The sequence below is a fragment of the Natator depressus genome, chromosome 6 (assembly GCF_965152275.1).
Source record: "Natator depressus isolate rNatDep1 chromosome 6, rNatDep2.hap1, whole genome shotgun sequence".
NCBI classification, from domain to species: Eukaryota; Metazoa; Chordata; order Testudines; family Cheloniidae; genus Natator; species Natator depressus.
This window is the reverse complement of record NC_134239.1, coordinates 65,376,388-65,503,869: the sequence shown is the minus strand read 5'-3', so window position 1 is coordinate 65,503,869 and position 127,482 is coordinate 65,376,388. Positions and strand designations below refer to the sequence as shown.

General features: G+C 43.1%; 1 protein-coding gene and 1 long non-coding RNA gene across 3 annotated transcripts; one reads left to right on the top strand and one right to left on the bottom strand.

The window, feature by feature from the left end:
* Positions 1-9,197: 9,197 nt before the first annotated feature.
* Positions 9,198-29,599, bottom strand: LOC141989177 (uncharacterized). The gene is made up of 5 exons (XR_012639927.1): positions 29,228-29,599; positions 19,152-19,366; positions 12,431-12,624; positions 11,376-11,412; positions 9,198-9,547 (listed from the first exon to the last, which is right to left on the bottom strand). It is a non-coding gene; the product is annotated as an uncharacterized LOC141989177 (long non-coding RNA).
* Positions 29,600-30,151: 552 nt separating this feature from the next.
* MAP3K9 (mitogen-activated protein kinase kinase kinase 9) lies at positions 30,152-108,007 on the top strand. Of its 2 annotated transcripts, XM_074955578.1 has the most exons (13): positions 30,152-30,715; positions 37,367-37,780; positions 62,148-62,328; positions 62,809-62,907; positions 66,770-66,916; positions 74,746-74,894; positions 84,928-85,103; positions 92,846-93,086; positions 94,363-94,485; positions 95,512-95,665; positions 103,185-103,297; positions 104,449-105,246; positions 106,958-108,007. In XM_074955578.1, exons 1-13 carry the CDS (start codon positions 30,364-30,366, stop codon positions 107,437-107,439), a joined length of 3,429 nt encoding a protein of 1,142 aa, XP_074811679.1. In that variant the 5' UTR covers positions 30,152-30,363; the 3' UTR covers positions 107,440-108,007. The 2 variants fall into 2 exon arrangements, with proteins under 2 accessions (XP_074811679.1, XP_074811680.1); XM_074955579.1 differs by lacking the exons at positions 62,809-62,907; positions 66,770-66,916.
* Positions 108,008-127,482: the final 19,475 nt, after the last annotated feature.

Sequence of the window (127,482 nt, the reverse complement as noted above, 5' to 3'; positions counted from 1 at the left end):
TTTTTGCGGGTGCCACTTGCCTGGCCCTTTTGTTGATGGCAGACATGACCAAGGACCCTGCAGGAGGGTGCGTGTATAGGTATTCAAACCCCTCTGCAGGGACATAGTACTTCTTTTCCGCCTTCTTGGATGTGAGCGGAATGGAAGATGGGGTCTGCCACACCGACTTGGCAATCTCTAGGACCCCTGCATGAACGGGCAATGAAACCTGGGATGGGGCAGAGGAGGGAATGACATTGAAGAGGTCATTGGGCTCCTCAGCTAGCTCCTTGACCTCCAAGTTCAGGTTGGTCACCACCCTTCTAAGTAGAGCTTGGTGCTCCCTGAACTCATCGGGGGGGCGGGGCAGCTACCAGTTTGCGAGGGCCTCGCCACCACCTCATCCAGGGGCGATGAGGATGACTGCACTGTCGGAGTTTGGGGGGTGTCCTCTTGCTTAGTTGGGGACCACTCCATGGTCGCCGGGACCTCCCTTGCGGTCACTGCTTCAGATTGGACCCCTTGCTCTGACACCAGTGCCAGCTGTGCTGGGGGTAGCTTGTCTGATGCTGTCTGGGAGGAGAGGTCGGAGTATGGTGCCGGCCTCATAGGTACTTCCCACGGGTTCCAGCACTGCCACTGGGCGGGCCATTGCTCTTGATCTCATGCCGGTGCCGCAGGTGGGCTCCTGGCTGGGAGACGATTTGCCCCGTACGGGGAAGGACTAAACTGTACCTCTGACCCGGACCACTGTCCTTCTGGTGACCAGCGTGGGGCCATGGAAACCTGAGTCTGTCAACTGACTCTTGTCGGCGATCGGTACAGGGAGGTGAGGGCCGGTGCCTGCCCAAAGAACAGTACCAGGGCCCTGGCAACTGGTACCGCGACCAGGAACGGTCTCATATTGGAGGGGACCGACACCTAGGAGACCTGCAAGGTGATGGTGACCGGTGCCTTGGCGATCTCTGGTGGGAGGACTGTTGGTACCAAGAATACAGGCATTGGCATCGTGATTCCAAAGTTCTGTGTCTTGTAAGCAGAGACCGTGGTGTTGGAGATCTGGGCCTCCTGGCCGGAGACTGGGGTTGCAGTACCGGGGTCCTTGGCCGTGGCGAAGGGGAAGGATAGCTGCGGTCCAGGAATGTTCCACTGCCTTTAGGATGGTCCCATCACCAGCTTGGTCGTCTGAGCTGGTGGTTTGGTGGGATCTGCCTTGCAGCCAGGCGTCTGCAGTGCCGGTTGGCCTAACTGTTCTTTGGCTGCCAGACCCATCTCAGGTGCAGATGGCCCTGCGATGGGCTGGGACCCCCTACCACTCCCCACAGTTGGAGGTGGGTCCCTGGCTGGGTTAGGGGGTCCGACCACAGTGGTATCCCTGAGAGCCTCCATTGCAGACATGAGGCCTAGCTCAGGTTTTTTGCCCGAAGTTCCCTTGTGAGGTGCCTGTGGACCAGATGACTTAGACCGCTTCTTTGGTACTGGCAAGGGGGAACAGTGCCAGGTGGATCCCAGCTCCGGTAGTGCACTGCCTGCTGATGCCAAAGTACCAGGCGTGGAGTCCGAGGGCTCTGATGCTGGGTGCTGAGCAGCCCCCATGAGGAGGGCCCTTAATTGAATGTCCCACTCTTTTTGAGTTCGGGGACAAACATTTTTGCAGATCCGGCACTTGTCTTTTCAATGGGAAATCCCCAGGCACTTCAGATAACTCTCGTGAGGGTTACTGATGGGCATCGGCCGGCTGCACTCAGAACACGTCTTAAAGCCTGGGGAGCGGACAAAGTCCCAACCTGGACTCTAACTACTAAACTACTACTAAAACACTTAACAGGTAACTAATCACTGACTAAATAATAAAGGAGAATGATCTGAACATTGAAGAACTGCTCATGCTCTTGCTAAGCAAGACCAGGTGCTCCAAACAACTGTCACGGGCAGTAAGAAGGAACAGAGAGGGTGTAGGCCCGGCAGCACCTGATATACTGCCGCCTGAGCACAGCACTCCAGAAAGCGCCACAGCCAGCCTTATGGATACCATAAGGCAAAAGGCTCTGACAACTGTGCATGTGGGCACGCACACACCTAAAATGGAATCGACATGAGCAAGCATTCGAAGAAGAACAAGCACCTTCTTGACTTGTTTTTTTCTCTTTTTTTTGCTGAAATTAATATATGGTATCAGATTCTCACTATATATAGCAGGACTTTGATGTTATGAACATAGGCCCCAATTCTGCAATCAGATCTAGTGGGCAGAGCCTTGCATCTGTATGGAGCCCCACTGAAGTTAGCGTGGCTCAGATATTTAACTGATAAGAACAGATATAACTTAGATAATTTTTTCACTTCAAGGTCCAAGAGACACAGATAAGGTTTTCATCTCGAGGCCAAAAGACCAAAAACATCAAGACACTTGATCACAGCCTTGGATAGACCAAGACACTACTTACACTTGATCTTAGCCAAACTGGATCTTAGCCAAAAGGCCGAGAAGCATAGGCAAAGGTGGCTGCCTACAAACATCCAATTGCAGGACTGGATTCAGAGGAAATAGAAAACAAGAAATAGTCTATTTCATGTCACTGAACCTAGCCAAGGATTCCAGATCTTTTGCAAAGCTTTATTATTTCTCCATCAAATAATCTGGTTCTTTACTGATGGGAGACTAAGTTTTCTGAAATTAATTTAATGGCCTTTTCTTATTTCCACTGCCTAGTACTCCTAACCAGTAGAAGAAAAATCACTATGAAGAAAGGAAAACTTAAGAGAACAAATGGAGGTATTCATTTAAAAATTGCAAAGTTCAATAAACAAAAAAGGTAAGGCTCTCCTAATTACGAAAATCTAGTTACATTTTGTATGCCATAGATTCTACTTTTAAACCACAAAAAATACAAGATGTGATAGGCAGTTAGGTTCACATTATTACGAAAATCTTACCGTTTTTGTTTTCTGACTTTGCAGTTTAAGTGTCCCTTAATGTTACATTAAAAAACAAAAAACTGTTGTAAAAGGATGGAGTCTCACCATTTGATCCAACGGTAGTGACAAAACAGGTGGAGTAGCTCATGCAGTCCATTAGAGGGGATTTGCAAAGGAAGAAAAGGCCTGAAAGATTTTTTTCAATTGGAGTTCTTTTCCTGCTTCCATGTCTCCTACTCTTGCCCCAGACATTAGAGATTCAGGTCTTGTCTACCCATTTTTTCCCCCTTGGAAGTCTCTATGGCTCATTAAAGCACTAATAAATTTAGGCCCTTAGAAAAACCAAGCAAGGGAGATTTCATTAATTAATTGAGAGGGAAAGTAATTTTTATTTAGGGTGTTCCTTGGGGGATTTTTATTAATACCTATTTAATTCAAACACTTGGAAGAACAGATCTGTGTTACAGATTGAATCACTCCTCTGGCCATTCAGTTAAAGTCTAGGACCCTGATCCTGCAGTCAAATCCATGCAAGCATGAACTTCGTGCCTATACAGAACTTCTTTGAATACACATTGGAATCATCTAGTTAAAACCAGGAATGTCAAGTTTTCTCCTTTTTTCTCTTTTAAGCCTTTATAAATCATAGGGGGAGGAAGAAAGGAGAGAATGCAGGTGGCAGATCACCTTCAAATTCCACTGAAGGTTCATTAACTACACTGGGGCACACAGACAAAGCAAGATATTCCATTTCATAATAGACAAATAAGTTAACTGGAATTTACACATTTATTCCTTTTAATTGTAAGGTCTTCTCGGAAAAGACCTCATTATTTTGTTTATTTCCTATCATCTATGTTTCTCCTTCTATAGAGCCACATAGTACTTCAAAGTACTACTCCAGCAATCTTTCAATTAAGTTAGCATAAGATGGTGATTACTCAAACTCATTATACCTATGACCTGCACAAACAGCTTGTCAACAAAACACACTCATGTTATTCTTACCTTGTCTTCCCTTTCTCCATTAGTTTGTTACAGCCAGCAGTTGCATCTCTTTAAACTCTTTGGGGCAGGTACTATCTCTTATTACACATGTGATGCAGTCTGAGCCTCTAGATAATACTGTAATATAAATAAGAAAATAAACAGGCCAAAAAGCACAGAGCACATTTAACTGCCAGAAAGCTCTAAATGAAGACATTTCAAATGACAAACACTTTTACACAGAAAAGAGTCACCAGTAGGCTAAAAAATAATCTTTCCAATCAGATGTTGGAAAGACTCCCAAGTTAAATTTTAGCTGGGTCCCCTCTATTACCTAGTAAGAATTGGTTCCATCAAGCTACTTGAGGTAAACCCTTAGCACCTGGCTGAACCCTCAGTCTTATTACCCAAACCTTTCCCAGTTGTTTGGGTATAGCAGCAGGCAACTTTAGCAGGGAGTTAATTCTCTCACTACCAGTGCTACAGTAGGGCCTCTGTAGCCCATTATAGGAATTTTTACAGTGAACTTCCTTCCCTCTTACACCTCAGACCATTAGTAGAGGATTTTTTCACAGGAAACTTCTCACACTGTATTTTTAACCAGTCATTTTCACATCTTAGGACCAAGTTATGCAATTGCCTCCATATGGGCAGACTCTTGCACCCACGAAAAGACCCAATAACCAATGAAACTCCAGGCAATCAACAGGCATCTGCTTGCATGCAGCAAGTGTCAGGATTGGGGTTTGGGTATCCACTGATGGCATGAGAATTTCTTAAAAAGACCACAGAGATAAAACATCACAAACAGGTTTAATATCATAATATATAAACACTGAGCTGAAAGTATTTTAACAGTATTTACATAACGTGCTTTAAACTAAGGCACACTAGTGTCTCAATACATGCACATTTCTACCAAAAATGATTAATGATCCTATTAGGAAAAATTCTTCATTAAAACTACCATTCAACATCATAGTTTCATGCGTGCAAAGCAATAGGATGAGCTATTTTAGTGAATCTATAAAACCTCAGCCCACATTTTCAAGAGTTTTATCTCAAATATCTCTGTCTTATGCATGGTTAGGTTTTGAGTTTTTTGTAAGTGTTTCAGTTCCATTCAGCCTCCAGCCCCTGTCATTTCAGTTAGCTCTCTTCACCACAGCCCTGTAAACTGATCCAGGTGAGCATATGCTGGATTCCAGTGAGGGTTTGTGCAAGCACAAGCACCTGCCCAGGCAGATCAGCCTGCAGGATTGGCACCTGATTTTAGGTCTTGCTCAGAGTTCTGAAAGAATTCTGAGAGAACAGTAACCTTACATTTCCATGGTGCCTTTCTTCTTATTGAAAACACTTTATTAATTGTGTATATAGGGCCCATCCAGGGGCATGTGCAGGAAAGTAAATTTGACTGCTTTTGGAGGAGCATGTTAAACACATGATGTTATGAGAAAATACAGTACACCCCTTCTATAATGAACCCCTGGGGATCCAAGCCATTTGGCCATTATAGCCAGGGGTTCATTATACCAAAAAGAGGGGGGGAAGGACAGCTCCTCCAGCCCTGGGGCCATGGAAGGGGCAGAGAGATCCCCTGGCCCTGGGGCTGCAGCGGAGGTGCAGAACTCCTCTGGCTCGGAGGCCACAGCAGGGAGAGTGAGCTTTTCTGGCCCCAGAGCTGCAGCGCGAAGAGCTTTCGATAGCATAGGGCCAAGAACCGATCCCTGTGGATTCCATTAGAAACATACCTGTTCAATGATTATTCCCCATTTACAATTACATTTTGAGAACTATCAGTTAGCCAGCTTTTAATTAATTTAATGTGTACCATGTATTGTTCTAGTTTTTTAATCAAAATATCATGCAGCACTAAGTCAAATGCCTTACAAAAGTCTAAATATGTTATATAAACACTATGCAGTTTTCAGCCAAACTTGTAATCTCATAAAGAAGATATCAAGATAGTTTGACAGGATCTCTTTTCCATAAGCCAATGTCAATAGGCATTAATTATATTAACCTCATTTAAATTTTTATTGAGTCCCATATCAGATGCTCCATTATCTTGCCCAGGATTGATGTCAGACAGGCAGGCCAAAAATTACCTGGGTTATCCTGTTTACTTTTTTAAATGTTGCCACGACATTAGCTTTTTTTCAGTCTTCTGGAACATCCCTAGTGTTTCACGACTTATTGAAAATCAACGTTAATGGTCCAATGAGCTTCCCAGACAGCTCTTTTAAAATTCTTGGATGCCAGTTATCTGGACCTGCTGATTTAAAATGGCTAGCTTTAGTAGCTGCTGTTTAACATCTTCCTGAGATATTAGTGGAACAGAAAGAATGTTATCATCTGATAGGACTACAACCTTTCTGTGGCCAAGAGCACATTCATGCCTTTAGAAGAGTGTGACGGGCAGCGACACTTCTCGGCGGCATTTCAGTGGCAATGCTTCTCCGCTGGAAGCGCTCCTCAGCGCTCCTCTCCTCTTCGTTCCTTGGCGCCAGCCCTGATGGCGGGTGCACATAAATACCCTGGCGGGCATCATGGCACCCACGGGCACCACATTGGAGACCACTGGACTACACCATCTGTTTTTTCCCCAAATACACAACAGAAATATTTATTAGGAGGAGGCGTAAAGAAGGATTTCTGCATTTGAAACTATTGAGGGAATATAGGGAGTCAGAATGTAATTTGTTCCCTTGAGATGGAAAGTGTTTATGGCACCAAGGTTAATAAATCTGCACTTGAGAAAAGACTACAAGATTTTTCATGAACTCAGTTTCATGTTTTTTCTGAGAGACAGCACCTCCAGTCACACAATGATCCAGCTGATTTAGTTTTGACTCTGAGGGAAGAGTTCCAACCGCTACACCACTCAGGGCCAGATCAAGCAATATACTATCTCTTTCAACTCATATGTGCAAGAAGTACCCACCAGCTCAGAAGATCTGACCCTACTGTACCTTTCTATATCACTTCTGTCTGTTCCTTGGAGCTAAGCGCTGACGAGTCCAAAATAGCTTTGCTTGGAAAATCTGATGAAATCAAACCCCAAGGTGTCTGGCTACTATTTTTATATTTGCTTGAATTGGCAATGCCTGGAAGTGCAGTTGACAGATTTCATAAAGTAAAAATTAACACATTATTAACCCAGGGGAAGTGCCCTGAGAACACTTTATGTTACAGTAACTTGGATTCCAGTAGCCATTTTTAAGTATTTTTAAAAATTCCATAAAAATTACAATATGAAAGCAATATTCGATTGATCATAACAGCAATCCAAACTGTTCTGCACAACCTTTCCTTTTTCTCTTTCTAATGGAGAAGTGCTTACTTAAATAAATCATAGTCCCACATCTGTACCACTGCCTGGACTAAATGAAATCAAGAATAAATACACGGCAGCTTGGGGGAGGCATGAAGTCTGCTTTATTAGGTAGAACATATGGATCTTAAAGAAAGGGTCTTTGATGTTCAATTGGAAGTGGCACAGTTAGTCTTTAGGAAAAGAATGGCAACTGCATAGCTCTTCTGTCACCCTTACTGGTTGAATATGGGGGAATTTTGTGCCATAGTGCAATGCAGAATTTTGCAGAAATTAATATTGCGTGCACAGAATTTCCTTTCCCAAACAGAAATGGGCTGCAGTGCTTCTGGCTGCCACTGGACCCAGCAGAGCCCAGCTCACACATAGAAGACACTGCCGGTGGAAGGGGATGGAGCTAGAGGGTTCCCGGCAGCTGCAGCTCCCTGCATGCCCTGAGGGAAGGAGACAGTGGCATGCAGGAAACTCCACACTAGACCAAGCATCAGGCTGTTTCTCCCTCTGGATCCTTGGGCTCTGAGGGGTAGGGAGCGGGTGTCTGGCCTGGGGGGGGGGCATAGCTGGGCTCAGTGTGGTAGAGGGGTGTGGGTATCTGGGCAAGGTGGGGCATGCAGCTGGACTCCGGGGGGAAAGGTGGGGTGGGTATCTGGGCTGGGAGACCCCATGGCTGGGCTCTGGGGGGAGAGGGTGCGGTTATCTGGGTTCTGGTGGGGAGGGGATACGGTTATCTGGGCTAGGGGGATCCTGCAGCTGGGCTCGGGGGGGGGGAAGGGGTTCGGGTGTATTGGCTGGGGGGGCCATGGCTGGGTTCTGGGGGGTCGGGTTGTTGGTGTCTGGCCCCCTGGTTGGGATCTGGGTGGGGAAAGGGGCAGAGAAACAGGAACTGGGTTGTCACATGGGTTACTTTAACTCTCTACTCCTGGGGGAATTTTTGTGTGTGTCTGTATTGTTACAGACATTCTTGCTGACAGGTATTTTGAAATAAATTACCAAAATAATTGTTGTTTTGACCAATAAAATTTGCAGAATTTTTAATTTTTTGGTGCAGAATGCCTCCAGGAGTAATATGTTTGACATTATCTTTCAAGGGGCATCTTCTTGGTAATAATTTTGGTATATCTTACCTCTAGTGATCATGCTGATGGGTGTACTACACGTAGATGAATCAAGATATACTCACAGAGAGTACTACAGTGAGACAACAAAAATAATCTTCCCGGAGTATCAGCATGTGGCTAGTTAACTTGTTCATTGAACCAAATTCTGTTTTGCCCTATACTTACACCCATGCACACATGCTACCTGCCATCACAACTCTTTTCCTTCATCTGGGATAGTGAGATGTGATGTTCTTCACTAAACTCTGGTGTACTGTGAATCAGCACACAGGCCTGAAAAACTCTGGGCATTGAACAAAAATTAAACTAATAACAGATTTGAAAACTCAAAGGCAATGCAGCTAGTAAATGACACTAATAATAAATAGTAATACCTACCTCTGATATAGTACTATTTATCCACAGATCTCAAAGAACTTCATGATCCCCATTTTACCCAACTGGGGAAACCGAGGCACAGGAAGGCGAAGTGATTTGCCCAAGGTCACCCAGCAAACCAGTGGCAGGGCTGGGACTAGAATGGAGCCCAGGTCTCTTGAGTGCCAGTCCAGTGCTCTAGCCACTAGGACATACTGCCTTCAACACTAGAACGTATCTGCATACTGCCACAATTTCTGAGGGGTCAGAACATATATGGACTCTAGGAGTGGGGTTTTCTTCATTTGAGAGAGAAATCAGTGGACCCAGGATCAGATTATTCCTTCCTACTCTATATTTATTTACAATATGACATAGTTCGTGGTATTGTTTGACCAAGAACAGATATTGAATAAAACAGTAGCAAAGCTCATAGAACGGCAGAAAACAGCTGCATTTCAACCTTCAGCGAACCAGCAGGCTCTCCCATAATGACTGTCTGGGCTGTAGGATCATCCCAATGTATGGAAAAACTCCATCAACATCTTCTGGCAGATTTCCTCCCTGATCATTTTGTTTTGAGTTAGGGTTTGCCCCTCATGGAATTGGCTGCAAACCCTGCCTTCAAACTTAGCAGATCCTCAGAGATCTGTAAGGATCCTGGGGAATCTGCAGGAGTTCAGGGCCATATATATATGGAGGCCTTGTGCCTTTGCAGCTGCTTTGCTTTCACCCTTGATGTGTCCCCCTCCCCATATTAAAAATATGAATGTATTTATTTTGTAAGTGCGTGCTTTAGTATTTGTCAGAATGCTGAGATTTAGCCAGTTCCTTGGGAAATCCTTGATGGAATCTGCAATACAAATGAACAAGCAAAACATTGTTCCACAACAATGACGTTGGATAAATGAATCTGACAGTGATGTGAGCTGCATATATTTGTGGTTATATCTGAATGTGAAATGTAAGACCTTTTTCATTGTTATTGTGGGAAGGTCTGTGCAATGACTGCAGATTGGTCTGGAAACACCTTCCTGGAGATAAACAATGGAAATGATCTAACATTTAAAATATAACTCCAAAAGCACAAAACACAAATGGCATCAAAACAAAGAAGGAGTGGTGTAGGCAGCCCCTTCGGAGAAAATTATGCTTCACTTCATTATGTTTATAGACCCCAGCCTTTCCAATGATGGTTGCATCAGAAATTCATTGACAGACTATAAATATAAAATGTATTGCAAGTCTTTGTAGAAATCCTAAATCTAGATATCACAAATCAATTTACCTGTCCTAATGTTTATAGCAGCTAAAAAGTTAGATTCTGAGTGCTTTTATTTTATTGGCCAATATTTGGGCAAGTGACATGACAAGAATAGTTTTTTGTTACAAGCAACCTTGAAACACACAAAGCTGTTTTGCAATAGAAAATGTACTTCCAAGATTTAATTTGATACTGTATGCTATACAAATTATGTGAAAAACAATCTTTATGTGGCAACAGCACAGCATGTCCTAAATATTTTGTCACTTGGACTTATTTTTGGACCTGGCACATGCTGCCACTTCATCTTTTTGTCAATGTCAACACAGCTAAATATTGGCTCTTAAATCTTCCTTAAATGGTCATGTCACATAATGCCAAACAAGACATTTTAAATAAAAGACCCAAGGTTGGGGCCCAATCTTGCAAGCCTTCCACACAAGGGTATCTTTCTGCATGGCCATATTCCTACTGGCATTAGGGGAACTACTCACATGAATAAAGTTACTCTATTGAAAGGGTTTGTAGGATCTGGGTCTTAGCTGGTAACATTTCAAACCTTTCCATAATTTAACCTTCCCTACCCTCCCTTCTGAACCCAGCAGTTAAAGTAGTATCCTGGGATTTTAGAGGTTCAAGTCCTAGCTCTCCTACAGACTAGTTATGTCTTATGCAACTCAGTCTCTCAGTTCCCAATCTGTAAAATGGGATAGTAGCATTGCCATCACTTAGCGGCATGGTGTGAAGATAAATACATACCCTCCCTTCTGCCTGACTTCCTGCTACAGATTTAAAGAAACAGCATACTTGTTCTCAGAGACTACTTTGTGATCTGCAGATCAACTAGGGGCATAATGACACTATTCTCACTGGCTCATTGCATCCTGATTTTACAAAGATGCTTTTTTAACTCACAGACCCATAAACTCTGAAATAGGTAGTCAGCACTGTCAGATTTAGCTCATGGATACAATAAGTAAATCCCCTCCCACCACAGAATGGTTTTAATAATAAAATAACAAGAAGTCACGTTTTACCCTTTTGGGGGAAGAGCAAGTCAAGGGTGAAAGAGATTAACTAATGGGAATGGGACAGAAGCCCCAGGAATCTCCATTAAATTAATTTAGCAGAGCTTCTGACTGATGCTAATTGGAGGGGAATTTTGATGGTGGCAGTATTGGTAGGTTGTGTGGTGTATAAACCCCACAGAAAAAGGAGGCAGAACTGTATTGAAGGATTATCTTTCCATGGTGATGTTTGGCTTCCCCTTCCTCACTGGCAATACAGCATGCTCAGGAGCCACACATCTATTTGCTTCTCCACTTCCACAATAACCTCCTTCCTGAGAAAGGAATACAATCATAGAGCAGGAATTATTGCTACTGGCCATGGTATTAATTCCGGTGTGGATATATACCTTGTCATCTGGAATCCGCTGCGAGTCAGTGGCAGAGCTGTGAATAGAACCCAAGAGTCCTAATCGTACACCATGTCCAAATAAGATTAATTCAGATTTCAGGCAAAAGTACAACATGAACTAAAAACCTCTCCCATCCCAACATTTTGGCTTTAGAAAATAAGAAACAAACTAACATTCCAGAAACATATGTATTGTCATTCACCAGCACTCTTTCCGCCCCATTCTTTCAGCATTATGTAATTTATTTTTCTCTGCAACTAAGGTTTTACTACAGATTCTCTCTATTGTTTCTTTCCTTCAGTAACAGTGCCTGCTTTGGCCATGTTTTCATCAGATACATGCAGGAAATTAAATAATGTAACATGGCAGAGTTTCAAAGGTCCTTTTTCTTAAGGGGAAACCTGAAAGGGTACTAATGGTTTGAGGAACTGGGAAAAAAATAAGTCTTATGTAGACTGCAGCTATTTCATGTAACTGACAAAAAACAATAAGCCTGGACCCCTAAGGAAACAACGCGTGACTCCAGCAGGTTCAAAAATAGCCGGTGAAAGAATTTCTTCATAGTTACGACACAATGGAAAAACAAACTACATATGTAAAAGGCAATATCTAAGTAATGGGAATGAATACCTGATCTGATGCAGACATAAAGTAATGTGCAGCCCACTCCATGAATGCATGGTGTTATGAGTCACAGAGGCGGAACTCAAGACCTTTCACTCATAAAATCGTGGCCCCTACAATCTGAGCTAAAGGAGAATCTATATTAGCTGCAGTAGCCTTAGTGTTTGTAGAATTTGAGGGCCAGTGGTATATAACACACCAGCAAAATTATCACACACACAGTCACGTAGATGAAGCTCTTTCTAAGTGCCCAGGATTCATGGGAGTTAAAATCACACAGTTGTGCTAATTTTAAGACATCCGTGGTCACGAGGACTTCCTGGCTTTCATTTTCTAAATCCCAAACCCCTGTTACATGAGTTAAAGAAGCATCCCCATTACAGGTAATAGCAGCCACCAGTATCTGCCATGATCACACAGGGACACACCTGAACAGGCCTGATATTCCATCCAGTAGCTTCCAGTGGTTCTGGCCAAGATTTAGGGAGACTTCATGTGGTGACTGTAGGCACTGCAGGCTATTTCAGCAAATCAGGGAAATAAGGAAGAACCAGTGTCCAGAAGACTGAATAAAGTTTCCCTTTGGATTCACTGCATCAGAGTCATGTCCCCTCTCTCCACCCTACGTGGGCATTAGAACAGATTTTAGTAAAACAAATAGAAACAGAGGACAATCTGGGCCTGGAACAAAAGAACATTGTATGTGTTTTCAGGAAGTTTCCCATACAACTCTTGATGAGTCCTGATCATGCTTAGTTTCTGAGAACTGACCCCATCATAGCCTAAGGTGGTATGGCTGAAGATTAATTGAAATGCAGCAGTAGAAAATGGATGCCTACCACAAGGCTTGGATCCCAATGTTGCACTTAAGTTTGTTATAATTAACTAAATGTAAGACCTCTAGCAGGATCTATTGAATAATGTTTCTATAAAGATACACATTTGCTTTAATTTTTAAAAAGTTTTACATACAATAGTATAATTTAGAATTTCTGTGATGTCCTCCATCTGAGAATCTCATTGTGTTTAAGGCAAGCTAATTAAATAAGTCTTAAAACACTCCTGGGAGGTGACAGATCATATTGTTATCCCCCTTTTTACAGACAAGTTAACTGAGTCCCAAAGAGGTTAAGTGTCTCTCACAAAGTCACACAAGAAAACTGTGGCAGAGCTGAAATAAAACTCAGGGCTCCTGAGTTCCAGTATTGTCCTTTTCCTCTTCCTTCAAACAAGGTAATAGAAAAAAAATCTTCCAGAAAGAGAAATTACAGCATAAGAAAATATAGCATGAGGGGAAGGTGCCACTGGTAACACACCAGCTACCTGAACATCAGGGCAAGACCTAAAGGGATTTGTTTATAAGTTATTAGAAATGTCATATTATATGTGATCATAACACTCACTGAGTGAACTTCACTGCAAGATTTACATACTGTGCAGCTGCCATTGTAACAATACAGAGCAGTAGGTTTAGATGATATTCCCCAGTTCACTGAGTCCAGAGTTCTGAATCATTTTGTCCTACCATCTGAACAAAGGAAATATGTATTCAGCTGATTTGCACAAGGAAAATAAGGAAAACTGGCCAAACTCACTGCAAGGTTGGGCAAATCCACTCATAAATGCCTGGTGTTAGGCTGGACATGAGGTAAAGAACTAGCTCTTTCCTCAGCTTCTTGTCAGTGACTTTCTTCCCCTCATCAAGCAAAAGGCTTCAGTCTTTTGCTGTGTTAATTAGGACTTGTGAGAATACCAATGCCAATTAGTTAAAACTCCTGCTGGTTAGGCGATCTGAAATTCTGCTTCACTAATAACAATGACCAAAATAAGCGCTAGAAGGTTACTGTAAATGTCATGCTGTGTATTGTATTTCCAGAGCTGACTTGACGCAAAGGCTACATGTCCAAAGACAGACACTGCAGCTCCTCAGTGTGTGTGACATTAATGAGTCCTACCTGATTACAGATCCTCCACCCAAGGGACAGCTCAAACATTTTTTTAAAACTTTCTATAACTTTTTATTACCTATTTTTGAAAACAAAGTACAATTTGTCCACTGCCTTGACAATACGATGACATACGCCCTCTGCTGGGAATACTACAGACAATAATATTCTACAAATAGGAGATGCATTTATTACCAGTTTACTTCAGTTCTCGTGTGGCTCCACTATAAAGTATGAGAGATCAGGTGCCCCTCATAATGCAGGGAAATAACAACACAAAAAGCCTTGAAGAATAGATGAAATGGTCTTAACTATAACATTTTTACACATGTATTCAACACAGCATAGTCCAGCATCAGGATTTTAACAATATCAATGTAGTCTAGGTTTTCCCAAATGTTGTTACAAAGCTATGAATTGAATGCAGTGTTTTAGCCCCATAGGTGACCTGCCTACAGTATCAGTTAGCTGCTCACTTCTGATCAAGACTTTGATCCTGCACCACTGAAATCAGTGGAAGTTTTGCCATTGTCCTCATGGGAGCAGGATCAAGTCTATAGTGAGTATATGCTGGTGTGAAGGTTTTATTGGCATAAGGTTGAGATGAGTGCATTACTTATGGGCATTGAGGCCATGAGTGAATTATACAGGTCATCCAAAATGAGTGGTGAAAAACCTTTACACCACCAGCACAAACTGTATTTGCCACACAAGTTACAAATGTTTTAAAGAGTTTCAAAAGTATGTATTGTGGTTATTTTTCAGATCCCTCCTCCTGTAAAGCTACATGCCTTAGTTACCATGACTCCAATTGTGCAGGGCTCAGAGGGAGCAATAAAAACCTCTACAGATTACCTAAAATAGCTTTTTGAAACATAAAAGTGTCAGTTTTAAACTCTATTATCAGAGAACTTCCATGTAGATGCTGGGAATCTCCTCTTCCCCAGTGAATAAAACTCAAATTTCTAGCACTAATGGACAAGGAGAATCAGACTTTAAATCTCAGACATTTATATATAGAAAATCTGTCACTGGCACATCACTGAAACTTGCACATCTGGGGCCTCTGGTCAGTGTAATCTGGCGGCAACATTCCTTATGTTGGGAAAGAAAGAGAAACATTTCTTTGATAGGTTGATTTTTTAAAATGATAGCTTTTTGAAGCTGTTCAGGGGATTGGAATGTAAGAAATCTTGGGGAGATGGATTAATGGGTATAGAACAGGTCAAAATTGCCTGATTAGTTCATGTATATGTTTGTATGACCCCATCACACACACACATATATGTAAAGGGTCAAATTCCCTTACTTACTTCCATGCTACTTTAAACCACAGGAAATAATAGGGATGCATAGATGTAAATGGAGTAAGAATTGGGCCTGTGGTTCTTCGTCCCTTACCATAAAATATCATCACACTAGCACATTGTACTGAATGTGTGATGCATGAGTTTGTCCCATCAGACAATCACATGCATCAAAACATGCAATGCAACATGGTGGTGTCAGTGACCCTGGTGTAAAAATTAAGAAAGTTATCTTCATTTTAAAAAGAATGTATTTCCTTTCATAAAACCTGCACAACAGTATATATGAGAATAAAAAACAGTGCAAGTTCTCCTGCTGTGTATTCACCAAAGAATGCAAATAAAGTAATCTGTCATTTTAAAGCCTTCATTCTTATTGTCTGTTGCCTTCATTTTGACATCCAGCCTAGGTCAAAAGTAACGACCAAAGTGAACATACTTGACAGACATTCCATCAGGACATGACATATGCCCCTCCAGGGCCTTTGATTTCCTTTCATTTGCTTGGTCTGTCCCCACTTTATTCTGTGAGGGCTAAATCCTGATAGGTGTTAAAATACCTGCTACTCCCACTGCGATGTTGCACTCCCTATGTTTATGGCAATATGCTTATGAGTGTAAATATAATGTAACTGGAATATGCTTTATGCAAAAGGTCTCCTGAAAGGTATCATTACAAAGCTTATAATCCACTGAGTGTTTTCATCCTATTTGTATGAATGTATCATTCTTGTATCTGAAGCTAAAATATGAAGTATTACTCTGAAGTCCTATTGTAACTATGCAAAGCGTGGGCCATTAATGGTGTCTTGGAATCTTGATGGCTCTGATTAACTCGACAATTGGTTGTGAATGGCTCTGTTTACTCGAAAACCTTCCTGGGTACATGCAGGCCAGCCCTGAAAGAATGGAGAATGAGGTCTTACAGTGACATGTGATCATGTCACCTGGTACTGGAATCCATCTTAAACCTGGTGCTTTTCCATTTACTATGGTGGGTGGGGACCCAGAGAGACAAAAGAATCTCCACCTTGTGCCAAAGCTATAAAAGGGAGTGGAAGAGAACAAAGGGGGTTGCCAGTCATGAGAAATCCCCTAGTTACCTCCTGAGCTGGAACTAACAAGAACTGTACCAGGGGAAAGGAGTCTAGTCTGTGAAAGAAGCTTATTGGAACATCTCAGAGGGTGAGATTTACCTGTATTCAGTTTCTTAACCTATTAGGCTTAGACTTGCGTGTTTTGTTTTATTTTGCTTGATAACTTACTTTGTTCTGTCTGTTATTACTTGAAACCACTTGAATCCTACTTTTTATACTTAATAAAAGCACTTTTGTTTATTAACAAACCCAGAGTAAGTGATTAATACCTGGGGGAGCAAACAGCTGTGCATATCTCTCTATCAGTGTTATAGAGGGCGGACAATTGATGAGTTTACCCTGTATACGCTTTATACAGAGTAAAACGGATTTATTTGGGGTCTGGCTCCCACTGGGAACTGGGTACTGGAGATAAGCAACGTGCTGAGTGGTTTTCAGTTAAAGCCTGAAACTTTGGGGGCATGGTTCAGACCTGGGTCTGTGTTGCAGCAGGCTAGTGTGTCTGGCTCAACAAGGCAGGGTCCTGGAGTCCCAAGCTGGCAAAGAAAACGGGCTCAGAGGTAATTTCAGCACATCAGGTGACAGTCCCAAGGGGGTCTCTGTGACTGAACCCGTCACAGACCTAATCCTGAAAGAGGTGCTAAACATCCTCATTTCTGGAAGTCAGATCTTCAGCAGGTGAAAACTGTTATAGCTCAGAAGATCTGCCTCTGGGAATTTTGCCATTGACTGAAATGGGAACAGGACTGGATTCAGTTAGAGTTGAGGGCACTCAGCACTTTGCAAGATTGGGCCCCATCTACGCAGACTAAGCGCAGGTGTCATACTTGTTTCAGAGCTCATAAAAGCTTTAACAATATAGCTCACTGTATACTCCAGTATATATGGGGGGATTCTGTGCCAAAAATTAAAAATTCTGTGCACAATACTTTAAAATGCTGCAAAATTTGGCATATTTTATTTGTCAAAACAACACAATATAATCACACCAGTTTCAATTATTTTTGGTCATTTATTTCAAAATAAATAAATAAAATAAAATTTCAGCAAGTATGTCTGTACCAATACAGACAACAAAAAAGATTCAGGAAATGTTTTTTGACAAATAGATTCCTTACTAGGCATACTAATACAGAATTCTGAGTAATAATTCATTTAAACTACAATACAGAACCGTATTTCCCACACCCCTCAGAAGCAGTGCAAAGGCTTGGGGGGGTCAGGGGTAACTGAGTAGCTGAGGGACAGGGAAGTAAATAGTTGGGAAGGAGCCTGGATGTGAACTTGGAGGGTTGTTGGGTATGGGTGGGTGTCATAAATATAAAGGGAAGGGTAAACCCCTTTAAAATCCCTCCTGGCCAGAGGAAAACTCCTCTCACCTGTAAAGGGTTAAGAAGCTAAAGGTAACCTCGCTGGCACCTGACCAAAATGACCAATGAGGAGACAAGATACTTTCAAAAGCTGGGAGAAGGGAGAGAAACAAAGGGTCTGTGTGTCTGTCTATATTCTGTCTTTGCCGGGGATAGACCAGGAATGGAGTCTTAGAACTTTTAGTAAGTAATCTAGCTAGGTACGTGTTAGATTATGATTTCTTTAAATGGCTGAGAAAAGAATTGTGCTGAATAGAATAACTATTTCTGTCTGTGTATCTTTTTTGTAACTTAAGGTTTTGCCTAGAGGGGCTCTCTATGTTTTGAATCTAATTACCCTGTAAGGTATCTACCATCCTGATTTTACAGGGGGGATTTCTTTATCTCTATTTACTTCTATTTTTATTAAAAGTCTTCTTGTAAGAAAACTGAATGCTTTTTCATTGTTCTCAGATCCAAGGGTTTGGGTCTGTGGTCACCCATGCAAATTGGTGAGGCTTTTTATCCAACATTTCCCAGGAAAGGGGGGGTGCAAGTGTTGGGAGGATTGTTCATTGTTCTTAAGATCCAAGGGTCTGGGTCTGTAGTCACCTAGGCAAATTGGTGAGGCTTTTTACCAAACCTTGTCCAGGAAGTGGGGTGCAAGGTTTTGGGAAGTATTTTGGGGGGAAAGACGTGTCCAAACAACTCTTCCCCAGTAACCAGTATTTGTTTGGTGGTGGTAGCGGCCAATCCAAGGACAAAGGGTGGAATATTTTGTACCTTGGGGAAGTTTTGACCTAAGCTGGTAAAGATAAGCTTAGGAGGTTTTTCATGCAGGTCCCCACATCTGTACCCTAGAGTTCAGAGTGGGGGAGGAACCTTGACAGTGGGAAAGTATGGAATAGGTTTTTTGGGGGGTGGGGAAGGATTGTTAGGGAGCTTCCCCCGTGCAGACCCTGTCTAACCCTAGCCTCTCCCATTCGGTCAGGTGCATCTGCCCCGTCCCCATGTGTTCCTGCATCCCCATGTGTCCCTGTACCCTCTGTCCACATGTCCCTCCACCCCAACTCAGACATCCACTCAGCCCATCCCATGTGGCCCTACACCCCTCCCCATGTTCCCATGTGGCTCTGTATCCCCTCCCCATCCCCATGTGTCTCAGTGCCCCCACCCAGGTACTCCCTTGTCCCTATGTGTCCCTGTACCCTCTCCCCCATCCCCATGTGTCTCTGTGCCCCCACCCACCCACTCCCCTGTCCGTGTGTAGCTCTGCACCCCCTCCCCCATCACAATGTGGCCCTGCACCTCCCTCCCCCCATTGCCCTGTGCCTCAATTACCATTCAGCCCCTGTCCCAGTTTGTCCTCCCCCACTAGCCCTTATGAGCCCCTGTCTGACCCCCCAGCAGCCCCACCCTGTTTATCTCCCCATATCCCCTATTTCCTGACCTGGCCTGACAGACGCTGCGAAGAAGGCAAGCTCTTTCTCTTCCCTCGCTGGCCAGGAGCTGCTGCTGTGTTCTATTGCCACAGCACCCTCTGCTGGGCAAAAGGCAGAACTTAGAAGTTATTTTCTTCTGGGAGCTGCTGCTGTTCTTGCGCCACAGTGCTCTCTGGTGGACAAAAGGTGGAACTACAACAACATATCGGCAGAAGTTTTTTTTCTGCACAAAAAAATAAAAATATGTGCGGCTCATTAATTATGCATGCACACAGTAACAGAGAATTCCCCCAGGAGTTCAGACTGTAGTACCAGATATACAGAACCATAGTTCACCTGCAAACCACTTAGGGAAACAAAGTAGGGAAAACCAAGCAGCAAATATGAAACTTCTGGAATGTAAAGGGCAAACTCCTCAAATTACATTTGCATGTTGCTTAATGGATTGATGCCTCTTGATGTCTATGATAGTGGGGCTGCCACTGCTAACAACTGCCACCACAACAAGGACATTACATCATTTTCTGCCCATGAACACTGAGAGTTTTGCTGTGTCCTGCCAAAGGTGAAACCAGGCAAGACAAAACAGATGCTAGTGAAGCATAAGGGGTTTGGCCTATTATTATTAACAATAAATATTAGACTGCAGGCACAAAAGGCAACCTCTCCTCCGATATATAAGTTCATAGCAGTTAGAAACAGAAAAGACAGAAATATAATTGATTCCATCTCCCTGCAGATGTAGAACAGAGTCCCCTGACAGAGGATGTATCAAATAGTAAATGGATACAGTACCATATTTGATTTCAGTCGTCAGGCAAAGATAAAGCATCCCTACATAGGAATACCAGGTTTTAAAATTTTCCAGTAAAGATTTATACATTTTTTTCAGACTGCTCTAATTAATGTTGCTATGGATTTCAACTGTGATTGCAAATAAAAGAAGACAGCAGGCAAATGCTGCCTGTTCCCTCAAGACAGCTGGAAAAAATAATTAGAACTGCACTGACTTATTTGATTTTATTTTTGCTTGAGGTTTTACTGTATAGTAAGTTAACCCATCGGGGACATTTTAGAAAAAAAAGACTATCAGACTCAATCATCAAAAAGTGTCTGGTTCCAAAGGAGAAACTACTTCTATTCTTTTCATAACTTTGTCTGTATTTCTGATAAGAGATTAGCCTGAACGTTGATTTCGATCCAAACTTTTTCAGAGTACAACACTGGCAGGTTCTGGTGTTCCATCTTATGTGTACTAAGTACAGCTCTGAACTGCCCCTAACTTCAAGGGGCTTTGCAGTCAGGGTTACAGTTTGGATCAACTTTATAAAAGTGGTTCTGAGACAAAATTTTGTGTTCAGATCCAGTGTTCTTCTGGTCTGTGCTGATCTGTGTTTCTGAGGTAGGTAGGTAACAGGGATGTGTAAACAGGTTTGAGCAAGCTGAATACTGTCCCAAACATTTTTCCAAATCACAAATCAAATTGCTTGACAAACTTTAAAACAAAATAAAATCAAGCAGTTTTTCACTTCATGCCTTCAGATGGGCCAAGATCTCATCAGCTCTCACGAGCAAATCATGGTTGGGCTTGATTAGTACTTGGATATGAGACCTCCAAGGAAAACCCAGATGGCGCTAAATGCTATGTTTTACTCTGAGATGGTGCTGAATCAAGGCCTCAGCATTCTGTTAAAGGATATGTGCTGCTTGACGAAACATAAAAGTGAGATGATACTGACCACTTATAGACATTAAAGATCCTATGGCTCTTTTCCCAAGAGTAGCTCCAGTGTCTGAGGCAAATTCCAGTGGGGGTGATTATATTCTGCTGCCCTAAGTTCCTCTTTCTGTTTTAACTATTCTGTTGTTCTTCACATCCTATGCTAAACTGCTATGTAGTGTTGATTGTGTTTCTGTATTCCTCTCCAAAGGTGGCTACACTCCAGTACCAGGTGAAACAATACCTATAAATATGGTCTGTATTGCACTTTGGAGAATAGAGTGCGTATGTAAATGGAAGTTATTACAATTACCCACAGAACACAGGACAAAGCAACACTTCTGCTAGATGCATCACAGCTAGTCTATAAAAAAATTGTGTTTAAAAGTCCTGTTTCATTTTATTTTTTTAATGGATCCTGCTACATTTATCAGACCTTTGTGTTATGTGGCCCATGTGAAACTGTATTGAGACCTGTAATAATGCTCTTAAAATCATTGCTATGTTTTATTATCAAAACAAATACAAACTAAATTTAAAAGTAAAGTCCCTCTGTGAAATCTGCTTAAGGCTCCCAGATTCTACTAGTTCCAGGATTCCTACTATCCAGAGGGTTTACAATCTTGTTGTGTTTTCCAGATCCTCTGTTTTGTGAAGAAACAGGATTTATTTTCCTTAAGAACATAAGAATGGCTGCACTGGGTCAGACCAATGGTCCGTCTAGCCCAATATCCTGTCTTCCGACAGCGGCCAATGCCAGATGCTTCAAAGGGAATAAACAGAACAGGGGCAATTATCAAGTGATCCATCTCCTGTGATCGAGTCCCAGCATCTAGCAATCAGAGGCTTACAGACATCCAGAGCATGGGATTACGTCCCTGACATCCTGGCTAATAGCCATTGATGGATCTGTCCTCCATGAACTTATCTAATTCTTTTTTGAACCCAATTATAGTTTTGGCCTTCACCATATACCCAGGCAATGAGTTCCACAGGTTGACTGAGGGTTCTGTGAAGAAGTACTTCCTTATGTTTGTTTTAAACCTGCTACCTATTAATTTCATTGGGCGACCCCTGGTTCTTGTGTTATGTGAAAGCTTCCTTATTCATTTTCTCCACACCGTTCATGACTTTATAGACCTCTATCATACCACTCCCTCTTAGTCATCTCTTTTCCAAGCTGAACTGTCCCAGTATTTGTAATATCTCCTCAGATGGAAGCTGTTCCATACCCTTAACCATTTTTGTTGTCCTTCTCTGTACCTTTTCCATTCCTAATATAACTTTTTTGAGATGGGCTGACCAGAACGGCACACAGTATTCAAGGTGTAGGAGTACCATGGATTTATATAGTGGCATTATGATATTTACTGCCTTATCTATCTCTTTCTTAATGGTTTCTAACATTGTTAGCTTTTTTAATTGCTGCTGCACACTGAGCAGATGTTTTCAGTGAACTTATCCACAATGACTCCATGATCTTTCTTTAGTGGTAACAGCTAATTTAGACACCATCAGTTTGTAGGTATAATTGGGATGTTTTCCAATATGCATTACTTTGCATTTACCAACACTGAATTTCATCTGCCATTTTGTTGTCCAGTCACTCAGTTTGTGAGATCCCTTTGTAACACTTCACAGTCTGCTTTGGACTTAATTATCTTGAGTAATTTTGTATCATCTGCAATCTTTGCCACCTCACTGTGTACCCCTTTCTCCAGATAGTTTGTGAATATGTTGAACAGCACAATCCCTGTACTGATCCCTGGGGGATTACTACTATTTACCTCTCTCCCTTCTGAAAACTGACAATTTATTCCTACTCTTTGTATCCTGTAATTTAATCAGTTACTGATCCTTCAGAGTACCTTCCCTCTTATCCCATCACTGCCTACTTTCCTTAAAAGTCTTTAGTGAGGGACTTTGCCAAAGGCTTTCTGAAAGTCCAAGTACACTACATCCACTGAATCACCCTTGTCCACATGCTTGTTGACACCCTCAAAGAATTCTAGTAGATTGGTTTGGTATGATTTCCCTTTACAAAAGCTGCGTTGACTCTTCCCCAACAAATTACGTTAATTTACGTACCTGATCATTCTGTTCTTTATCATAGTTTCACCCACATTGCCTGGTACTGAAGTTAGGCTTATTGGCCTGTACTTGCCAGGATTGCTTCTGGAGTTTTCTTTAGAACATTAGCTATCATCCAGCCATCTGGTATAGAAGCTGATTTAAGTGATAGGTTATGTACCACACTTAGTAGTTCTGCAATTTCATATTTGAGTCCCTTCAAAAAACTCTTGGGTGAATACTATCGGGTCCTGGTGACTTATTCCTGATTAATTTATCAATTTGTTCCAAAACCTCTTCTATTGACATCTCAGTCTGGCACAGTTCCTTAGATCAGTGGTTTTCAAACTTTTTTCCTGGGGATCCAGTTGAAGAAAATTGTTGATGCCCACAACCCAATGGAGCGAGGGATGAGGGGTTTGGGAGGGGCTCAGGGCTGGGGCAGAGGGTTGGGGTGCAGGCAGGAATGAGAGGTTCAGGGTATGGAAGGGGGCTCAGGGCTGGGGTGCAGGAGGGGCTCAGGGCTCTGGACTGGGGGTGTAGGCTCTGGGGTGGGGCCAGGGATGAGAGGTTTGGGGTGCAGGAGGGGCTCTGGGTTTGGGGGGGTTCAGGGCTGGGGCAGCAGTGTGGGCGGTGGGAGAGGGGTCAGAGCTCTTGGCTGGGTCCGGGGATGAGGGGTTTGGGTGCAGGAGGGACTCCAGGTTTGTGGGGCACGGGGTGCAGGCTTCCTAGCATCATGGACTACACTGTGCCTGAAGCAGCCAGTCTGGCTCCTAGGTGGAGGTGCACAAGGGGCTCTGCGCAGTTCTTGCCGGCAGGCACTGCCCTACCCCCCACCCAGCTTCCATTGGCCAGGAACCCATTGGCTAGTCTGAGTTTTACTCTGACTGAAATATTATTTCCAAGAACCTTTTATTTTATTTTATTTATCTAGTTACCAAGCAACCAATGAACTATGAAAAAAGGGGCAACATCTTTTTTTTAAACCTGCAGTTGAAAGTCTTTTACATTATCAAGCAATTCCACAAGGTTGCAGAGTTGTCTATTGATTTTCAGTCTACTGCAGTTAGATATAGTAAATGACTAAGTAAACCTGGGTCATCTTTCTTTCATCTGTATCATACCTCTGAATCTTCAAACCTTCCAATGTGTAACATTAGCAGTCAAAATATACGAAGAATGACAGAAGGGTGGAAGATCAGTACTTAGTTCATCACATAATTTACTGATTTTTTTTAATTACAAAACCTGCTTTGAAGGATTTTTTTTATTGTATGATTTAAACAAAACAATTTTTTTCTAAAAAGAAAAAACTGTAAAATACCACTTCTCTAAGGAACATCAGCAGAATGGGTGGCTGGCCCTTTAGAGCCCCAGCTAATGCCTCTACCACTTGAGCTACAAGAGTAATTACTAGTCCCTTTTAATACAAGCCACTCAAGGAGGATTTGACACACGCTTTGCCTGTGGGTCAGACAGCAGAACATTGGAGAGCAGGTAGCCTGGGTTCTATCCTTGGCTCTGGCAGTGGAATGTGTCACCTATTTACAGATGAGCTTTGTCTATCCTATTTGGCATATTTAGTATGAAAGGCAGTACGGCTACATGCCACACCTAGGTCTGTCATATTAAAAATATAGGTTCTATTTCTAACTCTGCTTGAAGTAACCTCATTAACTTATTTGTAAAATCTAAGGTCTGGGAGGTGTTGGTCAGTTTCATTACTACAGGGTGAACTGTGTAGACTCTTTTATTCCTCTTGAGTGCACCCCCACTGATGACATGCCTGACTTCCCGGACCTTGCTCTGGGTAGAACCACATAGTTCAACCACTCAGCCTGGATCTCCGGGCAGTAGCGCCCCAATTCCCAGCTGTCTTAATGACACAGTCATGACTTGGTTCTGGCATCTGTAATAGTTTCCCTTAGAAGCCTGTATCTGTATAAAGTTTGCAGTGACACAGAAAGTGTCTTCAAAACAAAGCATTTATTTATTTATTCCTGAAAGGTACAAAGCACTTAGAGCATTGGTAAAATATTTGTTTGTTTAGGTAAAAGCACTAAAAGGCTTACATGCATGGGACTTACTTACACCTTAAAAACTTTCCTTGCCAGCTTTTGTAAATTTTCCTAATTCCATCTCTGGCAGGGAAAAGGAGCCTGTCCTGCTGCAACAGGCTCCCTGTCTCTGTGTGTCTCAGTCCCTCTCTCAGCATTCAGTGACACTCTGGGTAGCCTCTGATTACTCATTCAATCAACCTCTCCTTTTTCCCCCCTAGCATCTTTGAGGTTTAGGATCCCCTTTGATCCTAGGGTCAGTATTGGGAAGAGCAAGCCATTCTAGCATGGATAGAGCCAGACAAGGGGGTATTCCTTAACTGATAGGTCTACCTATTGTTTCCGCAAGGATACTTATCTTTGCCACTGTTTTCCTGTTAGTTTTCCCCTTTACAGCCTTCTTTGACTCAGTTCTTATCTATTTGCTATTAACCTGCCAGAGAGCTAAATGTCATATGCCCCTCAGTTTATAAAAAGAATGCTACACAACTCCCTCATTTTCCAAGGTCAGTAGTAAGAGCTCTGAAGATTGTGGAAAAGCAGTGAAAATGTTTTGGTCACCTCTGGTTCTTTTTGAAATAGTTATAATGAAGCTCTAACTGGTTGTTTTTCCTAAAAGATACCCTAGAAAATTCAAGCACTTCCCAATCTACAATAAACATTTTGAACTAATTCTCTAACTCAAAACACAGTTAAAATACAAATCCTGGTGCATCTGAACTGTAGTGATACTGCCATGATGTTATAATGATAATGTAAAAGAGAAACAAGGCTCTTTGGTTGACTCACCCATTAGCAGGTGGTAGGGTACATAAAGAAGTTGGTCTGCTGACTCACCAGGCCAAAGTGACTCCACTTTGGACGGAAGGGAAGCAGGGAGCAGTCCTTTAGATAGGAGGTCATTGAAGGAAACCCAGGTTCAGAGGGAAGGCAAATCTTATTTTATATTAATGTTTTTGAGTTAGGTATCAAGTCAAACCCAAAGGAGATAAATTTGGATCCTAACTCAGGGTCTATGTACTCTCTTGAGGATGAAGTAAGTGATAAAATTAATCAGCCTTTACCACTGACGTCAATATAGCCACTGGGTGGGAGTAAAAAGGGACACAAGGAATAATATGATTTTTCCTTCTATTTAAGCAAAGCACTTTGGCTGGTGCTCCTTTATCAGCAGCAGACTCAGAAAGTTTCAAAGACAATTGGATTTGGCATGAGAGTTGTGAACTGCATTAGACACTGTCATAAATATAAAGGGAAGGGTAACAACCTTTATGTATGCAGTAATATAAAATCCCTCTTGGCCAGAGGTACAGAATCCCCTTACCTGTAAGGGGTTAATCGGTTCAATTAACCTAGCTGGCACCTGACCAGAAGGACCAATGGGGAAAGAAGATACTTTCAAATCGGGGGCAGCTTTGTTTTTGTGTTGTGTGTGTGTTATCTCAGGAGACAAAGAGAAAGACCACGCAAGTAATCCAGCTCCTCCTGAATGATACATCTAAATTACAGGAACAGTAAGTAATAGCAAGGAAATGCTTTAGAGCATCTTTTGTTTTAGCTTGTGAATTTTCCCTATGGTTAGAGCGAGGCGTATCCCTGTTTTTTGTAACTTTAAAGTTTTGCCTAGAGGGGAATCCTCTGTGTTTTGAATCGGATTACCTTGTAAAATTACCTTCCATGCTGATTTTACAGAGGTGCTTTTTATTTTTTTTTTTTAATAATCTGATTGGTTTTAGTGTCCTAAAAACCCAGGGATTTGGTCTGTGCTCACCTGTAACAATTGGTGAGGATATTATTCTCAAGCCACCCCAGGAAATGGGGTGAAGAAGCTTGGGAAGAATATTTTGGGGAACAGAAACTCCACGTGGTTCTTTTCCTTGAATCTCTGGATAACTCACTTGGTGGTGGTAGTGAATACCATCCAAGGACAAGAAGGGATTTGTGCCCTTGGGGAAGTTTTAACCTAAATTGGTAGAAATAAGCTTAAGGGGGGGGTCTTTCATGTGGGTCCCCACAACTGTTCCCCAGAGTTCAGAGTGGGGAGGGAACCCTGACAGATACTAAGATCATGGTAGCTTTAGAAATACCTCAGACAGATGGATTTGGGCATTTTGAAGAGCCAGTCAGAAACAGTTGGCTTTGGGCAAGTAGAAGGAAGCAAGTTTAGGAAAAAAAAAGCGTATTTATAGGAGCAAGATGCCCCCAGGAGAGAGATTGGGAACCAGTCAGACAGGAAACATTATGAGGCAGCTCGGTAAAGTGAGCAAGAACACAAGAAGATATGACATTAAGCTGGGGGGAAAAAAGGAATGGAACAAGAAGAAACCACCACAACCAGGAAGAAAGTAAGAGCAAAGAAAAAAATAAATAAAAATGGAGAAGTGCCCTTAAAGTCAAGTGAGCTCCTGCTTATCCTATGGTAGCACTTAAGTTGTATAAAGGGTTTAAATTAAGGCTGTTGATTAATTGCAGTTAACTCACATGATTAACTCAAAATTAATCGTGATTAATCACAGGTTTAATCACACTGTTAAACAATAGAATATATTGAAATTTAATATTTCGTATGTTTTTCTACATTTTCAAATATGATTCTACTACTAGACAGAATACAAAGTGCACACTGCTCACTTATTTTTGATTAATATTTGCATTGTGAAAATGATAACAGTATTTTTCAATTCACCCTCATACAAGTACTGTAGTACAATCTTTGTTGTGAAAGGGCAACTTATAAATGAAGATTGTTACACAACTACACTCAAAAACAAAACAATGAAACTTTAGAACCTACAAGTCCACTCAGTCCTATTTCTTGTTCAGCCAATCGCTAAGACAGACAAGTTTGTTTACATTTACAGGAGATAATGCTGCCCGCTTCTTATTTACAATGTTACATGAAAGTGAGAACAGGTGTTCGTATGGCACTTTTGTAGCTGGCAGTGCAAGGTATTGACATGCCAGATATGTAAAAATTCTTATACCTCTTCGTGCTTTGGCCTCCATTCCAGAGGACATGGTCCATGTTGATGACAGGTTCTGCTGGATAAGGATCTAAAGCAGTACGGACCAATGCATTCATTATCATCATCTGACTCAGATGCCACTAGCAGAAGGTTGATTTTCTTTTTTGATGGTTTGGGTTCTGTAGTTTCTGCATCAGAGTGTTGCTCTACTAAGACTACTGAAAACAAGCTCCACACCTCATCAGTCTCAGATTTTGGAAGGTACTTCAGATTCTTAAACCTTGGGTGGAGTGCTGTAGCTATCTTTAGAAATCTCACATTGGTACCTTCTTTGCATTTTGTCAAATCCGCAGCAAAAGTATTCTTAAAAATGAACAATGTGCTGAGTCATCATCCAAGACTGCTATAATATGAAATATATGGCAGAATGCAGGTAAACTGAGCTGGAGACGTACACTTCTCCCCCAAGGAGTCACAAATTTAATGCTTTTTTTTTTTTTAAACGAGCATCAGCAGCATGTTCTCTGGAATGGTGACCAAAGCACGAAGGGGCATACAAATGTTTAGCATATCTGGCACCTCAATACCTTGCAATGCCGGCTACAGAAGTGCCATGTGAACACCTGTTCTCACTATCAGGTGACATTGTAAATAAGAAGCAGGCAGCATTATCTCCCGTAAATGTAAACAAACTTGTCTGTCTTAACAATTGGCTAAACAAGTGCAGGCTCTAAAGTTTACATTGTTTTATTTTTGAATACTTTTTTGGTACATAATTCTACATTTCTAAGTTCAGCTAGCACTATAGTACATGTATTAGGGGAGTCAAAAAATACTATTTCTTTTGTTTTTTTACAGTGCAAATATTTGCAATAAAAAGTATAAAGCAAGCACTATCCATTTTATATTCTGTTGTAATTGAAATCAATATATTTGAAACATTGAAAACATCCAAATTTTAAAATAAATGGTATTTTATTATTGCTTAACAATACAATTGCACCATTAATAAAATTTTTGAATTACATAATTTTTTTATTCGTTTCACAGCCTCAGTTTAAATTGCTGCTTGACTTATTTTTTTTAAAGGAACCAATTTTCTCTTTGTAGAAATACTCTGCTACTCTCCACTATAACCATCACAATTCTTAGGCATTAATAACGAAGTGGGGGGGAGGGGCCGCGGGGAGCCTACCCCGACCGCTACTCGAACCCTGCTCGTCTATTATTAGAAGTCCCCTACACCGCTAACCAATTGTTTTTAAACTCGCCTGGTGGAGGCCTGCACTCCCAGAGCTCTGCCCAGCTGCTGGTATGGGAAAGTCCCAGCGGCTGTGATCCAGTCACTGCCGTGAAGCTCTCGGCGGCTGCGGCTAGATGCCCTGTAGGACCCACAGGCCCCTACTCCCGCGAGGCTGCCGCGGCGGGGGTGGTGTAGGGCAGCGGGCTCATACAGCACAGCAGCAGCTCCCGAGCCGCGAGACCGTGCTGCACCCCACGGAAGCCGCAGCGGCAGGGAGGGAGAAGACCTGTGACCGCTCTGAGGGGACGAGAGCTCGCACCCCTGCGGTGTCCTTTATGGGTTCGCTAGTGACTCACACCGCTCCCAAGAGCGGTACATAGGGGCAGCCCCGCAGTAAGCCAGCCAGACGCCACTTGCCGCGGCTACTGCTGGTACGCTACCTCTCCGACGCAGCGCGCCAGTCGACGTGATATCGACTAAATCTGCTGTTGGGCGGCAGTGTCTTACTTTAACCCCCCTCCCAACCAATGGCAAACAAACAAATGTTCTCCGCGGGGCCAATTGCCCAATCCAAATGAAGCGTTTAATTTCATGGTACACGCCCACATCCTCCGAGCCAATGAAAAGAGTAACACAGAGAATAGACTCCTCCACCGCAAAGAGGCAGAAGGGGCGGTGCTCTGGCGGTTTAACTGACGTAGGCCGTCAGGCCAATGAAAAACCACCACTGATGGGGCGTGGGGCCAACTGTCCCCTGCTGGTAAGCGCGAGACATCAGTAACGGGTGGGTGGGGATTTCCCTGAGAGGGGCGTGGCTGAGTATCTTCAATCAGGTAGGGGAGGTCCTGATGGACAACCTCATCAGCCAATAGAGATGATATCTGGGAGAGGCGGGCAGGGCCCGCGCTCCCGAGCAGAAGCTGCGGGAGAGGAGAGTCAGGTGGCTGAGGATGCACGGCAGGCAGAGGCGGGGGATGCGGCGGCGGCTCAGGAGTGCCCGGCGCTTGCCCGTGCCCGTCCCTAGACTGGGCTAAGGAAGCCCCCGCTGACCGCCGCCCGTACCTGATGCGCTGCCTGGAGGCGCCCCTGGGTCCGGCTGCATGAGCAGTGGACGCGGCGGCGCCCGGCTTCTGCGGGCGCCTCCCCCTATGGAGCAGCCGCTCCATGGAGCCCTTCACAGCGCGCAGCACCAGTCCGCAGCCGGAGGCGGGGGCCGACGGCGCCGGCAGCAGCAGCAGCCCCGGAGAGGAGCCCTCTCCGGGCGGGCCGCTCTGGACCGCAGTGTTCGAGTACGAGGCGTGCGGCGACGACGAGTTGAGCCTGCGGCCGGGGGACGTGGTGCAGGTGCTGTCCCGGGACGCGCTCGTGTCTGGGGACGAGGGCTGGTGGACGGGGCGGATCGACCAACGCGTCGGCATCTTCCCCAGCAACTACGTGAGCAGCAGCGCGCACAGCCGCCGGCAGGGGGGCGCCCAGGAGCTGCGACCCCACTACCCGCCGCCCCCGGCCATACACCGTAAGGGAGCAGCGGGCCATTGGCGGGGGGCGGGATGGGTATTATTGAGGGGCTGGAGACCCCCATCGGTGGGCCCGGGTCCGGTCGCACTGGGGCGGAAAGGGGTGGGGGCGGCCCATTGGCGGCCTAGCCTGTCACCATTTCTTGTCTCTTAATTTTAGCCAGTAAGTGACATCAAGGAGTTGCTTCCTCTGTGCTGAGGAGCCTGCAAGGGGTGGGTTGGGAGGCAGCTCCTCAGCCGCGGTAGGGCTGCTTGGTCAGGCAGTGCCAGGCTCCTGCTGCTCAAGTGTATGGTTTATAATGACCTTGTCCTTAAAGTGTCTACACTGACTCCTCACCCACCCCATGGATTTTGGTATTGGTGTGGAATTATCTAGGCCAAGTGGGGCACACTGTCAATCTGGTACAGGGTTTGAGGTCACAGACACAGCTTTTTTGTCCTATTTATCCTGTCACTTGCAGCAGGGAGCTTGCAAGCTAGAAGTTAAGGTTCTAGGATCCTTACTTAGCAATAGCTCATGAAAGGATTTGATGCAGATGAAGTACTGTATACAGTCCATCGTGTCCTGTCTGAGAGGTACAGGGATCCCTGTAAAAAAAAATTCAGTTTCTTTACTAGTACATTACATATCCTGTTCCACCAAATGTCACTGTTCTCCTTATCCTAACACACATTTCTTCCTTTTCCACTTCCTTCTCTAATTTCCAGAGGACTACACCTCCTATATTATAGGTGTAGGTCATCACATTGTTGTTTCATTAACCTGAATATCTATCACTTTTTGCTAAACTAACCTGTTTTCAAGATGGTATGGTCATGCATGATGATAAAAATTTCAGGGTTAAAGCTCCCAAGATTGTTTATGTAGTTTGGTGTTTCTCCCAATACACTTAGGGAAGGGTTGTTTGGAAAGAGACCAGTTAATTCTTAATTAGACATGTCAGTGTACTGCTGCTACTTATCCCATATATTCCAACTACAGTTGTGGAAAGCAAAACATTCTAGAATGTCTGCATCTAGAATATGTTTCTGTCTTCTCTGTTAATATCTTTTTCCATTAATGCTGGGAATTCAAACCCAAAATTAAGATTTTATTTTTTGAATAAGCTTATTTTGTTTAAAGCAGTGATAGAGTATACAAAAATGCTCATATAGGACAGTAAACTCCTTCAAGGAAGATCAGTGAAATGTCACTTAATGTCTTTCTCTCTGGCTCCCTGTATGCTCAAAAGTATGTAACTGGGTTTAAATAGTAAATCATGTTGCCTATGGGAGAATCCTGGTTTATGAGCACCAAGAAACAGACACTGTTCAGATGGTTAAAGCTGAGTGTTGGAGCAATGATTCTGCCCTCCTCTGCTTAGCAGTTGTATGGTCCAATCTTTCCATTCAGGGAACAGCCCAAATATTTAGTGGTATGCTAGATAGCTCTGAGGGAGGCATGGAAAGGAATCCCTCCATCACAGAGCCATTTCTGCTTCCCTGAGACTGCCCAAGATCCTGTGGCCCTAACTTTTTATTGGGAGTGCAGGGGAAATGTACATAGCAATGGATTCTCCAACCCTGTTCCATTCCCTGTGCATTGGTGCTCAGAGAGCTGCTGTAGAGTACACCCCTTCCAGCAGCCCCAAATCCTGCTGCTCCACGTGTACAGCAGAACTGTAGTGCCTCTGCTGTATAAGGCCTCTTTGCACTTCCTGCTGATAGGATTTGCCTCTGTGCATTAGGGGTTTTGTGTGCCCTAGTGTCTTGCTACTAAGAAGTGATGGAATTTGATCAAGCTGTAAACCCATCTGTTGTGTGTGTGGCTGCTGTTGAATTGGGTTTTTACCTCAATGCTTGCGAAAGGTGCTGGACTGAAAGTCCTGGCAACTTTGTTCATGCAGATAGGTGGAATAACTTGGGCAGTAGCAGGATATCTCTTCCACCACTCAGCCAATGTGCCTCAGTCCTAACTTGGACGGATTACCTCAAGAGGTGAAAGGATAGGTCAGGTTTCCATGCTCTGTTAATCCATGGCCTCTTTTTTGAGGCTGCCAGCAGGGGTGCTGAAGGACTGTGAATGCCAATATGTATTGTGGATTCTTGTTCGCTAGCAAGTGAAATAATCATTGATGAAATGGTAATTATGCTCACGTTCAACTTAGTTTGGGTGTGAACCAGTGATCTACAGGCTCTGCAGCTTATTATCGGTTTTTTGATTGAGGAATCCATATACCTTTAATCAACTTCAGTTTATTTGATTTCTCTGTTAATTCTTAGTAATGTTACTGTCTTGGGATTTAAGTATTGTTAAAATATTCTTTCTCTTAATTTTTACAGTTCAGGAGAACACTACTTTTTACACATTACATTTGAAATTAGAAAGTGAGTTAGTACTTCCAGCAAGGTGAAGAAAAATGAGGATTTGTAACACAAGTAGTTTTTTGTGCATGTCTACATCCTTGCACTACATTAGACCAACTCATACATCTCACTCAGTGGATTTTTGTAACTATCTTTATGAAGAATGAGAATCTAGTCAGTCATAATACTTAGTCCTGCTTTGAGTGCAGGGGACTGGACTAGATGACCTCTCGAGGTCCCTTCCAGTTCTGTGATTCTATGATTCTTTTATTTTGTTGATTTCTCCAAAGGTAAACTCCTAGTTATTCCCTTAGATTTTCTTGATTAGACTGTCCGTGGGTGAAGGAAGATTGTGAGGTTGCTATCCCAATTTATCTGAAAGCAACATACAAATGGAAAATGAAACCGAAAACAAACTTTTAAGTTCACAAGTACTTTCTTATTCTAACTACAAACGAAGTTTTGCTGTGAAACGCAAGCTTATGTGTGGAAGAACAAAGACTCAAATAATCACTGGGCATAAAACCACATTCTGTTTCCAGCATGACAGTATAACTTGCAAATCAGGATGGAATTACAAGATACAAACATGGCAGTTCTGTCTCTCCCCTTCCTTGTGGAGAATCTGTCATGCTTTGGCTTTCTTTTTAATAACTCATTTCTTCCTTCCATTCCCAGCACTGCCTTCTACATTTTCTGTGTTTCCTTTGTATGTCAGTTTTTAAGGTAAGCTTTTGTAATGGAGCAGAGCGTCTGGAAGAATTTTATTACTACATCCAGAGCCACTTCTGTTCCTTCCCCAGCTTTTGAGCCATTAACTAAACAAGATGCATTGCTAGAGGAACTGTCCATTCAGCACCCCTGGGGTCACTGGACTCTTTTCACTGGAGTGTGTAGGTTGATATCAAATCTGGGTGTAAAGATTTTGCTATATGTCTCAAGTTTCTCTAACTAATTAACATCAGGCCAGCACTGATTCATCACTTTTCTGCACTCCTTTCCTCTACCTTTTTAGCTTATTAGCTAAAGTACATATGGGAAAATCCTATGATCAACAGCCTCTCTAAAGCATTTTCAGAGGGTAAATTGTTGGATCCATAAAGCTAGTTTTGTAGTTGTGTATCTGCACATAAAGTACATTTTAACTTCCCTTTTTCTCTCTAGAAGCAGGCTATAGGGAAACTATGCAACTGCTGGAATTCAGCTGAAAGATTAAAGAAGTAGAAGAGGGGCACTGTTTCCTGTTTTGAATCTTCTTCTAGCAAGAGGTACCAGGGCTAGTCCTTGCACTGGAGGGCCTCAACACAACTGTAATAATGCCTCTTAGATGCTTTCAGTGCCAAAATAATTGGCTCATGTCAGTTATTGCTCTTGTCTTAGAAAGGCTTGATTTAAAATATCACTAATATTTTTGGTCAGAAACTGGTACTGTGACTTCTGCAGTCATGTAGATAACCAGTGTTAGAACACCAAAGTGCCATTACTGTAGGAGTGACACTGTCTTCTTGTGTAGCAGAAAAAGGCTGTATACCGTTAGCTTTCTAGCTCTGTTCAACAGGGTGATTACATGAAGAAAAATAGATCTTCAGAATGATTGACAAGTGTAACCTGGGCTCCCCTGTTTTAGGCTTTCTTTTTTCTTTCTTTTTTTTTTTTTTTTGGTCTTTTGGACTACAAAAGACTTTTCCCTCTTGTATTGAAAGAGTCATAGGAGTCAAGAAAGCTGTATGGGTTGAAAACTCCTGGTGCTGAAGGAAGGCAGTGTAATGCTAGATGAAATAGTTGAGGTGTTGAAGGTGAGAATTCTGTTGCGCTGGTGCTATTGTGTGAGGAAGCTTTATAGCTAGCCTTGGCAGAATTTGATTTTTAGTAACAATTTTGATGCATATTGATCTTTTAAAGCATTCTTTTCAGTTTAAATTTTCAGTTGTGGGAAATTTGGGTGTGGGTCAGACCATTATTTAATGAAATGTTGAGATTCAAAAAGTTAAGTTTATGATTATTAAAACACATTATCAACAGCACATGAAAATATACGAAGCAGATACCCTTAAATCAGTCTCTAAATTCTCAAGCAGCATTTTTCTTACTTTGCCTATCTGTAAAGTTTGAGTATTATTGATGGAATTACTTTCTTGTGGATTTTTGTGTGTTTGGTGAAATTGATGTTTACTGACATTCGCTGATTAAAAATCTAATCCTTCCAAGCCTAATTATAGCATCTCAGTCTTGCTTGTGTCTAATCCATGTTTTCTTGATCTTGGTCAGAAACAAGTCAACCAAAATTACAAACAAACTTAATTTTGTGCAATCACCAGTCCGATGAGCCAGTATATACAGTTCAAGGTTCTGTTGTGTTGTGTTGTGTTTGGGTGTGTTTAAATAAATCTTTAAAATGATGACCCTCTGGTTTTCCATATTAAATATTTCCTTATCAAAGACACATTGTGTTGGTCTAAAGATGACTTCTCTTATTATCAGTTCTGCAACCTCAGTGTGAAGTCTGAAAATCCAGCTATGTTGTCTGTCAGATAATGTCGTGACATCAGAACTCTGCTGACAATTCTGTTGACCTGTTGGGCAGACAGTCCTGCAGACCATACAGCCAAACAGTAGTGAAAACATGTTTTGTAGCAGTTGAATAAGCATAGACACAGAAGGAGCAAATGCAATTTTTGTTTGTTTTTGACTAAGTCTGTAGCAGTGGCTACTATGTGAATAGAGTGTAATCCTGACACATCATGTGATGGGGTCAGGAAATAAAAAAAATAGTATTTTAACAGCATTTATTTGTGCGAAACTGTGGATGTTTTAATAAAGGTGTATCACAAACTAAACACACAGCCTGAAGATAAAGTTCAATGAACTTATGTGTGGATGAAGAACATTTTGTACTCCTGAGGGCATTCTGCGCCAAAAAATTAAAAATTCTGCACACGATATCTTAAAATTCTGCAAATTTAATTTGTCAAATAAATGTGGAGGCTCCAGCATGGCATTGGGGAGCACAGGCCACTGGCTGCACAGAGGTGGGAGATCACTCTGCAAATCGCGCCCTGGGACATGGACTCAGTGGTGAGGCTGCACCCAACCCTGACACAGCGCAAGTACTGGACCTGCCCCAGAAACACCCCAGGGCCTTGCCCCTCCATGCCAGGTGCACCAGGTGTGGGCAGGCAGGCTCAGCCCAGCAGGATCCAAGTATGGAAGGGCTTAGTGTGGGCGGGATCCAGATGTGAGTTGAGAGGTTTCTGTGTGGGGCAATCTGGGTGTGGGCGGCTCAGTGGGGGATCCGAGTGCAGGGAGGATCTGGATGCACAGGGGCTTGTTGGGTGGTTCTGGGTGCAACTGTAATGGGACTCAGCGGGGTGTGGGGGGGATAGAGCTCAGCAGGGGGGTATGGGGATTTACTGGGGGGTTGCTGGGGGAGTGGGGCTTGGTGGGGATCGGGTTGCAGGTGGCTTGGTGGTCTGGGTGCAGAGGGGTTCATTGGGGGGGTCAAGGTTCAGAGTGCAGTGGGGGGTGGCTCAGTGGGTATGAGGGGGTCTGGATGCATGGGGGTTGAACGGATGGGGGAGCAGTTCCCCATACAGTGATCCCTCCCCCTGCAGCTGAGGAGTGATGTGTGCAGGAAGCGGGGCAGGGGTAGTTTGCAGAGCTTCCTGCAGCCTGGGGAAAAATCTGGGGGTGGGTCTGATCCAGCCCCGGATGCTGTGCAGGGGAAGAGGAAGTCCTGTCTTCCCCAGCCCAGCCAGGACTAGCAGCTGAGCCTGTCGCAGGGTAGGAGCCACCAGTTTGGTCTTCCCCAGTCCTGGCCCCTTCCCCACAGTGATTTAAGTCTCTGCTGGCTGCCCTGGGCACCCAAAACATACTGCTGAGGCGGGGGGGGGGGGGGTCGCGTGACTGCTTTTGTGGCTTCCCTTTGCTTCCCCATCAGAAAGTTTTTTTTGTTTTTTGTTTTTTTGGCAGGGAAGCAAAGAAATCTGCAGGGGGACATGAATTCTGCACATGTGCAGCAATGCAGAATTCCCCCAGGAGTAATTTTCACCATGGGTTTTACAAAGTATTTATAAAAATTTGCCCGCCCCCAGAAGCTCTCTCAGATCACAGTAGAGAGGCACAGAGCTATCTTTTTCATTCCTACTGTTTAAGGGGGAGTCTAGTAAGTAGTTCACTTATGGCTTCTATTAGAGGTTGACTTATTTTGTAAGGATGGCATTGGGCATCACAGACTTTTCCACGTATGAACTAGTGGTTGGGTAATTCTTAAGAACAGTTTAACATTTATTTTTCTCTCTCCATAGTACTGGAGATTGACTTCTCAGAGCTGTCTCTGGAGGAAATCATTGGCATAGGAGGCTTTGGAAAAGTCTATCGAGCTGTTTGGGAAGGAGACGAAGTTGCTGTCAAGGCAGCTCGTTATGACCCTGATGAGGATATCAGCCAGACCATTGAGAATGTCCGCCAAGAGGCCAAGCTCTTTGCTATGTTAAAGCATCCCAACATCATTGCCCTTAGGGGAGTGTGTCTGAAGGAACCTACCCTCTGCCTGATCATGGAGTTTGCCCGTGGTGGGTCGCTAAATAGGGTGCTGTCAGGTAAAAGGATCCCCCCAGACATACTAGTCAACTGGGCTGTCCAGATTGTCAGGGGAATGAATTACCTGCATGATGAAGCGATTGTTCCTATTATCCACCGTGACCTCAAGTCCAGCAACAGTAAGTACTATGCGTTATGTGGCCGGGGTTGGGACTGGATTTTGAAAGGGAGTGGTAAAGAAGGAGGAATATTGCTAATTTAAATCCTGTGTTGTGAACCACTGTATCTTCTAATGCAATCCATTGGAGGTAAGAAAACTGAGTGTTGCAAGGAAGCTAAGTTCTCAGCAACATGGTGGTAAGCATCTTATAAACAAAGAGTTAGAGCAAGTGTTAATTTCACAGTGTCAGTCGTGTACTTTGCAGAGGTAACCAAGTTGCTTGCATGCAGTAAAGGACAATATTTCCCCAATAGGAAGCATATTTGTACAGTGAGCTAATATACATACTTATTTACAAACAACCAATACTCCTGAGATCTCAAGAGAAGTTGAATTGAGTCACTTCAACATATATCAGTATGTAGGAAAGTACCACTGAACTTAAAATGCAAATTTGCATTATCCTTTGGTAGGATAATGAGCCTCGTTAAACCTGAGGTAAATGTAAGTAATACTCAATATTAGGAACATAGGAATTGCCATACTGGATCAGGCCAGTGGTCCAGATGTGGTTGAGTTTGCTGTTTCTAACAGTGGCCAGTACCAGATGCTGCAGAAAAAAAGTACAAGAAACCTTACATTTGGCAGATGTGGAATGATCTACTCTCATTATTGGGTCTCCCCCTAATCCCTTATAATTAGAGATTGGGATTAAGATCTGAAGCATAATGTTGCTTTCAAATTTGTTAGCATTAACTGTTATAACTTTAGATGTCCTCATCCCTGTAAATGTTCAATCCCTTTTTGAATCTTAAGTTTTTGACCTCAGGGAAATTCTGTGGCTATAAATTTCATAGTTGAGTTATGATTTGTATGGAAAAAGTGTTTAGTCTTTGTTACATTTTTAATCAATTGAATGTCCCTCTGGTCTTGTGTTTCAAGACAGGGAGCACAGAAGTTCTCCACCAACTTTCTCTATAACATTAATTCTTACATGCTGCTGTCATTGCTCCTTTTATTCATCTCTTTTCTAAAGTAAATAATCCCGGTTTTTAAATGTCTTCATAGGAGAGTTTTTCCCAGAATCCTAAACATTTTCATTTCCCTTCTGTGTTTGTGGATGTGTTAAAGGCATATTAGTAAATGCGCTGAAGTGAAGAGTTGACCAGAGTAGGTCCTAGCTCTGACGCTGACCTATTCGTGAATTGTTGTGCCTGTTTTCTCCATCTGTAAGAAAACATTTATTTGCCTATTTCATAAGGAGGCTGTGAGACTTCATTCATTAACACTCTCAGAACATTTTGAATTATTCAGTGAAAGGTACCATAAAACTTATTTTTAAAACTCCTTTTGTCTGTACATTTCATTTTGAATTCATTGAGTCTTAAAAATGTAGAGCATTGCAAGCTGCATGATAAGTTAGGTGCCTCAGCAAAGCACAGAGTTTTGGTCAACATCAGAGAGGGATAGAGAAGCAAAATGTTATAGCTTATCCGTACCATCTGTTCTGTGAAGAGCAACAGTAAATGTTGACAAAGTAAATTGGTGGTGCCTGCTCCACTGCAGATGAAGTCAGGCCAACTGAGATGTGAGAGAACTTTTCAAAAATCCCACCCAACCAGATTTGGGAGGAAACAGTAAGTTAAGTATTAAGGGAAGGGGGGGGGGAGAATGAGTGAGTGCCTGGATGAGGTAAAGGCAAAGAGAATATGAGAATTATTTTTCAAGTCCAGAGGCCTCTCTTGTTGAGAGGGAAAAGGCTAAGAATTTATTGCATCAATGCTGTGCAGCTGTGCCATTTAGGCCTGCCCAGCAGCACTCCATCGAGGACTGTGAGTTAAAGATGTTATCAGAAAAAAAAAAAAAAAACCAGGAACATTGGAAGGGGAAAAGTTTCTGCTCTAACCCAGCAAGATCTGCAGAAAGCAGCAGGACAGTAAACAAGCTAAATACCAAGGTTGGTAGTAGAGGAAGGGGTGTTTATAATATTCCATTATTTTGATAATCTGTCTCCCATAGTTTGCAAATATGGAAGCAATCTAGTTGGTACTACAACTATGGACTCAGCAGAGTATAGATGTTTGATTGCTCAGTTTTTTAAAGTTTATCTGTCAAACTATATAACTGCAATGAGTGACTTTGTTTTTATTGTTTTACATCCAGAAGAGTGTACATATCTATGAAATATTTAAATTCCCAGATTATTTTGGCATTGAGGACACAAATCAAGTTGTAAACTTTATTTTCCCATGGTGTATGACCTTCAGAGCCTCAGAGTTTAGAAAGAGTTCATGTTTGAATGTATACTCTGTATAAATATTAACAAACAAGAGTTTTTTGAAAAAAATATATGGAATATTTTTGAGGGACTGAATGGTTTAATTGGCACGTACTGGAGAAGCTGTGTCTTTCAGAGTAGAATCCTATTTCCATACCTTCCAAAGGTTTTGAAAATAATGGGCTTGGACTTCTTCTTTGGGAAGATGTCACAGGTTGGCTGACGCTCTTCTAAGGGGTATTGGGCCCAGCCTTGCCTGTGACAGATCAGCTACCCTCCCAGCTGATTCTGATAGGGCCATCTGATAACTAGCCTAATTATTAGACCTAACTAAGAAGGGGTCATGGGCTGCCTACAAAAGAGCTGTGAGAGCTCAGTTGGGAGAGGAAACTGCAGAAGGACAGTTGGCGCCTATGGTAGGTCCTGTAGAAGGGTAACTCCCAGATAAATTGCCTGGAGGAGGATTGAGCAGTGTTGCAGGAGGGAGGCTGGCTCCTGTGATTGGGAGCTCTGAGGATCTGATATGAGTGATTTGGTTGCTTCGTGGACAGTGTCAGAAAACAAATGTAATCCTTAAAGATGGCTGACCCTGCACTCATGACTTTTGAGAGGTCTGTGCCCTACTTTAGGGTGCATAATGATATTTTGCTGCCAAGTGACTTCCAACAAGGACAACACTTAGGACAGAAGAATCCCATGCACTGCTACAGACGAGGGACCGAATGGCTAGGCTGCAGTTCTGCAGAAAAGGACCTAGGGATTACAGTGGATGAGAAGCTGGATATGAGTCAACAGTGTGCCCTTGTTGCCAAGAAGGCGAACGGCATTTTGGGCTGTAAAGTAGGGGCATTGCCAGCAGATTGAGGGACAAGATCGTTCCTCTCTATTTGACATTGGTGAGGCCTCATCTGGAATACTGTGTCCAGTTTTGGGCCCCACGCTACAAGAATGATGTGGAAAAATTGGAAAGAGTCCAGCGGAGGGTAACAAAAATGCTTGGGGGCTGGAGCACGTGACTTACAAGGGAACTGGGATTGTTTTGTCTGCAGAAGAGAATAATGAGGGGAGATTTGATGGCTGCTTTCAACTACCTGAAGGGGGGTTCCAAAGAGGATGGATCTAGACTGTTCTCAGTGGTACTAGATGACAGAACAAGGAGTAATGGTCTCAAGTTGCAGTGGGGGAGGTTTAAGTTGGATGTTAGGAAAAAAAATTTCACTAGGAGGGTGGTGAAGCGCTAGAATGGGTTACCTAGGGAGGTGGTGGAATCTCCTTCCTTAGAGGTTTTCAAGGTCAGGCTTGATAAAGTCCTGGCTGGGATGATTTAGTTGGGGATTGGTCCTGTTTTGAGCAGGGGGTTGGACTAGATGACCTCCTGAGGTCCCTTCCAACCCTGATATTCTATGATTCTATGAATTGTATTGTAATGGACAGACTTGGAATCTGTTAGGCAAGCTTTCTAATGGTTCCTTCAATGGGGTGTATAATTCCAATTATGTGACTGTGTAAGTACAGCAGCTGTTTTGGGATTTATCCCCCGCACAATGCCTTTTCTCCTTTTTTGTTTTTTTAAAGTGGAGAAAGGTGTGTTTTTCCCTCTAGTATGTTATTAATAAGGTTTCCCTTTGTATTGCATAGTGTTTGAGAGGCTCAGAATTTATCCAGCATAAGGAATTAGACAAATTGGCCAAGACTTTCAGATACTGAGCACTCCCCATCTCTGACTTCTACCCCTTTTGTGTTTCTAGTGGGATAAAGGAAGTAACATAGCTTTTCTTGTTTACTTCTCTCATGCATCAGCCTTAGAGATGGCCTCAAAGGAATAATGCCAATTAACTGATGCTGCAAGGAGCCAGCCAGCAAGGGATACTTGGTTGGTTCAGTAAAATATGGTTATTTTTTGCAATATATTGTGGGGTTATTTTTCAGATATTACTCATCCAAGATCTTAAAAGCACTTTACAAAAGTCAGTCTCTAGTTTACAAAAAGTGAAACTGAAGTGCAGGGCGATTAAGTGACATGGTCAAGGTGATATAGTGTGGTAAGGGCAGAGCTGAGAATAAAACCCAGGAGTTCTGATTCCAATCTTGTGTTTTTTAATAGATCCTTCCTTTCTAACACATTGAATCTAAAAGGTATTGCAGTTTTTGGTGTATCGTGTAAAGTACAAAATATCCATATCGATACTTCAAAGCTGCTGCTTTCTAATGACTTCCCATCACTGCCATGCTTTTGGCTCCCCATTCTATAAAACTGTGAAACAAACCTCCTTTCCAACAGCTCCCAAATACAACTAACTTCAGCATGAATCTGAACAGCTGACCCAGCAATTCATAATATTAATTGATTTTAAAAAAAAGGTGTAGCGCATTTAACCTTTATTTCCAGGTAAGTATCTTAAGTCCAGCTCAAGGGTAATAGTGACTGAAATTTGTTACTGTTTGATAGGTCTGTATGAAATGGTGGCCTCAATTAATTTTCTAGGTATAGCATAGCCCAGTTACAACTGACCCTCTTCCTGACAGTCTCATCAGAGGGAAAAACTGAGTGGACATGAAACCACTGCCATTCTCTCCTCTCTTCCCACCCCCAACCGCCACAATCCCAGAGTTGGATCCATTCAGGGCAAGGTTAAGGTGCACTGGCAGGGCAGCATGGAAGTCTGCAGTGTGTGTGTGTGTGTGTGTGTGTGTGTGTGTGTGTAAACCGCTGACTAAACTCTCCCGGACTTTCAATCTGGCATCTTCCATCAGAATTGAACTTGCTCACCAACACTGCTTTCTTTAAAAAGGTAAGATTTCTATATAAGGTGAGGGAGGCTGTTTTATGAGGTAATCAGAGTTATTTGTTCTTGGGCATAGAGATTGGTGCCTCCCCACCAATATGAGGGTGAGAGATGGGAGCATTGTCACTTTCTAGCCGATAAACTGGTATGATAATTTTACACACATACATGTAGGTTCAGTGGGGAGTGCAGGGAGCACTAATTAGTTCTGTATTTTTTTAAGATCATAAAGGTGAGCAAGAATATATACTTCTGGAGACCTGTGACCAACTTGAGGAATATTGTAGACTGACCTTTTGAGGTTCTGTCCTTTGTCAGTTTGCCAGTCTTTGTAGATATATTTTACAGTGCTACTAGAAATCTACAGGATGTGGTGAGCTCTCTACTCCTGCATTATTCTCTGCCAAAAAGAAGTCTCTCACTTACTGCCCACTCATCAGTCGCAACATTGGTTATTGGGCCTGAGGAATTATTTCCCTGTCTGCATGCAATTATATGCTGGTGCTAACTTTTTATTTTTGCTACTGATATATTGGAAAATCCATTCATTAAGACTTTCAAGAGAGTGGGAAAGTTTTAGTTAGGGCCCCTACCTTGATTCTTTGTTTTTCTTAACTGGTCTAAATTAATGGCACTTCTTTTTTCTTAAGGAGATTATACAGATACTTTCTTGTTTTCAATTACACAATTTTGAAGGCAGTTGTTACTCTAATTCTGTGATCTAAGGGGGGGCTGTTACTTTCATTTTGAAAAGTCTTTTGATTCAGTATTTTAATAAATATTCCATTATACCAATTCTAAGTCACATGCTCAAAATGCAGAGACCATATGGGGTATTTGATACCCATGAGACCAGTCTGAATAAAACCACCAAATATTATTAAGACAAAACTGAACAAACAGAAGTTCTTATTTCTTTGGGCAGAAATAGAATTACCTACTGGAAGAGTCAAAATTCTGTTCATATTAAACAAGGTTGTATTTTTAAACCTAGTTAATAACTGATTGCTGCAGGGTCTGAGATTCTGCTGTATAATAACTGATATCATTAAGTCATAATCTAATTGCTGTGTAGTGAGACCACATGAGATATAGATATAATATTGATTGGGGTGGGGGAACTAGGTGATTCACCTTACCACCTCTTCTGTATTACAGGGCTTCCTATTGGCTCTCTTTATTGAGTGTGCTTGTGGTATGAAAGGGAGGAGACAGACTAACCTTTAAGGGGGAACTGACTGCATTGTGGCAGGAAGCCTTTTACCTTCCAGAACCCTCATTTATTTCCTGGTAATAGGTAGAATCAACTCTGTGCACTCCCATCAGGTTGCTGCCTCTCCTGTCTTGGGATTTAAGTGTTTTTTTGTGTTAATTGTAGCACACATTCAGGTGGTGATGCTAATAGTACTGTCAGCTGTAGTTTGCAATCCATCATGGATCTGTGAGCCTCTCTGTAGCCACTGTTTAGAAGCATGGAGTTAGTTCCATTTTCTGTTAAAATCAAAGTTAGATTTAGATATTAAACATCAACTTCTAGGGTACTGCACTTATACTGATACCTAGGGCCCAACGAAATTCATGGTCCATTTTGGTCAATTTCACGGTCATGGGATTTTAAAAATCATAAATTTCATGATTTCAACTATTTAAATCTGAAATTTCATGGTGTTGTAGCTGTAGGGGTCCTGACCCAAAAGGAGTTGTGGGGAGGTCGCAAGGTTATTGTAGGGAGAGTTGCGGTACTTCTACCCATACTTCTGCACAGCTGCTGGTGGCGGCACGGCCTTCAGAGCTGGGCAGCTGGAGAGCAGCAGCTGCTGGCTGGGAGCACAGTTCTGAAGGCAGAGCCACCACGAGCAACTGCACAGAAGTAAGGATGGCATGTCATGGTATTGCCACCCTTATTTCTGTGCTGCTGACTGCAGAGCTGGGTCCTCGCTCAGCAGCCGCCACTCTTAGCAGCACAGAAGTAAAAGGCAGCAGCACAGAAGTAAAAGTGGCATTGTATGCTATTGCCACCCTTAATTCTGCGCTACTGCTGGCGGGGTGCTGACTTCGGAGTGGGTGTCCGGCCAACAGCCGCCGCTCTCCGCCCGCCCAGCTCTGAAGGCAGCACAGATGTAAGGGCGGCAATACCGTGACCCTCCTAAAATAACCTTGTGACCCCCCCCGCCCCGGCAACTCCCTTTTGGGTCAGGATCCCCAATTTGAGAAACACTGGTCTCCCCCGGTGAAATCTGTGTAGTATAGAGTAAAAGCACACAAAAGACCAGATTTCACGGTCCATGACGTGTTTTTCATGGCCATGAATTTGGTAGAGCCCTACTCGTAGCTATGGGGATATACTGCCCCCCCAGTTACTGTGGTGCTGTGCTGTGGTGATGGAAGGAGGATAAGGAGAGAGATCTCACGCTGCATATAACTAAAAGAAAACTGCATAAAGTGGAAACGTGATGGCAAATGTAGCAACAAATCTATTCCACTTTACCTTTATATTTCCAGTTGGAGATGGCTCCTGCTGAAGCTTTGTCAAATATATTGTAATAAATATATATAGACACTATTATAATAGACCTATACTTTCAAAAATCTTAGTGGACCTAATTCAGAAAATGTCGTTAATGTTCTTCCTGCCTAATACTCCCATGACATTGCTGATGTTTCTTGATTTTGCTGTCTTGATTCCAGGAAGTCCCTTTATCCCCAAACTTTCAAGTTGATGTGATTTGAGAGAGAACTGAGCTGGCTTCTAGACTTAATTATTTCCCATGGAACACTTAAATGATTATAAAGTGCAGGCTAATTCAAGCCTAAAAAAGAAAGGTGCTCTAAACGAAGCAATTGGCAGGAATTGAATCTCAATCCACAAAGGAGAAACTACACTTTTTTCCAGGGTTCTCTTCCCCCCCCCCCCCCCTGCAACATTCAAGATGTTTTTACACTAAAACAAAAAAACTTACTTCACCCTAGCTGAGTGAAATATATCAATTCTAAATTTATCATGGCTCTGGAGGCCTTCCCCTTCCCGCATTAAGCATTAGCTCTTTAGTGTTATTGTACAGTACATCTTAAACTCCAGGAAGCTGTAACATTCATCACATCCTCCAGATTGATAGACTGGGACAGCTGGCGAGCTTTGCTGGACTCACACACATCTGATAATTAAAATGCTTTTGCTTCCGCGATGTGGGCAAATATGTTCCCCCTTTTAATATAGCTGATGCTGGATAGGATTGGGTGTGGGAGAATATCTGCTTGTTAGCAGAATCAGCATTCACATCGTGTTTTTTCTTTCCAAATTGTGGAATTTCGAGGGTGGCCAATGAAGTCCTTGCTACAGAATCTTTTAAAATGCTTAACTTGTGGGGCTAAATTCACACCTGGTGTAAGAAGACACAGTCCCCCTGAACTAGTGGCAAAGTATCCAGCACAGCAGGTGGTGACAGGGCCTATAATGATGTAATGAGGGGGAGTATGCATATAGTGTATAGGGAAGCCCAAACGTAGTCCATATGGAAGTCTGTTACTCACTTCAAGTACAGTAGTTGAAAGAATTTCTTTCCTAAATGCAGTATCACCAAGAACAAATTGCACAAGGAAGTGACTCAGTCATTCATGAAGCAGAATTATGTAGGCTGAGTACTTGAAAATTGGAGTAAGGATGAAGTTTATTTCAGTAAACCAGTGAAACGTGTTTTGATGAGAAGTTTATGTATACAAAACATTGAAGGTTGTTTTATTTAATAAAAATACATTTTATATGCTGTTTAAATTCCAGTTACCATCCTATGCAGCTTGACACAAATCATGAACAAAAAGTTACTTATCTAGTAAATAGTGATATATTCACTATTTTCTAATATACTAAAGGTGTTATAATTAATAAGAATCTGAAAATATTAAGCTATATAATGCTTAAATAAAGGTGTGTATACATGGTGTACCCTTTTAGGCCTGGTCTTCACTACATGGTTAAGTTGACATAAACTGCTTTGTGTCAACCTAGCTGTGGAAGTGTTTTCACTTTAATTTTGGCTCCTGCTAAAATAAATGCCTCTCCACACTGCTTTAGTAACACCACTGCCCTAAACGGCGTAGAGTCATGGTCAATATAATGAAATTGACAGTGTCTGTGTAGATGCTGCATTGCTTATGTTGACTGTTACTGGCCTCCAGGAGCTGTCCCACAGTGCCCCACACTGACAATACAATCAATACAAGCGCTCTTGTTGAAGATGCATACCACTGACACAAGGAGCCAAGTGTGCACACACAAGTGATTTAATAACTGCAGTGGCTGTATGCTGACATAATCTAGGTCGACAAAGTTTTGTAATGTAGATACGGCCTTACATTTGGAAGGTTTTTCTTGCTGTGCTGCAGATAACAGCTCTGAGGCCATCTCCTACTCTTCAGCATCTATTAGACTTCATATTGATTCCCTTTAAGAAAGAGGGTTCTTTTAAGCTATACAGCTCCATAAAAATGTCTGAGGCAGCATGGTCTAATGCAGGGGTCTCAAACTCCCAGCCTGCGGTCCATCTGTGGCCCGCAAACCTCCCCATTTTATATGCCGCAGGACTCCAGCAGTTTTGAGGCCTGATCTCTCCCTTGGCCTCACCTGCTGCCCCCGGGTGCTTCCCCCCAGGGGCCCCGGCAGCACAGCGGAGCTGAGCAGCATCTGCTTGCTCGCTCCAGTGGCTGCCGGCCCTGCCCTGGGGCGGGGCAGGGCTGTGCCTCTGCGCGCTGCCCCCTGTCCCGAGCACCCCTGCGGCCAATGGGGAAGCTGCAGGGGCAGTGCTTGGGGGCAGCAGCACACTGAAGCCCCCCGGCTTGCCCTGCCTAGGAGCCCCAGGTAAGCGCCACACCCCCGACCTCCTCCCAGAGCCTGCACCCCCACCCCTTTCCCACACTCCACCTCCTGCCCCCAAACTCCCTCCCAGAGCCTGCACCCCCTGCCCCAGCCCAGAGCCTGCACCCAGGATCCAAACTCCCTCCCACAGCCTGCACCCCAATCCCCTACCCCAGACCTCCTCCCCTGACCCAAACGCCCTCCCAGAGCCTTAGGCAGTTGGGGGGCGGGTTCTGGGTGGCATGAGTGACATTACTGGCCCACTGGGAGGATTTGAGGACTGGTACTGGCCCTAAGGTAAATTGAGTTTGAGACCCCTGGTCTAATGGCTAGGAGTGGTGATTGGATTCTGATTCTGACTCCAGCAATGACTTATTTTGGGCAAGTAACTTAACCCCCATTTCCTTATCTCTAAAATGGTAGTAATACAATAATTAGTAAGCCCAGTCATGTACAGTGCTTTGAGTTCCTACTATAGAAGGTGCTATGTAAATTCTAACGGTTTCCGGGGCCCAAAGCTTAATCACATCTCACTAGTGTTTGGTGAAGGTCAGCTTCTTCAAGCTCATGCCTGTTGTACTGATTTTCATACCCTGGCCAGCAGTTAACACACACCAAGTAGAATACACTTTTGTCAGGGGTAGGGATTAGGAACCCATCCCGTAGCCCCAGAAGCATTGGCAGCAACCCAAAAGGGAATGCTAAAACAGGAATAGGCAAGTCCACGTGTGAAACTATTATTTGCTCTCCTGTACCTTGCAGTTTCCCATCCTTTTTAGTGCATTCCCTCTGCTGACATCACAATGCACACTGTGCCGTTATTTGATGCTTGCCAACTAGTCCCAGATGAATGCATGTTTGAACTGCATTAGCAAATAGGTTTCTGGTCCTCATGTGCCAGACTCATTTAGCAGCATCATGCATAGGCTGATGAGGTGTGGTGAAGTGTAAGCTGGAGAGTGCTAGAAACTAACCGTCTCGCAGGATTTTCTGTCATCTCTCGCCTGCTTGTGAGAGAATGTACATTCCAGGCAGAGAGGATAGGGAACGCTGATCTAGCTGCTGGCATGAAGGTGCGGAGGAGTTGCTAAGCAATGTGGTGGTCCTATGAAGTAACGGCTATCCTTGCTATTTGGGTGTATATGAAAATGTTGGTCCATAGTTCTTAGTATGAATGTAGGACTATACATTTGAAATATAGGGCTGTTGAACATAATTTTGTTTCTTTCCAGCCTCTTCACCTCCCTCCAAAATGCAATGAGCTCGTGGGATAGGTGTAGAAACTGCTTAGGGGAGCCAAGGGCTTGTATTTGTAAAACAGTCCTCAGATGGTACAGGAGCCAAATGCTAACGCTGTCAGTGACATAAAAGTTTGAGATTCTTCCTGAATAAGAACGTTCTGAAAAGATTTAAGGCATGAACTAAAACAGGAGAGAAAACACATTTATCTGAGTATCTGATCCAGACCTCTTCTATAGGGCTGGCTTGCTTACTTTCTCAACTTTTACCAGCCCTGACTTGTGCTGCAGCATCACATTTCCCCTTGCTTTACACATCTCCCCACTGTGGTCTGTTTCTCCCGTTCCCACAAGTGTTGCTGCATTATAGGAACCTCCATTTTTCCAATCTCTTTCCCTCACCAATTCAGGCTTGCACTGCTGGTGTTCACATATGTTTCTGTGTGTTCTTTTCTTTTCCCTTTAGACATTGTTAGAAATGTTCCATTCTGAAACGCAAGCCATTTAATTAAAACAGCTTTTGTCAATTAAATATTCTCATTCTTGAATGGGTTGTGGAAAGTTGGACTGCCTTCTACTGGTGTACATCTATGGGAAGTTACCTGACTAAGGAGATAAGGGGTCAAGGAGAAAAAAGCCTATATTGAAACATTCTCTAGGAATAACCTCAGACAGATGTATAAGCTCTGATTTAATAAAATAAGGTATACTTCTTGAGGAAGTCTGGGAAATTAAACACTGAACCCTGGCATTGGTGATGGCAGTGTGGTGTCAGTGGAATTCTTAGCTGGCTACTTCCCTCTGGAAAGGGGCTATTTTGCTTTCAGGTGACAAATGGCATCTGATAGGGTTAATGCTCTGTAAAGTGTTGCAGATCTTCAATGGTTAGTAAATTTAGCAGTAGTGCGATGCACTCAGAAACAGAGTGACCCTGGGTGAAAACAAGGGTGCTTACAATCAGATTAGCTGTTTTGATAAGGTGCTTTGTCAGTCAGCTTTTCCACCTCAAAGTTGGAAAATATAATTTAGTCTTCAGTTATTTTATAAAAAGAACAAGGAGTACTTGTGGGACCTTAGAGACTAACAAATTTATTGGGCATAAATTTTATAGTGCACTATGAATTAATTCAGAGCTGCCAACTATAAGGCCACTGGAAGGAGCTGAAGCCACCCAAACCAGGAGGTGCTACCATGACCGGCAGTTAGTTCTGTATTTTGTGGGATGGAAACTGCACATAAGGGTGGGGAAGATGCTAATGACAAGGTGTTTTACTCTGAATAATCAATTTGGGATGCTCCCTCCTTTCCTCACTCTGTCTTTGCAAGAAGCTATGCACAGCTTTCAGCATGGACAAGGCAAGGGGCTGCTTTGAGGCCCCATTCGGGATTCTTGCTCACAGGAAGACTCCGTGTCTTCCTTAAGCAGTGGGACTAGAAAAAGAGGCAGCACTTCACCACGTTATGCTGCCTTCCAGCATTGCTCTGGCAATCAGATGAGGAACAATCTTCCACCTTTCTGCTGACCTCTTCCTTCTTACTGGCAGTAGGTCAGTGTGGTTTGAACCCTTTCCTGCTGTGCCCATTTCCCTGCCTGGTCAAGGCAGTGAGATTGTTGTGAAGTGGAGATGCAATTTTCTATCTGATCTTCCTCTCCAAAGACTTTTGGCTTTGCAAGTGATGAGGCTGGCCTTGTGACTGATAGTAGAAAGTCTGCCTCATGCTTCTAGCTTGTGTTTTAAATGCCCAGTGGTGGTGGCTGAAATATCAGGTTTCTATCTCCAGTAGAAGTGTATGAAGAGGATATAGGAGCAAAGAAAGTGGTTTTTTCCTTAAAAGCCTGTTTCTTCTCCCTGCACCTGGACTAATAACTTTTCTTTTTGAGACTTCCCTGCTATTACAGGAGTTCATCCAGCTGTTGAGGTCCCTTTCCACTTGCCGTGATCCCTCATCCACCAAACCTACTCTGAACACATCTAACATCCAATAAACCTTTATGCATAGTGGCTAGGAGGGGAGGGAGTCTCTCCCTCCCCACCACTCTCCATATGGAACAGCCACACTTCCAAGTCTGGAGGCCTCCTGCTCTGTCCAGTAATGCCCTGTATTACCTTGAGTAGCTGGTAAGGCCTGAATGGCTATGCCCAAATTGAAGTGTCCCTGTGTTCAAGCTCAAAGTGTTACCAGTGTTTCTGATCCATGAACAACTTGTAAGTACTCTGCATTGCAATTCAGAGCATGATGGGAAGGAGACTAGAAGGCCAAAAAAAGAGGGAAACCTTTCTAAAGCTACCAGTTAATATGGAATGATGAAGAGCAGGTATTACTTCCTTCTCTGTCTGTAGCAGATGTAACACTTTCCATAGCAGAATGCGCACATTGCCACCTGCTCCTCTGCATTCACTCCTGTACATGTATAACCCCTCCAGAGTGTCAGTTTAGTTTTTTATAATGGCCTGCTTACCATAGTAACAGAGTTCCTCATGCACAACTCATTGCTCTTCCTGTCACTTTGGCTGCCACACACACACACACACACAACCCCCCCCCCCCAATTATTGTAGAAATAAGGATATTTCCAAACCAAATTCTTATTGTGGTAATCTTATTCCTTGTTTATTAACATAGCTGTGAAAGAATGTTATAATTGCAAGGGTTAAACACAGTTTGGAAATTATTAGTGAAGGCTGTTGGTGAACGTGCTCCTTAACAACTTTGTACTATTCAAAATGGAACTTAGTCCTTCTGTAGCTCTTATATTGCTATTTTATGCATACTAGAAGATAAATTTCATAGATTATACTTCAGTGAACGTTAGTTTCTTCTCCATCAGTCTCAGTGCCTTCTTACATTTGAACAATCTTCCACACCATGACTATCGTTATATTCTTATATGTTGTGTACATGTGCAATCTGGCTGCATTAAGGGCCTGCTTTCTGAAAAAGTAAGCATGGAGTTGTACATATAAATGTATGCACAGTTGTGTAAATTTACATTCATACAAAAGTCCAAGTATGGCTATAATTTACTAGTTGTGCATGTAAGTATCTAGCATGTACATTCAGAGTAATTGTTCGCAAATAGCAAAAATGATGTTGCTTAATTGCTGAGAACTAGGCCTTCTGCTGTAATTGTTTTTTTTTTGTTTTGTTTGTTTTTGCATTAATTTATTTTAAAGGTATTACATACAGTTTGAATTAGTTTACATCAGTAAGGTGAATGGGGTGTGAAGCAATGACTTCCAACCTCCAGCCACTATTGTGGGCCTGGACATAACTTTCTGCACAGCTCAGGTAACAGTTGGCTTCCATTTTGGTAGCTTCCCTTGGAATGGCAAAAATGATTAACTTACACTTTAAAAAAAAATAGCTTAAAATTTACAGGATAGTGAGAGGATGTGGCAAAAGTTGAACAATTAAACTCTTCAAACAACTTACTTCCATTATTTTTACCTATCCCTAAATTAATGGGATTTTTCTACTTGTAAGATTGTTTTGTGTGGCAAATACTTACTTGCAATCTCCCTTGTGTATCAGCAACCTGAAACCTGGTCATGCAGAAAGAATGTGCACTGTGGTGATAGTGCTGGAGAATTTCTGATGTCCAAGCTGTCTCTTCCTGCAGATCTGTTTCCTCCCATCCCATCCCATTTGCTTTAATGGGTGTGGAAGAAGTCTGTTATCCTGCATTATCTTGGAAGGCAGAAGGCTATAAAAGCAAAAGTTGTCAAACTGAGTCCACTACTTCTAAAGTGGAAGTTTTCAAATACTCTGCAAAGTATCTATTCATAAGCTGAAAACCCTATACTCAAAATGTACAGAAGATCTTTTGGGTTTCCCGGGTAAAGGGGTATTAACTCTAACTCAGTTATTGAGTCTGTAAGGCCCAGGGCTGTGCTCTGTGTGGCCCTGTACGCTGTTGGGTGCCCTCAGCTCCTGTTGACTTCACTGGGAGTTCAGTGCTTGGCACCTGGCAGGATCAGGCCTTTAAATAAGGAAGTCTAAATTCAGTGGGAATTTTCTTGGTTGTGATCAATATGGGTAAGAAAAGGTGGAATTAGAATTACCTTTTTAAATAACCAGGAATGATGCGGGGAAGACTGATACTTTGTGAATAGAAAATTAACAATTTATTGTTCAGTAACTTGGACAACTGTTACTTCCTACCACCATTTAGCACTGACTCACTGACACTGAACCAAGATATTTTTGTAATAGTTGATGTTTCCATTTGTCCCCAAACCTCAAAGCACTCTACACCCATCTTTCTGTTTTTATAGATGGAAGGCTAAGATACCAAGAAGGTAAGCAAGTTGATCAGGGACATACAGGAAATTTTTGACAGAACCACAATTTCCTGACTCCCCACCCTGTACTCCAGTTCTTGCTTGATATATTTTTTTAAAAATTATTTTTGGATTGTATAATGACAGAATGAGAATCAAGAGCCAAGAACCAATTTTTCTCCTGTTCCTTTTTGGTAGTCAATATTTGTGTGCTGGTAGGCTACAGGAATGTTGTTTGTAGAATGTGGAGTTGGGCAGCGAAATTCTCTGAGGACTACATCTCCACTCCAGGCCCTCAGTTCCTTTGTGCTGTCTGAACTGTGCAGATGCCAGTCCCACAGAGCCACTGTGCTTGCTCCATCCAGGGATAAGAAGGACTTTGCCTGACTTGAACTCAGAGGTGATGAGGTGGACTAGGGTCTGGGGGGAGGGGATGGGGAATAGATTGGGACAAAGAGCTGGAGGAGGGGTGGGAAGAATGAAATTGAGGACCCAGGAGGAGGAAACTGGACCTAATGATTATGAGGAGGGGCGGTAGACACTGACTGGGATGAGGAGCCTCGCAGGCTGGAGACTGGGACTGCCTTGGTGTGGAGTTTGTGAATAGGACAAGGAGATGGGAATTGTGGGTGGCAGACAAGGAGACAGGTGAGAGAGTAAACAAGATTAGAATGGAGATGGGATAGGGACAGGGACTGATGGTGTCAGGTTTGCAGGGAACGTGAGTAAAAGGATTTTGTCACTGGAACACCCTCCTTCAGAACCCAGAATGGAACTCAAGATCCCAGTGTCAGCAAATAACTGTGAAACCCACTACCAAAGCATTCGCAAAAAGAAAAGGCGTACTTGTGGCACCTTAGAGACTAACAAATTCGATGAAGTGAGCTGTAGCTCACGAAAGCTTATGCTCAAATAAATTTGTTAGTCTCTAAGGTGCCACAAGTACTCCTTTCTTTTTGCAAATACAGACTAACATGGCTGCTACTCGGAAACCTACCAAAGCATTGTTGTCCTCCTCTAGTGGCTGGCTCACAGAGGATGACAAACCTGCTATCAAATACTCTGCTCAAGTGGAAGAGCGATGGGCTGTGGATAGAAAGATTCGAACTCTGCTCATGACTCATGTGGGTGTCCATATATTTCACATGATATTTTCTGGGGGCTTTTCAGTTTGCTTTTGTAAAAACCTAACAAATTACATCCAAAAAATCTTACTCTGTGACCTTAATGTTCTTTTCATGTATTTTTATTTGTAATTAATATTTAATCCATTTCACCATCCATATTTGCATGTCTACAGTTTATCTTTTCCACTGTGCAGGGCGGGGAGGGGAAGGGAAGTGGTACTGTCTGTATGCACAGGAATAGATTTTTGCATAGACCAGGTTGGAGCAGGCTAGCAGTGATTGATGACTAACAAGCTCACAGACTGGATGTTCCTGCTGAATCAGCCCTCCTTGTGCGCAGTGTAGTTGAAGACCAGGCCCTGCATCTTGGCTGCCAACCAGTTCCTTTTTTAAAGATGGGAGTGACACTTCAAAAGACGTTTACACCTTGACCCCTGCTCTCATTTTTCTTTTTCATCCTGCTGAATTAATAGACCTGCAGGAGGTAAATTTTCCTGTTAACGGATGAGTTTGGGGGAGGATGGGTTGTATGGGTGCCCTCTTCCTATACTTCCCCCATAGTTTTATTAGACAACACTTAAGAAAATAAAGCTTCCCCTGTGCAGGCAAAGCAGTTTCTTTTGGATCTCACTTCAGCTGGCTCACCTCCTTGCTATAGGTTCTATCTTTAGCATACCGACTAGTGCTATTAAGAGATGGATGGACCTATGACACTGTTCTGTGAAATGTGACTAGCTATTATAAGAAGGGGGGGATGCATGGTAAAAATCAATGATTCAAGATTGGGCTGCAGTAGCATGAAGCACAGCAGTTCTAGTGAGGAAAGAGTGTAGTCCAATGACTTAAATATATAAATGGGGAATTTATAATGTCCGCTTTTACATGGTCTTCCTCTGTGGACTTTGTGATGGGACTGTGTCTCATTGGCTTAGTCTGTATGTGAAATAAGGACTTAAATAAATATGTGAGCACAAATTCTTTTGTTAGACCTTACTACAAAGAAAGGAAACTTTCTGAACACACTGTAAACTAAGCAACCAGATTTAGATGATCTCTTGCCCAGGATGGGCCGTGGACCCTAAAAATGTCTCTTACCTTTCCCTTGCTGCGATGTGGTGAACCAGACCTGTTAATCACAGACACAGGGATATGATCCTCCTTCCAAAGAGCCTGACAGTTGTTCTGCTTCCAGCAGCTGCAAGGGAGAGTCATACCTTTCTGCAGAGCTTTGCAACAGCACTTGCCAAATCAATTTGATTTTCCTCTTCAGAAATCCACTTCAGTTCTATTTTGAGACCCAGGTATAACTGGTTTCACATTTTAAGTTCAGTTTGATTGTTCTGGGTTGAGCTTTTACGAGGGAGCTAGAAATGGTATATGCCATAAAAAGGAACCAGATAGAAGATGCACTCCAGGAGTTCATAAGGGATCTATGTATTTATTCTCTGGGAACTTTCTTCCACTTGGTGGTGATTATCCAGCTGGTAGGGCTCCTGTCCCTCAGCTTAGGTCAGCCCGGAGCTGGGCACTGCTCAGGGGCACCCAGGATAAGCCTCTCTGAGAATGCCTCAGTTGCTGTGCTGCAGATTGTGGCTCCAGCAACATGTATTTCCATTCTCAGGGAGATGGATTGTATGTTCTTAGCTCCACACCAGGGAGTAGCTTTGCTCTACTCCCATACGCAGCAGAGATAAGAGAGGGATGTTTTAGTCCTGTTCAGCTGCGTGTTAGCTAGTGCTCCTGCAATGAAGCTCGGTGGGAGGGAGCCAGGCAGTACTTTATTAGGGCTCCAGCCTTTCCTTTCTCTCCTCTTTAGAATATAAGCATGGAGGAAATGGGGCATTCAGCGGCATTAATGTGACATTACTGGCATAACCTGGGACCTTATAAATCATTATTGCAACCACTGTTATATATTTGCAGCAAATATTGTACAAAGGTTGTTGTGTAAGGTATCTATGGAAAGGTTATGATTTGCTAATTATGATTATGCTATCTGTGTGTATACCATTTTTGTAGTTGAATTTATGAATATTGGTTATGTACTTGTATCTCAATGTGTTTTGATTCTAAGTAGCCTTAAAAAGAAAAGGAGTACTTGTGGCACCTTAGAGACTAACAAATTTATTTGAGCATAAGCTTTCGTGAGCTACAGCTCACTTCATTGGATGCCTTAGTAAAGCATTTGGTCAGCTTCTTGAGAAAAGGAATTTGCAAGTTAAGTGCCCAATCAAGAAACACTTAACTGACAATAGACCTTGGGAGACTCCAATCCACAAGTCTTTCTGGGGACGTTCAAGATGGCATGCAGGCAATGGCTGCCACCTGTAAAGAAATAAGTCGTGCATGGACATGTGACTCCAAACTCCATTTTGTGGTAATTTTCCATAGTAAGAACAAAGAGGTGTTCTTACACCTGGAAGAGACTATAAAAGGCAGCTGCCTGATCTCCATCTTGTCTTCAGTCCTGCTTCTGACCTCTGGAGGGACTTTGCTACAAACTGAAGCTTTGAACAAAGGACTGAATGACCCATCCCAACTGTGGATGTACTCTAGGTACTTTTATTTGAACTTGCAGTTTATTCTATCACTGCTACAAGCCGGAACCAAGAACTTTTCCATTACTGTATTCGCAAAAAGAAAAGGAGTACTTGTGGCACCTTAGAGACTAACCGATGAAGTGAGCTGTAGCTCACGAAAGCTTATGCTCAAATAAATTGGCTAGTCTCTAAGGTGCCACAAGTACTCCTTTTCTTTTTGCGAATACAGACTAACACGGCTGTTACTCTGAAACCTGCCATTACTGTATGTAATTGATTCCATTTAACCAATTCTAGCTCTCATCTGTATCTTTTTCCTTTTATGAATAAATCTTTAGATTTTAGATTCTAAAGGATTGGCAACAGTATGATTTGTGGGCAAGATCTGATTTGTATATTGACCTGCGTCTGGGGCTTGGTCCTTTGGGGTTGAGAACCTCTTTTCTTTTACTGGGGTATTGGTTTTTATAACCATTTGTCCCCATAACGAGTGGAAGTGGTGGTGATACTGGGAAACTGGAGTGTCTAAGGGAATTGCTTGTATGACTTATGGGTTAGCCAGTGGTAAAACGGAAGTCTTCTCTGTTTGGCTGGGTTGGTTTGCCTTGGTATGCCTAAAAACCCCAGCCTTGGGCTGTAACTGCGCTGCTTTAAGCAGTTTGTCCTGAATTGGCACTCTCAGTTGCGTCCCACCAGAACCAGCCTCATTACAATTAGTAAGGCGACTTTATGGAGGAAATTTCAAGTTCATCACCTCCCACCCTATCCGTTATTTTTATTGATTCAAGAACTTTCTAAAGTACCAAAAACGAGGTGGTCATCCTCTGGCTCCCATTACCAACAACCAGAGCTGGTCAAAGAAACTTGAACTGAACAGCATTCTGTAGAAAAATACACTTTTGTCAAAATTGAAATGTTTCACATAAATATCAATCTTTGACACAAATTTGGGGGGGAGTCAATGTTTTGCTTTGACTTTTATATTATATTAACTATAAGATGCATAAAAATCTAATATATCATCCGACAAATATTATAAAAGTCTAAACAAAATGAAACAAATTGGAAAAAGTTGAAATGAGAGTTTTGATGGTCCTGAATCAGAAATCTGAGGGTGTGTGTGTGTGTGTGTGTGTGTGTGTGTGTTTTTAAATCTCAAAATTTTGGCTTTTTTGTTCAGTTGGAAGTGTGTTTTGGTTTTTTAAAAAAATGTCAGAATTTCCTGCAAAATGGAAATTTTGATTCCTGACTAGCTGTCCTCAAAACCTTTTTACAGTTCAGTTAGGATCTCTTCCTTGCTCCGAGTCACTGAATTGAGCAGAGAAGCAATGGAAGATGTGTGTATTCATTTAGTTAGCTAGGCAGCAGGCAAAATTCCATCTCCAAGCTACCTTCCTCCATCAAAAAGAAAAGGAGTACTAGTGGCACCTTAGAGACTAACCAATTTATTTGAGCATAAGCTTTCGTGAGCTACAGCTCGAAAGCTTATGCTCAAATAAATTGGTTAGTCTCTAAGGTGCCACTAGTACTCCTTTTCTTTTTGCGAATACAGACTAACTCGGCTGTTCCTCCATCAGTGTCTTTTTTTGGTAGCAGTTAGCCAGGATTGGGTACTTTTGGGAACTGGAGGAAAGTGCCACAAATCAACCAAAAAACTCCCAAACAAATCTGAAGATTTCTTAAATGGTGAAGGGGCGCCTGTGGCTTAGGGTGCTTGAAAAGCTACTTTTAGCTGAATTGCTTTTGCCGGAGTTTCTATTGTATTCGTATGGGAGAAAGTCAATGAGGTTAAGCACCCCCGTTAAATTTAAACTTTTGAATAATTGAAGGCCTTCTCCACCCAGCCCAAGCACTTGATACTTAACACACTATTTTCCCAAACGAATATCAACCTAGAAGTTGAGACTTCTTGTATGTCTGTGGAATATGAAAGGAAGTTTTTCCTGTCTTCAGACAAGAGCTGTGTTTTTAGGCTGAGGTCTGAAAAGTCTCTTCGATTACTAGGATTGCCTTGATCTCTGCTCTGGAGCTGGACCAGTTTGTGGAGAATGCACTATTAATTGATGAATCTATGCTTGATTGGAGTAATGAATAGCTCCAAAGAGCCAGAGTGTTGATGTTCTACCTCTAACCATGCTGTCTGTTAATAATACAGAAGCAGTTTGTAGGGGGTTTTAGCCTGTTTTTGTGCTAATGCCATGACTTTCAATGCACTTGGAGGGAGCTTATTCCTGGTGCTTGATTGGCAGTAAGTATGCCTCCCCCGAATTGCAGATGGCCTTGAAAGCTGCCTTTACTGTTGGACTGGGAGAGCAGGATAAACTGAACACACAGTTCCCCACCCATAGTGATTTATAGACTGGCTGCTGTGTGCAGCCCTCAAGCCTGGAGAACCACACTAGTCCCACTTGGTGGTGGTGTGGAAATCCTTAAATTCTCCCAAGTATGTTTTTTTCCTAGGCTTCAGTCATAATACAGATGCCCTGTGACTATACATTTAAAAGTCTGATTTCCCCCCCCACCCCCACCCCCCCCAGTAAATGTGGCTTCTGTTGATCCGGCTGTTGGAGGAAATGGCTGTCATATTATTTTCCCCAGCTGACAAGTTACACCGCACAAGTTACTGTTGCCTTCATAAGGTTTAGAAATTCTGCTTTCCATGCTGTCTGGCCACCATGTCTCAACCCTGAACTAATGCCCCCACCCTAACCCCCTCCCTGAGAAGCCATTCTTCATGGCTCTTAGTCTGCCATTCTGGGATTGTGTGCAGACTTTTTGTGTGGACACCTATCTACTGGAATTAGATTGAGAGCTCCAATTTATTTGTCCTACATAAATGAAAAGCTGTCTGATTGGTTCTGACTGAAAAGTAATCACAACCTCATTCTGTATAAACCTGTAGTCTACAGGAGCTATATAAGGCACAAAATCCCATTATTAACTTGAGCCAACCAATCCCACACAGGTGAAGGGATTCTAAAGCGTGCAGAAAAAATGGCAGGACAAAAATGTGCCCTTTTTTGGGCTGATAAAGTTGTATAAATGAATACTTGTTCTGGGTCAAGAAGAAAAAATCTCATATGCAGTGAATCCTAAGTAATACAAACCCAGCACTCCTCCTATGCACCATTCCATGGAATATAGTTATTGTTAATGATACTCCTGCTCATGTGCTATAGTTACAGGTAGGTCATTTGGGGGTTGTGCTCCTTGTTTTACAGGGTTTGCATTTGGATGTTACTGTACTGTTACTGTGTATGCCTGCCTATTTCCTTGAATCTCATTCTAGCCTCTCTCCTATCTTTTTCTATAACACAGACTTAAGTGTTACATATTTAGCTCCTAAGAAAAGTTGGACATTTAACATTAAAGTGTTACTAAAGCTGAATGGTAGTGTTTTAAATCCACTTTGCATTCACTTTGTAGTGGTGTAAATGACAGCACAAGGTGCAAGGCAATGGAGAAACAGCCATCATGCTTATAGACAAGGATTCTTGTACTCTGTGGTAAACTCACATTAATTCTGTGGCAAAGACTCCTTTTATTGCTGTATCATGTTGCAACAGACTAGGAACGGTGGCAGCTTTATTAAAAATAAAAAAGGAGGTGCTGTAAAGTTAAATAAGAAAATGATTAATAAAATTAGTAAAATAGCCCCTGTGGTGCCCATTTTTTATATTAAATCCAATGTAATTTTTGCTGTTCGTACCATTTGTTTTAAATATGTTACAGATTTTTGTGCAGACAATGCATAATTACATCTTAAAAGTTGCTAGAATAGAAGATGAAGGTTTTGGCACATGAGAAAGTGTCCAGTTGACACCTAGGAAGCTGTTGAAGGGGGTCTTGAATTGTAGAATAATCACACTAGCTGGATTTTTGTGCTAAAATTATCAGCAATGTCAACATTAACTGTTTCACTTAAACTGTCATCTTTAAATTTCAGTGTTAACTCATTAAGATGAATGAAGTGGTTCAGACATCTGTTTAAGCTATTTCAGGCTGTCTGCAGACTCAGAAAGACAACATTATGTTGGTTTACGTTTGGTTGGCTTTAAGTTTTTTGTTGCTACCATAAGAACTAGACTTGTAAATTTTTAAAAAGTTAAGAATCTAGAGTGTACTTCCATGTCTGGATTCTGCATTAGATTCTGCACACTCTGAGCCCTGTCCATAGATAATGGCCAAGGCGGATTTCAATTTGATTTCATACTGGAGTAGAACTGTAATACCATTAACACATTTCATCTGTTTGCTCAGTTTAACTGGTAGCAGTCTTGTTACTACTTATGTTTCTCTCTTTGCTCCTGCCTCAACCCTCTTCCCTCCCTGCACTCCACAGTGACACATCACATGCAACTGACTCACTTGGCCAAGATTTACAAAAGTGCCTAGTGACTTTTTGGGTGTCTCAATTTTGGTGTTCCCAACTGAGGCAGTTTAAAGGAGCCTGATTTTCAGGAAGTGCTGAGCATCGATTCTCTGAAAATCAAGGCCTTTTAAGGTGGGTCAAATCGGGCACATAAAATCACTGCGACTTTTGAAAATCCTGACCTGAAGATGAGTTTATCGAATGGCCATTTCCACTTTAATGTATTTTTAAATATAAATGTACATCCACCCTTATGGGGTTGTTCTCCTTCTAAGCAGTGTGTGAGAAAGATGTGATAGTTGCTTTGCTTAGAAAGGATTAATTAGGAAATTATATACAAGGCATCTCCCCTTTTTTGGATTTCTAGAAGTTACAGTGGTTCACTTCCCTTTACCAGAGGATTGTTTATATAGAATAACAGTACACAGTACGCCAAATGGTTCTTATGTCCTATTTACCTATACCTTGGGTATCCTGATGCATTAAAAACCAAAGGCCCCATATCTCCAGCATCCTAGAAGTGCATATATGATGCTATAACCTTATATCCTGAATTGTGTTCTAGTAAGGACTGATTAAAAACTGAGCAAGGATTTCAGGATTTGGCCAATTCTGCTTCTGAAATCCTTGTTTCATGTCTTGGCTGCAATTAATGTTTATTAATTGTGGGAATGGACTCATTAATTAGACAGTTTGTTTTTTGTCAGATTGAGGGAGCAGTTTGAGACCTCTTTTATAAGGCAAGATAATGTGTAAAGCGTTCAGAAGCAGAGATTAGCAAAAAGTCAAGGCAAGACTTAAATTTGGGAAATGGCTTCTCTTGGGGGGGGGGGTGAGAGGGGATCTTTGTGGATAAATCCTAGTCTCACTGTGCATGCGTTTCATTTCCCCCTTCTCCCCTTTCCTCCAGTATTGATACTCGAGAAGGTGGAAAATGGAGACCTGAGCAACAAGATATTGAAGATCACAGATTTCGGCTTGGCCAGAGAATGGCATAAAACCACCAAAATGAGTGCAGCTGGGACATATGCCTGGATGGCTCCTGAGGTCATCCGCTCCTCCATGTTCTCCAAAGGCAGCGATGTGTGGAGGTATTGATTTGGCACTGAGTACTTGGATACTAAACATTTAAGTGCTGGGGACTGCCAGGCAACCTACTGTATGCTTAATACAACACGAATCCTGGTTAATCAAATCCCCGAACTCCTGTTTAACTAAAGCTCTGTGTCCCCTAGCTTTCCGCCCTGCTGTATCATCACCCTCCTTTGAGGGTTAGGAATCCAGAACACAGGCTTTTCAAAGTGGCCAGCCAACTTCTGCAGCCCTCCAAATCCCTGTTGCTTTATGGGTTCGGACATGTGCTTTTCCAATCTCTATTACCCTCACTCCTCTGCAGTATATAAAACAAAATCTGTGCACTTATTTTAACAATTCTTTTGAATAAGACACAAAACCAAGGTCCTATCCACTTGTGATTATTAAAGAGTTAATTTTTGAAAGTGTAAGGGATTCAGCTGATGTTCTGGCAGTATTCCAGCTCTGGTATTACCTTCTGTCTATCTAAACTGCAGGGGGAGTTTTACCTGGACATGGTATTCCTTATTTTCATTCCTAAATTGGTGTGATACAGTGTCTTTTCCAGTATTCCAGGAGGTGGATACATTTCGATGGTAGGTGAAATATTGGCTGTGAGATATGCAAACTCTAGGTAATGCTGTACACTTACTTGACACTTTTATAAATCACTGGGATTCTTCTGAATGAAAGCTGATATTGAAAAGTAAATGATTACGATAATGCCAAATGGCCAATATTTTGTGTGTTTGTGTGTGTGCTTTTCTTGTGATACAATCAGTAAATTCAGTGTCCAGGAGGTAGTCCCAGGATGATGGGGTGTGTATTTGGGAAATTACATAGTCAGTGCTTTGGGATAGCAAATGAGATTTTCTCATGTCTGTACAAAGGTGAATGTCCCCCACTTGGTTCATTAGACTAAAGCAGCTTGCTATTGTTTTGTATTCACAGCTGGCCTTATGCTGAATTGCAGCTGGAGTGATTTGAATGAGCAGAGGTGTTTCTCTTCATGCATTACTGTATTTGAGGGCAGGTTTTAGACACATTGTGTTTGGATTTATTTTTTCTGTGGAAAGAAGGTTCCTGAAATCCTAACACTGCTGTAACTGGACCTTATTATTATAAAGTCCTGTTATTCACAATTAGTTGGCAGCCCGCCTCTTCACATGTGGTGAATTAATGTGATTATTTTTGTGAAGTAATTCAGAAAAATGAAGGGGTAAAACTCTGCTCTGTACATGAGAGGAAGAATGGTCTAGCTGTTAGAGCAGACATGTTGGGAGGATTCTTGATTTTCCTTACGTGTGTGCCAAAGACTTGCTGGGTGGCCATGGGTAATGGATTTGGGTTTCATGCATATAGTCACTCTTGTAGATAGTGTTGAAAACCGGGACCTTTTATCACCAAACCCCAAAACTACTGCCACCTGAGCTAAAGGAGTAACTGTTTGCTATAAATAAACAGCAGGCTCTTATCATTGATGCAGAACAAGCAATGAAGGAACATGATTACATGCACTTTGCCAGTTTTCAGTGTTGCATATTTAATGCAAATCACTTCAACTTTTTGTTCCTCAGTTTCCTCATCTATATAATGTTGTTATGAAGCTTAGAACTTATCAGTACAAAGACTTTTTGATGTTGGTGCACCGGTGCATGCCTTTAGAATATATGTGTTGCACCAATGTAAAAAGTGACTTGCAGCAGTGTGGCTGCACCAGTTCAGCATACTCATTACCTTGGTGTAGCAAATCTGTACTAGGGGTTTTGCACCAAACCCCACTAAACCTGTGCAAAAAATACTCTTGAGGGAAGTCTGCGCCTAAAAATCCTGCAAAATTCTGCATGTTTATTTCTCTAAATAACACAATATAATCACACCCCTTTCAATTATTTTGGTAATTTATTTCAAAATAGACATACTTGCTGACAGGTAACAATACAGAAAACAAAAGATTCAGGACATGTTTTTTTGACCAGTAGATTTTCCTACTCCACAGAGCAGATAGCAATACTAATATTTCCTTGTATGTCAAGCACAGAAGACTTTAATGATATGTCTACTCATCCAACTTGGCCTCGCAGGGCTCAGGCTGCAGGGCTGTTTTCATTGCTATGCAGATATCTGGGCTCAGACTAGAGCCGGAGCTCTAGGATCCCACTAAACCCCTGTCCTAGAGCCTCTGCTCCAACCCCAGTCTGGAAGTCTACACAGCAATGAAACAGCTCCGCACTGCAAGGCCTGCGAGCCCAAGGTGGCTCGCACAGGCCAGCCATGGGCTTTTCTTTGCTGTGTAAACATATCCTAAAGGGCAGTACATGCTTAGGAGTGAAGTTAGGCCATGATCTGACACAGCACTTAAATATGTGCATAAAGTATCCCCATGGAAACTAATGCTTTGCCAGATTGGGACCTTACTGAATGGCATAGCTAAGCAATACTCAACATGTCACCGTTCAGTCACTGGTCTAGAACTGAAATTGCTGCAGACAATAGATTAGAAGGGCAATGGGAGTGGAGGCTCCAGCACAGCAGTGCAGAGTGCAGGCCACTGGCTGCATGGAGGTGTGGGATCATCCTGCAGCCTGCGCCCCCTCCCTGGGACGTGGATGCGGCAGTAATGCTGCGCCTCACCCTGACACAGCACAAGGGACAGGCCTGTCCCAGAAACACCCCAGGGCCATACCTATCAACTCTGGGCACACTGCGATAGTGAGCAAGAGGGAGGGGCTCAGTATGGTGGTCCACGTGTGGGGTGTAGCTGGGTGGGGATTCAGATGTGGGAGACTCAGCAGGGGTAGGGTCTGGATCCAGGGAGGTGGTCTGCATGCAGGAGTGGTGTCTGGATACAGGGGGTAGGGCTTGGCGAGAAGAGGTCTGTGTGTGTGTGTGTGTGAGGGTGGCAGATGCACAGGGGTTGGGCGGATGGCGTGGTAGCTCCCCTGCGGCTAGGAAGCAATGGGTGCTGGAAGCAGCAGGGGTGTGTGCAGAGCTTCCTGCAGCTGAGGGAGGTTCCTGGGGGTGGGTGTGACCCATGCAGCAGAAGAGGAAGTCCTGTCCCCTTACCCAGCCCAGCCGGAACTAGCAGCTGTAGCCTGGTGCACCATGGGAGCCACTGGCCAAGACATCCCCAGTCCTGCCCCTCCCTGACTCTAGGCGCACTGCGAGAGGATGCAAGCGGGACAGTCTTGCATGCCCAGCCACAGCCCCTGAGGTGGTGATTTCATGTCTCCCAACGCTGCTCCTGATGTCTGAACTAGACCTTGTTCAGGAGTGTTTCCTGGGAGGAGTGCATGAATCAATTATTCTGCGGGGAGGCATTAATTCTGCACTTGCACAGTGTTGCAGAATTCCCCCAGGAGTAAAAAAAGCTCAGTGTAGACAAGGCTTTAATGAATGTTCTCATGGGTGACTTCAATTTTCCTGATATTTGCTGGGAGAGCAATACAGCGGTGCATAGACAATCCAGGAAGTTTTTGGAAAGCGTAGGGGACAATTTCCTGGTGCAAGTGCTAGACGAGCCAACTGGGGGGGGAGCTTTTCTTGACCTGCTGCTCACAAACAGGGAAGAATTAGTGGGGGCAGCAAAAGTGGACGGGAATCTGGGAGGCAGTGACCATGAGTTGGTTGAGTTCAGGATCCTGACACAGGGAAGAAAGGTAAGCAGCAGAATACAGACCCTGGACTTCAGGAAAGCAGACTTCGACTCCCTCAGGGAGCGGATGGGTAGGATCCCCTGGGGGACTAACATGAAGGGGAAAGGAGTCCAGGAGAGCTGGCTGTATTTCAAGGAATCCCTGTTGAGGTTACAGGGGCAAACCATCCCGATGAGTCGAAAGAATAGTAAATATGGCAGGTGACCAGCTTGGCTTACCGGTGAAATCCTAGCGGATCTTAAACATAAAAAAGAAGCTTACAAGAAGTGGAAGGTTGGACATATGACCAGGGAAGAGTATAAAAATATTGCTCGGGCATATAGGAATGAAATCAGGAGGGCCAAATCGCACCTGGAGCTGCAGCTAGCAAGAGATGTCAAGAGTAACAAGAAGGGTTTCTTCAGGTATGTTGGCAACAAGAAGAAAGCCAAGGAAAGTGTGGGCCCCTTACTGAATGAGGGAGGCAACCTAGTGACAGAGGATGTGGAAAAAGCTAATGTACTCAATGCTTTTTTTGCCTCTGTTTTCACGAACAAGGTCAGCTCCCAGACTACTGCGCTGGGCATCACAACATGGGGAGTAGATGGCCAGCCCTCTGTGGAGAAAGAGGTGGTTAGGGACTATTTAGAAAAGCTGGACGTGCACAAGTCCATGGGGCCGGACGAGTTGCATCCGAGAGTGCTAAAGGAAATGGAGGATGTGATTGCAGAGCCATTGGCCATTATCTTTGAAAACTCGTGGCGAATGGGGGAAGTCCCGGATGACTGGAAAAAGGCTAATGTAGTGCCCATCTTTAAAAAAGGGAAGAAGAAGGATCCTGGGAACTACAGGCCAGTCAGCCTCACCTCAGTCCCTGGAAAAATCATGGAGCAGGTCCTCAAGGAATCAATCCTGAAGCACTTACACGAGAGGAAAGTGATCAGGAACAGTCAGCATGGATTCACCAAGGGTAGGTCATGCCTGACTAATCTAATCGCCTTCTATGATGAGATTACTGATTCTGTGGATGAAGGGAAAGCAGTGGATGTATTGTTTCTTGACTTTAGCAAAGCTTTTGACACGGTCTCCCACAGTATTCTTGTCAGCAAGTTAAGGAAGTATGGGCTGGATGAATGCACTATAAGGTGGGTAGAAAGTTGGCTAGATTGTCGGGCTCAACGGGTAGTGATCAATGGCTCCATGTCTAGTTGGCAGCCGGTGTCAAGTGGAGTGCCCCAGAGGTCGGTCCTGGGGCCGGTTTTGTTCAATATCTTCATAAATGATCTGGAGGATGGTGTGGATTGCACTCTCAGCAAATTTGCGGATGATACTAAACTGGGAGGAGTGGTAGATACACTGGAGGGCAGGGATAGGATACAGAGGGACCTAGACAAATTGGAGGATTGGGCCAAAAGAAACCTGATGAGGTTCAATAAGGATAAGTGCAGGGTCCTGCACTTAGGACGGAAGAACCCAATGCACAGCTACAGACTAGGGACCGAATGGCTAGGCAGCAGTTCTGCAGAAAAGGACCTAGGGGTGACAGTGGACGAGAAGCTGGATATGAGTCAGCAGTGTGCCCTTGTTGCCAAGAAGGCCAATGGCATTTTGGGATGTATAAGTAGGGGCATAGCGAGCAGATCGAGGGACGTGATCGTTCCCCTCTATTCGACATTGGTGAGGCCTCATCTGGAGTACTGTGTCCAGTTTTGCGCCCCACACTACAAGAAGGACATGGATAAATTGGAGAGAGTCCAGCGAAGGGCAACAAAAATGATTAGGGGTCTGGAACACATGACTTATGAGGAGAGGCTGAGGGAACTAGGATTGTTTAGTCTGCAGAAGAGAAGAATGAGGGAGGATTTGATAGCTGCTTTCAACTACCTGAGAGGTGGTTCCAGAGAGGATGGTTCTAGACTATTCTCAGTGGTAGAAGAGGACAGGACAAGGAGTAATGGTCTCAAGTTGCAGTGGGGGAGGTTTAGGTTGGATATTAGGAAAAACTTTTTCACTAGGCGGGTGGTGAAACACTGGAATGCGTTACCGAGGGAGGTGGTAGAATCTCCTTCCTTGGAAGTTTTTAAGGTCAGGCTTGACAAAGCCCTGGCTGGGATGATTCGATAGGGGATTGGTCCTGCTTTGAGCAGGGGGTTGGACTAGATGACCTCCTGAGGTCCCTTCCAACCCTGATATTCTATGAATATGTATAGCATGTTGAGAACCTATAATATCTATGCACAGTATTATAATCCTCCTGTGAGTCCCCTCCCCATTTTTCTTGTTTCACATCTTTCAACTACAAAGTCCTGTCTTCTGGCTACCAGCCTTCTCCCAGAGAGCAGAATGAATCTCCCTTTGAAGCCATCTGTGGTGTTCTTTAGTTGGAGAGATTTGCTGGTGAGAGAGCCACGATGTTCTGCCTCTCCCCAGGTCTGAAATATTTGTTGCTTCTGTGGTATTCTTAGCCCTGGCAACAAGATACTGGCACTTGCAGGGTCACAACTGAGGTGTGTTGGACAGAGCATGGTCCAGTTAGTCATTGGGCCCTGGCTACATGGTGTCTGAGATACACGTATAGAGGAGCAAATATTGCCACATAGGCAATATTATCATTTGAGAGCATTAGCCTCTTCACAAACAGACAATTAAAGACTCCTACTCCCACCTAAGCATGCAGTTCAAATCCTTGACTGGATAGACTTTTTTTTTTTATCTTCTTAGACCTGTCTCTGCCCCACACCACTCTCCTGGCTAATCACAGCCAGACTGGAATTTGGCTGATAAGCATCCTTACAATTAATCTCTATAAGAACAACAACAATTAGCTGTCTCCCTTCCTGAGGTATGCAAACTCTTTTATCCCAACACCTTTCCCAAAAAGTCTCTCAATTTATTGGAAGAGCTCCTGTCTGAATAGGGGTCCTAGCCTTTTGACAGAGGTCTTATCTAGCTCATCTCCTTGATGCACAAATGCACAGGTAGCTGTTGGAGAAGATGCTTATTATAGGCCACAGCAATATTCTGAGGAGTGGTTTCTGCCACCAGTGCCCTAGTTAGGCTTGCTGGTAAACAATAATTTGCACTTATCTAGAATGCATGCCTTACTATTCTCACTTTATTTTTAAATGTTGCAGTAGCACCTAGGAGCCCCAGTCATAGACAATGCTGTACAAACACATAACGAACAGTCTCTCCAGCTGAGGCTTTCAATGTACTTTATAGACACTTAATTCTTACAACAGCCCTGTCAGGTAAAATAGGTAGGTTTATTTCCACTTTGCAAAGGGTGAAAATGAAGTGCAGAGATTGCAACTTGTACATGGTCACACAGTAAGTAGATATCAGCTGGGTCCTGTAACTACTTAACTGATTCCTGTCTATTGTTTACCACCCACCAAACATCACTACTCCTAAAAACTTTAAAAATGGATGTCCATACCTTTCTATTTGTAGATGTGGTTTCTGCTGATATCTAGAATACCTTGCTCTTGTATAGCACCTTTCATCCATGGATGTAGCTCACCTGGGAAGGGGCATGCCCAGCAAACTACTTCAATATTCAAATCTTGTTTTATAGGACATTACCCCTATTTATTCCTCTGTACATTTTCCTTTCTCCCAGCTTCTGGAATGCTCAGCTGTTTTTTGGAAATATCCAAAAATGGGTTTTGGTGGGGGAAGGGAGGAATCTCAAAGTAAACGCATCCTAGAGAGCCATTTTATTAGTGAAGAGAAGTGCAAGACCAGCAGGCCATATGGGGGTGTAACAAGGTTTTTTCCATTTTTCTCATGGAAACTTCTAACCGCTGTGTGTACTTTTTACAATACATTTTTTCTTTATCTGTGTCAGTGATACTACCATAATGCAGGAAGTGATGTCACAATATCACCTAGCCTCTTTAATTAAATATGTACAAGATGCACCTTCAGACCAGCTATCTGCCCAGAATTTTAAAATTTTCACCTGTGGAAACAGAGTACTGGAACCATTTAGATGTGTCTGACTAGCAGATTGAGAGGATTCAGAGTCTGGTATTGGATATAGATTATTCTTATTCTTACCTTTTAGAATGCTAATTTGAATCCAGCTGAGTCTGTTGTGACTGAAACAGACCACGCAATGATCTAGGTGAAATGAATTCGTGGTAGGCAGTTCCTATCCCAATTGATAGGTACTTTATCTCATGAACACTGTCCAGCTACTGTCTCAAAATCACTAATTATCCTCTGTTTGCATTCTTAGCAGAAAAGCCAAGACTTCAGTAGTGAAGTTAAACTCCCCTTTCAGCCTCAGTGGTGGTCCCTCCAGGTCAGCATAGGGTGGGGAGGGGGAAGCTAGCACTTCATGCTATACCTGTTCTGAGGATAAACAGTCTCCCGGGCTCAGTCCAGTACTATTTGTCAGCACTAAATTATAATCAGTACTTTTTAAAAATGAAGTAAGATTTCATTCTTGATAGAAATGATCTGTTTTCCAGGTGGGTTTTACATTAGGAAGGTGAAGGAACTTGGCTGTGGGGTTCCATCCTTTGGATCCCCTGTCTGACTTTGCTGTTACTTGTTGGGGGGGGGGGGGGAATTCCTTTTTCATGTTAAGTGCAGACCCTTGAGGGAGTCAGAGAAGGAAAACCGAGCACTACTGACATTTAAAAATAAAAACCAGAGAGGGAATTAAGACCTTTGAATAAGTTCAGAGACATCAGGGAAGGTGGCAGTATCACATAGCCCCTCCGACTCTCTGAAAATCCACTGAGTAGGATTGAACTTGATGTTGAATGTCTTAAAGGATTACTGGATTACTAGGAGATGATTAATTATTCATACAAATGTTGGTTCACTTGGGTGTACAGTCAGTATCATGTGGTTCCTCTTGTAATTAAAGTCCAAACAACACTCCAGAATGCTGTAAAAAGATCTGGGCCCCATCTCCTTCTCTATCTCCTTAATGGGGATAGAGAGTCTCTCCTGCTGTTTTTCCTTTCAGTGTGTTAACCTCTCCCACCCTCTGGTTTCTGTTTTGTGACCACCAACCTTCTGCATGAGAGGGGCTGAAAGACACTGTGTGTTCAATATCTGCCAATATCGCTTCTTAATTGGTTGGAAAAGTGCAGCTTTCCCTTACCATTTGGGGCTGAGAACATTATCTCCAGAGAATTCTGAGCACCCTACAGAAGAAATGGTGACAGGATTGGGAGCAGGAATCAAAATGTCTCCTGCAAGCATTTAAACTCAGCACCAGATTGCTGGAATCCCATATTTGCCCATCCCCTCTGCTTTTTGAAACTTCCCTGCAGAGGGAGTATCATGTTCATAATGCTTGCCCAGCAGCACTCATAGCAGCAGCAGCTGTAGAGTGAGACTGTTGAGGGACCTGGTAAATTTCATTCTGCTGCTACTCCTGGATGAGGAAAAAAGACCAATGTATGATCTGTTGCTGGAGCTGCTCCTTCAGAGAAACAAGAGAGACAGACTACTTCTTAGACAATATCCTGTTGAGCCTCTTGATACTATCTCCTTAAACCCCTGCATCTGTCTCATAAGACTGAATGACATGACAGAGCAGTGTATGGTATGTTGGGTTCATATTGCCTTCTAATGTATTATGTCACATCAGTTGCTAAATAAAAAGCAGGACATGATTCATATTCCAACTTCACATCACTTAAAAATTTCCCTTATGGCTTAAATCGGATTTGGTGCTTCCTTCCCTTCTTTTGTGTTGCTGTCAGCGATAAATGGCTGCCCTCTTTCATTCCAGAGGTATTTCAGTAGTAGATGAAGTAATAGCTATAATTTGAAAAGTGCTGTGGGATGTTTCTGAATGAATGTTAAATAAACAGTAAATTGTGAATGGTACATCAGTTCATGTACAGTAGGACCTAGTTGTATGACATGCTCTTTAGTGTCAATAGATGTCCAGTACAGACGCATCTACTTGGTTCAATACACTTCAGGTTTTTCCAAACATGGGTGCCAGCTTGCCTGGGGATAAGGTCTGGGATGGTGTTTCACTGCCAAGCCTTTCCTTAACCACAGCATGGGGAAAAACATCTAAAAGCTGAACTTCCATAAATAAAGTTGCAGCATCAAACACTGGTTAGCTGATATGTCACCACTGCTGGCAGAAGTGCCTCTTGTGGGAGTACTCTTTCTTGTGGTAACATCATAGATAATGGTTAATGTTCAAAACCCAGTACAGCTGCTGCTAAGTCAGATTTTGCAGACCCCCTGTGACAAGGTCCACTGACTACAGTGGTGCCTCCTGCTGACCATCATGGGGATTAGTTCTGCCAGCTAGTGCACCCTCTCCAGGTGATTGCCTCTCCCATCATCTTCTCTGCCTGCAGACCTGCCTCAGTCCAAGTCCTCTTCATGACTCGGCCATCTGTATTTCCTCCTTCCAGGATGGGTACTACTGTTCAGTAGTCAAGCCATTTCCCCAGTGGAATGAGGTGAATTAGGGGACCTGGGCCCACCTAATACGCTGGGTCCTGACCCAGGGACCCTGCAGATAGCAGCCCCCAACTGGGTCTCCTTAACTTCCTTCAATGGTGCTTCATTTCCATGGGCCACTTCCCGTTGGCCCCAGCACCTTCTCCCTCTTCTCAGGGCATTCACCCAGTAAGTGTCAGCAGCCAGCCAGAATCTCCTTGTTCCCCTGGTCCCTGCCAGCAACTGTTCTGTCCAAGGTGCTACCTTTGTTGCATCTTGCTGGGAGCACAGTTCTCACTCCTTGGGCTCCCCTCAGTAACTCGGTCTTCTCTGCCCTGTATTCCTTTGGTACTAGCTGTCTGGGCCCTGATTGGCTGCTCCATGCAGTCTCCCTCCAATTGGCTGCTTCTTGTGCAGCTTCCCTAGGCTGCTAGGAGGACTCACCTCACCTGCTCCTTTCTGGGAGGAGGTGTGGCAGGCCCACAAGGCCTCTATTAATCACTAGGGTGTGTGATGAACACTCCCTCACACCCCTACAGACCTGCCAAGTCTATTTTCCCCTCTTTCCACTGCCATATTGCCCTTTCTACTACTAGACCTGCTTCCCCACCTCCCCGATACCTGTTTCAAGGCTTATTGCAGAAGGATTTCATAGGAAATCAGAAAATCATTTGTATTTAAAACAACAAAAAAGGCAGGGCCCGATAGTGTTTTTAAAGTCCTCCTCTTCTGTTTCCCTAACTTCTCTCATAATTTAAAGGATCCAGATATACATTACCCAGACTCTCTCACAAGACTTAATTCAAAGAAAATATTTTTCTCCCCTTTTTCTGAAAACCCCCTCACATTTCTGAGCTATCCACATTGCATTCTGAGATTTGTTAGGCCGACTACTAGGGACCATGCTGGAATTTTTGTCAGAAAACAAACACTTCTTAGCAGGAATAAATGGTAATGGCTTTTTTTTTTTTTTTAAATTCCAGACTAAAGTCTAAGACCTTAAGATGTAATTACTGGTGTCTAAGAACACAGTATTGAAAACTGCTTGACTTTCTGCATTTCTTATGGACATTTTCAGGGTTAATGAAATCCTTAAACTAGGGTAGTACTAATGGGCATTCCTCCTTCCCATTTCATGGGGCTTATTGTCATGGAAAAAGAGAACAGGACTAATACTGAAAGTATGGCATGTCAATGTACATACTTATTTTTAGATTTATATACATGACACCTAGCTAGCCCTCTGCTCCCCATAAACACAATCAGCTCTCCACATTACATTTTTGTAACAGCATAACTTTAAAATGGAGTGGCATCTGGTTTTGAAGTTTTGTACCTGAGTGTATGCAGTTATATGAAATTTATGCAAAAATATAATTTGGCAGGCTTATTACCCCCTCCCCCCAGTTAGGTTTTTGGGTGGATTATGTCACTACACATCCTTCTTTAAGGTTCAGTAGCATATTACAGGAAAGAGGTAGCATCCCTCCCACTCATCCCCCAAATAATCAGTACTCAAGTATTTTGCAGAAGTGGTATAACAAAATACTTATTTCTGGAGCACCACATTTAATCATAGATCAGTCCATATCGTTAAATTGCCACAGAAGTTACTTCTACAGGCTTGTGAACCAGAATGATCAGAAAGACCACAAATTGCTCTGCCTTCAGAGCAAAAAGTATAGCCTAGCCAGTTCTTTGACCTAGCCATCCCAAATCAATACAAGCATATAAAAGCTATTTCCATTTGGAGGATGGAGAGGTGCAGAAATCCATCAAGGTGTGATTTGGAATTTAAGTACTTGAAAACTACAGTAATGAGCACAGTAAAAATACTTGGAAGACTAAATTCAGTCTAAAGAAAAAATGTCCAGTCTTTGTACAGATCCACATAAAATAGAGCATGTAGCAAAATCGTCTTAGAAAGTTTAGATGGTGGAATTAAGAAACCTTTGCACAATTAAAAAAAAAATTTACTGCTCAAAATGAAAAGGGTAAACTGTTTATTTAAAAAGAGTGAAACCCAAATTGTTGCTAGATTGACTGTGCTTCTGTAAACTTTGACAAATCAGGAGCCCTGTCACATCCTCAGGGGAAAGGGAGGATGCCAAAACAGGACCGCTAAATTCAGGAAGAGGGGGCTGCACAGATTAATTCTGGCCAAACATCCCACAAAATCAGGTGGTCTGTCTACAGATGTGTACTAGTCCATTTAAATTTTTTTCTTTGTTTGTAAATGTATTTATTTAGTATCCTTTATGTGTGGGGCAGTCTTAATAAATGAGAGCCATATGCCCTGTTTTTGCTTGAGGTTTATTAAAGTGTTTGTTATAGCCAAACACACACTTTCTGTCTCTCTTCCAATAGTTATGGTGTGCTCCTTTGGGAACTGCTAACTGGGGAGGTACCATTCCGAGGAATTGATGGTCTAGCAGTAGCATACGGAGTTGCCATGAATAAACTTGCCCTTCCGATCCCATCCACGTGCCCGGAACCTTTTGCCAAACTCATGGAAGGTAAGAGCCAATTGCAGTGGGAGAGAGAATGTTAATATATTTGTCTCGAGTGCTTTTGATGAGTGCCCGTTTTTGTAAGTTTCAGTAGCTCAGACCACAGAATTAGATGGTTTTACTCAGTGGACCATGTTATTACAGAAGCCAGACTGTCTGCTCTGACTGTTACTGTATCAGAAGACCTCTAGGCTACAGAAATAAAAGCCTTTGTGAAGAGGGGAAGGGGATGTTCGTGTCTTGATTGTGGGTGATGAGCTTACACCAAACCCCCAGATCCAAATACCACCACATTGAGAAAAAAGAAAAGGAGGACTTGTGGCACCTTAGAGACTAACAAATTTATTTGAGCATAAGCTTTGTGAGCTACAGCTCACTTCATCAGATGCATTCAGTGGAAAATACAGTGGGGAGATTTATATACATAGAGAACATGAAACAATGGGTGTTACCATACACACTGTAACAAGAGTTATCACTTATGGTAAGCTATTACCAGCAGGAGAGCGGAGGGTGGGGGGACCTTTTGTAGTGATAATCAAGGTGGGCCATTTCCAGCAGTTGACAAGAATGTCTGAGGAACAGTGGGGGTGGGGGGGGCGGAATAAACAAGGGGAAATAGTTTTACTTTGTGTAATGACCCATCCACTCCCAGTCTCTATTCAAGCCTAAGTTAATTGTATCCAGTTTGCAAATTAATTCCAATTCAGCAGTCTCTCCTTGGAGTCTGTTTTTGAAGATTTTTTGTTGAAGAATTGCCATTTCTAGGTCTGTAATCGTGTGACCAAAGAGATTGAAGCGTTCTCCGACTGGTTTTTGAATGTTATAATTCTTGACGTCTGATTTGTGTCCATTTATTCTTTTACATAGAGACTGTCCAGTTTGACCAATGTAAATAGCAAGGGGCATTGCTGGCACATGATGGGTATCACATTGGTAGATGTGCAGGTGAATGAGCCTCTGATAGTGTGGCTGATGTGATGAGGCCCTATGATGGTGTCTCCTGAATAGATATGTGGACACAGTTGGCAACGGGCTTTGTTGCAAGGATAGGTTCCTGGGTTAGTGGTTCTGTTGTGTGGTTGCTGGTGAGTATTTGCTTCAGGATGGGGGGCTGCCTGTAGGCAAGGACTGGCCTGTCTCCCAAGATCTGTGAGAGTGATGGGTCGTCCTTCAGGATAGGTTGTAGGTCCTTGATGATGCGGTGGAGAGGTTTTAGTTGGGGGCTGAAGGTGATTGCTAGTGGCGTTCTGTTATTTTCTTTGTTGGGCCTGTCCTGTAGTAGGTGACTTCTGGGTACTCTTCTGGCTCTGTCAATCTGTTTCTTCACTTCAGCAGGTGGGTATTGTAGTTGTAAGAATGCTTGATAGAGATCTTGTAGGTGTTTGTCTCTGTCTGAGGGGTTGGAGCAAATGCGGTTGTATCGTAGAGCTTGGCTGTAGACAATGGATCATGAGGTGTGGTCTGGATGAAAGCTGGAGGCATGTAGGTAGGCATAGCGGTCAGTAGGTTTCCGGTATAGGGTGGTGTTTATGTGACCACCGCTTATTAGCACTGTAGTGTCTAGGAAGTGGATCTCTTGTGTGGACTGGTCTAGGCTGAGGTTGATGGTGGTGGGATGGAAATTGTTGAAATCATGGTGGAATTCCTGAAGGGCTTCTTTGCCATGGGTCCAGATGATGAAGATGTCATCAATGTAGCACAAGTAGAGTTGGGGCATTAGGGGGTGAGAGCTGAGAAAGCGTTGTTCTAAGTCAGCCATAAAAATGTTGGCATACTGTGGGGCCATGCGGGTATCCATGGCAGTGCCGCTGATTTGAAGGTATACATTGTCCCCAAATGTGAAATAGTTATGGGTGAGGACAAAGTCACAAAGTTCAACCACCAAGTTTGCCATGACATTATCGGGGATACTGTTCCTGATGGCTTGTAGTCCATCTTTGTGTGAAATGTTGGTGTAGAGGGCTTCTACATCCATAGTGGCCAGGATGGTGTTTTCAGGAAGATCACCGATGGATTGTAGTTTCCTCAGGAAGTCAGTGGTGTCTCGAAGATTTCTGGGAGTGCTGGTAGCGTAGGGCCTGAGGAGGGAGTCTACATAGCCAGACAATCCTGCTGTCAGGGTGCCAATGCCTGAGGTGATGAGGTGTCCAGGATTTCCATGTTTATGGATCTTGGGTAGCAGATACAATACCCCAGGTTGGGGTTCCAAACAGACACCTACAAGATCTCTATCAAGCATTCTTACAACTACAATACCCACCTGCTGAAGTGAAGAAACAGATTGACAGAGCCAGAAGAGTACCCAGAAGTCACCTACTACAGGACAGGCCCAACAAAGAAAATAACAGAACGCCACTAGCAATCAGCCACTAGCAATTCAGCCCCCAACTAAAACCTCTCCACCGCATCATCAAGGACCTACAACCTATCCTGAAGGACGACCCATCACTCTCACAGATCTTGGGAGACAGGCCAGTCCTTGCCTACAGGCAGCCCCCCATCCTGAAGCAAATACTCACCAGCAACCACACACCACACAACAGAACCACTAACCCAGGAACCTATCCTTGCAACAAAGCCCGTTGCCAACTGTGTCCACATATCTATTCTGGAGACACCATCATAGGGCCTAATCACATCAGCCTGACTATCAGAGGCTCGTTCACCTGCACATCTACCAATGTGATATATGCCATCATGTGCCAGCAATGCCCTTCTGCTATGTACATTGGTCAAACTGGACAGTCTCTATGTAAAAGAATAAATGGACACAAATCAGACATCAAGAATTATAACATTCAAAAACCAGTCGGCAAACACTTCAATCTCTTTGGTCACTCGATTACAGACCTAAAAGTGACAATTCTTCAACAAAAAAACTTCAAAAACAGACTCCAAGGAGAGACTGCTGAATTGGAATTAATTTGCAAACTGGATACAATTAACTTAAGCTTGAATAGAGACTGGGAGGGGATGGGTCATTACACAAAGTAAAACTATTTCCCCTTGTTCATTCCGCCCCCCACTGTTCCTCAGACGTTCTTGTCAACTGCTGGAAATGGTCCACCTTGATTATCACTACAAAAGGTTCTCCCCCCCACCCCTGCTCTCCTGCTGGTAATAGCTCACCTTACCTGATCACTCTCATTGCAGTGTGTATGGTAACACCCATTGTTTCATGTTCTCTATGTATATAAATCTCCCCACTGTATTTTCCATTGAATGCATCTGATGAAGTGAGCTGTAGCTCACAAAAGCTTATGCTCAAATAAATGTTAGTCTCTGAGGTGCCACAAGTACTCCTTTTCTTTTTGCGAATACAGACTAACACGGCTGCTACTCTGAAACCACATTTAGAGTATTTGAAATCTAAGTCTACTTCCAAATTTTGCAGCTTGAGCCTATTTCTAGCTAATACTATTATCACTATTCTATAATCAGAATGGTCTAGTGCAGAGGTCTTAAATCTCTGGGGTGCACTGCCCTAGAGGGGCACGGCTGGGGCCCTCACCAACCCCCGCAGGGAGGAAGTGACTCCCTGGCCACACGCCCAGGGATTTGCCGCCAGCCACAGCTGCCAGCCCTCCCAGTTCAAGGTCCCGGGGCTCTGCACCCAGCCACAGCTGTAAGCCTCTGCCCCTGGCCAAGGGTCCGCTCCTGACCCCAGATGCGGCCCCAGCCTCTGTCCCCTTGCCCCTGTCAGTGTCTCTCCCACCCCTCACCCCCGCCGCCCCCCCCCCCGGAACCACAGCCCCACTCCCAGCTCCATGGGGTTGGGAGCACAGATAGGAGTAAGGGGGGGTGCGAGGTAAAAAGTTTGCGGACCACTGGTCTAGGGGATTGAACTCTTGGCTGGGGATCAGAAGGTCAGAGTTCTATTCCTGCTGTGCTGTTGACTTGGTGGGCCACATTAATGTATTCAATGGAATAGTACCTGCTTACAGTATTGACACAATAATTGAAATGAATGCATACTTGTAGTACACCAGTGGTGAAATGGGCCTGGTATGTGACTTTTGATGGGTCACTTATCTCACAAAGGAGGGTTGTGAGGCTTAATGTGTATATAGTTCTCGTGCTAAACATCATCTGTGTCCCCCTCGATCTGGTAATGTCATACTCAAATTTGGGGGGGGATTTAAGCATGACTGACATGCTGAAAAGCCCCAGGTGGTTGAAGGTTTGTTTAAAAAAAAAAAAAACAGTTTCCAGAGGTGAGTTATAGTATGAATATAGTACCAAAGGAAGGAATAAAATCTTTTGTAGGGTGCAATTCAGGTGATGGCCCCGATGGGTTCTCTGGCTCAGGGGACATTTGCAGAGTTAAAATAGCCATCCACTCCAGACCAATTCTTAATTTTTATCAAAATATGTATATAGAATTCTAGAGGAATGCTTAGAACTTCTATATTGTGCCTTACAGCTGAGGCTCTCATAGCACTTTACAACCGTTACAGAATTAAACCTCACAGCCCTCCTGTGAGTCTGGTAGTATTACCCCCACTTTACAGATGGGGGGAAAACAGAGGCATAGAGAGGTGAAGTGACTTGTTTAGTGTCACCCAATGAGTTAGTGGCAGGGCTGGAAATAAACCCAGAGTATCTGACTCCCCCTGTTAGTGGGATAGACTTGCCTTTGACTTAAGTAGGTGTCACTGAGAGGTTTGTCTGCTTCTGGAATACTTTTGTCTCTCTCTGTCCTTTGATACAGATTACAAACACAGTTCAATTAAAAATCTAGAATTCTGTGTAATGTTTTGCTAAAACAATGAGCCATAGGATTACAAACAATGGAAGTGCAGCTACAGTACATACATCTGCATTACTACAACTATGACCTTAAGTGACAGTCTGGTTACGAAATTGGGTAACCAACTTGTCGAGTGGATGTGATTACCAAGAAACTACTGTAAATGCACACTTGAAAGTATAGTAGCCACTAAAGATGGAAACAAAGTAACTTGTTCACTGAGATTCCCCTGGTCAGATACACAGGACATGCTATGGGATCAATGGGAATCCGATAGTATGCCAGTGAATTTAAGTACATCACAAAGAATGCAGTGCAGCAAGCTCTGTCTAAAAAAGCTAATGACAGCATCGAGTAGTCATAGTTTCAGTGCATTTTATACTGACAGTGTTTCTTAGGAGAAGGATTCAGAGTTTCTTAAAATCAAACGTGGGTGTTGGTGGGGTGGAAAATATTGGGAGGTGTGAAATATTTCAACCCAATACCATAGAATAAGGGAATAAGAAAGCAATCACTTTCCTCCCCCTTCGTCAAAATTGTTTGTCAAAAACACCATTTCCCTTCTTGGTGAACTCTGGTTCCCCTAATGCTGATTTTGCTTTTGAGTTACTGCCCTGGTGGTCTTTACTGAGATGACAAACCTGAACTTGCCCTCTTCAGAGAAAAGATTTGTAAGTTACAACTGTCCTCATTAGTGCAGATAATGACAGTTCTAGGGCTGGGAAAATAAAAGCCATAGACCACCTGCATAGTTATTAAGCTCACTCACTCATGCACTTGGCTGGTTGCAGTGCTTTGTTTTACACTGGGTCATGTTTGCTTTGCTATGCTTAAAAAGTGGATAGAGGGGCAGGGATTATGCCCTTGGCAATTTTTCTGTATTACCCATCATCACTAATTGGTCAGCATCAGGGAAGCTACGAAGCAGTTTTGGACATCCCTGGTTCTGCACATAGATATAAGAGGCATCTTGTGAGCCATAAAAACAAAAATTTTCATTCTGTGTTGCTTTTGGGACCCAGATGTCTAAAGAACAGCATCCTGATGCACAAAATCTCAGTACAATAACTCCTCACTTAGTCGTCCCAGTTAACGTTGTTTTGTTACATTGCTGATCAATTAAAGAACACTCGTTTAAAGTTGTGCAATTCTCCCTTATAAAGTTGTTTGGCAGCCACCTTCTTTGTCCACTGCTTGCAGGAAGAGGAGCCCGTTGCAGCTAGCTCGTGGGGGCTTGGAACCAGGGTGAACCGGCAGCCCCCCCATCAGCTCCCCGTTCCCCTAAGTTCCCTGTGCGGCAGCTGCCCAGCAGGCTATCAATTGCTGGCAGTTCAGCTGTCCCTCCCCAACTGTCATGTGTTGCTCCTGCCCTCTGCCTTGGAGCTGCTCCCCCAGACTCCCGCTTGCTGTGCCGGGGGGGAGGAGGGGCTAATGTCAGGGTATCCCCCTCCCCCCTGCTCCTGCACCCCACTTACCCCATCTTCCACAGAGCAGGGGGATGCACGACAGGGCTCAGGACGGCGGGGGGGGGAAGAGCTTCCCGACAGCAGCTGCCATCTCATCTTGCTAATTAACTTAAAAAGGCAGTGTACTTAAGAGTCAGCTTACTTAAAGGAGCAATGCGTCTCACACACACACACACACACTCACACACACACACACACACACAATGTGTGTCTCTGTCTCCCATGCTATCTCCCCTCCCTCCATTTGTGCTGCCTTGTAGAGTGTGAGGCTACATTAACAGTGAGTTAACCCTTGAGGGCTCAGCCAATTGCTAGTTCATCATTTAGCAGTAAGGCATCCTCTGGGGAAATATCCCACCCTCTGACTTCACCACCTCAACCAAGCATCAATCATCATCACTGTGTACCAGTATTAAGTTTTAAACAAAATTTATACTGTGTGTATGCATTGTGGCAGAGCTCTGACCTTGTCCCCATGGGTCCCACGCTTCCAGGCGGTTTATGCTAGCTTCAGAGGCTCACTGCAACCCTCCACATAGCCCTTCTCTCTCTAGTGCCAGGGGATACAGTCTACTGAGCCCTTTTCATCATAAGCCAGCAAGGAGGCTGGTGAGAGAATTCCCACGGTTTCTGTTGCTCCTACGGCCTTATACCAAAACAGTTTAGCCTCCTCTCCTGACAGGGGCCTGTTTTCCCCTCCCAGGAGGTGTTTCTGTAATGGCGGGTTGGGGGGAACCCGGGCCTGCCCTCTACTCCAGGTTCCGGCCCAGGGGCCCTAATGGTAGTAGCTGTTGGCAGCCAATCTTTCACTGCCAGAGTTGCTACATTTCCCTGGGCCACTTCCCCACAGCTCTCCTACTTTTCCCTTACCAATGACTTGAGGGTGTCTTCATTAACCAGCCCTTCAGCTGCACTTGCTCTCCTCTGCCTGACTGAAGTGAGCCCTTTTACAGTATCAGAGGGGCCTTAATTAGAATCAGGTGGTCACATTAGCCTAATGGCCTCACCTGACTCTTTGCAGGTTAATTGGAGTCAGGTGTTCTTATTAGCCTGGAGCAGCCCTTGCTCTGGTCAGTCAGGGAACAGAAAACTGTTAATCCAGTGGCCAGTATATCTGCCTTCTGCTACTTTGCTGTAGTGGGCGCTGTCCAGGGTCCTCTGCTCGGTGTCCCCATCCGGTTCCCTTCGTTTGACCCTTTGACCGCACTCCTGTCCCTGTTGTTCATTAGTTGTCCCCCGTAATTACTTGGTTTCCCAGGTCCTGTGGATCTCCCCCTTAGGCTGGGGGGGGATCCTTTAGCAGTGGGCGAGCTTCGCCCGCCCACTTCCTGGATCCCAATAAGGCTACTTTGCTGTACCCAACTGGCCTGGGTCTATCACAGTGTGTGTGTATGTGTATATATATAGTCTTTTGTCCTAACCCCCCATTTACATTAATTCTTATGGGGAAATTGGATACATTACAATTGCTTAATGTCGTTTTGCTTAAAGTCACATTTTTTCAGGAACATAACTACAATGTTAAGCAAGGAGTTACTGTATCAAAATTCCCAAATGGAGAATTGCAATAATTTCAAAATAAAAAAAATGCAAAATCAAGATCCCAGCAGAGTCAAAAGGGATAAGAAATAGGAGTTCAGACTAATCCCTGGTGTAACTGTTAAATGAATAGAATTATTGCAGGGATGAATTTGGCTCATGATGTCTTCTAATCTAATTGGCAATTTTAAAATTATAAAGCATCAGTAGAATGTTAATGTTCTTAGAATGTTCTAAACTTCCCTTTTTATGGGGGAGGGGAAAAAAAGCAGGCAATATCCCACTTTCTTGCACAACTTCTCTTGGTCATGTGGGAAGCCTGTGCTTCAGCCCCTCCAGGTATTGGTGAGAAGGGATGGTTACATTTACACATTGGGAAGGCCCTCTGCATTACAGCATCTGTATCTGCAACTGGGGGTTGAGGTTGTTGTACTCTGCCACCTCTGGGACTATGGTCATGTGATAGACCTTTCCTATCTGACTTCTTGTTGGGGCTTGGCATGAAGGAGTTCTCTAGCATTAAAGGGAATAAGTGTATGACTCAGGCAGGAATCTATGAAGACTGCACTAGGAGACAAAATGTAGAATGATCAACTAACATTTGCTGAGGAAGGGGGCCTACATTTGAGGTGAGGGGGTGGAATGACTGGGATTTTCCTCATCATGAGAGTTTCAGATCCTCCTCTTAACATGATGGTATCTTTAAAAGCAGGATCTTGGTAATTTAAGAGTTTGGGATTTTATTATACCCCATTCTCTATTTAATCTCTCTGGCCCACATTGCTATAGTACCTGAGCATCTTTTTTATACTGTTGCCTGTTAGGAGCTGCTAAGAATTGTACATGTTGTGGTAAGATGGTGCCTTAAATTCTGTATTTTGGGAGCTATATAATAGAACAAGTTACTGCATTTTGAGTTCACGTTTTGAAACGTGGCAGCTCAAATCTGGTTTAGATTAAGTGGGAAAAGTTGCTTGTTCTTTGCTCATGTAAAACAAACAAACACCACACAACTTGGTGTCAATGACCGACTGTGTCATGTATATTGCAGATGAGAATTGAAGATCTATAGGATATATTTTTCACTGCAAGGTTAGCTCAGGATCTTACTCAGTTGTTGCCCCTCACCTCCCTTTCATCCACACACTCAGCCCTCTTAGCTGAGTTAAGTGGTTCTTTCAACCTCAACTAGCTGGCGTGTCTGAGCGTATAGGTTAGAGCCCAGCTTTGCTTTCACTCAAACTGGTAACCTGCTCACTTTGCAGTGAGGTTGCAGGCTAAATCACAAGAGTGCTGATAGTCCTTCAAGCCTTCTCACAATTCCTTCTGTGTGCAGGAGGACAGATGAGTTCTCCTACAATTCACTGGAAAAGAATCTGTGTTCTGCTAACTGCAGCAAAAAGAGCTATGAGACATGCTCACAGAAGTCACAGAGAGGCTGGGGACAGATATTAATACCTGGTGGTAGGGGCCCCCTGGTGTGGGCCTTACATGCTAATTGCATTTCTTGGGGGGAGGGATAGCTCAGGGGTTTGAGCTTTGGCCTGCTAAACCCAGGATTGTGAGTTCAATCCTTGAGGGGGCCATTTAGAGATATGGGGCAAAAATTGGGGATTGGTCCTGTTTTGAGCAGGGGGTTGGACTAGATGACCTCCTGAGGTCCCTTCCAACCCTGATATTCTATGATTCTAAGTCCTAGCAGCAAAAATGGGGGAGCACAGCACCAATGAGGACACAGTAACTTGGGTATGGCTTTGTATTGTGGCTGCTCGCACCCAATCTAGGCTAATTTAAGTACCATTCACCCAATTAACTCTGCAGTAAAGTGCAGAAGAAGCTTGTACTAACCCTTGCTTCTCTATGCCGAGCTATGCTCTCAACAGCAAAATCAGTCTCTGTTCCATAACCACTTAGAGTTTTAAGCAAAGTATTTGGGGAAAATATTTATGCTGTGTGGTTTTTAACAAGCTTGGTAGTGTAGTTATCTATAAACTGAGTCAGTCTCTAACAATATTTTATTTATTTAATATTTATATTTCAGTAGCATTTAGAAGCCACCAAATCAGGACATATTTAAAATGACAGTCCCTGCCCCAAAGAGCATAGTCTACAAGAGAAGACATGAGGATGAGGTTGGGGGATGGGAGAGGCAGGGTAACAAAAATGTGATAGTGCACAATTCTTAGCCAGTCAGAAGGAGTAAACACAACTTGCCACCTGCTTAGTCTCTAACCTCCTTATTCTGATGTTTAACAACTTGCTTGCTTTTGTCCTGTTTTAGACTGTTGGAATTCTGACCCACACTCACGACCATCTTTCGCCAATATACTAGACCAGCTCACTACCATAGAGGAGTCTGGCTTCTTTGAAATGCCCAAAGATTCCTTCCACTCCTTGCAGGAAGACTGGAAACATGAGATCCAGGAGATGTTTGATCAGCTCAGGGCCAAAGAAAAGGTAAACAGGGAAAAACATTCCACTCTCATGTTATCTTGGACTGTGATCTTGTCTAGTTTCACAGCCTAAACAGTATCATCTTTGTGTGTTGGTTTCTTTTACTGGCATTTTTAATATGTACATAAAGGGGTTGGAATGGGAACAAAATAGGTTGTAGTACTCTTCCATGCTGTGTCCACACCTAAACCTTGTCCGCTTGTGACATCAAAATGAGAGTCCAGTCACAAATACTGAAGATTTTCCATAATATGGTAGTTCCTCTCCATTTTTCCATGTGTCACCTGGCAGTGAAATTGTTAACAATCACGACAAATACATTATCATTAGGCTTATATGTCAACACCCAAATAATATGGAAGAGGCAGTTCACATTCTCAGATCTATTGTTTCAGGCTGCCTGAAAATTCAAGCAAACATCAGTATTGGTTACACGATGGTCATCTTTTCAAGGTTTTGGTCACAACCACAAGGGCTAGAGACTTACATTTTTAAAAAAAATTATATTTCAGATACTGGAGCACAAGGTACATCTGTCAGCCCAGTTTGACTCTTTGTAGGGAATTAGCTCAGCTCATCATGTAATCGGGAAGCTTTTAGAAATGTCAGTATGCCTGTGTTTTTAGGGGTCTCTTGACATAATCATGCTTGTAATGGTATTGACCTCTTTCTATCACCAATCATACAAGTTTCCCACTTGATTGATTTAGTTGGTATGGCACTAAATTTTTCAGTGCTGTTCTAGGTGTCAGTTACACACGTACACTTAAAATGTACTGGATTTGGCCTGCACCATATGGCCTGCAGGATCAGTGACCAGATTGTGACACATGGAGCCTCTAACCTCTGTCCTCGCCAGGCTCTGATCTTGAGACCATAGGGATTGTCAACAGGCAAGAGCAACAGTAAAGACAAAATGGAAATAGCTTCAGAGGATGGATCAGTGAGAAGAGAAGCTCAAGTAGATAGAGCTGTTGTACCCTGATTTGCCCCCTCCCCATTGCAGGAGTTCTCAATGTGTCTGGAACTGATGCAAGGCCAGGGGAAAAGAAACACAGCTGGTGGCTGGCTCACTTAAAAGCTATCTGCCTTCCATATACTTTATGGTCTCTGCTACAAATAGTCATTGGAGTCACTGAAGCAGCTATCGCCCAGCTACTCCCTACCCCATTTCCTCTGTTTTCCTGGAATGCACCAGCAGGTCTCTTTGCCTTCCCTTTTCCTCCTTCCCCTTCTCCATAGTAGCACTGAGCTCTCTAGTAAGTGTAAGAGAAACGCTGGGTGATTGAGTGTGGCAGCAGACTAAGTGGAGACAGCATTAGAGGATAATAAGGACAAGGGGATGTCCGCCACCAAAAATAAAGGATGCTCAGTGAATGGGGGTGGAGTTCTCATGTACTGTCAGAAAAGGGAACATAAACTGCAGCAGCTCTGTTACTGCCCTCGTAGAACATCTGCTTACTATGGTCAGTATAAAAAGGGGGGACGAAGTCTCCATCAGTGTATTACAATGGAATGACTTAATATGTCCACCAGTAGGGCTGGTGGATATATGCCTAACCAAAGTTAAGGGAACGATGAGCTTATCTATAATGAAATTGTCACTTAAAGGTCAATTTGCTTTAGGCTCAAATGTTAATTTACGGGTTGAGTGAGAAGGGGCTCTCTGTTGTTTTGTGTTTTTTAAACCAGCCCAAAAAAAAAAAAAACCTTTATGTAACTAGGAATGTGTTAAGAACTTTTTTTAAATTACATGTGGTGGTGGTGTCCGTTGGTACACATGGTACAACAGGATTATGTTAGTGCTTTAGAGGCAGAAAATGAAACCGCTCTAATTAGTCCAAGTTCAGTGTCCAGTTTTAGTGATGTGCAAACAGTAAACAAAACCATCAATTGTGAGAATTAAATTTTAAAATTATTTAAATGTGTAATTTTTCTTAAATTTTTCAGATCAGGAACTGTCTGTTTGTACAGTGCATAGCACAGTGGGACCCCAATCCCAATTGGAGCTCCTGGTGCTACTATTATAGAAGGAAAAATGTGAATCATCTATAGCATTCAGAAAAGGACATTTTGAAGAATACTTACTTTGACAACGAGTTTTTTTTTTTTGTTTGTTTTGTTTTGTTTTTAATAAAGCTTATCATCAAGCTTGTAGGACGGTATTACAGATAACAGTGAGTGAGGTTACCAAAAAAAAAAAGACAGAAGGAAAGAAAGAGAAGGAGAGAGAGAGAAAGAGAGAGAGAAAATCAGTTTAAAAGTGTGTTTAAAATTTAACAGTATGCTTCCAAACCAAAAGGAATTAAAATTGAACTCTTCAACTTTTACCTCTGCAGTGAAATTGACCAACTGGAGATAATTATTCTGTGATTTTCTGAAACCTTTTGTCCTTGTGGTGAGAAGGAAGGAATGTAATGGGGAGAGCAAAGGATTTAGAGATCTCAGGAACAATTAATTCCAGTTGATCCATTTCATCAACAAAGGGCAAGGTGAAAAGTTAACTTTAAAGTCCTCCATGTTCACAGGGATGCTGCACCCTACCATGAATTGATAGGAACGACCTCTATATAATGAACATTTAAAAGGAAACAAATAAACCTCACTTCATCTCTCTTGATAATGTTATTGTATAGATTTGTGTTAGAGCTCATAGACTCAGTCTTTAAGGCCAGAAGAAACCATCGTGATCATCTAATCTGATGTCCTGCACATTATAGGCCGCAGAACCTCACTCACCCATTCCTGCAATAAACCCATAATCTCAGCTGAGTTACTGAAGTCCTCAAATAATGATTTAAAGACTTCAAGTTACAGAGAATTCACCATTTACTCTAATTCAAAGAGCAAGTGACCCAAGCATCAGAGAATGGCAGAGACCGTGGGGCTCTATTGCCTACTTGACCTGGGGGAAAATTCCTTCCCAACTTCAAATATGGCAGTCAGTTAGACCCTGAGTGTATCAATGAGACCCACCAACCAGATATCTGGGAAATAATTTACTATAGTAATTCAGAGCCCTCCCTATCTATTGTCTCATCTCTGGCCATTGGAGATATTTATTTCTAGCAGTTGCAGATAGGCCACATGCCATCGTAGACAATCTCATCATACCATCCCCTCGACAAACTTACCAACCTCAGTCTTGAAAGCAGTTGGGTTTTTTGTCCCTGCTGTTCCCCTTGAAAGACTGTTCCAGATCTTCACTCCACTGATGATTAGAAACCTTCATCTAATTTCAAGCCTAACTTGTTGATTGCCAGTTTATATCCATTTGTTCTGGTGCCAACATTGGCCCTTAACTTCAATAACTCCTCTCTTTTGTGTTTATCCCTCCTAATGTATCTATAGCGAGCAACCATATCTCCCCTCAGCCTTTGTTTTGTTAGGCTAAACAAACCAAGCTCCTTGAGTCTCCTCTCATAAGATAAGTTTTCCATTCCTCTGATCATTCTAGTAGCCCTTCTCTGCACCAGTTCCAATTTGAATTCATCTATCTCAACCATGGGAGACTAGAACTGTGCACAGAGTATTCCAGATGACGTCTCACCAGTGTTTTGTACAATGATACTAACACTTCCCTGTCTCTATTGGAAATACCTCGCCTGATGCATCCTAGGATTGCATTAGCCTTTTTCACAGCCACATCACATTGGTGACTCTTACTCATCTTGTGATCGACCAGTAGACCCAGGTCTTCCTCTTCCTCTGTCACTTCCAACTGATAGATCCCCTGCTAATAGCAAAAATTCTTGCAGTTAGTCCATAAAGGCATGTCCTTGCACTCTGCACTATTAAATTTCATCCCATTTCTATTATTCCAGTTTTCAGGGTCATCTTGTAGGATATTCTGGTCCTCCTCCACAGTGGCGGATTAGCCACTGGGCCGACGGGCCCCAGGGCCCTGGCCAGTTGGGGGACTCTGGAAAAATGGGTGCCCCTGCACCCTGACCCTGTTCCCCGGCATGTTTCAGCTCACAGGGAGTGGACGGAGCAGCTTTTCCCTTACGCTCTGGGTCCTGCCTCAGCAGCTGGACACCACCTCCTGGGTCCTACTGCTAGCCTCTTTCCTCTACAACCGTGAGTGCCTGCGGAGAGGTAGGAGGCGTGCAGAGCAAGGGAGGTGGGGTGAGGGGAAGGGAAGGGGAGAGGAAGGAGATGGGGAAGAGAAGGGGATACAGGAATGGGTGGGAGGAAGTAGGAGCCCAGCATGTGGCATTCCCTGGGCCACTAGCAGCCCCAGCAGGGAGGCAACCGCAGCAACACCAGAGCAGGGACATTGCTGCAGCAGCTGATGCAGGAGTGATTGCCAGCAGCAGCTGGGGCCTCCCCTGTTACGCCATCCTGTCCCCCCCCAGCACCAGCAGCCCAGCTAGCACTGTAGGCGGAAAGCGAGAGCCAGTGAACCAAGGGGACTGGCTTCAGCGTGCACATGTGCGTGTGTATGGGCGCGCTTTACCACCCTAACCCCCACCCCCCAAATATAGCAGTCAAACTACGACTATAGCCCTGGGACTGGAGGAGCTCCAGCTCCCTGCTGCGGCCTCAGGGCCAGGGGAGCTCTCACTCCCAGGTGTGGTCTGGGGCCATGGCAGGGGGGAAGGGCACAGAGCTTCTCTGGTCTTGGGGCTACAGTGGGGGGATTGAGGGGCAGAAAGGAACAAGGTTGTGGAGCTGCTGGGGGAGGGGAGCAGAATAGGGCTGACTGTGTGTGGAACACAGCAGAGCGGTGCAGGGAGGGGCAGATTGGGGTGGGACTGTGGGTGGAAGGAGGGGTGAAGAGGGACCCCCACTTGGTCTGGCCCAGGGCCCCACGAAACCTTTACCCGCCTCTACTCCTCCATATTGACAATACCTCCCAACTTTGAGTTATCTGCAAATTTTATTAGTCCACTTTTTTTTATTAGTCCACTTTATTGGCCACTTTTGTGCCAAGGTGATGAATGAAAATGTTAAATAAGATTAGTCCCAAGCCAGATACCTGAGGAACTCCACTAGTATCATTTCGCCACCTGACAGTTCACCTTTCAATATGACCCAGTATAGTCTCCCTTTTAACCAGTTCCTTATCCACCTTTCAATTCTCATATTAATCCCCATATTCTCAAATTTAACTAATTTCCCATGTAGAACTGTATCAAATGCCTTACTGAAATCCAGGTAGATTAGATCTACTGTATTTCCTTTGTCAAGAAAATTTGTGATCTTCTCAAAGAAAGAGATCATGTTGGTCTGCCACAATCTACCTTTTGTAAAACAATGTTGTATTTTATACCAGTTACCATTTACCTCTGTCCTTAACTACTTCATTTTTCAAAATTTGTTCCAAGACCTTGCATACAACTGAGGCCAAACTAATGGGCCTGTGGCTTCCTTTCTTAAAAATAGGTGCTATATTAGCAATATTCCAGTCACAGTGTGCAACCACCAAGTTTATGGATTCATTAAAAATCCTTTGCTATAGGGTTGGCAATTTCATGTGCCAGTTCCATTAATATTCTTGGATGGAGATCATCCAGGCCCGCCAATTTGGTCCTATAAACTTTTGGTCCTATAAGCTTCCACCTAATATGATTTCTACTTCCGTAACCTTGTTATCATTAGCCACCCTGCCACTACCCCCTAAGATCCTCATTACCTTTATTAAAACCGAGGCAAGGTATTCATTTAGGTGTTGGACTATGCCTAGATTATCTTTAATCTCCACTCCACCCTCAGTGCTTAGTGGTCCCCCTTCTTTCCATATTTCCTTTTTATTTAAATGGCTAAATAATCTTTTATGATTGTTTTTAATTTCCTTTGGAAGGTCCAACTCTGCTTAGCTTTCGGCAGTTCTCACTTTTCTCCTATACTTTGGGACATACAAGAGGTAGCTTTCCTTGTTGATCCATTCCTTGTAGGCTTTCTGCTTTCTCTTAATAAGATGACTGGGATGCTTGTTCATCCAGTTTGGTCTGCAACCCTTCCCTATGAATTTTTTCCCCTTGCTTGGGATGCAGGCTTCAGACAGCTTCTGCAACTTCGACTTAAAGTAATTCCAAGCCTCCTTCACATTCAGATCCTTAAGTTCTTCAGTCCAGTCCACTTCCCTAACTACTTCCCTTAATTTTTTTTTTAAAGTTTACCCTTTTGAAATCAAAGATCCTACTTGCAGACCTATTTTTGTTTATCCTTCCATTTAGTGTCAACTAAATTAGTTTATGATCACTTGATGCAAAGTTGTCCTTTACAGCCAGTTCTTCTGTGAGGTGCTTGTTGCTTACCAATACCAAATTTAAAATGGCGTAATCTCTTGTTGGTTTGGTGACTATTTGGTGGAGAAAACTTTCAGCCATCACATCGAGCAATATCTGGGCCCAACTGTTATTAGTAGCACTTATCCTTCGATCTATATCATAGAAATTAAAGCCTCCCATAATCACACAATTCCTACTAGTACTTATTTCATTAAAGATATTAGTTGTCTCTATCCATATCCAAATAGGATCCTTTGGGTCTGCAGCATATCCCAAGCACTATCTCATTGGAGCCTCTGTTACTTTTCTTCCCCAAAGTGATTTTGGTCCCCAACAAATTCTGTCTTTCCATTCCATCTCTTCTAATTTCTTTATAGTCTGCCTTGTGATTAATATGCAATGCTACTCCACTGCCTATACCTTTTATTTCTGTCTTTCCTCAACAGCACATACCCTTCAGTACCTGTACTCCAGTCATGACTACTATTCCACCACGTTTCTGTTATCCCTATTATATCTTGTTTCACTTCCTGCACCAGTAATTCTAGTTGCTCCATTTGGTTGCCTTATGTTGGAGCTAGGTTTTTTGTTTTGTTTTCTGTCTTATGATGTGCTAGATGGGAACATTTAATTTTTAGACTGCTTTGAAGTCAATTTAAACAAATTAATGTAGATGCTGATTTAGGCAGGAAAACAAGGGGGAGTTAACAGTTGGAAATTCTGAACAAATCCTGCAAAAATAAGCTGCCGTGTCCCATGTCTTCCCCCTTCCCACTCTCTCAAATACCTGGAAAACAAACTTCCAGGTTCAACTGTTGTCATCATCTTGCTGGAAAGGTGGAAAGTCTGAAGTTGCTGTGTTCATTGATGTGGACGTACCATGCTACTTACTCCCCGGCTCCCCTGTGATAATGGCAATACCCAGACCTGAACAAGCCAGCCTATGTGAAAGTTCTGGCTGAGCCTCCAATCAACTCTGTGCTTATTGAGAGTTCTGATGCAGAGCAGAATCTTTTGATGCACATTTCTAGTGTTCAATCTTTTATCTTGAAACATTTTTCTCCAAGTTAAATATCTAATTGTAAGTATTAGGGAAAGCACCTACATCTGAAATATTTGACACTAGTTAAAGGGAACAATTTCTAACATGCTGGAGTTGGAAATGTTTATTTTATTTTTACAGTCAGTATAGTGTTTGAAAGGTGCCTGGCTTACCTCTGTAGAGACTGAATAACAGATCAGACACATCATGACCAGCAGCAGAATAAGCTTCTCCCACATTGCCGTATCAAAGCGCCTCAACCCTGAGCTGCAGGGACAGCTTTGCAGGGGGAGAGTGGAGTTCAGTCTCTGTCACTTCACTCCTTGGCCTCCCTGCTGAGCGTGTGAACCAGGCCAGTACTGAACTCCAGCCATCTTTGGATTTCCTCCTCTAGTAGATAGAATAATTTCAGAACTCATATGTCATACTTGTAATCTATAGAATTCTCCTCTCTTTCCTCCCTGCAGGAGCTGCGCACGTGGGAGGAGGAGCTGACCCGTGCTGCACTCCAGCAGAAGAACCATGAGGAGCTGCTGCGGCGGCGGGAGCAGGAGTTGGCAGAACGTGAGATTGACATCCTGGAAAGGGAGCTCAACATCATTATCCACCAGCTGTGCCAGGAGAAGCCTCAGGTGAAGAAGCGCATGGGCAAGTTCAAGAAAAACCGTCTTAAGTTGAAAGATGGCAATCGCATCAGCCTCCCTTCAGGTCAGTGATGCTGCAGTGCCGGGTTGTAGGGGGGTCTTCTTGTGCCGAATGAGTTTCTGTTAAATGTTGCTGCTTTGTGCCTGCAATCATAGAATGGTCACAAGATGTGCCTTAAGAAATCCCAACCTCTTTGGCATCAAGAAATTAAAGGTCAGTGGTTATAGGGAAAAACCACAGGAAATGGTAGCAATAGGGTACACTGTGACTAACATTGTTCAAAGGGTAAGGATATGGGTAAAGAGGAATGTTGAATGTTTGAGTGTTTGTAGCACGCATTACTAGTCTGCAGTTGGTATCAGGAAGTTCACTTTTAAAGTAAAATCTTAATTTTAACTATCAATGCAACATTTAGTTCAACAATACCCCAAATGCACACTTTCATTGAAGGTATTACCTGAAAATGGTGGAAGTGTCTACTCTGGAGTCATCTTATTGTTAAATAAAGCTGATGTGGGTATGTTTGATATCAGAACAGCAACCATAGCCCATTGCACTGCTGGTTTGGGAAATGACCTTGGGACTCTTGAGTCATGTTGGGTAGCTAAGGGAAGATTATGAAGACTACAGCACTCAACTTCTCAGCATTACTATTTAGCAAATAAATACAGAATTAGACTGCTGCTTCATTCCCTCGAGACTGGATGGAAAATGTCACTTGGTTGGTCCACAGTTGGGAAAGTGGGTGGGAAAATGAGGATGGCTGTCGATGGAAGTGAGTCCATTGTGATAAGAGAGGGTACCGAATGTGCAAATTGCTTGGAGTTCCAAACTGGCAAGAAACAGAAAGCTGTGTGTGTGTGTTTATATAATTCACCCAGAGTTGGCAGCCATGTTATAGATGGTTCTTAACATGTACTGCACTGTTAACTCTGTCTCTCAAGGGAGACTGAGAGTTGGGGAGAGTGGTGGTGGTAGATTATATTTTTAATAATAACCATCTTGTAAACATTTGTTTCGTGAATTTTTGCTTGCCCCAGAAGTGTCTTTGGGAAATGAGATGAAAAGGTTTTTACCTAAAAAATTATTCAGGTACATATGGGTAGGAATGTCAGTCCCCAACTAGACACATTTATATGCTGCTCCTTTGCAGCTGTATGTCCAGATGCAAAGCACTAATCTTCAGGCTGCATTAGGGGTGTGTGCAAATTGGGGGTTTATGTGCCTGCAAAAATGCACTGAAACACTAGTGCCATTCTGCAAAGGTACCAGAAAGAATTAATAATCTTTGTTGTGTTTTATGAATGAGTATTTTAATTGTGACTGTTTTTTTTAACAGATTTCCAGCACAAGTTCACAGTGCAGGCATCTCCAACCATGGACAAAAGGAAAAGTTTAATCAGTAGTTGTTCCAGTCCTCCTGCAAGTCCTACCATCATTCCCAGACTCAGGGCCATACAGTGTAAGGAGCTTGCTATAGCATTGAACATGGGAAGAATATAATATGCCTAGCAGGCGCTGCAGTGGGGATTTTTGGGTCTTGTTTAGGAAAGGACGGTGAAACTTCCTGAATGAAGCGTAACTATGGGGAGTGGTGGTGGGGAATGTTCCTTCTCCCAGAAATTGAGCCTCACTTGGTTGTGTTTCTGGGCACTTGCTGATTGATTGTATTGGAAGTATATTTCTCAGGGATACAGCCTGCTTGCTATAACTGAATTTATGGAATTTATATTTGCAAGTTCAGAATGTATTCTTGAGGTGGATCAGATGGATAGGCTGAAAGAGAAGTGTGTGGCAAAGGAATGGAAATTGTTTGGTAAAAACATTTCAAGAAAAATTAAAGCAATTGGTGTGGGAATGTGGCCCTGTCATAACAAGCAGCCGGGAAGTGGAGACCTTACAGGGGACACAAGTACATTTTGAAGAGCAATATGAAGGTAGTGTTGTCTAGTGATTAGTGTGGGTGTCAGCATCTTGAGAGTTGGATTTCTATTCTCTTGTTGGCAGTTTTAGAAGAGAACCCAAGGATTAAATAGGCTATGAAGGCCTCTCTGGGTGCTTTTTCCGGCTCAGGGTTGAGGCATGATGAGGGAGGATTACATAGCCTTTGCCTTTGCCATACCCCTTTTGGATTTGTGTTTTATTCCCTGCTTTGCCACAGATTTCCTGTGTGACCCCTAGGCAAGCTACTTAGCCTCTGTGCCAGTTTCTCCATCTCTAAAATAAGGATTAAAACAAATCTATCTGTATCATGTGAGTGTTGTGTGGCTAAATCATTTGATGTTGGTGAGCACTTCACGCTCTTCAGGTGGTTGGTTAAGTGGTGTTAATACGTTTCCTTCAGGGTCTGTAGCATTGTGCCTTACTTCTCTTTTTACCAGTGCTGAAGAGTGGTACATTGCCACTCAGGAGGTGCAGGCAGCATTTTGTGTTTTTCCTGCCCCACATGCCCATCCTTTCCCTCCCTCCCCCTTATTGGTTTCCATAGTGACACCTGGAGAAAGCAGCAAAGCATGGGGATGCAACTCAGTTCTACAGAAGGAGGAAGAAGAGGAGGAAGAGAAGAGAAGCCAGAAGAAGAAAGGGCGTACCTGGGGACCAAGTTCTCTTTGTCATAAGGAGATAGCTGCAGGAGAAGATGGGTAAGAACAAACAGGACTGGGTCCAGGGGGAAGTGTGAATGGCCAAAGTTTTCTGAACTTTAAAGCTGCTTATGAGTACTTGGTTCTCAGAAGGGCTGCCTGGTAAAACTCCAGCTCTGTCCTACAGAGCTGCCACACTTTTCGGCTGAAATAATTATTTATCCATAGTCTCATAGACATTAGAGATAGAAGAAACAGGTAAAGTCACATCTAATCCATCCTCAGAGGTCCAGTGCAGGATTGTTATTTTCAGTGTGCTTTCCAGAACTTTATCCAGTGTAGTTTTAAAGTGGTGGGACTTCTTCGATTTTGCTTCGGAGACTATTGCACAGCTAATAACTCTCAGATATTCAGTGTCTTTTCCTGATATTCAGTCTAAATTTTCTGTAACTCGATATCCTCCAGCTCTAATTATACCCCCTTTGGACTACCCTGAAATATTCTTCTCCATCCTTCATGTTTACACCCTTCAAATACATATTTTCCTTCTCACGTGTAGTATTATTTAACTGGGACTAGAGAAGCCAGATATTTTTTCAACCTTTTTAAAAAGTATGTGTATACTTGTAGAGATGTTGTGCCAAGTCTGCTGCTGTTGATTTCTACTCTGTGGTTCCAGTCTTACCTGAAGACAGTATACCAGGATTCAAACCTCAGCATTTTTGTGATGCTGCTTAAAAGATTAGTATTTATTTTTAATGATATGATTAAAAAAAATTTGAGGTGACTGGATGCCTCATAGGTTTGAAGGTTGGATAAAGAACCTTTCACCCCTAGGTTGCTAGTCTGATAGCTGGTCAGTAGCCTATCTGAAATGAGTCTGGTGTCTGTCAGTTTGCCAAATTCCTGGAAGATACGTGTACATATAATAAACCTGCCCACCAAAATTGGCATTGATTGCCCCGCTCAGAAAAGCCAAGGATTGAATGGTCCATGGAAATTACATTACAATCTCCCTTAAACGGTGGTCTTTCTAGCCCAGGCTTTTGAGGCATATCAGCAGGACAGTGTGCAGAGAGCTTGCATGGCCACTGCTCAGGCTGTATCTGTTCTGTAGATAACTCTTGAGAATTAATTCCTTTATTTATCACACAGTCCCATTCCTTTCACCAGCATTAAATTTAAAAGGGGGAGGAAAAAATGTTGATGGTAGAAAAATACTTCTGCCTTGAAGTCCAGAAGCCTTTTGTTGGAACTCTGAGAGAAAACCTCTTCATCTCTTCCACTTCTTCCCCTGCAAAACAACAGCTGGAAAGGGTGAAGCATCTATTGTGCACAGGGAGCTAGGAGGATGGGATTTGCCAGTTTGCTAAGAGTGGCTGAAATTAACTTAATCCTGTTCGCTGCAAAACTGAGATGCTATCTCTGTGACTGACTGTTTGTCTCTTACAGATGAACGCAGTAAGGTCACAGCATCATACAGAGCAACATCTGGAACATGGTGACTATTTTGCTGAATGGGCAATGCAGTGAATATATGATGAGCCCTTGATGCTCATTTAAATCATGCCAGACTGAGAGGCTGTTCAGTGCAAACAGAGCTGTAATAAGCTGCAATCACTCTGAGGCACACTACCCATTTTTATTTTCTTTTTGGTTAGTTAAAAGTAAATTTTAAGGCTCACTCACTTAAGTGCCAGACGTAGGTGAAAAATCCCCTTGCAAGCTTTTCCCACAGAGCTGTGCCAGTGCTCTTTAATCCTGGCTAGCAACATTCTTGTCATTTTAGTTGCCTACATAGCTCTCTGCCAAGTCATCTTGAATCCTTATCTCCTTTATCCTTTGCTATGTCTTTTCCAACAGGGATTTAAAAAAACAACCACACAAGTTACAGTAAGTTGATAAATTGGAGAGGGTTCAGGGAAGAGCCACGAGAATGATTAAAGGATTAAAAGACCTGTATTATAGTGATGGACTTGAGGAGCTCAATCTGTTTAGCTTAACAAAGAGAAGGTTATGGGATGACTTGAGTTCAATATAAGTACTTACGTGGTGAACAAATATTTGATAACGAGCTCTTCAATTTATCAGCGAAAGATATAACACAATCCAATGGCTGGAAGTTGAAACTAGACAAATTCAGAGTGTGTGGGGGGAAGCATAAATTTTTAACAGTGAGTGGTTAACCATTGGAAAAATTTACTAAGGGTTGTGGTGGATTCTCAGTCACTGGCAACCTTTAAATCAAGATTGGATGGTTTTCTAAGATATCCTCTAGGAATCTTTCCAAACAAGTTCTGTGGGCTTTGTTATACCAAAGGTCAGACTAGATCAGTGGTTCTTAAACTTATTTGATTGGGCCCCCGTTCTGTGTATCTGTAATCCTTTATACTCTTCCCTCCCCCCCCACACACATACATATACTGCCACCCAGCTCTGAAGACAGAATGGAGAGCAGCAACTGCTCACTGGTGCTCAGCTCTGAAGGCAGCACTACGCAAGCAGCAGCAGAGAAGTAAGGATGGCAATGTAAAAAGTGATATTCGTCAGTATCACTTTTCACAGCAGACTTAGCGCATCATTGCCACCCTTACTTCTGTGCTGCTGCTGCCACCCCAGGGCTGACAGCTGGAGCCCCGGTGCCTCCAGGTGAGGGATTGGGTGTGGGGAGGAAGGAAAGCCCAGGCTGCCTCCCCGTGAGAGATTGGTGGGGGGAGAGCCCAAGGCTGGGCTGCTTCCCAGTCAGAGATTGAGGGAGGGGGAAGGAGAGCCTGAGCCTGGGTGGTGGGGCTCTGGCTGTACCTTTTATTCCCCACCTCCTGGGTGTGCACATCCCTTTTGCACGAGCCTCAGCTACCTGGGGCTGATAGCCAGAGCTCTTAAAAAAAACAAAAACAAACAAACAAAAAAAACCTGCATTCTAAATTCAGGTTTATATAAAGCCAGTCACTGAAAAATGACAGTGATTATTTTTATCCTTTTTAAAGTTTGTTGATGAACTGCAGAGATATGCATATCTGATAACAGGCTGATATGCTGAACTGGCAGAGACTGATTAAGGCTGAACATAACTTGGAACAGTGCCATGACATTTACATTGAGACTTTGTGATATTTACTTTAGGGTGTCTGATGGAAACCCTTAGACTCCTAATTCTGAGGTCCACTACCCCTAGTAATGCTCAAGTCAGCTGATAGAGTGACCTGGCCTCAGCCTGCTGTTGTGACATGGGAGATTTTTGTTCTGCCTAGGGATAGACACTTTCAGCTTTTCACACCAGCAGTTGGGTTGTCAGTGTTTGTGTGATTTTAATGTTCTGTTGGACTGAAGGTGACATTTATGGATTTATGGTGGCTTGTCATAAATATAAAGGGAAGGGTAAACCCCTTTAAAATCGCTCCTGGCCAGAGGAAAAAATCCTCTCACCTGTAAAGGGTTAAGAAGCTAGGATAACCTCGCTGGCACCTGACCAAAATGACCAATGAGGAGACAAGATACTTTCAAAAGCTGGGGGGAGGAAAAAACAAAGGGTCTGTCTGTGTGATGCTTTTGCTGGGGACAGAACAGGAATGGAGTCTTAGAACTTAGTAAGTAATGTAGCTAGATATGCATTAGATTATGATTTCTTTAAATGGCTGAGAAATTAAGCTGTGCTGAATAGAATGGATATTCCTGTCTGTGTGTCTTTTTGTAACTTAAGGTTTTGCCTAGAGGGATTCTCTGTGTTTTGAATCTAATTACCCTGTAAGGTATTTACCATCCTGATTTTACAGAGGTGATTCTTTTTTACTTTTTACTTCTATTAAAATCCTTCTTTTCAGAAACTGAATGCTTTTTCATTGTTCTTAAGATCCAAGGGTTTGGGTCTGTGGTCACCTGGCAAATTGGTGAGGATTTTTACCAAACCTTCCCCAGGAAGTGGGGTGCAAGGGTTGGGAGGATTTTGGGGGGAAAGACGTTTCCAAACAACGCTTTCCTAATAAACCCAGATAAACATTCGGTGGTGGCAGTGGAAGTCCAAGGGCAAAGGGTAAAATAGTTTGTACCTTGGGGAAGTTTTAACCTAAGCTGGTAAAAGTAAGCTTAGGAGGTTTTCATGCAGGTCCCCACATCTGTACCCTAGAGTTCAGAGTGGAGAAGGAACCTTGACATAGCTATTGGTCCTTGAGCTGTGATCCCTTTCAGATCTCGCCAGCTAAGCAGGACATAACCTGATCAATACATAGATGAGGGACTTTCAAAGAAAACCCATTTGCTGCAAAAAGTGGTGTTTGAAATTCAGTAGCAGACACACTTTCCTCTGAGTCGGTACTGTACCAATGCCCCATCATGGTGTTTAAAGGACAGTGTATTGCTGAAGACTCTCTCTTTCAGATTAGACATTATTAAGGATCCCATTACACATTTGGCAATTTACTGACCAAATGACATCTAATCAACACTCAGGCTAAAGAAGGAGCTTGTAGGAATTCCCAAGGAGAGGGATAACGGGTTTTCTAGTGGGAAGGGAAGACAAATGTAGTTACTACTTTCTCATAACATAAATATATGAATGCCCAATCAACTTTCCCACCCAAATAGGCTACTGAAAAAATCTAAATCTAGCCAAAAAAAAAAATAAAATAAAAAAAAAGGGTGCCAAGGTGGGGGGCGGGGGAGAAGTAGGTAGTTTAGCTGCTAGTGCTGTCAGCTAGTACTGTTCCAGAGATGATGTGCTTTAGCAAGTGGAATTTATATGTTGAACTGCTTTCAAGCGCACCCTAGTGGCATGTATGTTGTGCAGCAGTTTCCTTGTCAGGCCTGCAGGGACTGTGGGTAGCAATGTTTGTAATTTGGATGGGAGTGATATGTAAGAATGAGGTGAAAATAATAATTAGTCAACTTCAGCAAAGTCTTGGAATTATTCTGATCACTCCTAGTCTTCATATTCAAAGTAAGGCTCACTTTCAGTGCCAATGAATCTTCGACCTCTGCTTTTTTATGAAGGAAGCTGTGTCTAGAAGGAGGCATAGAGAAGCAGAAGAAGTTGATGTGTCGTGCTGTGCCACAAAGGGCAGCCCAGAACACCCCTGTAATCTTCAGGGATATCAGGACGAAGGTGAAGGCTAGACTGACAATAGTTGTGCATTATTCACTGTTTTGCTGTTTACTGTCTGTATACATTGAGAACCTAGTACATACCCTTCCAACTCCATGGAGAAAGACTCCATACTAATTGTCTTATCAAAGGCCTTGGCATTTACCCTTGAGGTGAGCACGTTGCCCCCTCTCCTTTTTGCTTGCATTCACCATCTATACATTCCTTAATGTCTCCTTCTCTGTGTTTATTTGTCCAGGTATATATAGGTGGGATGCTTAAATATAACTAAAACTACCAGGTTGTTTTATTACATAGTTACAGCACATCTTGGGATGAATAAATTATGACATAGAATTTTGTCCTTGTAAAGGTCATCCCATCAATCACACTCTTGTTGCTAAGTCACATGGACGCCTTCCATTGGGGCATAAGATCAACATTGCGCTGACTGGATTCAAACACATGGCAGGATATTGCACAAACTTTAGTGGGAGTGATTAATGTGGAAGAATGATAATATCTCAAGACAGATGAGAACAGAACGCTTTTAATGTAATCTAAAATTATGCCCCTAAGTTGGAAATAATATTTGTGGTTCCAGGGTAATACAAATATAACAGTCATCAGCCAACTGATCATGTGCAAAATCAAGTGTAGACTTTGCAACCTTGCTGCAAAAAGATAGTCCTCTGTCCAATGAGCTATAGGAGCACCTTAATTAAAGAGTAAAGGTAATCCATACTCACTCAGTGAAATCTGTAATAATAATACTCTGAGATCCAGATCGTAGGTGAAAGGCACTAAAAAGTGCAGAATGCCTCCAGTAATGAATTAAACTTCATGAGAACCCTGGGAGGTCAGTATCATTCACATTTTATAGATTTGTGAAACAAAGCACAGGAGAATTTTATGACTTCCCCAAGATCACACAAGTCAACAACACAGCTAGGAATATAACCCAGATCTCCTGATTTGCACTCTCATTCTCTGACCACTAAACATGCTCTTTCCCAGCCCATTGAGGTAATTTGTACACATCCATAGTACAGTGAGATTGCTGACATTGACTTATTAGCATGGTTAGATCTCCTCTCTCTCAGCTTCTGACTCTCTTAGCTAGGTCTTACACTTCACAGCTTAGGTGAAGAGCTATAACTTTAGGAGTTTGAAGGAAGTCATTTCAAAATCTGCCAGATATTACAGGACAATGAATGGGTGCTGATATCCTTGCTGATCGCTGATATGCCAAAAAGTTGCACCACTGAAAGTTCTGACATTCGCAGTGGCTTGACAGTGGCCCCAGGAAGTAAACAATGTGATGGTAACACGCTTGTGTGGATGGAAAGTAAGGATCCATCTGGGTCACAAAAAGTTCAGCTGCAGATCTTAACTCCTCTAAAGTTTGAGTTTGGATTAGAGCTTTTAGTTCTGGCCCATATTTAGAAGAAAATTAATGATACAATGATGTGGCTGCATTGACTGTTGTGTCTAAAATAAAGTCATTCCAAGGTGCACTGGTGTTACACGTTTGACTATTACCACTGTTAACTGGTTGCTCTAAAATTGTTTTTTGGACAGGGTTAAATATACAAGACATGACCTTGGCACATCCCATTCCCTGCAGTGATTTTCAGCTTTCATTATTGCTTGTGTTTTATGCTGAAATATTCTTGGAGATTAATTTTCTTTGCTCACTATATATTGTTGCACCTGCCTTAAGATGGGAGTTGCAACATTTTGGTAAAAGAACTGAGTTTTGCTTAGTTTCTGTACCTTCTATAATTGCCTCTGCATGTTCTGCTAAAATGGTATTTTGTAAAGTCCTGGACCCACACACATCATTGACTCTCAGCAGACATCCCTGTGCTTGCCACATTATAGTCCAGTAGGAGAGATGCTTTTTCGTTTCTTTCTTTAGTGGTGGAAACATGTCATTGTTGCAAAATGTCTTACTGGGTGGGTGAGATTCTGTAGCCTGCGTTGTGCAGGAGGTCAGACTAGATGGTCATAATGGTCCCTTCTGACCTTAGTCTATGAGTCTATGAGATGAATTGGCCCAGGCTTGCAGTCCTAAACACAATAGTACTATTTGGAAATGTAGGGGGGAAGAGTCATAAGAATGGCCATACTGGGTCAGACCAATGGTCCATCTAGCTTAGTATCCTGTCTTCTGACAGTGACTGGTGGCAGATGCTTCAGAGAGAGTGTACAGAACAGAACCAATTCATCAAGTTGCCCAGTCTCAGGTTCTAGCAGTCATAGAATCATAGAATATCAGGGTTGGAAGGGACCCCAGAAGGTCATCTAGTCCAACCCCCTGCTCAAAGCAGGACCAGTCAGAGGTTCAGGGATGCCCAGAGCATGAGGATGCACCCCTGATTATCTTCGGTTCATCAATGGCTATTAGCCATCCTCTATTAACTTATTTAATTCTTTTTTGAACTCAGTTACATTAGTCTTGTGTAATACATATTTTTCCCTTGTCTTTTCCTCCTCCAGCCTGAAGTCTCTGGTAGATGGATATAAACAATGGTCATCTAGTACTCCAAACCTAGGGAGGGTCCAGAGAACTACTCCTGCCCTGCCAGGATTCACCAGCCTAGCAGAGATGGGTAAGGGCAGACCACGTACTTCATTTCACACACGTGCACGCATCCCTGAGTGAGCAATTCTATTCATCCAAGGCATCTTACTCCAATGTCTTCACTTTGGTGGCTCACTATTTCACCTTAATTTCCCCAAGGAATGCCCTCTTTCTCATCTCTCCTTTTGGATTTTCTCTGTGTGTTCATTCCCCTCCCATCTCTCCACACTCAGTCTCTCTCACTCCGCAGCTCGCCAGTTCTCACCTCTCAAAACCACTGTCCAGCTCTCTGTGGTAGCTCTGCACTCCTTAGAAACTTTGTGATCTTTCTTGTTAATAATGCTGTTGGGAAAGGATATTTGGGTGCTGCAATATAGGGATAGATCACACCTGCACTTACAGGAAGTACTATGGGAGTGGTTCTTGTTTCCTTCCCTATCTTTCTATTCATGCCCTTATCATGTGTAAATCTGCTGCAACTGGGAGGGCTGTCAAGAGCTCTTTTCAGAAATGCTACTCTTGGTCAGCCAGTAGGGGTCACAGCTGAACATGTGATTTATCTTTTCTTCACCTTTTCAGTGCTCCCAGCCTGCATCAGCTTTGAGTGCTGGATTCACACCCAAGGGCCAGCTTTTTTTTTTTTTTTCCTAGATACTAAGGTCAGAAGGGACCATTATGATCATCTAGTCTGACCTCCTGCACAAGGCAGGCCACAGAATCTCACCCACCCACTCCTGCGAAAAACTTCTCACCTATGCCTGAGCTATTGAAGTCCTCAAATCATGGTTTAAAAACTTCAAGGAGCAGAGAATCCTCCAGCAAGTGACCAATGCTACAGAGGAAGGCGAAAAACCTCCAGGGCCTCTTCCAATCTGCCCTGGAGGAAAATTCCGTCCCGACCCCAAATATAGTGATCAGCTAAACCCTGAGCATATGGGCAAGATTCACCAGCCAGTCTTTTGTGCAGTCTTGGATTGCCTAGCTTGGACAGAAGAGCCTATTCACATTTGACTATGGTTAAACAGTTAGTGCTTAGATGAAGGCATTTCCTCCTTTGCATGCTTTGTGAAGCTTAATCCATTCATATTTGTAAGGCATATTTGTAATCCATTCATATTTGTTGTGATTCTCTGGTGAAAATGTTATGCCAATGCAAAGTATGTTTCATTTGCTTTACAGAGGATGAAGACAGCGAGTGTCTTAATGGAGACAAAGTGCACCCTTCACCTGGGCGCACCCCATCGTACCTCTGCATCCCATTTCAGAAGAGCGGAGACTTGGATGGCCCACCCTGTGATGCCAATGAGGAGTCCACCCCCATGAATTCTGCTACAAGCACCCCTCAGCTCACGCCCACCAATAGCCTTAAGCGGGGTGGCTCCCAGCATAAGCGGTGGGAGGTTGCCTTGCTCGGTTGCGGGGCAGTGCTGGCTGCTGCAGGCCTGGGCTTTGATCTGTTGGAGGCAGGCAAGTGCCAGTTGCTGACCCAGGATGAGCTGGAACCACCCAAGGAGGAGAAGAAGAAGCGCGACAGTATTTTCCAGCGGGCTGGGCGACCACGCAGAAGCACCAGCCCACCTTCCCGGAAGCTCTTCAAGAAAGAGGACCCCTTGTTGCTGCTGGGCGAGCCATCCACCTCACTGACCCTCCTTTCCCTGTCTTCCATTTCTGAATGTAACTCCACCCGCTCCCTGCTGCGCTCAGACAGTGATGAGATTGTGGTGTATGAGATGCCCGTCAGCCCTGTGACGGTCAAGGCTCCCTTGCCAGTAGTTACCAACCCGCTGGTCAATGTACGCATTGAGAGGTTCAAGCAGGATCCCAACCAATCCCTGACTCCCACACATGTGACTCTCTCTTCCCATGCCCAGCAAAGGGGGCACAGGCGAACTCCTTCTGATGGAGCCATCAAAGTGGCTGAACTGGTTGCTAATGGGTGCTCTCCCAGTAACTGTTTAACTGGTGCACTGGGCACAGGTAAGTTTCCCCTCCTCCTCTTTCTCAGCCTTCAGAATGAAGGCCAGACAATTGGTGCAGTGGTTCTCCTATTCCTCCCTCTTGTGCCTTTGTTCATTAAGAGAGTAAGTACTCTGTGTTTATATAGTGCCTAGCACAATGGTCTGTGGCAAAGGCTCTGAGGCATTACCTTTATACTAATAATAAATAAAATAATACTCTAATCCAGCGGTTCTCAAACTGTGGGTCGGGACCCCATTTTAATGGGGTCACCAGGGCTGGCTTAGACTTGCTGGGGCACAGGGCTGAAGCCAAAGCCCCACTGCCCAGGGCCAAAGCTGAAACCCGAGGGCTTCAGCCCTGGGTGCCGGGGCTCAGGTTACAGGCCCCTTGTCTAGGGCTGAACCCCTGGGGCTTTGGCTTTGGCCCCCCCACCTGGGGCAACGGAGCTCAGGTGGACTCAGGCTTTGGTTCCCCCTCCTGGGGTTGTGTGTTATTTTTTGTTGTCAGAAGGGGGTTGAAGTGCAATGAAGTTTGAGAACCCCTGCTCTAATCAGTTGAGGCCTGGTATCACCACTGAGTCACTGTGCAACTTCAGGCAACTCACATAACGTCTCCGTCTCTGTTTCCTCATCAAGGGGTATTGTGAGGCTTACTACATTAGTTTCTTAGACAGAAGGCACTATCCAAGTATAATGTCATTTCTGTTGTTCATTCCTGAGGATTCCACCTTCAGCCTTTGCCCTTCCTTAAGTCCCTCTCATGCTTTCAAGGCAACTTCTAGTCTGAAAGCCAACAAAAAAAGGACGTGAGGTCTTTTGGACTGAGCCAGTGCCACTTTTTGTTCATTGGCCAGAGAGTTCCTGTTGGGGAGTACAAGGTGTTCTCTGCCTCCAAACATTTACCTGGGACTGAGTCTCCACAACATCCCAAATTCCTTACCAATATGGGGGGGAACACTGTAATTGTTCTCTGATCTAAGTGGCTGTAGCTATTTAGGACACTGTCCTATCAGGCTGCAGTTGTTCTATTGTATCAGGGTCTGTAGTGAGATACAAGTTAACATAGTCATTTATGCTCATAAAAATAGCTTCAGTGAAAACTTAAAACTTCATTTACTGAACAATAAATTCTGCTTTGGAATTCTTCGCCACATACAAATTCCTATGATGAGATATTATGCTTATTATGTATATTCTGTTAAAATACATTTAATGAACATTAAGATGATAGAGTGAAGCATCCCAGAGCCACTGAGTGAGAAGATTAAGGTTTCCCACATGAGCTTTAAGTGATCTGATTTTATAGCATTGGAGCAGCTGTATCTCACTAGTGTGTCCAGAACAGCCCAGGAGCCAGTGGACAGTCCCTCATCTCAAATCAGTACAACGGGGGCATAGACTTCTTTGTTGTTTGGAGAACTATATTTGTCCCTTTTTAATAATTTGTCCACACAGGAACTTCTATTCTGAACTCAGTGTTTCCTGTATTTATTAATGCAATACAAAAATTTTCTGGCGGAAAGGGTCAAAACTCCCAGTGGTCTACCTCACATATAGTGTTTCAGATGAAAACTAGGGGGGTTCTGAATTTTGAATATATAATTTTATTTTTGCACATGCCTTTAGTGTATCTGGGCAGTAAGGTCAGATGCCTTAAATAGCTCCAACTTAATTGATAGGTCTTTTCTCTCTCTCTCTCTCTCTCTCCTTCTTCTCTTTTTTTTGGATAGGTGTATTAAAAACTCCCAGCCCAAGTCGAGATCCAAATGAGGTCCCTCGCCTGCCAGACCCCAACCTTGTCTTTCCTCCAACTCCAAGACGCTGGAATGCACAGCAGGACTCCACACTGGAAAGACCCAAGACCTTGGAGTTTTTGCCGAGGCCACGCCCTTCAGCCAACCGGCAGCGGCTTGATCCCTGGTGGTTTGTGTCGCCCAGCCAAGCCAGGGGTGAATCCTCCGCCAACAGTTCAAGTACTGACACCCCAAGCAATCTGGACTCCTGCTTTGCTAGTAGCAGCAGCACTGTAGAGGAGAGGCCAGGACTTTCTGCTCTGCTTCCTTTCCAGGTGGGTGTTCCTGTAATGGAGCAGATGCTATTGGACATAGATGTTGAGGGTCAGAGCCAGGACAGCACGGTTCCGCTATGCAGAACTGAACTTAAAACAACCAAACCTGCAGCGTATGAACTGAAACAAGAGTTCTGGTCTTAGCATGAAATCCGTTAGGGGGCGCTAAGCCCCTTTAGAGTCAATCATACTACTTGCACTGAGAATGCACTTTGAAGACGGATAAAATGGAGGGATGCTACTGAGATCATATAATGGTGCTGCCTCTATTGAAAATGTGTTGTCTGACTGCCTGATTTTTGTCTGCAGTTGGATGTAACTGCGCGACTGAAAGCTGCTGACTTTTGCTGTGGGGATTTTAGGTAGTCTTCCTTATCTTGTCTTTGCAGTTTGAAACTGCAATAAGCAAAAATGATCGTATCAAAGTCTCTGTTTTTGACCTCACAGAGCTTGACAAATGTTGTATATTGGTATATATCCCAGTATTAACCTGGATCCTGAGATCCCAAGTATTACACTATATCAGGTACCGGTGTTTGGTATTTTCCCAAGGCTGTCCAAGTGGGAGAAATGGCAAATATTTGGAGATTTGCTCCACTGAATGCCATTCTTATGGCAGGGTTGGTCTGGTATCTACCCGCTACCCTGGCAGAAGCACCTGGCCCACATATGTTTGGATTTTATGGGCTCTAATAAATTTCTTTGTTAAATGCTCCTCAGATGCAGTTTTCATGTGGAATTCTGACACATTCCATCTAATCAAATCTATCTTATATATATATATATATATATATATATATATATATATATATATATATATATATATAATGTAGTCCCTTTGTGTGAGTGGACCTGTAGCTAGAACAGTAATTCACTCTTTCTGTTGAGTTCTGTGTGACCTCAAATGCAAGCTCTCCACACTGATGTTGTATAACAAAGCCAACAGCATTAGGAATCAGACAGGTATATTTGTCTTGCAGAAAGAACTCAATGTATTCAGTAGTGAGGTTCTTACTCACCCTGTCGATGCTCGGAAAATCAGGCATATAATACTAATGGCCTGCTTCCATTGAAATCAGTGGGAGCCAGATCTGGCACTGAGGCCTCATATCATGGAGAAAACATGTATCTGGATTAAGCTAAGGTCCTAACCACTTCCATTCTTTATCCTATCCTATTCCTACTCCTACATCTTTTATCCTGGGTTAATGTCTTTCCTACTTTAATCTCTTTTCGTCTGTCCTGTTGTCAGTAGCTGGGATGCTCCAAATCTCCAATAGAATTCTTAGAGACAATTCACGAGGAGCTAGGAAGCTGAGAGCCAATTGGAAGAGCACAAATCCCCATTGCTACTTTTGACCACATGTTGCCAAATGGAGAAGTCTCAGATCAGTCCCAGTATTCAATGTAATAATTAATGTGTCGCTCTAACCAAACATTCTTGAGGAGGGGAAGGTGGGCAGTGTAAATTCATTATGGGAAAACCACCATTCAGGTAAATATATTAGTTCTTTGGTATCTGAATAATTCATGTGCCATTTGCCAAGCAAGGAAGGGAAAGCGCGTGACTGGAGTTTCACTTGAGTTGACCAAGAAATAATGGCAAAAGACTGGGGTAAAAGGTGTTAAAGTTTAAAAATAGTTTCCAAGAAGAGGGGGGGAATGGCAAATGTTGGTATCTGCTATAACAGCAGCAAATAGAGTGGTGCTAAGATATTTACATCTGAGAAACTCCATTCTTTTTAAAAACTGCTATCTAGGAATTGAATTGAATAAATAACATTTTCAAAGTAACTCCCACATTTGTCTTTGTGGATCTTTTCTTCTTTTGTTTCTGTTCTTACCCAATCCCATCAGTTCATTCTATTTTCTGTTACTTTAATTTACAAAGTGAGATGCTGAATTGGGAAATTGAAAAACTCCCTCAGGCCCTTATAATATGAAGCCTTGAAGATTTTGGTTCTCCTTTGTTCTCCTTGTTCATTCTGTACAACCAGAACAACCAAAACCGAAGAACCACAGGTCTCTCTTGATTGATCTCTGGTAGACTGAAAAACTTTATTGGAGAGATGACCTTTATGTAAGAAACCAGAATGGCAGTAGCTGCAGCCTCTTCCCAGACCAGTTAGATGATCCTGCTCTGCCATCGGAGATCCCATCCCATCTCCCTGAGTTCCACATCAATAGTACAATATTATTTTTCTTGTTGCCTCAGGTGGCTGCTGTGTATGGGACAGGGAGTCTCAGTGTATAGTTTCTTTTGAGAGTAGCTGCCCATGCAGATTAGCACTTTTAAGAGATTAATCTATTGGCATCAGTGTGGGGAAAAAAGTGTTATGATTTAGCAAAACTTAGTGAAGGTAATATCCTTTCATTGCTATAGATGTAGAAGTATAGGAGTAGTTGCCTCCTCCCCCAGGGTACAGTTGTTGCGGGATCTTCTTGTGATCAATAGGGGCAGTATAGCATTCATAGTGGAGATCTCAGTCTGTTGTTAAGATCCATAAAGAGCATATAGAGAAACTGGATAACCTCTCACTCTGTCCAGGTGTTTGCTGTTTGACATCTTAAGGTAGTTGAAAGAATAAACATTGAACTCAAAAGTTTATTGCTATTCAGAGCATTTTATTTAAAAAAAAAAAAGTCCTTTTGAAAACTTATTTACATTACCTAGCTTCCATTTGTAGTGTGATTCCCCACCCCCCATGTTAGTATTTATATTTGTAGTCAAAGGCAACATTAGATACATGACAAAGATTCAGGAATCAAGCCTAGTATTGCATCCCAAGGTTCACGTGACATCCTGCCACTTTCTCGAATAATCAAGACCAGCTCTGAAATCTTGATGTTTCCTGGGTTTTTCAGAGCTTCTTTTTCCAGAAAAAGATGCTCACTACCTGCTCATAAATGTTGGAGATAATCTAAAAACACATACCTTTTTTAGGAAATATAATGACCAGCAGTAAAATATTGCACAGTGATACAAATCTGCTGCAACCATGATGTGCATTTAGGTTCTGCTTTATCTTGTGATTGTCTGTTTTTAGCCTTCTTGCCATTCCTTTGAGAGATGAATATAGCTTTTTAGAAAATGAACTACATTGGGTTTTTGTTTTAAATAATCCCTCCCAGTCTGAAAACATGTATATGAGGTTTCAAGGTAAATTTTTGCCACTGATCGGGTGGGGCGGCTGCAGCCACCTGAAAACCATACCGCTTCCTTAGAATAAAGAATAAGATTCCTTCTTTTCCCTTCTGGGGAAGCTTCTCTGCCACAGCAGCTCTCTACATGGAGAAGAGAAGTTCAACTCCTGCCAAGAATGAGGAAGAGATTTCTCACTCTTTCGGTTCCAAATGCCTGGGAGTATCATTGTCCTACTGAATGTGGGTTCCTTGGATTGATTTGTGAGCTGCATAGAACAAATGCTATGTATTTTAGGTACAAAGAATCAGAGAAATGTAGGGACCTTGAGGTCATCTAGTCCAGCTCGTGCTCTGCGGCAGGACCAAGTATATCTGGATCATCCCTGACTGTCTCACCTGTCCTTAAAAACCTCCAGTGATGGGGATTGCACAACCTCCTTTGGAAGCCTAGTCCAGAGTTTAACTACCTTAATAATTAGGTGGGGTTTTTTTGGCATCCTAGGTTCCTTTATATTTCATGTCTGCTCTCTGGGGTTTTGTTTCTTTTGAAAGGACCACACTGTGGCTTTCAGTACTGTAGTATGCTTCATAGCATGTCAGATCAAACACCTGACTTATAGAGTTTATACCTTCCCATTAACTGAAACATTCACAGAATCTTCTCTGTTACTGGGGTAAAAATAAGCAAGCAGTTACCTTCTCTCAGTTATTGTTCTAAATCTCTACTTTCAATGACTTCCTCCGTCCCCACGATCTTCATCAGTTTATTATTCATTATTTATTTATTTTAATTGTGGTAGTGCCTTAGGGTCCAAATTAGGATCAGGAAATTGCACACACATAATAGGTAGTACCAGCTCCTAAAGGAGCTTATAATTTAGGCATAAAAAAGAGTCAACAAATGGAGAAAAACAAAGATGGAGGCAGTGGGGGAGCTGGGGGGATGGACCAGGCAATAGTGAAATGATTTGTGTTTAGTACAGTAAGAAGCAGTCACAAGATATCATGTGCCTAATCATTGTTGAGAGGTTTGTGAGTATCACAGCAAAGGTGAGTATAAAAGAAGGAATTTGAAGGAGATCAGTGTAGCGGCTTTGTGCTTTTTTACAGGAAGCTCCACCCATTCATAGGGATCAGAATGTGGGGAAGGCACAAAGATTTTTTTGAGTGAACACTGGACTAGTGAGCTATGAGCTGGCACAGCAACGGTAGAAATCAGCTTGATAACACTTATTGTGATGGGTCTCAGATATTCAAGTATATGATGTAAAATAAGATAGAATGTATGTGCTTTATTTAAAAGATTCTGCTTATTTTTCCATTGCTGGAGTCTCAAACTAATCAGCATGTTTCTTGGCAGTTTATGACCTGCGTAGTTGTTTGCCCTCAGTCCAACCAGTCATTAGCTGCAAGACGTATTGGCTTTTACTACTGTTAACAATACAGATACATAAACATGCAGATTAAAAAAATGTCATCTCGTGTATTTTAAAGTAGAACTGCACATTACCATGATGCACTTCTCTAGTTACAATACTGGTCTTTTAATCTATCTATATCTAATGCACTCATCACCTTGACATCTGAGTGTTAGTATCTAGCAGTTAGTCCAGGGCAGCAACTATTAGGAAAGCATGATGTATTCTTAGTGCCCAAAGCAGTGGATATTATTAAAAGCTTCACCTCTCCACCAAAAATATAAAGAAATGCTGGATGGTTGAGTAATACATGAGGAGTTGAGGGGATGTTATATTGTCCAGGAATGCAGGGAGTAGGGATTGTTGAAAACTTTCTGTTTCACAGTTTTTGGATGGAAAATTGAGTTTCATCTAAAATTGAAACAAAATTCTAAATCAGTTCAGATAAACGAAATTTTTCACAAGACTTCTTATGGAAACTTTTGATGTTTTTCATCAAAAATTTGAATGCCCAAACCCCAAAATATTTCCATTTTGAAATGCTGCCACAGTGCCTCATGGGAATTATAATGTTGGCTAGATGTGGCCTCTTGCTTAATTACACTGTTAGCTCTGGAGTTGATGATTCAGCTGGACAAACAAATAGCAAATGAGGACCTGACGTAAGTTTGAGGATAACCCACTGGGGCATGCTTATTTTGATTCTTTGCAAGATAGTCTCATGTTGGGACAAATACCCCGTCACCATCTAGAAATGCTTTTGTGAGGCCTTGCCCACTTTGGGATTTTAGCCACCACTGTAGCTGCACTACTTCAGACTCCTAACGTACACAATATATACCAGTGCAACACAATTTGCACTGGTGCAGCTTTGTCCCAGTTTTTAACGGATATATTTACACTGATGGCCAAAATGCCAGCATAGACCAGGTTAAGTGTTTTGTGTATCCCATTTGGGAGTAGTTGAAACCTCTCCTCCCTTTGTGCAGCTTGCTTACCTGCAGATGTCCTAATCTTCTCGTTGGGACTTTCCCAAGAACAGATTAAGAAGTCTGGGAAGATTTAACTGCTTCCCATTTTAAGGCAGGAAGAGGGAGAGCTGGAGTGGGGGTATAGGCCTGCCCCGACCATATCCTTTTCCCTTCCAAAGTCTGCATCTTTGCAGTAAAGGAAGAAAATGGGGTTGGGAGTGAAGTGGCAGAACTATTCCAAACTCCACTCAAATGAAATGCCACTCATACCAGATGATCAGAATATGATCACATCTGTTCCCTGGGATCCCTGGGCTTGGCTGCTCCTCACTGAGGTCCCAAAACACCCATGTCTTTGTTCTTGACTTCTCCTCAATAAGGCTCATATCCCTACTAGGCTTCTTGAACTTGATTCTCCATTTAGGGGATCTTAGATGCTCTAGTGAGCATCTTGGGTTTGGCTTCTTGATGGAAGTGGGAAAGCATGGCAGTAGCTCTGAAGTCCAGTCATTCGTGGCACAGGAATGAACTGTCACAGAGTAAATTGTGGAGATCTTCATAATATGGTTCCCCCCCTTTCCTACATGCTTTGAGACGTGAAATAGACAGTGTTTTAAGCACTGTTACCACTGAGTATTTGCATGGGATAGTTAATACCTCCCAGAACTGTTGTTCTGGGCTCTTAAACACTAGCAGACGTTGCTGCATCAGTAATGCTCTGGTCACATTTTCAAGGCTATCTCAGCAACCATGACAGGTAGACGTTTCCCCTTTTTAAATCTTGGACTCTGGAGAATAAAACAGCAGCATGACAGAGGTGCCAGTATTGCATACTGCCATGTACCAGTTGAATTTGAGCTCTGCTTTGCAGAGATTGAAAGGTGTTCCTTTTTAAAATGGATCCATCTGGGGGAGAGGTTAGGTTGCTGAGTGGAAAAAGGATGTTGAGCACCTACAGCTCCCACTGAAGTCAATAGATGTCTCTGCATCTCAGGATTGAGCACCTTATTCAGAAGTTGAAAATACACTAAAGGTCTATTTAATCCGAACACTAAAATGTTTTAAATCTTGGGGTTGGATGATGAGTTTTCTAATGCAAGAGTTATTTTGGCTGAGCATCTGGAACTCCAAAGCAGATTCACCAGTGGATCAGTTTAGTTTAGGGTGAGAGTAGGCCATTGTTTAATTCAGAGAGGAACCGTCCCAATGGCAAATCATTTTAAGTGGGGAGCATCTAGGTAGAAAAGATGTGGTTCCTCTGGTTCTGCTACCTATTGGCTATACACACACTAAGGAAATGAATGGACCCTTTTAGACCCTGTTCCTGCAAAACACTTGAGCACATACATCCATTCCCATTCAGCAAACCACTTAAGCACACGTTTAAGTTGAAGTAAAGTCAATGGAACTGAAGTGCTTTGCTGAAATGGTGCCTTAGAGCTCTTCTGTGCTAAAGTTAAGGGTTGTGCTCCTATATGTTCTAACCAGGCTGTTCTTCTTAGGATACATCTAAACTGCAATTCGATACCCGTGGCTGGCCCGTGCCAGCTGACTCGGGCTCAGAGGGCTCAGGCTGTTTAATTGTGATGTAGATGCTCCAGCTGCATCCTGAGCTGAGCTTTCGGACCCTCCCACCTTGCAGGGTTCTAGAGTCCGCACCCCAGCCTGAGCCTGGATGTCTACACTGCAGTTAAACAACCCTTTAGCCTCAGTCAGCTGGCATGGGCCAGCCGTGGGTTTTGAATTGCAGTGTAGACATAACCTTAGAGGAATGGCAGTGTATGACTGTCACTTGACAGGTGACTCCTTCCTCCAGTTCTTCAACAAGGCTTTAAGAAAATGCCAGCTTGTGTGTGCTTGTATCTGCTGACTGCTGTTGTGATGTTAGCTCTTATACTTTGAATAGGCACTTTCAGAAGTTTGGAAGTTTCTCTTGCCAAAAGTGGAGGCACTGTTTCCATGTGGACTGGTTGTGAGCTGTGAAGGGGCATGGGTGGGTGAGGGGACAGAAGTGTCAGTAACCCTGATGCCTTTTCTCCAATTTATTTCCCCCACCCCCTTGCAGAATACACACTCAGGATAGTGTTCTGTCTTGGCTACAATTGCCAAGCCCAGCAACAGTCTCTTGTGCCACCTTCAGCTACTTGTTGCTGGTCCAGCACAGTATTTGCTGATGTGTATAATTTGTTCACTGTAAATGTGGGGATGTTTCTGGTGCATCTGAGATGTTTGGTCTGAGCTACGTGTTGAGTGGTTTATATCTAAGGAGTAGGTCAGGGAAATCACTGTCCTTTTAAATACTAACTGTTCTGTGTATCTGAAAGGTCATTATCATCTCAGCCAGGGATGTATTTTCTGCTCTTTTTATGCAGTATATTTCTCCTCTGTTTGCCTTATCTACTAGCTGTGAAGCTGATCTTGCTCTCATTAAAGTCAATGGCAAAAATCCCATTGACCTAATTCTGCTGTATTACAATGCTGTAATTATGGATTCACACCATTAAACTGGCGTAACTGGAACAGAATCAGGCAAACAGATTTCAGTGTTGTTTGACTGTGCCCTTATGGTCAGTCTTTTGAGGTGCAGAACTCTTTCTGCTCCTGTTGAAGTCAGTCAGGAGTAAAGGGTGCTGGACACCTCATAAGCACCATGCATTCTGCAGGAGTGGGCCTTTATTATGACCTGCTAATTACCTCAGTTTGCAGTGTGGCTTCTCTCTCCTGTCTAGGGTCTTCACAAATTTGTCATGATAGGAAGCATTACTGGAAGGTGTTCTTTGCACAAAGTACACAGTATATTTGTCAGCAGCAAAGTGGTCAAAACTGCAAATGCTAATTTCCTCCTGTAAGTTAAATAAAATAATTGAGGCCACTCTTTCCTTATTTGTGTGTGTGATGACTTATTGTTAAATTAAGTGATTCGTTGGAGCCTTCCTTTAGCTTCTGCTCAGCAGCAAGCCTGTGGGGAAAATAAGACTGAATTCATTTTTTAAAAAGCTTTATTTGTGACACAGCTGTTGCCTCTGACCCATTAGGGCTTAAAAAAGTAGTTAAATTATATCAGTCTGGTTTGTTTCACTGTAGCTAACACATCAGCTGATTACTCTTGTGTATAATCTACTGTATCTCTTTCCTCAGTTCTGTGTCAATGTACTGTGTGTATCTTGGATTTCAGTTATTTTTTGTATTAAGTTCTTTTGTTATAGAATAATATTTAAATGAAGCAAAGAGCTAATTAATGTTGTCAGGTTTTTTGTTCATTTCTCTGCCTTTTTTTGGATGTCCTGTAAATTGTAAACCAAGGATGCCAAGCAGGCTTGGTTCAATGGCTAAAATTATTATTGTATTACAGTGTAATGCTGATCTAGGCCTTGTCTCAACACAGACAACAGAGACTTGAATAAAACTGTTGAGTCATCTACTTTAAGTTTTGAGTTTTTGTTCCATTTTTCAAGTATTTTTGAGCAGGCTTTGATAATTGTGACAATGACTGCAGAAAACTGATGGTCTTTGCTAAAGCCGAGCATGCATCTACAATCTCGCCCTATGTAGCTCTGCCAGTGCACCTCAATTCAGACCTGCAGCATCCCTGCTGTTCCAGCCTTGGACCTGCACATAGTTCTGCAAATCCGCCTCCGTGCTGACGAGTAGCACCACTGCTGTTCCATTCCTGGTACTTAGTACAGCTTTGCCTTTGCCTCTCAATTCTGACCTTCAAGACCATCTGCTAACCTAGTCCTGGACCGCCTTTGAACAGGCTGTTTAATTGTATATTGGTTTTTATTAAGGGTAATGTTCATATAGGAATTAGCTAAGACTATCCTTCTCCTTATTCTACATATGACGAAGCGAAAATGTGACTACAGCTGTCCAGAGTCGAAAGACTAATGCAGTAACCCACTTGGCTCATGAATCATGACACTTAGCAGATGACTTTTTAAATTTTAATGACAACTTTCTTTGGTCTTCCTACCATTTCACTGAACCTGTCAGACTGCTGTGTGGCAGAGGCCTTTTCAGAATCTTTAAGCTGCTCTTGTGATGGCAGATGGAAATGTGTAGGGATCTGAGTTTCAATCCTGGGTTTATCTCCAGACTGGCAGCATACTCTTCTCCTAGTGGAAGGAGGGACCTCATACACCTGTCAGGCAGCCTCCTCTACTAAATTAGGGGAGCTGCACTGATGGCCCTATGGGCAGGCAAGTTATCCAGCCCCCTTTGAGAAGGAGGATTTTATAACATTAGGGTGTGCCGGAAAGGGGATAAAATTGGGTGGATCTCTCCACCAAAAGTAAAAAGAAATGCTGGGTGGTTGAGTAATGCATGAGGAGTAGAGGGGATGTTATATAGCCCAGGAATGAATGGAGTAAGGCTAGTTGAAAGTTTTCTGTTGCAACAGTTTTTAGATGGAAAATTGAATTTTGTCTAAAATTAAAACAAAATTCTGATTCAGTTCAGATAAATGAAAATGTTCACAAAAAGCCATCCTGTGGAAACTTTTGATGTTTTTCATCAAAAATGTGAATGCCCAAACCCCAAAATATTTCCATTTTGAAATGCTGCTACGGGGTGCCTCATGGGAGTTGTAGCTCGGGTACCTTATGCTCCCATTCCCCTCAGAGTCCATCTGGGCAGCCTGCTCCATAATCTCCCATGATGCACAATGGCAATTCAACTGCCAGGAAGCACCGCTTCCCCTCACCAAGAGGCCAGGCCATGGTGTAGCATAGCAGAAGCATTCAGACTAGGGAACACAGCCTATAGAGAAGAATGGGAGTATATGGCATAGCAGCAGCAAAAACTCAAAATTCCTTGGTGTTGGCGTCCATTTTCTGATCAGCTCTAGTAGACAAAGGGTCCTTGAGGGGATGATCTGTTACTGAGTATGCATCTCAGATTAAGAGGCAGCATGAGTGGGGGCACTAAGGCTGAATTATACACAGAAAGAGGAACCTAGGGAGTTACTTTGTGGCTGAGTAATATAATTATTTTTCTGCCTATAAAAGGAAGGTGGACACATTCTGGAGTACAGCTTCTTATGCGGTCTCTATGCTTTATACAAGATCAGGTGTAGAGGTGAACATGTACTATGTTTACCTAGTTCCCTTGGAGGCTTTGATTTACTAAAGCATCGGAGCAGCCAGCAGATGGCACATGCTAGAACAGCTCATTTAATTATCTTTTTTTTTTTTATCAGAAGAGTATATTTCTTTGAGGAAACTCCTAGCAGCTTTCTAGGCAGATTAAGGAGAGAGCCCAGACTTCTTCAGCTAATAAAATAACATTAATCTCCTGCCTTTGTAAGTAAATGTTTACTTGCTTAGCATAAGGGAAGTGGAGAAAGGCAATCTCAATAAAGCACCCACTGTGCTTAGCAGGAATCTGATTGATTGCATAATGATAGGTTTGCTTGGAAGTTCTTGCTGCTGGCTAGTAAATTGACATAGTCGTTTTAGGGAGTTTGCAGACTTTAGTGAAAGCGCTGGAGTGAATGTGCAGCTGAACAAGTGTTACTGTAGTTTAAGCAGGGCTCACTGTCACACTGAGGCAACTGGAAGTGGTGTTATCTGGTGACAGGCTTAGCTATGGCAGTAGGGAAAATGTGAGACAGGTAAGATTGTAGCTAGTGATAGATAAAACTGCAAATGGTTCAGTTAAGCATTCAGAAGTTTGGAAATTTATCTGAACCCCATCTTGACTTCCTGATAGATTGGCCTGGGCTGGAAATTGAGAATGGGCCCTCTTGTGTGTGATATGCTGATACTTCAGATTTCCATCTGGGAGGGAAACACTGGGTGGAATAGCCTTTGTCATTGAACGTAGGCACTTTTGGTCCTGGCTGGCACCCAGAACTGTGGCAGTGTCTGAAAATTAGAGATAATCCTGAGCTGGAAAGTTAGAATCCTGATCTGAATTGCCACAAATTTCTCAGGGTTGTGTGCATCGCAGGTTTTGGTTTGGGGACAAAAAGTTACCTTAATTTTTCCAAACCTGTAAGAATTTTGGGTTTGTTTTGGACAGGTTTGGGTTGTTGTTTTATTACAATCAGTTTGTTCCCTCTTTGGCGTGGACCCCCTTCATCTGCCAGAGCAGAAAGTATTGCAGTCTCAAAGGAAACTACAGTTCAGTTGGCTGGTGGGTTGAAGCTGTAACCAGCTTACAGAGAGAAGAATGGGTAGTTGGTTATATTTTTGACTCACAGGATTCTACATATTCCATGGAGACTTTCTATGAGATTCTGGCATACAGACTACCTCTTAAAACGGCTTAATCTGGAGCTTTACTATATCACATATGATTAGTGCATTTAAATCCTCCTTAATTAACAAAGAACAAATCCTTCAACAAACTATCCAAGTGCAGTGAAAGGTGCTGGGATCAAAGATGGCACTCTAACATAAATACAAGAGAGAAAAAGACTAAACTACCACTATTAAGTATACCCAGAGCCCCATGTATTTGCTGTGGAATTCACCCCTTGCCACAAAAATTATGCTCCAGAATCTCAGCTCTCATTTTAAAACCAAGTTTCTACCCCCTATGGTTGCCAAAATAACCTTGAATATGCAAACAAAGTGTAAATTGATAGTGTTGCATCTGAGACGGCAGCTAACCTGTGCTCATAGCTCTAACTGCTACGAATATCACATTCATCTCAATTTGCACAGCTGTGGATCTTGTGAGACAGTGGCTGTGAGTTAGTGAGCATGCTAAATTCTGTGGCATTTTTCCAGAATTTTTCATCATAGAATTCACCATTTTGATGCAGCATTTTGTTTTCTGGCTCCCTGACCTCCTGGGACCTGACTGTAGCTGCCTCAGTCATGCTCAGTCTCTAGCTTTTCTCACAGTGTGCAGTTATTTGGATAGGATAACAGAGCATGCTTCCAGCAGTGTTCGATAGAGCTGGGCAGCAGGGATCAGGGTCAGGGAACCAGAGCGGCAGTCCAGCTTGCAGCCAGGGAGTGGGGATTGAGGGAGTCAGAAGTATAAACTAGGCAGCCTAGAGAACAACACAGAAGCTGAGGCATATTCATCTGAGGAGTGGCACCATTAATGCCAGTTACAGGCTGTCTCTTTGCCTAGCGCAAATAAGAGGAAGGAAATTCTGAGCTAGGCTGCCTGAACAGCACTATGGATGCAGAGACTTGGGGAGTGGAGCTGAGCTGTCTGAAAAGCATAACAAAAAACCCACCTTCAAAAAATAATCACAGATTAATTTTAAATCTGAGAGTATTTCCAAGTACGAGCTCCAGCAAGTACATGTTTTGGGTGGGGCTTGGGAGGTGGGAACAAAGAGAATCTCATAGTAACAGAATAAATTCATGTCACTTTGGAATTTATGAATTGCTGCTGCAGTTTTGGGGTATTGTTGCTGTGGAATATGATCCCGCTGTGCAATGGCCCCGAATATAACAGAGCTGAATGTCGATATGATACCAGTATAATGCAGATGGTTGGAGAGAAATAAAGCTATGTACCATGTGACATGCAAGACACAAGTTATGCAAAAAGGCCTCCTGATTTAGGCAGCAGAGCAATACTGAATTATGCATCAAACTGGAAATTATACAACAATTTATGGGAGCAGAGTCCTACGATCAAGGGTTTTAGGAATGGTGATAGGGTATGCACCACAAACAGGCTCTGAAGGGTTGTGGGCCTGAGAGGCCAATTATGGTATCTGGCTGCATCTGGAGGGAGAGCTAGACGTCACTGAACATGAAGCCCAGCTAGGCAGGAGCAGGCTGGTTAGTATAAAGCCAGGAAGTTGAGAGCAGAAGGAGGCTGCAGGGTGAGTCTGCAGTCTCTGGCAGTGGGGAGGAGAGGAGACAACTGAAGAGGGAGAATAAGCCCTGGGATCCTAGCCCTGGAAGAAGGGTCCACCCCAGAGGAATTGTGGGGAAAGAGAGAGCTGAATAGGAAGAAGCCCAGGAAAACAGCTGCAAGGAGTAGGACTGAGCAGACCTTGGCTGCACTTTATAGGGTTCTTGGGCTGATACCCTCTGTAGATGGTGGGCCTGGGTTCCCCTACCAGCCACTGAGAAGTGGGACAAGATTGTTGGAGACGCCAATTGGACAGCTTGTCTGGAGGGACTTTGTTACCCTGGAAGGGGAGGATTATATAGTGACCTGGCTGGAGGGCTGAGTCCTGAAGAGGGAGCACCCCAAGTTGTGAAGAGAGAAAGAAAGCAGTGACAGGATGAGTAATTGATGGAAAGGGGTGCCATACTGGGTGAGAGCTGATCCCCAGAGCAGCCACAAGGAGGCACCACCTGCAGTGAGTATACCCTTCACAGAGGTTCACGTGGCAATTACCACCTCCTGTAGGCATCCCCCTCTCCTCAAGAGCTGCAGCCTCTTCTGTCACTGGCAGCCCTGTTCCCCCAGCCAGACACTCACAGCTTCTCCTAACACCAGGAGTGGTGCGATTTAAGAAGCTGGGGGCTTCCCTTTAGCACAGCCTGCATGATCAAACTAATCAAAGACTTCATCTCTGAGAGGCCTGAGTGAGTGGATTGTTCCTTGCTGCTGTCTTCAGTCTGGAAGGATCTTCCTCTCGTTGCCTTCCACTTCATCCTTTTAAAGGCAGTAGAGCAGGAAGCAGAAACTTAGAATCCGCTGAAGTGCCCCTCGTGGGGAAGCCACAGAATGAAGAGACAGATAGGGAAGAAGTAGGCAGGAAGGTAAAGTGGCAAGGGCAGAAGATGCAGCATTCCTGTGGACTCACGACACAAACAGGACAAAAAGGTAAACTACATTGTTGTTTGCTTAACCACTTAATCTCTCTCTCCACAGGGTCCAAGGTGTAAAATTAATCCAAAGAATTCCTGTAACTTCCCTTTCTTGGAGATACCAGAAAATGGAGATGGAATTGGGTTTTGTCATTTGGAAAGTCTGAATGTGTGCAGACACGAGTCACTGGTGATGTGTACCATGAAGGGTTGCTCAAGATCTTTCAAATCAGCTTTAAAATGTTACTTTAAATGTCTTGGAAAATATTATTCTAATGTATAATTTTGAAAGTATGACATACGGATCCACCTCTTCTATACAGTCACTGTGCTATGTTACTGGTAAACCAGAAAAAAAAGAATCACTTTTTCCTTCATACATATACTGAGCTAACTAATAGTTTCTGTCCAGTTTTAAAACAAAATAGGCACAAACCCTGTGGGAATTCATAGGAACCGCTCAGGTATGTGATGCTAAATGCCCTTATAAGAATGTAGACACAGAACAAATCAAGGCCCTAATACAGCAAAACCTTGTTTCATTTGTTACACTGTATTTCCACTGACTTCAGTGGGATTACTCCGTGTGTAAAGGTGGGGACACGTGCAAGGTCTGGTCTACATTTAAAGATTAGATTGACCCAGTTATGTTGCTGAGGACTGTGAAAAATTTTGCTCCCTGAGTGTTGGAGTAGACACGACTAGGTTGAAGGAAGGAAGACTACTTCCATTGACCTAGTTACTGTCTCTTGGAGAGATGGACTAACTACATTGGTGGAAAAACCCCTTTGGATGATGTAGGGAGCATCTACCTTAAGGCACCCACAGCAGCACAACTGCAGCGCTGAAGCTGTTCCATTGAAGCAGCTGTAGTGTAGACATGCCCATAGTATTTGCAGGATCGGAGCCTAAGGAATAGCAAGCTACCAAAGAAGCAAGATTAAAAGGGGTTTCAGTTTTAAGGACCTGATTCTGCAAGCCCTCCATGTGTGGCGCTCCCAATTAAGTTAATGAGTCCCACACATGAGCACTAGATGAGCCAGGTACCAAATTATTACATAAATTTCACTGGAATCCCTCCATACTTGCGATGAAGGATTACTGCTGACAGAACTGTTTGTGAGACAGTTTAAGGCAGAGATGTGGGGCCTAACCTGCTTTCTCTACTGATGTGAGTACTCCCATTGAAGTCAAGAATGTGGCCAATTTTCCATATCTTATGATGACATAACAAGTTTAATAACTTTGGCATCAATTAACTATTGTGTTATCAGATATTATGAACCCAAATATGGAATGGACAGGTCAAATGGCAATCAATCCTATGTGGTGTTGGTAACATTCATGCTCGTGCTACATGGGAATAAAATACTACCATCCTGAGTTGGCAGCATTTTACACCAGCTTTGCACAAGTGTACATGACTACACAAAGGTGCAAGAAAATGGAAAATCAGGACCACTATGTGTATAGTCTTTAGTGTTCTCCATTGTGCAGTACCACTTGCTACCACTGGGTTGCTCCTGATGGGTCTGGAGCTTCTACATCCTGTGGTGGTTATAGTGGCTGAAGCACACATACCTGCCACCCAGGGGACCCCAGCCCCACCAGGCGCCCTTATAGAACAAAAGGAGCAGGCACAGAACAAAGCATAGCCATTCATGTGCTTGTAACTTATATTAGCCGCCCAGAGACAAGGTATGGGACTCCCTGCATCCATGTATCCGTCCCGCCCCGTCCCCCTCCCCGTTGCCCTATCGCTATTTTTCAAGGTGCAACCAACCAACAGGTAAGGGAGACTTCTCAGCTGTTGGGAAGGGGAGGAGGAATGTTTCTGAATATGTGCCTGGAGGGGGTAGGAATGAGAGTGGGAGGATTTCTGAACCAGGCTGGGTAAATAGGATGGAAGGGGGATAGGCTGCAGAGCTGAGGAAAGGGGGATTCTGAGCTGGGGAAGGGTTGCCTGCTGGGGAGGTTGGGTTGGAGGGAACCAAGAGGTTCTGAACAGGGAGGAGGAAGGTTTGGGTTGGCAAGGCTGAATGTGGGATGAACACTGGTGAGTGTGGAAGCAAGTGCAGGTGAGAGTAGGATAGAATGGAATGACTGGGAGTTGGGGGGTGAAATTCTAGTGAGAGAATGAGGATGTGCAGAGAGTAGGGATAGCCTGGTGGGTGAGGGGGAGAGTAAAGGCCAGAGGGGGAGAGAACAGCCAAGTGGTCACAAAGGGATAAATTCTTTCCTCCTGCCATTTGGTCAGCCTGCTGAGAGAGGGTGATGGGGAAGGCGGTGTCAGAAAGAGGGAAAGGAGGCAATGTGGGGAGCAGCCCCATCAGTTATTTTGGGCACCTGCTACCACTCCTGAGTGATAAACAAGGTGAATATAATTGTTTAGGGGTCTGGTTGTCCTACCATGTTTTTTTTTTGCTAGGCGGCAAAAACTGATGATTATTATGATTTGTGAAGGGCTTTCTCAACAATCTTCTGCAGTGCTAGTTTCATTTGATTCTTATTTACTTTGCTCTTGTTCTCATTTATTATTTATGTGAACATTTCTTAATTTCTGTGACAGTTCAATACTATTCTTTGAGTCAACATTTAAATGTCATTTGAAATTTGGAGTTACTCACGATGAAAGGCTACCTTCCTCTTTAATGCCATAATTATTGCTGTCATACTTCTAAAGTTGCTAGCAAATCACATACAGACATGAGTGAATGTTTTTGTTGGTTTACAATGTCTAATTTTTACTAAGACTGAACTTGTTGCTATGTTAATTGGTAAAATAAAATTGTGTGTGTACATACTTACACACAACACACACAGATTTCTGAAGGGTCCCATCTTGCTACCATTTCAGTAAATAACAAGTTCAGTGATATCAGGATCTGGCGTACAATTTTTTAGCTGTTCTCAACAGAGCTCCTGATGTAAATCTCTCCTGTTTAGCTATTATTTTGTCTATTTCTGTAATTCATTATGGCAACAAAACGCAATTTAAAAAAGGAAATAGTGGCTGAAAACGCATTGGTGGCTGCTGAGCTGTGTTTTTTCAGAGATGCTCAGGGCTCTCTGAACAGGCTTTGCTTGAAAGCTGCGTTGGCATACACGCTGGGAGAATATATGAGGGGCTTGTGAGAAATGGAAAACAGGGGAACAGACCTGAGCTGGACCTGGCCCAGGAAACAGAGGCCTAATGAGATGCTGTCCTTTCTTGACATGAGTAGGATCTCGGCACACTACTCTTTCTGTCTTTGGATCCTGCAGGTGCAGATGAGCTTTCAGTCTTAGCATCTGCTGCTGACTATCAGCCTGCAGGGCTTCTCCTGCAAGCTACTCCGCATCCCCTCAAATGTCCTCAATCCCCTCCGCAATGTCCTCAAAGGGTACTAAGGATTACGAAGACATTATTAGGTGATGGGTGCCACCTGGAATTGAGGTACAGCTGAACCCTCTGTCTCAGCAATCTGGGTTCCTTCTTGCACCAGGACGTTGTGACAAGCTGCAAAGCCCTCCAAGCTAGCACTCACACCAACATCCACAGGCAGGGACCATACCCAGCTGTACTCATGAATGCTCTGGCCAGCCACTCATGAACCCACAATAGAGAGGCTACAGCTAAAATACCCCCAGCTCCCCAGCCTAAGACCCCAGAGCTGTACTGTCCTGCCCTGGTCAAAACCCAACCAGTATGAATGTATTACTCAGTCCACCACTTCTACAAAGGAAAGTGGACATGCACCAACTCTTATTCATGAGCTGAGATTTATCCCCTTTGCACTTCAAACAATACACAGTGTTTTAGATAAAATCTAAAATAGATTTATTAACAACAGAAATATCACTTTTAGGTGGTAGCAAACAGATCAAAGGAGATGACCTAGTATATAAACAAAACTGCAAACTAAGCCTAAGATATTAGAAAAATTGGATATGAATTAACAATTTCTCACGCTGGCTGATGATACAAGCAGTCCACCAGGTTTCCATACACAGGCTAAAAATCCCTTTGGCCTGGAACCAGTATTCTTCCCCTCCCACCCCCATCCCCAGTTCAGTCTTTTTCCTCTAGTACTTTCAGGTGTGTAGTTGTGAGGAGAGTGAGGTACCATCATGATGTCATTGTCCCCCTTGTATATCTTCTTCCCACTTGCTGGAAAGCTCTTTTGCTGTTGTGACCTGGGTCAAACAGTTCCCATTGTGTAGTGCTGTCATAAATATAAAGGGAAGGGTAAACCCCTTTAAAATCCCTCCTGGCCAGAGGAAAAATTCTCTCACCTGTAAAGGGTTAAGAAGCTAAAGGTAACCTCGCTGGCACCTGACCAAAATGACCAATGAGGAGACAAGATACTTTCAAAAGCTGGGAGGAGGGAGAGAAACAAAGGGTCTGTGTCTGTCTATATGCTGCTTTTGCTGGGGATAGACCAGGAATGGAGTCTTAGAACTTTTAGTAAGTAATCTAGCTAGGTATGTGTTAGATTATGATTTCTTTAAATGGCTGAGAAAAGAATTGTGCTGAATAGAATGACTATTTCTGTGTCTTTTTTGTAACTTAAGGTTTTGCCTAGAGGGATTCTCTATGTTTTGAATGTAATTACCCTGTAAGGTATCTACCATCCTGATTTTACAGGGGTGATTCCTTTACTCCTATTTACTTCTATTTCTATTAAAAGTCTTCTTGTAAGAAAACTGAATGCTTTTTCATTGTTCTCAGATCCAAGGGTTTGGGTCTGTGGTCACCTATGCAAATTGGTGAGGATTTTTACCAAACCTTTCCAGGAAGTGGGGTGTAAGGGTTGGGAGGATTTTGGGGGGAAAGACATGTCCAAACTACGTTTCCCAGTAAACCCAGTTAGAGTTTGGTGGTGGCAGTGGATATTCCAAGGACAAAGGATAAAATTAATTTGTACCTTGGGGAAGTTTTAACCTAAGCTGGTAAAAGTAAGCTTAGGAGGTTTTCATGCAGGTCCCCACATCTGTACCCTAGAGTTCAGAGTGGGGGAGGAACCTTGACAAGTGCTATCTCTGAGAGGTTTCTCTTGTACACAATTCCTGGGGTAATCCTTGTGTTTGTGTGCATTTCCTCAATAAGCCATTAACATTGTTTGGCCTTTTTACTGTTGTACCTGAAAAGGCTGCTTGTGGGTGCTTTCAACCTCACAACATGTTTCAGTAACGCATACACAGCAAAACTTCATAACTTCACATACGACGATAGCACATACAATCCAACGAGATATTAATGTCTCGCAGATCAAGACTTTTAGAATACTTGTCCAAAACACATCAATTATGTGACAGTGGTGAATATGGGGTGCCAGGGTAGCACAATGGGAATACCACCTAATTGAAGCACTCACCATGGGATGGTTAGCTGTTGATATAGATTGTGTCCAGTAATTCTGTCAGTTCTCACAAAGTAAAATGGACTGGGCTGGGTCAGTACTTGGATGGGAGACTATTAGAAACCTCTCTAGGTAGTGATTCAGTTTGTAGTGCTGCTCTCCACCAGTTAAGAAAAAATGCAGAGGAGATATCCTCCCTTGGCTGAGACATTCAGCTGAAATCTCATAGCGCTTTTCACATCAGTAGGGGGTTTAACCCCAGTCACCCAGCAAAATTCCAGTGCAGGAAATTGCATTCTGATTCCCCCTGCAGTTTTCATTAGATATGGGATTCTTCATTTTCTGTCCTAAACTGTTTTTTAGTGTTTGTGTGCTGTTTGTCACATCCCAATCCAAGCAGCTGTATTTTAGTGACGGGTGAAGTGATTCCTATCTATCTATCTATCATTTATAGACCACTTTGGCTCCTTAAGGATGAAAGGTGTCCTAGTAATGTAATTTATTATTAAAACAGCTGTGTGCTGACACACACATTTTGATTTACCAGATGTGTTTAATGACACGTTCATTGTTCTTT

Bases quoted from the DNA above. Each gene is read 5' to 3' on its own strand.
- MAP3K9 (XM_074955578.1), top strand. From the start codon at position 30,364: ATGGAGCCCTTCACAGCGCGCAGCACCAGTCCGCAGCCGGAGGCGGGG. The intron at 37,781-62,147 runs GTAAGTACTATG...CCTTTCCTCCAG, and splicing joins TGACCTCAAGTCCAGCAACA to TATTGATACTCGAGAAGGTG. The intron at 105,247-106,957 runs GTAAGTTTCCCC...TTTTTTGGATAG, and splicing joins AACTGGTGCACTGGGCACAG to GTGTATTAAAAACTCCCAGC.